Here is a 129174-nt window from a genome sequence, read left to right on the forward strand (position 1 = left end):
AACACAAATTTAGAAAATCCAATGCCTTTACAAAAAAATATGAGACTGCGAAATTTTTGTTGCTGTGGTCTAATTATGGAATACATGTTTAACTGTCACACTGGGACGCCTGGGTGGCTCAGCAGTTGAGTGTCTGCCTTTGGCTCAGGGCATAATTCTGGAGTCCCAAGATCGAGTCCCACATCAGGCTTCCCAGAGGGAGCCTGCTTCTCCCTCTGCCTATGTCTCTGCCTCCTTCTCTGTGTCTCTCATAAATAAATAAAATCTTTAAAAAAAAAAAAAAAAACCACTTGTCACTGAATTTATGAAATGAAAAATCAACTAAACATTTTAATAAACTTAATTTGGAGATTTTAAACCTGTGACTTTTACAAAATGGCTGCATGATAAAGTCATACCCACTCAGCAATACAATGTTTATAATAACAATAATTTCACTTTCAAGATATACAACAAAGACCAAGATGAGCTTTTGTATAGAACTTGAAATTAATATAGACCATGTCTTATGTCTCTGTTTGTCTTTCCAATAGTTACAGCTACAACCCTCATTAAATTCAAGAGAAAATGTGGGTAGCCTGGGTGGCTCAGGGGTTTAGCGCTGCCTTCAGCCCAGGGCGTGATCCTGGAGACCCAGGATCGAGTCCCGCGTCGGGCTCCCTGCATGGAGCCTGCTTCTCCCTCTGCCTGTGTCTCTGCCTCTCTCTCTCTCTCTCTCTCTCTCTCTCTCCCTCCCTCTGTGTCTCTCATGAATAAATAAAATCTTAAAAAAAAATTCAAGAGAAAATGTGACTGTCAACTATACGATTTCATCAGAAAAAGACAAGTGATAATTGTTTGGGTATTAGAGGAGGGGTGTTGGTTCAGAAGAGAGGAGTCCCTGAGGTATTGTAAAAAGGCATTTAGGGAATAGTACTTTAATAAATAAAGGAGCTAGAGGATATAAGCTAGGGGCACACCTTCAACTCTGCAAGGAAAGTCAGAAATAAAAAATGTCAAAGATAAAGGGGCTTCTCTGGTCCAAGTAATTCTACAATGCTCAGCCTTCTCCTGTTTCCTCTTCAGAAACTTTTCTATAATGCCAAAAGTTATAAAGTAAAAGTACTGCCAGCATTATAGAAAACAGCATTCCTTGGGGTCCCATTCACCTTAATTAAGGAGTCTAAGACAAATCAGATTATCTACAAAAGTTAGGAATGGAGAGATGTATTTAGAGGTATGGCTTCAAGTGTATCATAGACTAAACACAAAGTCGGAGTGGGTGACCTTGTTGCTTGGTCTGGTACTCATACCTCTCCCGCTAGGACCGGACAAAACTCATGATCTTGTCAGAGGTTCATAGCCATCTGCCAAATGGGCTGGGGTTTGTTTTGTGTTGTTTTTAAGTAGGCTCCATGCCCAACATGGGGCTTGCACTTTCTTTCAACTCCAAACTCCAAACTCCACTGTCAACTCCAAATTGAACACTGACAATTCACATGTGGGGAAATACATATTTTTTAAATTTTATTATTATTTTTAAAATAACCTCTATACACAATGTGGGGGTCAAACTTAAAACTCCAAGATGGAGTCACATGCTCCACCAACTGAGCCAGCCAGGTGCCTCTAAATACACATTTCTTAAACAACTCATAGGCAAATGTGTATTCTCTGATTTAAAAATGCAATTGAAAAAAAAATGCAATTGAAATTGAACCTGAGAAACCATAGAACGTCTGCTAAAGAACAGGAATTTCTTTAAATGATAATGCCTTGAGAAACAATAACAATAAAATTGCCTGCATTCATTCAACATAATCGGCTCCTTAATGTCTGATAGTCTTTCTTCCTTGTTCACGTCTGAATCTCCAATGCCCAGTACACATTAGGAGTCCAATGGATACTCCTTGACTGAAGATCCATCCATTAATGGTCTTGAAAATTGTTCTTTGGGAATCAACATGGTCATATGTAACACAGACCATCTTGCTGGCAGTGCTCCGACATTGAGCTGATGGGTGAAGAGTGAGGGGAAATGATTTATTCCAGTGTGTCCTCACTTACCTCCACAAGCCAATAAAATTGAGAACTCTGAACTAGGCAGGATAAAAAGAAGAGAGGCCTATATTTATAGGGTGACAGCAGGTGAGAAGGTCGTGGTGCCAAGAGCCCAACCTCTAATCTCCCAGCCAAAACTCTACTCTCACTGGCCATGTGTCCTCCCTTGGACATGCATGAAGATGGTGGCTCACTTTGGATGACTGAGGCTTGGTTGCCACTGGGCCCAGCTTATGGTGATTATTTTAAAAAGCCGAAGATTGGCATCACTTAAACACACAGCACTGCTTGTTTTCTTATGGTCACAGTCTGTGACCGGGACTGTATGTTCTGATAATGTACCCATTCCCAGATGGAAACAGGGGCCCGCTCCCCCTGGTCCAGCATCATCTGTCCCTAGCCACAAAGGGCATACCTCTTGTCTCATTTCCTCCCACAACCACCTCATTTGAAGCAGATAGCTAAATCTTATTGCTTCGATTGCTTTTTTCTTGCTTCGCGATACAAGATGTAGTAATGCTAGGAGGGAAAGAACTGTTGCAGTCAGAAGGCACTTGTGTAAGGCCATCACTTTGGGGTTTTTATGATAAAACTCACCATTGTAGACACACTGACACTCGCCTTCCTTGCCTTGCCTTGCCTTCCAAAGTGGGACAGGCACACAGGGTGTGTGCCTACTGTACCAGACCTGCCTAACGCTGCTCTTACCATCTGACCTGGTAATTCCATTCCTAAAAGTTCTCATCTCAGAAAACAAGTGAGAAGCAGTGCAATGTCTTCAACAGCACTGTGTAAGCAGTGCATGAGTCGCTGGGGACAAAAAGAGAAGATCAAGGTGACAGCGGGGTTGCTGATTTGGAAAGCTGAGTACATGCTGGTGCCCCTCCGTGATACCAGGAGTGCACAAGCTCAGGCAAGAAGAGCTGGTAATGGCATGTGCCAGGAAGATTTAACTGTCCTGAAGGTAGGAGTGGCAGGGTGTCTTGCATACTATCCTAAGTGTTTACAGCAAATAAGGATGACAGTTGTAAATACTGGTTTGTTTTTGTTTTAGAAAAAGAGAGCATGAGGGGGTGGGGGAAGAAGGGGCAGGAGAGGGAGAGAGAATCTTAAGCAGATTCCATACCCAGCTCATAGTCCAATGCAGGGCTCAATCTCATGACCCTGAGATCATGACCTGAGCTGAAATCAGGAGTCAACTGCTTAACCAACTGAGCCACAGAACACTCCTTAGCTAATCTTTTCTTTTCTTTTTCTTAAAGATTTTATTTATTCATGAGAGACACACAGAGAGAGAAGCAGAGACCCAGGCAGAGGAAGAAGCAGGCTCCCTGTGGGGAGCCCGATGTGGGACTCGATCCCAGGACCCTGAGATCATGACTGAACCAAAGGCAGACGCTCGACCACTGAACTACCCAGGTGTCCCTAGCTAATGTTTTCTTAACTGGCACTCAACAACTATCCCCAGGACCCATTCTATAGGCCAAAGCCTAAAATATTTATTATCTGGTCCTTTAAAGAACATGTTTGTGGAACCCCAATTTATTTAAGATTTTATTTATTCATGAGAGACACAGAGGGAGAGGCAGAGACACAGGCAGAGGGAGAAGCAGGCTCTTCACAGGGAGCCTGATGTGGGACTCAATCCCTGGACCAGGACCACAACCTGAGCCAAAGGCAGACACTCAACCACTGAGCCACCCAGGTGCCCCTGGAACCCCAATTTAACCCATCATTGTTTTTAACTGATACACCTGTAATGTCAAAAGATATGAAGGAATACAGAGGTGCTTAACCTCCCTTCAAACACTCAGGTGACATGGTACTTTCTAGTGTTTTTCTGCTTCAATTTTACAGTCTTCTGTGCTTCCTCCAGAAGCTTCCCCCCAGCCAATGCTGCCCCCAGAACACACAGATCTATTTGTCTATTTTGTTATTCTTGCCAGCTGTTCAACAAGTTATGTAGCTAAGCTCCCTAAAAGATGGGTTTTGGGCTGCCTGGGGGGTGGGAGGGCTCAGTTGGTTAAGCATCTGCCTTCAGCTCAGGTCATGGTCCAGAGGTCCTGGGATTGAGTCTCACATTGGGCTCCCTGCTCAGCATGGAGCCTGCTTTTCTCCCTCTCCCCTGCTTGTGCTCTACTCTCTCTCTCAAATAAATAAAATATTAAAAAAGAAAAAAGATGGGTTCCAGACAAGGCTCTACAGTTTTTCTGTGTGTAAATTTTCAACTTTAATACCTTGATATTTTTATCTTCTCAGGTATCTTTTTTTCATTTCTTAAGCTATGGTAACCCTGATATCTAGATGTCATTACTAGGCAACTTCAAGCCAATATACTGCATAAATGTGTAATATGAATCTACATTTTTAGCCAAGGCTTGAAATTTTTTTTTTTTTGCCTATTCATGGGTTTTTTAAAAGTTTTCTTCTTTCCTCTCCCCTTTTAAATAGCTTAGTCCACACTGACCTAAAATGCTCTGCTCTTCAGAAAATCACTCTCTGTAACTTTCTGGTTTTGAGGTTTTTCAGCGTCAGAATTTCTCTGTGGAACCGGCTTACCATTTAATTTTGCTGCTCTATTTGTTGGCCTAAAGGGTAAACTTTTTGTTGGGGTGGTATTATTAAATATATTTTTCCTCAATCTATTTCTGTCCAATATAAAAATATGCTTTCTCAGGCTGTTTGCTGTAAAATAGACAAACCAAGTTCCGTGAGAAGTCAGAGATTGTTCTGGCCTTGTTAGGAACAGCTCCATGCAGAGGCACACTTGGGAGGCCTAAGAATGGAGTTTACCAGATGAGGAGGTTCAAAAAAGCAAGCTGGGAGAGATGAGAGCTAAGGAGCCTTTGGGGTGGACCACTGTGATTTGGGTCCCCCATATTCTCGATTTCCTTGGAAATCATATTAGCTCTCAGGCCATGTGGCTTGGATGGGACTGATGCTACGGAGAAGAGCTAACAGGGCAGCCCTGAGACTGTAGTTCTTAGAAAGGTATGCTTGCAAGGTTGGCCCTCGGCTGGCATTTAGGAACTTAAATTTCAGGATTCCTCCCATTCTCTCACTGAGGGTGGCTCCCTTTACCCAAACTGTACCAAAGGGGTTTATGCTAAATACCTGCTTTCCTTCTAGGAGTCTGGAATTTTGGAATGTGCTCTGGCAAGAGAAGCCTGTGTGAACAGCCTCTCAATTAAAACCCTAGTCACTGAGTCTTCGTAGACATTTTATACGTGTTGTCAGGATTTGATGCTGGGGGAGTTAAGCATGTCCTGTGTGACTCTATGGGACAAGATGTCTTCAAAGTTTGTATCTGATTTCCTATGGGCCTCACTCCATGCGATCTTTTCGTTTTCTGATTTTGCTTGGTATCATTTCGATATAATAAATCATAGTCACGAGTATGACTATATGCTGAGTCTTATGAGTCCTCCCAGCAAATCATCAAAATCGGGGAGTCTGAGGGACCCTCCCCCCAACATACTAGACTTAGCTATACATTTGGGCCCTGATAGACACAGACCAATCAGCATATCCAGTATCTCTATAGTGATGACTCAAGGATCGCCTTCTAACTCAAGCTCAGCTAGTGAGACTAGATGAGGCCTTCACTGAGGCTTTTGAGAACCCCATGCTCTTCATTCTGCTGGTTCCCTTGGAATGGGACTCTGGAACTGGACCTGTTGGTTGCCTTCTTGTAACCAAACAGGAATGACCTGTAGTTGCCAGGGAGGGTACCATATGGAGCTTGCATATCAAGTAGCCAGGGAGATGACAAGGAACAGTGAAATGCTTGATTAAGCCTCTTCAAACAGTCCTACCCTTCTAGATGTTTCTTCAGTTATGCAGGTAAGTTGTGTTAAGCCAGTTTGAACTGGTTTTCTTATTTGCCACCACAAGAATCCCAACTGATGGAACATGGAACCATGCCAGGGCCTGATGGGAAGGTGACCAAGAAGGAACTCTCACAGTTTTCTAAGCTGGGAAATCACAAATTCATTCAGGTGTATATACTAGACTAGTAAGGTCCTTCTAGTAGGTGGGAGGTGGGTTGTGAAAAACCGGGACCAGCTAGAAAGCTGCTACAATGAGCTATCCACTATGAGAGCACACCTGGGTAGTAGCAGCTGGAAAACCCTGGAATATTCAGGAGGTGGAAGGGAAAAATTAGATGGGGGGGAGGTGAGTGAGGACAAGAAAAGTCAAATGTGAATTGGTTTCTTGGTTGGCCTCCGCAAAAGGTGATGCCCTTAACTAAGGCAATAAGGATACAAACACATTCAGGAGTGGAGGGGAAGATCACGCGTTTACCTTGGACATGTGTGCATGAGAACCAGAGGACAACAATCCTGTAATGATTTGGAGCTGTCAAGGGGCAGAGGGGCATTATGGAGGGCTCAGGGCTAAGGTCCAGATTCAGAGCAACCAGCACTCAGGTGATGGCTGAAGATAAGAAACTGGACGAAACCAATCCAGGAAGAAAATGTCTAGCAAAAAGTGAGGAGGACTGAAACTTTGTTTAATCGATAATCCTGAAAAGTAAGAGAGACAGAAAAAGTTATAAAAGAGACAAGTAGGAGACAGGGTGATTAACCCACAGGTTCAGTAAGAAGTATGTTTCTCATTGGAGGATGAAAAGGGAGAAAAGAATTAAGCAGCATGGTGCGATCAACAATATTGAAATTATAGAAAATATGAAGGAGAATGAAGAGTAGTAAGAAGCAGCCGCTAAATCTGGACACCAGTAGCTCTCTGGCCTTTCAGACTGACAGAGATAGGTTAGTGAGATAATGAAAATACCTCTTTCTTAATATGTTTTAAGCATCCAGGGTATATATTCAACACTTTTATTCGTGTGTGGCATTTGATTCATTTTAATATGCAATTTCTATTTGTAAGGACACGAAGCTCTTCCAAGCTCAACAGGAACAACAGCTATTATAGAAGACCAATGTTAAAAGGCTGCTACTTTAAAAACAAATTCAGTTGGTATAACAATAAATCACTCTACATTACAACTAATTTTAGAATACCATACAGAGACCATGACGATAAGGCATAATTGACAAATGCACAACTTTTCTTCTCTGCCTTCCACTATATCCTGCTCATTCGTTAAGTCAGCAATAGTGTATTAAGGCCTTCCTCTATGTTCCACCACTGTGTAAATATTCCAATTCAATTTCACATTTCTGAGACCATTTCCTTTGATCCCTGAGTTCTGGTTCCCCAGTCTTGTTCCCTGATGTGAGGCACCAGGCCACCCTCCCAGAAGCCCTATTCAGGACCAAAGACAGTCTCTCAGCTGCTGACCAAGCCATCAAAGTGAGTGAGCACACTCCAGGACCTACCCTGCTGTGCTGCCCCGTGTCATGGTACCTTGGCAGGACAGGCCGCAATCAGTGACTAGTTAACTCAGGGCAGATGCTGGGCCATCCCCAGAGGATCGGCTGAGGCCTTGTGGTGAGTGCACCACAGCCAAACTTCTCCCCCTGCCTCCTCTGTTTACCACCACTCTCCCTAGGCATTAATCCCAAGAACAACTCCAGATACAGTTCCTGACCAAAGATCTCTAAAGTCTGTCTCCCAGGGAACTGAACCTATAACAGCCCCACACACACATCCCCCTTGGCTATGCTCTATGAGTGGCATGCACTCCAGCCCTGACCTCAGCATCTCACTTGCTGGTCACCCCTGCAGCCAACGGGTCAAAGGGCATCTCCTCAGCACACATCGCCTGAGCTACATGGAGAAGAAATATGAGTATGATGGTACTTGCTACTAACATCTTTATGATTCGCGATTACTGATTAAGCAAGAAAACCCCATGATGGTATTTACAGGCATTATTTGAAAATAAAGGATTTCCAGCAAAACAGAGGAGAGAAGAAAACTATTTGGGAACATAAAGACCTTTCTCCTGCTTTAAAGCAGAACATAGCAAAGTATTAACAGCAAGTGAATACAAGTGACAATTCATGTTAAAATTATCTTCTCTATCGATAAGATAGAGAACAGAAAATAACAGAACAGTGTATAGGACATCAAAGGGGTCTTTCCTGATCTAATATTCCTTTCCACTTATAAATGCTGTCACAATTCTAAAGGCTTGAGTGAAAACTTTTTCTTATGAAGATAGAGCTCTAGGAACAGAAAGGTTATCACCTGCTGGCTTGCAGTTCCTTGTAAAAAGAAGGATAACGCGAAAAATTAGTAAAAAATTAAAATCTGAAAAGTCATCTAAAATCTGAAAAGGGTAAGCAACTTTCCCTGTATCTTAGTTTTGATCGCTTTTGCTTCATCAGTTTTGCATATCTGGGTGAAGAGAGTTATGTCACTTTTCTATTCTTATTCATAATGTAGTGCCTCCGTTAGAGCTTGGCATAGTCTTTAAGAATCATCTGAAGCTTCTGGCTCAGCATGATGTTCCCTCTGGCCTTCAGTCTGCCACTAAAGAATGCCTGGAAAGGAGAGAAGAAAAAAAAGAGTGCCAGACTTTATCAAGTAACATTTTACTTCCTTTTTAAAAAGATCATTGGTAACAATGAACACAATTGAGATAATATGCAGGTGGCGCTAAACCGCTGCGCCACCGGGGGTGCCCCAACGGGACTTTTATATAGCAACACTTTAATGATTATAGATAGTACCGGTGTTTCTAGAAAAAAAAAAAAAGACACCTTGCGTATTTTGGAAAACCACAGAATAATTTGTCTGAACAGACAAGACTTGTGAGTTCTGCTTCAACCCACATTTGGATGTCAGTCTGTTCTTAAATGTGAATTTCAGATCCTATGAATAAAAGGCTTTGCTGTGTTCCTAACAATAAAAATATTCATGACACCTTCATGAGATAGAAAGCCACGTAATGGCAAAATAAGGTCATATAACAAAGGAGTGAGTAGACCCTGTGCTGTAGCCTCAGAAGGGCTGTGTTAAAATCCAGGCTCCGGCGGCCCGGGTGGCTCAGCGGTTTGGCGCCTGCCTGCAGCCCAGGCTATGATCCTGGAGACCCGGGGTGGAGTCCCACGTCAGGCTCCCTGCATGGAGCCTGCTTCTCCTTCTGCCTGTGTCTCTGCCTCTCCTTCTCTGTGTCTCATTAATAAATAAATAAAATCTTTTAAAAAATAAAATAGATAAAATAAAATAATAAAATAAAATAATAAAATAAAATAAAATAAAATAAAATAAAATAAAATAAAATAAAATAAATAATAAAATAAAATTAAAATAAAATAAAATAAAATAAAATAAAATCCAGGCTCTGCCACTTACAAGCAAAGTGACCTGGGACAAATTCCTTAGCTACCCGGAGCTCCAGCTTCCCCATCTCCAAGAGGCATGACTAGCGTACCTAAATAATGCAGCTCTGATCCTAAAGCTAAACGAATTAGTGTGTCAAGGGCCTGGCTTAGCATTTGACATATGGCACGTTAGACTCATCATTATTACCAAGCCAAGGCTGGCACATTCAAACACTACAAACCCCAGAATCACCTCTGTGCCCTACCTGACACAGAAACTTGTACAAGATGCTTAAGTTCACCCACAGTATCAACTTCCCTCTCAAAAAAAAAAACACAAAAAAACAAAAAAACAAAAAAAACAAAAACAAAAAAACCATCACAGTTTACATAGTTAACAGAGAACATAGTATATGGAATTTGAAGTGAAAAAAAGTCCCTAGATTTTTAGAGAGACTGAAAAAACAGTAACAGTCATTACTAATACTACTTACCACTACAAAGAAGCCCTACAGATACGTCACTGGAGAAGCGCAGCCGTCAGCCTGAAGTGGCCCTATGTATTTACTGCCAGTGGACGGAGGAGAAAACTTCAGGTCCGAGAGCTTTCCGAACCTGCTCCAAGCGACAGAGCCAGCAAGCTGGAGAGGCCAGGCCTCATCCTCTCAACGCTGCCTCCCAATTATCAACGAGCAGCAGCTTAATCTTAGAAGCAAATCCTCATGAACCAGAGGAGAAGTAAAAGCCATTTAAACTTCTGACCACAGCAAAAATAAACGAGAGCTCATTCCATTGGGATCAAGTGCTCGGTGTTTCCAATGGGAGACCATGACTACTTTCGTTGTGCAGTTACAGACACTGTGCTCCACAACACTGCCGGGGACTCAGTACAGACACCTGCCTGCTCTGGACCAACTTGGACATGGATGTGCAACCTGAAATACAAACACCTAACTCCTTGAAGTAAATACCCCAAACCAACCTGTGACAGTTGCCATGGAGCACAAGAATGTTAAACGTAGACCTGCATTCCTACCTATTTCCTTCAGACAGAGTTCTCAAGGAGAAACTACTGAATCGTGCCATTTCTTAACTCAGGTTCCTGACCATGTTTCTGTACCACCAGCTTCCAAACTACATACAGCAGCTGTGCAGCAAATTCACAAGCACAGGAAGGAATGCTTAAAACTTTCGAGGACAGCAGTCAAGGACAACTCTGGTTGGGACCTAATTACTTCATAAAATGGACTGCTGGGTATTTCTTCAGGCCTGGGAGTGCCAAAGCAAAAAGTACTGGGACTTTAAGTTGCCATAAAGGAAGTCTGAACCTCTGCCACAGCACTTTCCAGAAAGACTCTTTCAAATTGACATCCCTGCAGCTACATGTGAATTCTCTTATCCCAACTTTAACATAATCTTTGAAAATTTGAGGCAAGATGACATCCTTTAATTTGCATTTTGTGGATACTGGGGAAAATCAGTTGTTCTTATGCGTGTGAGTCATTTCTATTTCTTTACTGATTACTGGTTCCTATATTTTGCCTCCTTTTTTGTATTTAGTCCTTTCCAGAATTTTGCAAAGGTTATCGATACCACTACACTGTGTATCATCGTTTTATTATTTCCTCCAGGCTCATGGGAATATCTTATGGGTTCTGACATGCTAAAGTTTTCGATTTCTACACCAGCCTAAACTACTGCTGTTGAGCTTATGTTCTTTATTTTTATCCTTGCTTTAATCTACTCAAGTATTAGTGAGGGTCCAAGTATACTAGATAATATCCCAGGCAGGAAAAAGATATTGCTTTCTGTTCTCATGGAGCTAGCATTATAGTAGAGGAGTAAAAAAATAAAATGTAAACAAATAATTAAGACCTGTTATACATTCTATGAAGGAGAAAATGGGCTGCTCTCAGAAACTGTAACAGAAAGGAACTGCTTTGAATGAATTGAAGCCAGATACACAAAAATCTGGGAGGACAAATTCTATAAAAGGCAAAGGCATAGACGCCGAAGAATTAAAAGCTGATGGGAAGAAATTGTGAGAAAGGACAATGGGAATGGAATCAGCACTTTTTTTCTTTCTTTTTCTTTAAGATTTACGTGAGAGAGAGAGAGAGAAAGAGAAAGAGAGAGAGAGAGAGATCATAAGCAGGGGGAGAAGCAGTCTCCCTGGTGAGGAGGTAGCCCATGACCTGAGCCAAAGGCAGATGCTTAGCTGACAGAGCCACCCAGGCACCCTGGAATCAGCATTTTAAGTGGGGAGGCGAGCAGTGTGGGCCGAATCTAGAAACACGGGCAAGAGAATCATAACACAGGACATGATGGTAGGTAGTTTGGATTTTATCCAAGTCCAAAAGGAAATCTTACAGATGTTTTCAGGTGGGCTGCTTATAATTAATTTACATTTTTTAAAGGATTACTCTGGATCCTGGTAGAGAGACAAGGATGGAAGCAATAAAACCAGCTGGGAAGCTGCTGCAGTAAGCCAGTGGAGATGCTAGAGGCTTGGATGGTAGTGGTATCTCTAGTGATGAGGAGGAGAGCATGAATGTAAGGTATATTCTGGAAAAAGATCAAGCAAAATTAAGAACAAAAACAATATAGAGGTACAGAAAGAAGACAAGGCAAGTCTTACTTACATTGCCAAGCATTTCGACTTTGGTAGATAGACACTGGTGCCATTTACTGAGGCAGGAAAGACTAGAGGAGAAAATGAAATCATGAGTTCCATCTTTGACACAGTGAGAAATGTTAGGAGGACTTCCCATCAGAGAGGTCAGGCGGAAGGCTGCTTATGTCACAGTGCAACTCAGAGGAGACAAGATCAGGCATTTAAATCTGTGAGATGTGAACACATACAAGACTTTAAATACCCTAGGATGGATGAACATATTTGGGGGAAAGACTTTATTTGGAGAATAGCCCTGAAATAAGCCTTGAGATGAAGCACCCAATCTAATGGTTAGGGTGGAAGGAGGCACCAAGGAGATGAGGGAAAGGCAAAGGCAGACACAAAACAGGAGAATACGGTATCAGGAAAGCCAAGAAGTGAAATTATTTCAAAAAGTTGGTGGTTAATTGAGTTGAATGCAACTCAAACGCTGAGTAAGACACAGAAATAATTACTGTATTTGGTAAGACAGAAGTCACCGGTGACCTCCAATAGGAACAGTATCTGTTGTGTGATGGATGTGGAAGCCACATAAGAGGCAGCAGAAATGCTAAGCCAAGACTGAACGTTTAAGCCTGTGCTGCCGACCAAAGGGGCCACTGGCACATATGGCCACCAAGCATGTGAAGTGAGATTAGTCCTGGCTGAAAAGCACTGGAAAGTGCAAAATATACACTGGACTGAGTTGGAATATCTCACTGATACTTTTATACTGATTACAGGTTGAAATGATTTGGCTGTACTGGGTTCAATAAAACATATTCTTAAAACCAATTTCACTTAGTTTCTTTTTAACACTTTTTAAATATGATATGATATGGTGGATGGGGATTGAACACCCAAAGAGAGTGTTGGTTTTAACATCAAAATGTTAGGGGTAGGACGCTTGAGTGGCTCAGCAGTTGAGCATCTGCCTTTGGCTTGGGGCATCCCAGAGTCCCGGGATCGAGTCCCACATCAGGCTTCCTGCATGGAGCATGCTTCTCCCTCTGACTGTGTCTCTGCCTCTCTCTTTCTGTGTCTCTCATGAATAAATAAATAAAATGTTTAAAAAAGAAAAAAAAAGAATGTTAGGGGTGCCTGGGTGGCTCAACTGGTTAAGTGTCTGCCTTTGGTTCAGGTCATGATCTCAGGGTCCCGGGATGGAGCCCCACATCGGGCTCCCTGCTCAGCAGGGAGTCTGCTTCTCCCTCCTCCTCTGCTGCTCCCCCTGCTTCTGCTCTCTCTCTCTCTTTCAAATAAATAAATAAAATCTTAAAAAAAAAAATCCAGATGTTGGCTTGCCTGTGGCTGTGGGAGACTGGCGCAGTGGAACAGGAGAGACTGGGAAAGAAAGGAGAGGAGTAGAAAAGCACTAGTGACCAGAACAGAAGAGAAGAGACCAGTCTCTGACGAGAAGAGGCAGACACTCTTCACGTAATGGGAGGGAAAAGGAAGAGAGGGGACATATCTGCTCTCTGAAAAGTTTTCATCTGAAAACCTTTTCTTCCCAATGAAGCAAGAAAGGCCATCAGTGGAAAAGGAAAGAGAGGCAGGCATGCTTTGAGAAGACAAGTACAAAAGAGTCGTCGCAGACAACAGGACCGGAAGCTGGCCAGGGAATCAGAGTCAGGCTGCTGGACGGTACAGAGACTGTGTGAGGCTTGGGATCAGGAACTTCTCAGAAAGCCAATGTGTCGGGCTGGGCGGCTCTTCACTCTGTTCACCTACTCAGGGATGGGTATAAAGATGGCAGAGAGTGGGGTTAAAATGGTGGAGTCTTCTAGTCAAGTGGGATGAGAGACAGAAGGGAGGTGAGTACCGTCAGGGGTGGTGATGAGAGCAGACCATGGAATGTGACCAGGGGAGAAGCCAAGACAGAAGGGACTAATGCTACACAATGTGGCTGTGTCAACAAATGGGAGGCCTCTGGGAAGCTTCAGGGCAGGAGCAGGGACAATAGGACAAGTTAACAGAACGATGGCTGAGGCTGCTGGGAGACAGTGATGTTTTCTAAGGTGTACACTTTATGCTGCTAATTACTGCTAAAGCAGATCTGGGAAAGGTGTAACCGATCATCAGAAGTGAGACAAATGAATTATGAGTCACTTGTGGGAGAAACTATTACCAGGAAGATGAAGAAGCCACTAAGGCGGACAGGCATTGGTGGCAGAGAGGGAAAGACCACATACTCTAGGACATAAGGTCTCTGATGACTGATGATATGAGACTTCTCCTGAGGTTGGGGAGAAGGAAACAGAGTCAAATGACTTTGGAAAAACTCTGATATTAATTAGAAGTTATCAATTAAGAATAATAAATACCCAGGTTTTCATCAAGTTTTTACATTTAATTCCAGTCAGTCTGGTAGTGACTTAGGGATGTGAAATGAGGAAAGCACTACCATTTCCTACGCAACTGCCCAGTGCCTTTCACTAAATAATCCATTCACCACCCTCCCCCCACCACCCCAAAAGGTCTCATATTCCTGGCAAATATAAAACTGTTCCCCTTATCCTACATTTAATCTTTATATTTAGGCATCTCAAATACAGCATATCTAAAGAACTCTCAATTACCCACACTCTGCCTTTAAGTCAATTTTCCACTCGGCAGCCAGAATGACCTTTAACTCACACCACAGCTCGTGGCCTTCTGTCTCAAGTGAGGTCTGAACTCCTGTTGACACCCGAAGGTCCCAAGCAGACTAGTCCTTCCTACATCTCCCATCACCTCCTGCACTATCCTCTCCGTTCATTTACCTACCTCCTCACCATCACAGTGTTCCCACCTCCTCGGGCCTCCACACTTGGTTTCTTGGCCTCAGGGCTCATCCCCTCACTGTGGCCAGTGCTCTGTTGTGCCTTTATGGACAACCCCATCTGAAACAGGTCCTCTAGCCTGTCACATGCTCATCCAGGGGCTGGCAAACTGCGGCCCAAGGCCAAACTGATCCGCTGCCTGTTTCTGCAAATGCAGTTTGACTAGGACACAGCCCCATTCACTTGTTTCCCTATGACCTGCTGCTGCTTTGACTCTACAATGGCAAAAGTGTGCAGGTGGAGCACAGAACATCAGCCTACAAAGCCGAGAATGTTCACCAGGCGACCCTTCACGGAAAAAGTGTGCCAACCAGTGCTCTAACCCATCACTCTGCTTTATTCTTCTTCATACCTAAATTCAGATTTCCTTTCCACTCCCCTCTAGAACTAAGCTCAGACAGTTGGGGCACTGTCTTGGTAAGCCATACCAAGCACCCGAATCAAGAGTAAGTGCTGAACAGAGTTCTGCAAAGGAATCAACTGAGGTCACCTGGTGCCAAGCCGTGTACTAAGCTCTTCACATATATTATCAGATTGATTTATAACCAGCCTTTGATTATTACAATTATATATCAGCTTTAATCAATGAGATTGATAAGGCTAATATAATATTATAATAGTAATATATTAAATATAATGTTTATAGGAAATTTAAAGATTGAGATTTAGAGCTAAGATTCAAACTCAGATCTATCTGATGTCAAAGGTCCTACTTTTAACACTATACCACTTTACAATTCTTTTTAAATTAGCCCTTGTATCCTAAAAAATACACTTTCTCATATATTCAAATAGTTCTGTCCCCTGTAAAGTTGCATGGTTGTTTTCAAACAAGCTCTCCTTGTTAGGGAAGTCACTGGTATATTCTGTAGCTTGGGCTATGATTACAAACACTTTTTTTTTTTCCTCCAGATATCTTCTAGTTGCATTTGCTTCTAGTTGGGTTTGTTTGCTGTGTGAAAGCTCATTTTCTAATAATTACAAACCATTCAACCACTTGCTTAAAGTCCTTCATTCTAAGAATTACTACTTGATTCTTTTGGAATTTCTAGCTACATAATCAGGATTTAAAAGTAACAAGTGTGTCTCCTCCATTCTAAATGTTACATTCTTTAATTTTGTGTATTCGTAGATTGGCCAAAAGCTTCAGAACAATATTCCCTAATAATGGTCAGAGAGGGCATCTCTTATCATCATTATTTTCCACGGAAAGGCCTCTAAATGTCTCATCTCAAGTAAGACATCAGATCTTACTGTCCCATCCTTCTATTTCAAATTTTCAATGATGCTTGTAAGACAAGTTCTTAATCTTCTACACCAGGAATGAATTTTAAATTTCAGAAAGGATCTACTAATATATGATTTTTTACCCTTGAACTAATGACAGGATATTGAAAGGACTAGGTGTAGGTTTTAGATTATTTTACTCTTTGCTGAAGAATTTCACCCCAAAATTCAGTTTTATTTTTTTTTTATTTTTTAAATTTTTATTTATTTATGATAGTCACACAGAGAGAGAGAGGCAGAGATATAGGCAGAGGGAGAGAAGCAGGCTCCATGCACCGGGAGCCCGACGTGGGATTCGATCCCGGGTCTCCAGGATCGCGCCCTGGGCCAAAGGCAGGCACCAAACCGCTGCGCCACCCAGGGATCCCCCAAAATTCAGTTTTAAAAGAAGCTATTTGGAACTCCACTAAAAACATATATGATCTGTCAACCCAGATACCAATATCCCCTGTGCCTTCTTCAAAGTGGTGAGGAACCTGTCTTGTAAGTCAGCATTTTTAGAGCTAGCTAAAAGCCACACAGTCAAAAAGGAAGCAATGATGATGAATGGGCACGTAAGGACATTACCTTCTGAGGGTCAAGCTTGCCCAAGACCACATCCATGAAATCTTCATCTGAAAGTGTGAAGGTTGCATCAGCAGGGCCTTTGGCAGGACCTTGATACACTTTTCCAAAACCACTTTTTAGGTCAATAGCTGTCAAAAGTAGGAAAAGAGAAATGTGTATTATTTTTTTCTGCACAAAAGGAGAGTAAAAGAAGCCAGCCAAAGTGCTAAAATGTTTATAGTTTCCAAGTTCAGTGGTGTTTTCTACATAAGTTATCTGTCATTTAGAAAAATTTAGAAAATCCTTTATTTTTCAGAATGTCTTTTTTATAAAGAAGTTTTTCAAAACAGTCAGACCAAGGGCACCTGGCTGCCTCAGTCGGGGGAACATGCGACTCTTACTCTCAAGGTCGTGAGTTCAAGCCCCACATTGGGTGTAGAGATAATTAAAAAAAAAAAAAAAAGAGTTCAATAGTTTCACCTTAGTAAAGAAGTTTCTTCAACAGAGATATTTTAAAAGTTAATTAATGTAGAATAATATAAGGATGTTAAGTTGTTGGAGGTTATATGGTTAAGGCTTTTAGGTTCAAATACAGCCTCTATAGTCAACAAAGGATGAAAGCTCAATTTTGTTTTATTTTATTTTATTTATTTGTAGAGAGTGAGAGCATGAGAGCAAGGGGTGGGGGTGATCATGACCCTGAGATCGTGACCTGAACTGAAATCAAGAGTTGGGTGTTCAACCAACTGAGCCACCCAGGCGCCCCAGAAGCTGAATTTTAAAACAGATGCATGTTGGCTGGGTTGAGGGAAAGAAATACACAATCTAGTCACCTTTCAAATACCTGCCTTCATCAAAAGTTCTGTCATGGATAGCAAGACAGTCAAAACAGATTGGTAAAAATGTTCTAATTAGTTTGTTACACTTATGGTTGATAAAATATTTATTGCTTTAATTATTACAAGTAAACATTAAAATTAGTTTCTTTTCCCTTAACTGTTTTTGACAGAAGTATTAGGTATCCCAGAAGCAGGTTGAGTAAACTATGAAAAATCACCTTCAAAAAAAAAAAAAAAAAAAGGAAAAATCACCGTTATGACTCTCTCTGTATCATTTATAGAACTAGATGCCCAAGCTACATGTTACAAAGTTTTAAATGTCACACCTACTCCCCCAGGGTCAGCCTCTGGAGGACTCTCTCTCTCTGGCTACAGCAAAGGAGCTACAATCTCATCGCTGTCCCTGAGCATGTGTAGAGAACTCCCAGTTGAGGGCCAAGGAGAAACTACACATGTGTGAGGAAAACCCACATAGATGAACTACACGCTGCTTAGCCAAGACTTGCTCCAGAAAGAAAATTAAATCTCTCCCACTCTTTGAAGGAACATAATTTTGCCAAGTCATGTAAAACAGTAGCCTGACGATAATAGTTACCTTAGGAAGGAGAAGTTTTGGCTTTGTACATTTCATTTACTCACTTCACTGCAGAGTTTCTACTATGGTGTCAGACAATACACAAGGTACTAAAAGTCAGGCGTGAACAGCAAAGGCTCTGTTCTTACTGGCACTTACCTACTACACTTGTTTTCATGTATTGCTTATATAGTTGAAAGAAAGAAAAAAAAGGAGGAAGTCGAGAAGAGTGGGGATGCAAAGGAAGGCAGGAAGGAAATACTCTAAAAACTCTAAAAAGCAAACATCTGGAGTCCCACAGACAACCTTAATGATTTGACTTCTTCACAAGTAAATCTAGAATCCACAGCACCTGCCAAGGAATGAAAGTGGACTGCACACCTCTTAATGTTCACGTGTGGGAGTGAGTCTGAGCTAATGAGCGTTCTTCGCTGTCAACCTGCCCTCTCACTCCTCCTGCTTCTACATGTGGATTCACAGCCATGACTCCTGCAAGGCAGTAAAACTGTCTTCCATGGAAAGCTAGTTGATTAGAGTTAATGACAGAAAAGAGGGCTAAGAAAAGGAAGGTTCCTAGCAAAAACACAGGAAGTGGGGAAAAAGGAGTGGAACTTCCATGTCCATGGTAGCTCAGGTCATGGTCTACAACAAGGCTGGTACAGAGACTCATCATCTGCGGCCATCACTGTGAGTTTATAGACACTGGTAAAGTCATGGCTAATCTTACTGAAATGAAGAAACAGATTGTATGTATTTTCTTTAAATGGTCAAAATTATTTTAAAAGCTTTATGAATGGCGTTAGCTCTGTATTCATACAATCATTAAGGCTCTGAAAGAGTCCATAAAAAATTTCAGTTGTTCTTTAAAGCATTTAGTGGGGAACAGGTGTTAGATGAGAACAGGGCATCTGGACATTTGGGGATCTCTGTGACAGTCATGGGCTATAGGTACCTCAGAAAGCAGAAAGGGCTACAGGAGGAAAAAACAGTTACTTTTATTGATGCCTCCTTCCCTTGAGATGATAAAGCCTTTGCTGGAACAAGAATGCCTTGTGTTTATATCCTCTATGCTTCCTTAAAGAGAAAGTACATAGAAACTACTGTTTTGGGTTTTTTTTAATCTTATTCATTCATTCATTCATTTATTTGACAGAGAGAGAGAGAGAGAGAGAGCACGAGCTCACAAGCAGGATTAGCTACAGGGAGAAGCAGAAGCAGGCTCCCATCTGAGCAGGGAGCCTGACACAGGGCTTGATCCCAGGACCCTGGGATCATGCCCTGAGCTGAAGGCAGAGGCTTAACCGACTGAGCCACCTAGGCACAAGAATTACTTGTTAATGGATGATTAGGAAAGCATAAAGAAGTACTTCTATTAAAAAAAATAGTAATAACAACAAAAGGAAAACTTAAGTTAAAAATAGGGATTTCTTTTAAATCACACCACGAAGGACAATCTGATACTTTTGTGCCATTCTGCCAAAAACTCAAACTCAATCTAATAATCATGACGAAACATTAAATAAATACAAAGTGTGGAACAGTCTATAAAATATCTGGGCTCAACTCTTCAAATATGTCAAAGTCCCAAAAAGCAAGAACAGAATGAGGAATTTATCCAGATTAACCAGCTAATGAGACCAAAGGACAAAATGCATTATCTGATCCCAAACTGGGCCCTAGGCAGTTTTTTCTTTCCTCATTTCTATTATTATTATTATTATTATTATTATTACCATTAGCATACTTTGGCTCTAAAGGACATTAATGGGACACCTGGTGAAATAATAAAGTCTGTTGATTAAATAATACTGCATCAATATTTCTTTCCTGATATTGATAATGGTTCTACAAATAGATAACAGAATGGAGACACTAGTGGAGTATCTGGGGATAAAGAGACATCGTAGCTACAAGTTACTCTCAAATGTTTCAGAAAAATGATCATAAAGTATATGATGAAAAGAAATCAGTAAAGAATATAGAGTAAAATAATAACTTCGAGAAAATGGATGAAGGACAGATACAAGTTCTTGGTGCTCTTGCGACTTTTCCCCTAAGTCTGAAATCATTTCAAAATGAAAAACTACAAAAAGAAGTTATTAAGATGAGTAATACCCATGGCAAGATGGAAAGCCCTGAGAGTGTGAAGTGATCTCTTGTGTGAACACACAGGTGCGCAAGTCAGGGGCTATGCTGTAACAGGGGAAGCGGCCACCACCACTGCCACCAAGGGAACTGACCTCAAGTAGACACCACCCCAACACACAGGCCCCCACCCCTGACTAGACCTCACATTTCTTTCCAAAGGTCATCTTTCAAGTCTCTTCTGTGAACCCCTGAGATGCTTTTGGATCCCAATCCAAAACATGGAAGCAGCGTCCTTCAGATTTGGTTTATATCACAGCTGAGAAACCCTGAAAGGTGAAGTCCTTTGAGCACTGGAAGATGAGCAGAGACCTAGGAGCTAATAACAGGTTCTAGTGACCAAATGGTGCGTCCCCCAGGATGAATGTATTCTGCTCTTAAAAGAATGCCCGTTGCCAAATCTGTATATATCCTTTCACATTCTGGCAAATCCCAAGATCCAAAACAAATGACCTCTGTATTTAAAGACATCTTCATCCAGGGTCTGGTCCAAATATGTAGACTTGGCTGTACAATTAATTTCAGTATTTATTTTTTAAGCCCAAATAACTTCATTACTTAACTAGCAATATTCAAGCAATAATGCATAGTATGTCTATAACCTTGCTCTGTAAGTGCCAATTCCAGTTATGTTCCTATAATGGAAAAGACTACAAATTCACAAAAAGAAACAAAATTCCTGTTAGGGGAAAAAACAACCAAATTGTTCAATGCCAACCAGCTTAAACCTATCATCCAAAAGAAAATGAAACATGTTTTTACTCAGCAGACTGTGTCATTACTACATGAAAATAAGTCTGTCTTTATCAAAAGTTTCAGCTGTATGGCTCTTTTACAGCCATTTGATACAATCAAACAACAAATAGGTTCTTACTTGGAGACACAGGGTAATATTCATGCCTAGAGTTACAATAAATTGCATATTTAAGATTCATGGGCCATATTCTAAGATGCTCACTTTATTTAGAGACAAATGGAAATGCTGGAGCCATTAGCTGAGAGCAGATACTCTTGCAGGATCAACAAGGATTTCCCCTCTATTTTCTTCCTGCAGAAGATGAAGCACAGCAGCAAAGCTAATACCCTAAGTTCAAACCACCATTTCTCTGAGCACAATTTCCAAGTCTCTGCCCAGCTGAGAGTCTACCCCACATTCCAGGCCCACCATTCCCACACTCGAGTCCACATCTTGGTCAGCTATAGGTTAAGCCCTGGCTTATCACCTTCTCCCTAAACCCCCTCCTTGCCAATGTTCCACATTTCTGCCCACGGTGTCAGCGTCCCTAGCCACACAGGCTCCAAGCTTCAGCATTCATTTTGATCCATTCTCATTCCTCTTGTTTTTCAGACATCATCAGTAGCCAAGGTAGTCAATTCTTAGCCATAATCCACATAGACCCTCCTCTCTCCATTCTTGCCATGATCTTTTTTTCTTTTTTAAGATTTTATTTATTTATTCATGAGAGACACAGAGAGAAAGAGAGGCAGAGACAGGGGCAGAGAAAGAAGTAGGCTCCATGCAGGGAACCTGATGTGAGACTCGATCTCAGGACTCCAGGATCACACCCTGAGCCTGAGGCAGGCGCCCAACCGCTGAGCCACCAGGCGTCCCCCATTCTTGCCACGATCTTAATTTAGGTCTCCCTCTCTTTCATCTGCAATACAACAAACCTTGCAAACCTTGTTTCTTCAACCTCTGTATTCAAACTTTCCTGCATACTCCTGCACAATGAATGCCCCAACAGTTATTCCCACAGACCCCCCCCCAAAAAAGCTTATCTTTTCATGTTTGTAATCTGTAACCTAGCAAACAATTTAGCACATAGTAAACATTCAATTATTACTTGAATGAAACAATCCTCCTGTGAAAGCCGACAGCACTTTTTCCATGTCTCTTACCAATTCTACTCAGAATTATTTATATACATGAATAGGTCCTGATTCCTTATTTGAACTCCTTTAGGCCAGATCTGTTTTAGAAATCAGGATTTTTTCAGATTACACGAAGGAAATAAGGTGCATAAAACATGTATTACATATTATGGAAGAGCTCCAATGATACAACATTCTATAAACAATACAGGATTTCCGTACTCAACTTATTCACACTGGGTGAGACAGAGATAAGGATAATCATTTGCATCATTTAAGTTCCAGCCAGGCTTTGCCATCAGTGAGTTAGGAGGGAAAAAAAAAAAACAACCAAAAACGCTTCCATTTTTAAACTCTTTGGTTTCTGGAATCAATGAAAGAAGAAGCTGTGTTTTAATTTTCAGGAGCAGGCAATTCTTTGGGCCACATAAAGCCTCTGATTGTTTACCTTCTTTATGCCTCCCTGTCATCTTCCATTTCCTCAGAACTTTAACTCTTGCTGAGAACAACAGAATGGGATCCAAAGGGTTTACCACAATAACTTCTGGCTGGCCTTAGAAATTAACAGTAATAAATATTATAAGCTATACTGCCTATTTATAAAAGGTTTCAGGACTATCACACTGTTCCTGAATGTTTCACTTATATTAAATAGAAAATATCCATTACTGTTTTTTAAAAAAAGGCACCAACCTCAGCGCTTTTTAAAAAAGACTCTCCCTAGGGTGCCCAGGGCAGCCCAGTTAGCATGGGGCTCTTGGTTTCGGCTCAAGTCATGAACTCAGGGTTGTGAGAAAGGAGCCCCATGTTGGACTCCATGCTCAGCAAGGAGTCTGCTTGGACCTCTCTATCTCCCTCTGCCCCTCCTGCCCACTCTAAAATAAATAAATAAATCTTTAAAAATTAAAAAAAAAAAAACCCTCTCCTTAATCTCTCCACCCCCAAACATACATGCTGCCCCAGAGATGTGGCGGTGGTGGTGGTGGCATTTAGACAGTAGGGCGGGAGAAGGAGGGAGAGACAGGCACAATCCAAGATCTATAGATTAAAATGCACCTCCTAGGCCACTCAGCCCAAACCCCTGGGTTCTGACACTTGCAGTCATTTGTGCAACTCAGGACACACGAGCCCAGCCAAGGTGAACTGAGGAGCTTCAGGCTAGTTCCTAAAATCAGTTCTGGCTGGCCAAGACATGAACAAGGCTGTGACAACTGAGAGCAATTTAGAATACAAAATATTTGGGGGCATTCAGATGGCTGAGCGTCTGACTCCTGATTTTGGCTCAGGTCATGATCTCAGGGCCCTGGGATCAAGCCCTGCTCCTGGCTCCATACTCAGTGGGGAGTCTGCTTGAGGATTTCTCTCTCTTCCCCTCCCCTGGCTTGCATGTGCTCTCTCTCTCTAAAATAAATAAATCTAGGGACACCTGGGTGGCTCAGTGGTTGAGCATCTGCCTTCAGCTCAGGGAGTGATCCCAGGGTCCAGGATCGAGTTCCACATCAGGCTCCCTACAGAGCCTCTTCTCCCTCTGCCTATGTCTCTGCCTCTCTCTCTGTGCATCTCTCATGAATAAATAAATAAAATCTTAAAAAAAAATAAATAAATCTATAAAATACAAAATACTTGGAATTAAAGTGTTAAACAAAACATTTTTAAAACTGATCGTGAGGGATGCCTGGGTGGCTCAGCGATTGAGCGTCTACCTTTTGAAGCTCAGGGTGTGATCTTGGGTCTAGGGATCAAGTCCCACATCAGGCTCCCAGCAAGGAGCCTGCTTTTCCCTCTATGTCTCTCCCTCTCTTTGTGTGTCTCTCATGAATAAATCAATAAAATCTTAAAAAAAAAAAAAAAAGATCATTAAAAAAAAAGCTATATATTCCCTAAATCGAAGCATTCATTCATTATCTTCACGCTATTAAGTGCCATGACAAAAAAGAGAAATGCCAACATGGAATGGTTCTCTAAAATACTGTAAGCCAAAAGGCCTGGACAGCTTCTACTGCTGCCAGCCATGGCAACTTAGCTCAGTGACACAAAGCCTGGAGAAAACAACTGCCCAAAGTGAAAACAGTTACAACAGCTGAGAATCAAGTCAAATACCAGAGAGGCAGACAACCAAAGGGAATGGTGAACCCTTTTAGAGAAAGCTTTCAGATCTGACGTGATGATAAGTTTTAATAACTAAGGCCCCACAGAAGAGATGATAAAACAAGCAAAAGCCACAAGGGGTATCGACAATGAGTAGTTATTAACAGGATATTGATAGTCTCATTTCTCCAGTGGAAATGTCAGGAAAAACTCTTCTCCTAAGTTAATTAAAGGTCACCTGCAAAGGGAAGCACATTTTCTAATACAAGGAAAGTGTCACCAAGACAAGGGGAAAATCTGAGTTAGCTACCAACTCTATACTGAAGGAGATTACCCTGCTTGCCACAAGTGAATCACATGTATACTATGCAAATCACTACACAGGGTTCTGGTCTGCTACTTGTGAGACATGGTTTTAGCACCTCCTCTCACTCTTGCAGACCTCATTCCTCTCCTCTACTAGTACCTTCAAAAACCCTGTGCTTTGTATGCATAACTCAACTTCTAATATACGTTCATCCCTAGGGAAAAAATTGACCTGCATCGTGGAAAGACAGAAAGAAAAGACAGAAAGAACAAAGAAAGGCACATGGTAACACTTGCACACACAGTGTTCACCTATGAAATTCTTTAGAAAAAAATTAGACATTTTGAAATTTGGGGGACTACATACCTACTAACATTTCTGCCTTTCTCTGACTCCCCCACACCCTTCTGATTGACATCCTAGAAGAACAGTGTCTTTCAGAACAAACATCAAAATGTCAACTGTGGGTAGTGAAATTATATACATCATTATTTTCTTCTTTATACCTTTATATATCAGATTACAGGTCATAAACATGCACTGCTTAGAAGAAACCACAATTGTTATATTAAAAAGAAGGTTGTAAATATTGATCCAAAATCAGTTTAATAAAACTTCAATATGTTTTTCTAGGAATATGTAACAAACGGAAGACTATTTCCAAAAGTTTCCATTGATTCAGAGATATATTTTTATTTTCTGCTCTAAGTGAGCATTTATAGTGATCTTTAGCTGTAGTGAAGAATATAACAAATGGATTTCCAAGGCACTCGAATAGGCAGTCTTAAATAGAAATCTGATAATTAAGGTGATAATCCAAATTATTAATATTTGAGGATGAAGAAAACAGCTTTAAAAGTGTCAAAATGTAATAACTTAAGAATATTTCACCTGATGAATTTACTTTCCATGTAGGGGGCACTTCAAGACAAAAGAAGCAGATAACTAACATGACTGTTTAAAAGTACTACTTTCGGGTACTACGATGAAGTCTTTAAACTAGGTATTTTCTTTTAATGGATTCTTTACATCTCTGAAAGGCACACGCATCTCTGAATGCCCTGAAACCTGGTATTCCCCATGAAAAGACAGGGCTTACCAACCTTCGATGAGACAGGCTTTAAAGGATAAAGGATACTTTCTCTCTATTTACAAAGAGTTACCTTGGAATCGTATAAAATCAGGGATGTGACTTACTCCACTTGGCTGCGATGTGTCCACCTTTAGTGATATGCCACTCAAATACAGCATTTACTTTCTTTGCCACTTCATGCCCAATATCCTTAAGGCGGCGACCTATCTCCTCAAATACCAGGGTACTCTGGAGCTCCCCACCCTAGTCAAAAGAAAAATTTAACTTGAAAAACTTTGTAAAAATGACTCAAGGGGAAAGATGATTACAAAATTTATGCACAACGAAGTGATTTTCTTTTAAATCTGCATAAAAATAAGGCAAAGTCATTTTTTTCCATGCCAGGCTTCTTTTACACTTTCTGTATGTTAATTCATGTCATCCAGGACCTCAATCTTAATAGAAGATTCTACTTTTATCAGCATTCAGAAATAATTTTTTTATTTTTATTTAAATTCAATTAATTAACACATGTATTATTGATTTCAGAGGTAGAGGTCAGCGACTCATCAGTCTTACATAACATCAAGTGCTCATCCCATCAAGTGCCCTCCTTTTTTTTTTTTAATATTTTTATTTATTTTTTCATGATAGACATAGAGAGAGAGACAGGCAGAGACACAGGCAGAGGGAGAAGCAGGCTCCATGCAGGGAGCCCAATGTGGGACTCGATCCCTGGACTCCAGGATCACACCCTGGGCCAAAGGAAGGTGCTGAACCACTAAGCCACCCAGGGATCCCCTCAAGTGCCCTCCTTAATCCCCATCACCCAGTTACCCCATCCCCCTACCCTCCTCCCTCCCAGCGACCCTCAGTTTGTTCCCTATGATTCAAAGTCTTTTATGGTTTGTCTCCCTCTCTGATTTCATCTCGTTTTATTTTTCTCCCCTCTGTTTTGTCATCAAAAAAAATAAAATCTTGCCATTTGCAATGACGTAGATGGAACTAGAGGATATTATGCTAAGCAAAATAAGTCTATCACAGAAATATTTTTAAAGTACACTAGGAACTAAACAACCTACATCCTAACAAAACTTGAGCAGGAAGATACTGGACAAATCAGCCAACTCCTGTGGTCTCATTTCTCTCTTTGTAAAAAGGGATTACGTTATATAAAGACCACACCTCCTTGTAGCTCTAACACTTCTGAAGTTTCTGATCTAGGATTCTTCGTAAGCAATCTTAATCTTCAGTCATTTATGTGATGATATAGCTTATGACAGACAATTAAAAATCATGGGTCTGAGAACCTCAATACTACAAAGTTACTATTTTGAAGACTGAGAATATAAACATTTTTTATTAAAAGCCTCCTTATGTAAATAGAGACTAACAGAAATGTTATAATAAATAATACATGCTATTGTTTTGATATGTGTATACAAAGCTTTACACCAATCTTTAAATCAAGCAAAGATACAGGATATTTAGCTTTTTCATCTATTTTTTCCCAAAAATATTGTTAGCTTAAGATTTTTCATTAGACAATTGATTCAGTTACTCTAAAATGAGAAAATTATATTCTCTTGAAAAGGACCCCAGTATCTCCCTAAAAAAAGTTTTAAAAATCCCTAAGTTGTCAAAATATTACTTTTACTTGAAGTAGTTTCGGATTAACATCCTTCAAGAGTTAAGAATCTTATGCAGTTCTTAATTTTCTAAAGCAGCCCAAACATTCTAGAAGTAATCTTAACTAAAATTCATACATCAGGAAATGACCTACATCAGTTTCTATAACCCACCTCAGAGGGTGTCTGAGCTGAAGTATCAGATGTTGGCATGAGATCCACATATGCATTTGAAATGACAATATCTCCAGTTTCTTGGATCTTAAAAGAGATATGAGAGGGGGGAAAAAAAACAGTTTACTCAGATGATTCCAATGAAAATGGAGTATCATTGCAAAATAGTATACAGTCATTTAAAAGAAAATTGCAATTTTTCCTCATAAGAAAAAGAAAATAATCCAAATTACATGAAGTTTATAAATTAAATGTCAAGATGAATAAACATGAAGCTTGCTGTTTTAATACAACTGTTATTAACCCTAACTGTAGAATCAACTGGCACCCTTTTAAAAAATACCTATGACCAGGTCCCATCTTCAAAAATTCTAATTTAAATGGCGTGGGGTGGACACCTGGCATTGGTATTTGGGGAAATTATTTTTTAAACCTACATGTGTCTAATTGGGAAGCAGAATGAGAATTGCTGAATTCTTATAAACAGTACAAGGCATGGCACAATATCCATATGAGGTAGTGGTGCATCTGTTCTATTCAGAGAGAATAAAATCCCTAGGAACAGACCACAGTTGTAATTTAAAGTAATTTAAATAATTTAAAGTAATAATTCTAGTTATTTCAAATAGGAAGGGTACATAGCATAAACTAAATGCTTAGACTTTCATCAAAACACTCGCGAAAGGAAATCAAATTCTAATCTCTAATACTTCATCTAAAATTATTCCAATGGCTACTCTTTCATAAAATTATAGTATTGCTACAAATGTGCAGAATGGGGCCTAAAAATTGAGGCAGCATTATTAAAATTGATTTTTTTTTTTTTAAGAACTGAGGTCATTCTCCCTTGACTACGCACCATCATACTTTAGAAAAAAAGATCTTTCAAACAATTTGCTCATTTTGTTTCTAATTATGTATAGAGCCAAAGCATGGAAAGGGACAATTTATGAACAAAATACACTTTAGTATATTACTTTCTTGTAACCAAGCCAAGCAGGTCGTCTTGGAACATTAGTTTAAAATGTTTCTTAAGATACAACATGAGGGAAATAAGGAGGAAAGGAAGGAAAGCAGGATTCCTATATATAACTGATGGGAAAGAAGACCTCTAATCACTGGGAGGGGAGGGAAACATAGTGAAAAGATGGGACGATATGCTTAGAATTTATGGCAAGAAGGTACTGTATTTAGATATTAAATTATTTCTCAGCCCTGTAAGTCTGTATCCGTGGAAATTATTTCTATGTTGTTCGTTACTACAACAGAGGAAAAAAAATCTGTAATGTGGTCATAGACCTTAATACTTGTAGATTTCATCATCCTACTAAAAAAATAAGACTTACTCAAAATAATGAGACAATAGGATGGCTCCAGAATAGGTGACACAAACATTTAACTGCAAGGAAATTTCACAGAAAGGCAATATGCCAGTTTGTAGGGGCAGGAAAAGGGGAGGGAGTCATAAAGGATTGCCTCTAAGGGCAAGGGAGCAGTTAAAGGAAGCTGAAAAGAGAAGAGGCCATGGGAGCCTGCCTGGGTGGCTCAGTCGGTTGAGCATCTGCCTTTAGCTCAGGTTATGATCCCAGGGTCCTGACATTGAGCCCCACATTGGGCTCCCTCCTCAGCGGGGAGTCTGCTTCTCCCTCTCCCTTCCCTCTGTGCTCTCTCTCCCTTTGTCTCGCTCTCAAATAAATAAACGAAAAAAATTTTTTAAAAAAAGGGCAGGAGGCAATGGGAAATAAAGAATATATACAAATGAAGCAGAAAAGTCACCTTGCAAGCTGCAGGAATTAGTGAGGAGTACCACATAAAGAAGAGTTTTGCAAAGTTATTTATTTATAAAAGAAACTGTGATACAGTAAGAAGAGCGAGGGCTCTGAGATTGAGGCTTTAAGCCAGGAAGACCTGAGTTCACACCCCAGATTGATCCCTTACCGTGTGACCATGAGTAAGTATTTGCTGATTTTTTTCTACTGAATTTAGAGATGATGATAGAGAACTGAATCTAGATTTTCTTCTATTGAATATAGAGATGATGGTATAGCCTGTTCAGAGGTATCGAATAGCTACTATTATTATTCATGGTGGTGTCTACACTGCTCAGCACAAACCAACTGAGTAGTACAAAATGATTGGGCCAAAGAAGTACCAGCCTGGTCAACCATGTTAACAAAAACTATCTTTAAAAGTCTTATAAGTAAAGGGATAATGGCACATCCTTTGAGTATTTTACTAGAACGCTGCTAACAGCCCACCCAATGATGACGTAACTCTTTTTTTTTTTTAATGTTCTGAAGTTTCACTGATTTTTTTTAAAATTTTTATTTATTTATGATAGTCACAGAGAGAGAGAGAGAGAGAGAGGCAGAGACATAGGCAGAGGGAGAAGCAGGCTCCATGCCCCAGGAGCCCGATGTGGGATTCGATCCCGGGTCTCCAGGATCGCGCCCTGGGCCAAAGGCAGGCGCCAAACCGCTGCGCCACCCAGGGATCCCTGATGATGTAACTCTTTAAGGAGACATACTTATTTTTTTATCCTGTCACTTACTTTTTAATTAGGCCCAAACTCTGTGACATAAGGTGTTAATTTCTGGATTTTAGTGTGATCAAGATGCACATGATTTCTATCCAGTAGAAAAAGGAACCATAAAGGGTATGGCTTTACTCTTCTATAGAACATTAACTAGTTCTGCCTCTAATTCAGTAAAATTCATGGAGAGCAGCACCTGCTGGACCATATAAACACTGTCGCTCTAATTTTCTTTTGAACCAGATTTATCATCTTGCCAGCTCCCTCATTAAGCAATTAAACAGAGTTGTCATATTTTCATTTTATATCTGTGTGAGAGCTATGCCTTTAATAGTCTGAAGATTATATTTTGACAATAATTAGATTGATTGTTGAGCCAGAAAGTTATGGTTGGCTGGGTTTTCAAAACAGCTGTGCCACTCCTACAGAGCCAGGCACCAATTTAGTAAAAACTAAAACAAAATAAAAGGTACATAGCCATCTTATTTTCGATTAAAAGGTACCAATGATTAAAAAGAAAAAAAATAAATAAAACTTGCTAAGGGCAGCTTAGTTGGTTAAGCAGCTAACTCTTGATTAAGCTCAGGCCATGATCTTAGGGTCTTGGCATTAAGCCCCATCCCACGTAGAGGTCTGTGCTCAGCACAGAGTCTGCTTCAGGATTCTCTTTCTCTCACTGCCCCTCCCCTTGCTCCTGTGCTCTCTCGCTTGCTCTCTCTTAATAAATTAAGTCTTAAAAAAACCAAAAACTTTCTAGGTTTTCCATCATACCCATAGCACTAACCAAAAGAACACTCTAAGATGGACCATGGTTATAGGCTGTGGTGAGGTGGTAACAAAACAAGGAACTTCTAACCATATTACTCATACCTTGGTTTGGAAATGGATTCTATTTCCTTCCTTCCACATCTCAGTTTGAAGAGTTTGTCCTGGATATACTGGTTTTGCAAAACGAACCTTTAAAAAGAAATGAGTATGAGTGTTAAAAATGTTTTAAAATGCAACCTTGCAAAAAAAATAATAATAAAATAAATAAAATAAAAAAATAAAATGCAACCTTGCTACTTGTGGGGAAAGAAATTCAGGTGGACATCAGAGAATATAAAAGGAAGAAAAGAGGTTTAAATACATTTACATTCATAAAGGAACAAAAATAGTAAGATACAATCAGACAATGCATATAGTCAGTATAAGCTAATTTATATTTCAAAACAGAGTCAATAAAGAGTCTTTAATCTTGACAAGTCAAGAAACAGAAGCATGCATCCTCATGTGAAGGACAGTGAGACAACGAGCCCCTAGAACAACTCAAAGGATGCAGTTGAAAGTGATAAATAAGTATGTGCAAGAAATAAAATCTGGATGGCATGCGGGATAAAATAATTCCACTTTTTATTTCATCATTTTCTATACCAACTGTATTTGCTCTATGTACATACTATTACATAATAATAAAAGTAGTTCTAACAAAACGAAAAGCATGAAAATAATCAGTGCTATTTAAGGCAAAACATCAGAAAATGCATTTTCACCGCTGCATGGAGCACAAATTGCTAAAAGCACTTGGAGCTATTTGACACAGTCTCAAACTTTATTTTCAGTGTCTATCTTCTGATGTACACCTCTGCAAAGATACTATGTGCAGAGATAAGGGGGTTTTTTAATTTGCAATGGATGAGAACACGAAACCAATTTAAAAGTACAAAAACTAAAATCAACATGCAGCTGTCATGCTAATTTAGGTGTAGTTTCTAAGAGTTCAAATGCAGCCACTTAGCTATTTAATTAAGGTAGGGCAAATTACAAAACAATGAAAAAAATTTTTTTCTAAAGATTTTTTTTATTTATTCATGAGTGACACCAAGAGATAGAGAGGCAGAGACATAGGTAGAGAGAGCAGCAGGCTTCATGCAGGGAGCCCGATGTTGGGATTCAATCCCAGGACTCTGGGATCCGGACCTGAGCAAAGGCAGACACTTAACCGCTGAGCCACCAAGATGTCTCGAAAAAAAAAATTTTAAGGTAAATCTGAACTTTCTATTAATGTGTATATACTAACACATGTCTGCTCCTAATATTATAAAACAATCTAATTAATCTGTTGAAATTATAATTGCACTGGGTGGGGCAAGATGGCAGAAGAGTAGGGTCCCCAAGTCACCTGTCCCCGCCAACTTACCTAGATAACTTACAAATCATCCTGAAAACCTACAAATTCGGTCTGAGATTTAAAGACAGAACAGCTGGAACGCTACAGAGAGAAGAGTTCATGCTTCTAACAAGGTAGGAAGAGGGGAAAAAATAAATAAATAAAGAAGAATCCAGAGGTGGAGGGGCTCCCACGAGGAGCCAGGCTAAGGCCAGGTGGCGAGAGCCTCCAGGACGGAAAGCCCAGCCCCGGAGAAGCAGGGACTTTAACAATCTTCCCAGATGGAAAGGCGCTCACAGGGAACTCTGGCAGGATCCCAGAAGGGGCAATGGAGCCCCCAGATCGGCAGGGTCACTAACAGAGGAGGTGTACCAGGGGGAGAGTGTGCCACATACCCTGGGCAGAGCACAGTAAAGGGCAGGAGCACGCACCCGGCGGGGCCTTGGGAGCAGCTCAGGCGGCAGCTCCACACAGAGTGGGCTGCGCAGCCCCAGGAGTGGATTCCAGCGGTGCATGGCCAGGATCCCAGGGTGCCGGGGGACACAGCCCAGGATCCTGCATTCCCCCAGGGACAGGCAAAGGCTGGGAGAGCATAGGACAGCAAGGATGCTCCTGCCAACGGGCGCCTGCAAGCTGTGCAGGTCAGTGCCCCCTGCCCCCCCGAGCATCCAGGCCAGTGCAGACTGGGAGACTGTGGTAGTTACTGGGAGCTGACTCCAGGGCTGGAGAGCTGGCCACCGCCACTGTGGTTGCTCTTCTGGTGTCACCCTGTGCCTGGGAGGGTCGGGCCACCAGGGAACAGAGGCCTCACAGGATAAACAGCTCCCACTGAGCCATGCACCTGGCAGGGGGCTGGGCGGCTCCCCCAGGTACACACACATGAGCATCAGCACTGCAGGCCCCTCCCCCAGAAGGCCAGCTGGAAGGACCAGGGAAGAGCAAGTTCTTGACCAAGCAGCACTGGAGAGCTCCAGGGGAAGTCGAGGGATTTACAGTATATAGAACCAAAGGATACCCCTCCCTTATTTTGTTTTTGTTTTTTGTTCTTGGTTTTTTGTTTTTGTTTTTTCCCTTTTTTTTCCTTCCTTTTTGCAGTACAACTTGTTTCTAGTCACTCTGCACTGAGCAAAATGACTAGAAAGAAGAACTTACCACAAAAGAAAGAATCAAAAATAGTACTCTCTCCCAGAGTTACAGAATTCGGATTACAATTCGATGTCAGAAAGCCAATTCAGAAGCACTATTATAAAGCTACTGGTGGCTCTAGAAAAAAGCATAAAGGATTCAAGAGACTTCATGACTGCAGATTTTAGATCTAATCAGGCTCAAATTAAAAATGAATTAAATGAGATGAAATCCATACTGGAGGTCCTCACAATGAGGGTTAATGAGGTAGAAGAACGAGTGAGTGACACAGAAGACAAGTTGATGGCAAGGAAGGAAGCTGAGGAAAAAAGAGAAAAACAATTAAAAGACCATGAGGAAAGGTTAAGGGAAATAAATGACAGCCTCAGAAGGAAAAATCTACATTTAATTGAGGTTCCAGAGGGCGCCGAAAGGGACAGAGGGCCAGAAAGTATATTTGAACAAATCATAGCTGAGAACTTCCCTAATTTGGGGAGGGAAACAGGCATTCAGATCCAGGAAATAGAAAGATCCCTTCCTAAAATCAATAAAAACAATTCAACACACCAACATTTAATAGTGAAATTTGCAAATTCTAAAGATAAAGAGAAGATCCTTAAAGCAGCAAGAGACACGATATCCCTAACTTATATGGGGAGAAGTATTAGGTTAACAGCAGACCTCTCCACAGAGACCTGGCAGGCCAGAAAGGGCTGGCAGGATATATTCAGGGTCCTAAATGAGAAGAACATGCAACCAAGAATACTCTATCCAGCAAGGTTCTCATTCAGAATAGAAGGAGAGATAAAGAGCTTCCAAGATAGGCAGAAACTGAAAGAATATATGACCACCAAACCAGCTCTGCAAGAAATATTAAAGGGGACTCTGTAAAAGAAAGAGGAAGTCCAAAGAAACAATCCACAAAAACAGGAACTTAATAGGTACTACGATGACACTAAATTCACATCTTTCAATAGTAACTCTGAATGTGAACGGGCTTAATGATCCCATCAAAAGGTGCAGGGTTTCAGACTTAATAAAAAAACAAGACCCATCTATTTGCTGTCTATAAGAGACTCATTTTAGACCTCAGGACACCTCCAGCCTGAAAATGATAGGGTGGAGAACCATTTACCATTCAAATGGTCCTCAAAAGAAAGCAGGGGTAGCAATCCTCATATCAGATAAATGAAAGTTTATCCCAAAGACTGTAGTAATAGATGAAGAGGGACACTATATCATACTTAAAGGATCTATCCACAAGAGGACCTAACAATCATGAATATTTATGCTCCTAATGTGGGAGCTGCCAAGTATATCAATCAATTAATAACCAAAGTTAAGACATACTTAGATAATAATACACTAATACTGGAAGACTTCAACACAGCACTTTCTGTAATTGACAGATCTTCTAAGCACAACATCTCCAAAGAAACAAGAGATTTTTTTTTAAAGATTTTACTCATTCACTCATGACAAACACAGAGAGAGAGAGAGAGAGAGGCAGAGACACAGGCAGGGGGAGAAGCAGGCTCCATGCAGGGAGCCCGATGTGGGACTCAATCCCAGGACTCCAGGATCACAAGCTGGGCTGAAGACGGCACTAACCACAGGGCCACTGGGGCTGCCCGAAACAAGAGCTTTAAATGATACACTGGACCAGATGGATTTCACAGATATTTAGAGAACTTCATATCCAAACGCAACTGAATACACATTCTTCTCAATTGCACATGGAACTTTCTCCAGAATAGACCACATACTGGGTCACAAATCAGGTCTCAACCGATGCCAAAAGATTGGGATTGTCCCCTGCATATTTTCAGACTGTAATGGTTTGAAACTAGAACTAAATCACAAAAAGAAATTTGGAAGAAATTCAAACATGGAGGTTAAAGACCATCCTGCTAAAAAATGAAAGGGACAACCAGGAAATTAGAGAAGAATTTAAAAGATTCACAGAAACTAATGAGAATGAAGATACAACTGTTCAAAATCTTTGGGATACAGCAAAAGCAGTCCTGAGAGGGAAATACATCACAATACAAGCATCCCTCAAAAACCTGGAAAAAACTCAAATACAAAAGCTAACCTTGCACCTGAAGGAACTGGAGAAAGAACAGCAAATAAAACCTATACCCAGCAGAAGAAGAGAGTTAATAAAGATTCGAGCAGAACTCAATGAAATAGAAACCAGAACTGTGGAACAGATCAACAAAACCAGGAGTTGGTTCTTTGAAAGAATTAATAAGATAGATAAACCATTAGCCAGCCTTATTAAAAACAAAAAAGACTCAATAAAATCACGAATGAAAAAGGAGAGATCACCACCAATACCAAGGAAATACAAACGATTTTAAAAACATATTATGAGCAGCTATACACCAATAAATTAGGCAATCTAGAAGAAATGGATGCATTTCTGGAAAACCACAACTACCAAAACTGAAACAGGAAGAAATAGAAAACCTGAATAGGTCGATAACCAGGGAGGAAACTGAAGCAGTCATCAAAAACCTCCCAAGACACAAAAGTCCAGGGCCAGATGGCTTCCCAGTGGAATTCTATCAAACGTTTAAAGAAGAAACAATATCTATTCTACTAAAGCTATTCCAAAAGATAGAAAGGGATGGAATATTGAAGTAAGTAAATCGGAGAAGGACAAATATCATATGGTCTCATTCATTTGGGGAATATAAGAAATAGTGAAAGGGAATAAAGGGGAAAGGAGAGAAAATGAGTGAAAATATCAGAGGTTGACAGAACATGAGACACCCCTACTCTGGGAAACAAACAAGGGGTAATGGGAGGGGAGGTGCGTGGGGGGAAGGGGTGACTGGGTGATGGGCACTGAGGGGGGCACTTGAGGGGATGAGCACTGGGTGATATGCTATATGTTGGCAAATCGAACTCCAATAAAATAAATAAATAAATAAATAAATAAATAAATAAATAAATAAATAATTATAATTGCATATGATACCCTTCATGGTACACTGTCAGAGGTATTTATAGCTAGAAGGAACACATGCTGATTGCCATGTCCATGAAATAAGAGAAATTATATTGCTTCAATACAGTGCCTAGATTAAATGAAGTCACTAAAACTCCTTTCCTTCTCTAAAAATAAAAAGAGGAACTAATGTTCAAATTATGTAATAATATACCTTAATTGCTTTGAATCTTGACACATCGTTATCTGCAAATTTCTGTAAAACATGCCTGGCAGAAAATCCAAATGTACACAATCCATGTAATATGGGCTTGTCAAAACCTAAAAAAAAAAAAACCAAAGAGAATTTGGTTAGATATAGGTACATTTCCTGTTTAAAAGCCAAGAATAATTAATTCAGGATTTCAAAGAGCACAAGGATGAATTATAGCATCTACTTTAAGAAACATGAAAAATAGTTTGTAAAATAATACATGTGGGGAAAAAAACTATGAAATAAACAGAAGAAATAAGAAAGGAATGCTAAAGATGTGAGAACACAAAGAATTTTTCTGTTTAGCTGTGGCTGAAACCATGAAATCACCCATACTGATTTCAACATCCGTGTGTGCAGACAATCCTTCCCTCACTTTTCAGTTCCTTCTCACTCCTCCAATGCCCCTGGCCATCAGGATCACTCACACATCCACTCACAGGATCTGATCGGTCCTAAGCCCTGCACCAGCTTATGTCCTCCACAATCTCAATTATCAACTCCAAGCACACCATCTTCTGAACACGATTTCCTGCCCTTCCTTATCCTTGGCATAAATGTATTAGGAGAGGACTATTTTTAAAATCTTACTCAAACTAACTCTCATAAGTAGCAAGATCTCTAAGCGTTATTTAGATCACCGAGCTAGTAGATTTCATCCGTACGTATCATAAGCAATTTTACCTGCAAAACCAGCAAAGTTGGGATCAATGTGTAAGGGATTCCAGTCGCCACTGAGGCGGTACAAAGCAGCCTGCAGAAAAAGATTTATAAAAGTAACTAGCTATTCTCAGTAACTAGTTTCTGAGTATACATTAAGAAAAAAACAGGAAATACTATTGGTTACTATGTAAGAAACATATTATAAGTGAAGCTCTGGTTGAAAAATAACCATTTCTACCACAGAAAGATGAATTGTAAATCAAATGCTTTTTGTATTACCTGCCACTGAATTCGGCTGGGGAGGAGGGAACCCGTGAGATAATGGGAGGGGGAGCCTCAAACCACATCTGGGTATTAAGCATCATTACACTAACTAAGGAGGAAGTCACTGAAATGAATCCATCAATCTACTCTCATTAAAACACAATGAAGGGGAGCCTGGGTGGCTCAGTCCATTAAGCGTGCCTTCAGCTCAGGTCATGATCCCAAGGTCCTGGGATGGAGCCCTGCATAGGCCTCCCTGCCCAGCGGAAACTCTCCCTCTCCCCCTCACTCCTGTCGTCGTAGTCTCCCGCGCTCTCTCTCACTCTCTCTCACTCTCTCTCAAATAAATAAATAAAATCTTTAAAAAAATAAAAAATTTTAAAAAAAAGCACAATGAAGATAACGTAGATGTTTATAGCCTCTTCTAACTAAGCAAAATTTAGGCCAACCTTCTTAACGGGGCACTTTCAAATGAAGCCTGTAAACCAATACCAGACATATAAACATCAAAGACTACCACCAACTTTCTCTCTCCTTGTACCCTAAAATCCTGAGCAGGAGCTTATCCTACAAGTAAACAGACCAACAGGTTGCCATCAAGATGAAATTTCTGCTTAGTCCAGATTTTCCTATCACTTCTTTACTTCTACAAGGCAGGACGAGCAGAAAGATACAGAAAATAGGTAAAAAGTAATCACAGCTTCCAGCATTTAGCTTGTTTACCATTCAAACTAGAGAGTACTTTTTAGTAAATGGGAGAGATTCACAGCCAACAGTAAGTACTTCGTATATCTCTTTTAACTCTGACCCCCCTGGATCAGCCTCAGTACTTTTGCCCTTTCTCATGAATTGCTACGTTAGGCTTTCCAAGACTATTGAAATCCTGAGTAAAGACTCCTCATGTCAGCATATTTAACTTTCTTAATTACCAGGTTCTTATTATTTTCAATTATTGATTATTCTTTTTTTAACAAATTTTACAAAACAATGTTTTCTATAACACCTAAGGAAAATGTCATTTCTTTTTTAATACGCTTTGTACAGTTTTAACAAGCTTTCTCTTCTCCATCACCCCACATACTAGTTCTATAAATTATTTATTCTCTCAATTACTCAACACATTGTTCCCTTTATATTACCTTCTAAAAATAACTAAATACAAATCAACAATTATCACAGATGGGTGACTTGCCAGATTCTATATAATATGTTGGAAGATTAAATGATAATATTTAGAAAGCATTTAGAAAAATACTAAAACACTAGGCAAATATACATGACTGTGCTGCATACAAATGAAAACAAAGATACATTTCAGAGCCTGAGGGGGAGGCTGTCCAACACATGATGGATCAGGGGTTTTGACACCAGACAGACCCAGGTTCAGATCCAGCTCTGTCAATAACAGGCAAGTTTCCTTATCACCCTGAGCCTCAATTTCTTCATTTAATAAACTGAAAGGTGAGTACATCTCTTACAAAGCATTATCCTTGATAAATATTAATACCTCAATAAATGTGAGCTATCATTATTATTTTAAAAGGTACTAGCAATGATATGTCAACTGAAAAAAAGCCAGGCTCAAAGTGGGTTAGTAAATGCTTTATTCATTATCTTACTTATCATAGGCTCAGATTGCATTGAAGAAGTGCCCTGATGCTTGTCAGCCATACGGGATCACATAAATGAAAGAGGGAGGGGGAACAATGTTTGCCAGCAGTTCTCCAAATACTTGCCTGTTATAAGGTACAATTTGTTACAAATGTAAAATTTAGGTTTTCTAATTTCCACATAGACACGAGAAAGGCCCTTGGGTCATCTTAATACATTATGTTTCTATATATTTGATTATTTAAAAATACTGCCTGCCTATCTCAGTTTAACTGGTTTTCTGGTTCCTCCTTTTTGATTTCTCCTCAAGGTCACCGGAGATGGCCACAGGAAGCACACTTGAGCTTTAGCACACAAGCAGAAGACAACCAAGTTTTCAGATTAGTACTAGTATTCTCACCCCACAGATATCATTCCTATAAACGGAAAAAAAAAATTTTACCTAAAGAAATCCTATTAAAGGAATATGAAAATTTTCCTATTATTTCAATGTTAGCAATTGCCTCCTATAGATGGCAGAGGAAGCAAAGGCATAAAAGAGCCATTGTGAGACAAGACCAAAGTCAAGGAAATGAATGCTTAACTAAATTCAATCAGAATGCAAAATAACCATTCTCCAAATAATAAGGAATACTGTTCAAGGACTGCTTTCTAAATATTTTGACGATATTCATATTTCAACTTTCAAAGGAAAGCTAAAATCTTTTTTGTCTCATCTCTGTCTAGATACAAGGATCACTAAAACTCACAAACATACACATACATACACAAGTAAGAAACACAGCTATAAATTGCCTTACTTGTGTATTATATGTGAGAGGATCTTCTACATTTCAGTAAATTAATTCTTCTTAATTTTATTTTTAAAAATTGTATCAAGTCTGGGATGCCTAGGTGGCTCAGTGGTTGAGCATCTGCCATTGGCTCAGGGCATGATCCCGGGATCCGGGATTGACTCCCATATTGGGCTCCTTGCAGGGAGCCTACTTCTCTGTTTGCCTATGTCCCTGCCTCTCTCTTTCTGTGTCTCTCATGAATTAAAAAAAAAAAAAGATTGTATCAAATCCAACTAAATGCTAAATAAAAAGACTCAGTTATTTGTACTTCCCAAATCCTCACATGCTCCAAAAAAGCATAAAGAGCAACACGAAGTACAAATAAAACTACACAAGTCCCAAGCCTATGGTATAACCAAAGATGGGGAACACCATCAAGTTCAAATTGCTCTAAGCAGAAGAATAAACACTGATTTCCAGCAGAGCTACTTCTTGAGAACCCTCTCAAAGTTACTGTAGAGAGTGGCAGGGGTAAGAAGGCAAACACAGAAGCAGTGTGGAAGAGAGAAGAGGAAAAGAAAAATCACTTCCAGAAAGTCCCCCTTAAGGAAAGAGGAGAATATGGAAAGTTTAGAGCACTGATTACAAAGAAAAGAATTAGAAGAATACAGGCCTCCAAATGGCAATCCAGTAAGGCAACATTTCTAGGGGAGAAAATTATAAAACAAAGATGTCCCCTTTCAAGACTGGAAAATGTAGAAAAAAAGAAGAGAGGAAACTTAAGATAAAGAGAATGAAAAAATGTTTTTAATAAAATGGATCCCAACAATGTCCCACTCCAAAAGACATCTCAAAGAAAATGCACTTTGCCTCAATGACAGAAGAGGGCAATCTTGAATTTCATAATGAGATTATCTTCTAAACTATCACAAACTACCAACCTTACCTACAAACTGCACACAGAAAGTCACCTCCATCTGCACAAAGCTACTATAAGACTAAAAGAGAAAATAAGTACCAAAGCATTACAATAAATGAAATTTCCCCAAAGAAAACAACTACCAAACTGAAGAAAACTGTAACATAATACTCAAGTATTTGGAGAATGAGACAAACACCATATATCTAAAACTCAAAAACTCACATCAAACGGACAACAAATATGAAGGAATGAAGTAAGATACAATTAAAAGTCAAGAAAGAAAAGGAAGGAGTAAAGTTCTATCAGTAATAAAGACTAGGGATCCCTGGGTGGCGCAGCGGTTTGGCGCCTGCCTTTGGCCCAGGGCGCGATCCTGGAGACCCGGAATCGAATCCCACATCGGGCTTCCGGTGCATGGAGCCTGCTTCTCCCTCTGCCTGTGTCTCTGCCTCTCTCTCTCTCTCCCTGTGTGACTATCATAAATAAATAAAAATTAAAAAAAAAAAAAGTAATAAAGACTAAATTACAAGATGCCTGGGGGGCTTGAGTGGCTCAGTTGGTAGAGCATCCAACTCTTGGTCTCAGCTCAAGTCATGATCTCAGAGATCGAGCCCCACATTGGGCTCTACGCTCAGTGCCAATGCAGAGTCTGCTTGAGATGATCTCTCTCCCTCTCCCTCTGCCCTTCCCCACCACTCACACATTCATTTGCCCTCCCACTCTCTCTCAAGAAAAAAAAAAAAAAAGATGAAGAAAAATATCCTAGGGCCTTAAGGATAATACCCAGCCAAGTTGTTCTTCAAGGATACAAGGTATAAAAAAAAAAAAAAAAAAACGCTTTAAAGACATAGGAACCAAAGAAACATTATACACATGAGCCCTTCTTGGGAAAGGTATCACAGGAGAAGCTCTATCCAGCAAGGAGGTGACAGGGCAACGTCTGGCAAAAGGACTGATATAACCAACTACAAATCTAAAACTAAAAACAAAGATGGGGAATATAGAAGAATATATACATGCTAAATGCTCTGAAAACGTAAAATTAATACATCTCAAAAAATGGGAACAATAAGGGAGAAGAAATGGGCTAACTGTTGTACAGGAAACAAGTAGAAAACAAAAGATAATGATAAAAACTGAAAAACCACAGAGTAATAATAAGCAAGAAATGAGGTACCAAGAGCACATAAAAAGTCACAGCTCTCTGTTGGAACAACGCTGTTCACACTGCAGTACAAGAAAGGAGACCCAAACACAGCAAAACAATCTCAACAAGTTAAAGAGATAAAAATGAGAGCTCTGGGAGACTGTGCAACTGGAACATGTCTATCCTGGAGAAGGGGAAGCTAGCTACAGAGGAACGAGTTCCAGAAATCTAAACAGAGATCGGTTCCCTTGAGGGCCTAGACAATGAACCAGCCCCTGAAGAGGCCTTGTGAAGAAATTTAGAGGCACTCCAGCCAAAAGTAAGCAAGAAGATTCTAAACTTATGAAAGACACCATCTTAGACGTCCTGGACCTGCCCAGCCATCAGTGGAGAACAGGTTCACTGAGTGAAGGCAGAGGCAACACCCAATCAACACACAGAATCATCAAAAAACAAATGAAAAAAGGTAGTATTGTAATACACCTGGCAATTTAATAAAAAATATTTTAATGGATGGTATAAACAATATACCCAAGACTAACATTACTTAATAATGACAGTAGCTAAAATCCTAACTGTTAGACTAAGTGGTATAAAATATGTATCTGGGGAAACTACAAATTCTCCCTAACTGTAAAGCCTGATATCTAGTATCTACTGATTCTTCATTCTTTCTAGATTACTAAGGATGAATGTTCTATTTGTTAATTATGAAAAACTAGGACACCTGTAATGTCATACCAGTTTGAAAATGAAGAAATTCTCCTGAAGACGTGATAAAGATTGTCCCAGAAGCAATACTAGTAGAGCTAAAAATATGGTTGCCAGGTTCTTTAGTAACTGAAGTTACCAATTTAAAGAGCTAGCATGTAGTTTATGCTATAATGGCATAGTTTTTTCCTTACTTCTACTGCTCCTTCAGCATCTGCCCATCCACAGCCATCTCCCACTACTCTCTCATGTGGCTGCTCCAATTCTCATTCCCCGTATACCATCATGCTCTCCTCCTCTCTTACAGTTAGCTACCATTACCTCTTCTTCCCTTCCCAGCCAATCTGTAAGCCCTACATCTCTGGTAAAGAGAGAATATCTACACACCATTTTAGCTTAGAGGAGGGCCACCTTTCCTACCAAAGCCTTCTGAACATCATTCTCTAATGAGTATCCCTTCTCTGAATGTCTACAGCACTTACATAACAATTCAAAACCTGTGTTTAATCATTCATTGCTTGAACAGGTACCCTAGTTATGCTCACATTTACATCTTGAGTATCCAAGTGTCCTTCCAGCTCCTTGACCACAGATTACATTTTTTCCACTTGATCTTTAACTCCTGTAGCACAGATTGAGTTTAAAACAGACCATAAATCCCCCTGAAGTTTATGCAAAGTTTTATGAAAAATGGTTTTTGAAGAAAGAGATGACTCATCATATTCTCAAATGACCATGAGACAAAATGTTCTGTCAAATGATGGGTGCCCATTATTTATACAAAAAATGGTTGTTAACTTAAAAACTACTCTTTGTCACACAGAAGAAGAGTCAACTCTGCTGAAAACTAATGAAAAGTTCTACTTCTCTGAAAAAGAACCAAAGGGGGGAAAAAAAAAATCTCTTGACTTACTGTGTGTAGAAATTCAAGCCCTGGAAACTATTCAGTTTTTCTTATCTACAGCAGATACCTTTTATTATTTCAGTAACCCAAAAATAATAAAGGAGCACTGCTGGGTTTTCTGAACTATGAAATCATGAAGCCTTATCTGTTCTTTTAGTGCCTTAATAAAATTAATTTCAATACAAAGCTTTAATTAAACATAAATATGGGTGCATTCTTAAGACACTGATAAGAAACAGGGATGGAAAAAAACATTACAAGGCAAAAACTAACCTCAGGGAAAGTGTTCTTTCTGTTACCTGATTCCATAGTACATTCTAAGATGTAACAATCTTAATTCTTTCTGCCTCATGAAATTACGTTTCTATTTGCCAGAAAACATAAATCTTGCAGAAGTTCTCATACCAAGTATATCAAAATTAACATCAAAAACTACATAAACTGGGGCACCTGGGTGGCTCAGTGGTTGAGCATCTGCCTTTGGCTCGGGTCGTGATCCTGGGGTCCTGGGATCGAGTCCCACATCGGGCTCCCCACAGGGAGCTTGCTTCTCCCTCTGCCTATGTCTCTGCCTCTCTGTCTCTCATGAATAAATAAATAAAACCTTTAAAAAATAAAAAAAATAAACTGAGTAAACTTACAAATAATTTGCTGTCATTACAGATGCTCTCTCACAGAGCCCCTTCAGAGCTTTATGGATTCTGTTCTGTGTTTGTGTCATTAGACCTCTGGCCCCTGCAGGGATGAATCTTTGGGGGGACTCACACCAACAAAAGTGGCCTTTCTCATCTTTACGGCTATCTTTTGTTTTTGGGGTTTTTTTTTTTCTATTTTTTGTTTCTTAAATAAACTTTCCCATGCTCACAGAATCTTGTTAACTGATAAGGCATTTTATCTTCTCCATCAGAAAACAAATTATTTATGCCAAACAAAAGAGATTAAACCACCTAACCTTCCTAAGAGGCTTTATTTTGCCTGTCCACTAAAACTGGCCTAAAATAATCTGCTTTCAAGGAATGTAGCTCAATTTTCTTTCTTGAAAGAAAAAGAGTGACGAAAATTTTCCTTTCAATTCTTTTTATCCTGCTCACTTTTTATCACTGCTTTAATGAAATTCTTCACTACTAAGCTAGGCAGTCTCTCTAAGCACTTGCCAATTTGCCAACAAAGCATGATGCTTCCTAAACTAACAAATGAAAAGCTATTCTATATTAACTTTTGATATATGGTAGAGAAAAAAAAATCTGATGAGCAAAAATTTAGAAAGACTGGATTCCAACTATGGAAATATGCCGTTATTTTTATGATACTGAAGGACACAGCCACTACTTTCAGACTCACAAAATTATATGATATCAGAGTTATACATTTAAGAGTCACCACCAGTCAGGTGGCTTATTCCTTTTTGAAAACACAATCTTACCTGATTGAGTGAGGTGGTATCTGTAAGAACAGCATCAGGAGGCCTATTAGGCACAGCTACAGTTGCCTAAAATAAAAAAAAAATCCTATGTTAAGTACTAACAAAGTAATAGTTACTTCTTTTTATTCAAACTGGTATTTGATGAACAACCATGTTTCAATATAATAAAATCTGCAAGTTAGATAAAGAGCTTTCAAAAATATTTCCTGTCCAAGAGATAACATTTAAAATTTCCTAACTGCTAGCATCATCTGTGTTGTGATTTCCCAGAAATGACTCTGTAATGAAAGGAATTATACAATCAGATCCGTTCTCTCAGCCACAAAGGAGAAAGAAGAAAAGACTATTCCCAGGGCAAAAGGTGATAATAACCATAAGAATTAGACAAACAATTCACACCTAAATTGATTTCATCTTTAAAGGTACTTTACTCAGGGTGTGGGTCTCTCTGCATCAATATCCTATTTGGAGTTGGCTTAGATACCGAGATGTGTAGATTAATGTTGTTCATCAAAACCATCATCCCATCATTTTGCCTGTTTCCTTCTCTCTCTGCTCTTACTCATACTCCCATTAGTTACACGCATGCTGCTATACATGCGGTATCCCACATTTCTCTGAGGCTCTTGGTCCTTTTTCTTCTCTTCATCTTTTTTCTGTCCTTGAGACTGATAGAGGTACGCAGGTAGGGATAGATAGACAGATGGTCAGACAGACGGATCATCAAACTTTTCAATTCTTTCTTCTGACAGCTCAAATCTACTCCTGTGCGCTCTAGAAAATGCTTCCTTTCCCTCATTGTACTTTCAGCTTCAAAACTTCTGTTTGATTCTGCTAGATAATTTCTCTTCACTGATTTTCCCTGAGGAGTCACTGCCATCACGCTTGACCTTCTTGAGCATGTTCTCCTTTAGTTCTCTGAAGATTTTGAATCTTCATCTGTAAAGTCCTCTCAAAGGCAGTTTCTATTGCCCATTTTGTTCTGGTCTTATTTTTCTGTCTCTGGGTCATGTGCTCCTGTTTCTTGCATGTCTTGTAATTTTTTTCTTGATGACTGGGCATCTTAGATAACCTATTACAGCTACTCTGGACACTGACCTCCTTTCCCCTTGGCAGGCCTGTAGTTACTATTAGCTTGTTTATTTATGGTGCCTTGCCTAGACTATTTTAGCTAACTCTACTTCCACCACCATGAGCAGACTCTGTGCTGCTCCTCAGAGGTGTGGCCTTGGGCAAGGGCATAATCACCCTGCAAGGGACATTAATTTCAAGAGGGCTCTCCGTGACTCTCTCTCCCTGATCTCTCTGTCCAACTGCCTGTCTCCTCTGGTATCAGACCCAACTCTTAGGCTCCACTCATTGCCAGAAGATTGCTCTAGATATTCAATAAGGCCATGGGGTAACATTTTATACAAGGATCAACTGCATGTGTTGGGATTTTCTAAAGACTTCTGGGTGCTACAAGATTTGGATAAGAAAGTTAAAATGTTCCCACAATTATTTCAGATACATTATATTTATAGAAGCCAGACTTATCTACATAACATGTGTCATCTATCAAAATATACACGTGTAAACAGCACTTCCAATTCAAGGAACATACTCTGATTCAAAGAAGTGTAAATTACTGAGGATCTACTCTAGGAAATTACACATAGGGTAATATGTAGTTTGTACATATAGTAATATGTGTATTCAGAATGTATATTCAAAATATAGATAAGGAAACTTATCTACCTTGACTTTGTCTGATGTCCGTTTTCCACCGGTACCTCCAGAGCCAACAAGGAAAAGAGAGAACTGATTATAACATATAAGTTCCTCCTCAAAATAAGAATAGACTGAAAAGCAAATGAAAGAAAAAAGAAAGGAAGTTATTATCAAAAGACATGACTAGTTAAGCATTACATGATCAGCAATTCCTTTGAAAGTTTCGAAAATAAAATCCAGTTACTAAAAGGTACAGTAATTTCAAGATGCCCAAGTTTGGTTTACAAAACATTCTCTTAATTCATTCACTACTAGCCTCTGGAAAGCAGAGTGAAGAGAATCTTCACAAATCTCTTCTTCATTATGAAACAGCAGTTTCTCTCATCTCTTTTTAAACCTCCCAAACTCCCTACCGTATATCAATTCTTTCCACCTCAAACATTTCAAAAACTCCCAGTAGGAAATGCAAATATCCACTCTCTCAAAGTTTCAAACATTCTGCCAAAGGACTCAAAAACAGCCTAGAATACAGAGAAGAAATAAGTGAGAACGAAGGTATAAGCCTCAGGAGGGTAGAATCATGGGCATTTTGCTCACCATCATATTCCTGATGATCAGAATAGTTCCTAGGACTGAAAAGGCACCTAACAAATATTAAATTAATGAGTAAATTAATGAATAAATGACATGAGTGAGCAAGTAAGTAAACAAGTAATTAATGAATGTAGGACAACTGTCCCTCTTTCCACTAATTGCCCAGTGAGAGTCTGATTATTATCTTGTATCTCCAGTTCTAGAAAACTAGAAATAGGGCTCTGAACTGCAGACTAAGGAAAAATCTAATTATAGCAAAAAATAAGGAAGGTTATGGCAGTATGTATTTAAAGTAAGATTTTTATCTTTATTACACAGGAAATTGGGTATCTGATTTCATTTACCCTTTGTCCACAAATTCTAATACACTATTAGCCATAACCAAGCTGTAGTTAAATCAGTGCAGTAGGTCACGAGAAAAAAGTAAACATGAAAGCTAAGGTCACAGCAGGACATTTGTTTTGTGGCATGTTACATATGTGGTAGCAAGGGGAGAAGAGTAAAAGAAAAATTAGAAGAGTTGTAGCCAAATGGTGGCCAACTTCTGGCATGATAAGAAAACACAAAAATCTACACCAGAAAAGGGAGAAGGAAGAAGAACACAAGAGAGTAAGAGAGAGAACAGACCTACTATGAAACTCTCTGAGCTAATGCAAACAATGTAACAGGATATTTAAGAGCATCAAAAATGTTTTCAGCATACGATTTAGTAAAAACAAGACAAGCTCCTCAACAACATTTACAGTAAAACCTTCAATCTACCTAGTTAGAACAAAACTGATGAAACCTATATTCCAACTGCCAGACAATATTAAACTTTCCACCATAATTTATTTCCAAATTTTTTAACAATAAAGGTCTATTTCTTTTCTTAAGTTTTAGAATAAATGAATTTTAAGCAATGTATCTTTAGCTGATGTTTAATTACTAGCATTTCAATGTTTATTAAATTACTATCACCTTTTTTCTCCCCACTGAACCTATAATATGGCTACGGTGTTTAAACCACATGAGTTCAGCAGGCCTGAATGTGCAACATTTAGGAATTTAACTAGCATTTATGAAAATGACTCGGGTCAAATATGTTCCAAGTTCCAAATAACAAAGACAAGAATATTTCCAATAGAGACTAATTATCAACTTATGGCTGTCAATGGGTTCCTTCTCGCCAAGTCCATATGCCAACGAGCTGAGTTAGCCACCAATGCTCTATATACCAGCCTGCTGTCTGAAACGCCCCACTCTTCCCACCCCTACCCACTTTCTCCCCATCCTCGCTTCTTTTCTAAGAACTTATAAATTTTTAGAAGGTTTATCTTGCTTTCTCAGAAACTGGAAGGTGAACACAAACTTACTGCAGTTTCTAGGGTGAAGCATTAGGTTACATACATGGTCTATCAATCTAACAATATTATGGGAAGAACTGGAAGTGAGTTACCATCCACAAGAATTACTGAACCGGATCCTTTATCTAGGACATCAGCAACAACTGCTTCACATCTTAAGTTTCCTAAAGGTAAAAGCAAAATAAATAAGTAAAGAGACTCTTTAAAGACCATAGAGTTATTACATTCAGATATGAGAGAATGTAACAGTTTCCATGTAAATTCAGCAAAATTAAAAAGTTATGCTTTGAAATAATTTTCAATATAAGCTGAATAATTCAACATTAAAAGGAAACAGAGTACCTGAGTCACTACATTTGAAACAACAAGTAGCAACATAATAAAATCAAACCTTTACTGTCCAGGAAATCTAGAGACCAGCATATCCCACACTAAAACATGTGCTAGGTCATGATGAAAACTAAAGTTTTGCAATTAGGTTGTTTATATTCAATCTAATGCTTATTTTTCTACCCCAATGAGGGGCCACTCAGTCTCTGACAGTACCACTGCAGTAACAAAAGAGCCACTGAGAGATATGAATGAGGACATCAGTCTCCTGATGCATGTGGCCCTATATCTCATCACCTATAAGGTTTTAAGGGAAGATCATAAATAATAGTCATATCTTGGTTTTCTGCAGTTTAAAGAGGTTTCAAAACATAAGTATCTCAGATTTTGAATATTCATATTTACTAGAGAGTCAGCTTTAACACTACTTAAAGAAAATGCACAAAAGCTACTGAAAAAAACAATTCACAGTAAACATCACTTGAAGCTAAGGAGGTACAAGAAATTGAGAAAAATATCTTCCACACCTTCCTATTCATATCACTTTTCAGGTGTAATCATTTTTTAAAAGATTTCTTCATTTATTTTTGAGAGAGAGAGAGAAAGAATGAGCAAGGGGAGAGGTAGAGGAAGAAGGAAAGAGAGAATCTCAAACAGACTCCCCACTGAGCACAGAGCCTAATGTGGGGCTCAATCTCAGGACCCTCAGATCACGACCTGAGCTGAAATCACGATTTGGACGCTCAACTGACTGAGCCACCCAGGTGTCCCTGTTGTAATCATTTTTGAGTATAGGCCTATATGTCTCTCTTTATATTTAAAATTTCTAAAGACAGAAATCTATTTCACACATTTCTGCTTTCCTCATAATACGAGTTCCCAAGTGAACCAATGTTAGGCTGGTTGCACATGTAACACAGAGGGATCCCCCGGTCTCTGCCACTGCCACCATCGCCACCACCACACCTCACACACATGACTCATGCATGCACCCAACACCTCAGTGGTTGGGATCCATAATCCATATTTTATTTAAATAACAGGTAGGGGGGGATCCCTGGGTGGCGCAGCGGTTTGGCGCCTGCCTTTGGCCCAGGGCGCTATCCTGGAGACCCAGGATCGAGTCCCACGTCGGGCTCCCGGTGCATGGAGCCTGCTTCTCCCTCTGCCTGTGTCTCTGCCTCTCTCTCTCTCTCTGTGACTATCATAAATAAATAAATAAATTAAAAAATAATAATAATAATAACAGGTAGGGGAGCCTGGGTGTCTCAGTCAGTTGAGCGTCCAACTCGATTTCAGCTCAGGTCATGATCTCAGGGTCATGAGATTGAGCCCCATGTTGGACTCCACAAAAAGAGTAGAGCCTGCTTGGGATTTTCTCTCTCCCTCTGCCCTTACCACCCACCCCTCCAGAAATAAATAAAAATAAATAAAGTAACAGGTAATATAAGGTAGTAAGAGGCTATTTCAGTACATAGCCAGGTTAGAGAATTCATCTAAAACTGAAAACTATGCCTTGCACATGGCAGGTAGCCAGCAGATATCTGACAAAGGCAGCCATTAAAGCCATGCACTGCCTCACAGAAAACGTATGCTGTACCATTGAAATAAAGCCATTCGGCTTCAAACGAGAAGAATCACATAAAATTTTTAGAGAAATAAAAAGACCTGAGAAAACATTACAGAAGTGCAGCTACTTGCTGACCTCTACGTCATATAATGTGAAATGATAAACAAGCACTTTTTTGTATTTTACAATCTTATATGGTCAGTATTTAATCAGACTGCTGATGCTGACATTAGAACAGTGTAACAAAGCAAATTTGTCAAATTGCAGTGGAAGAACGAGAAAAGCAGCTTTACAGAACAAGATATTACTGAGAAAAACAAAATTCATTATTACAGCAGACGTGATTTTATTTACTCTAAAACAAAACAGAAAAAAGTTAATAACAAGAAATTCTGGGGGACTGCTGGGTGGCTCAGTGGTTCAGCATTTGCCTTTGGCTCAGGTCATGATCCCAGGGTCTTGGGATCAAGTCCCTCATCAGGGCTCCTCATGGGGAGCCTGCTTCTCCCTCTGCCTATGTCTCTGCCTCTCTCTGTGTGTCTCTCATGAATAATAAAATCTTAAGAACAAACAAGAAATTCTCTATGTTTTAATGCAATTTGCTTTATGAAAATCACTACCAACATAAATACCTGAGAAAGAAACCAAAAATCATATTTATAGGAATTACATAGGATTACACACAATTACTAAGTTTAGAACACACATACATAAAAAAGACTCTTTTCAGGTGTTAATAGCATATATAACAGTGGAAATAAACTGTCAGGAACCTGAAGTAATTTATTAAATAAGACTACCAAAGGACAAAGTTTAAGGTCACCAAAACAGCTATTCCTTCACATCTACTCTAACAGCTCACAATATGATTTATTTAAGTCACTCTGCACCAGCTTAACAAAATGACAAACTTTGGAAGGTTAGTTGGGAAATAAAATGAGGGTATGATTAAGAAATCAGTGCATCAAGAACTCACCTGCTCTGGGAAGTGGTTTATATAACTCCAAGTATTGCTCCCCATGGAGAACCTATGTGAGAGTCAACAAAATTCTATTAGCAGACTTTCCTGTTTCACAGGTTCTGCTATGGTTATCACTAATCACAAGTGATATTTCACTGCCTACATGCTCCCATCACTACTTCACCCAAGTTATCGGTCTCAGTTTGGCTTCTGCTTCTTAACCATAGGATTCAAAAATAATCAGTTCCCTGAAGACTATCAGACTTTTTGGAGCAGAAAAGATAGCTTTGTGTTCTTTCTTGACACGCATAAATCTTTGTTGACCGATAATTGTGGATTGTTTGCCAATGCAAACACTAAACTAAGCTATTTTTTCAGTGCTTATCACTGTGTTTGGAACATACTGGGTATTTAATGAATGTCTATAGAATAAAAATGAGTAACTTAGCCAGTCCTAGTAACGTAATTTCAAATCACACATACCACATACAAACAACTCAACTAAAACAAAAAAGTAGGGATGCCTGGGAGGCTCAGATCATTAAGTATCTGCCTTTGGCTAAGGTCATGATCTCAGGGTCCTGGGATCAAGCCCCACATCAGGCTCTATGCTCAGCAGGAAGGCTGCTTCTCCCTCTGCTCTTCCCCGCTGCTCATGCTCTCTGTCTCAAATGAATAAATAAAATCTTAAAGAAAAAAATAAAAAATAAAAAAGTAAAACTTACAACTATATTCAAAGTAAAAGAATTAACACTGTCAATATTTCCCTGGTGTAAGATCTTATATATTATCTGAATCTATAGATATAGACATAGATCCATGTGCATCTATAAGATATATCTTATAAATTATCTATTAATAGATACCAAGAATATTGTGTTAACTTGATGGCCACTTAACCTCAATGTATGGAAGCAAGAAGATACCAATATAAGTAGGAAAACAATAGGACAGGAAAAATAAAACCTGACCCATGTATTCAAACGAGCACTCCCGCACTGACATGGGTCAGCTTTAATTTCCAATCTTCCTAAGAACCCAGAAGGGAAACCATGAGACAAATGCAGGATAGCCCATTCTATCAGATGGCCTGGAAACCTGAAGCTGGCAAGACAGGAATTTCAGCTCAAAATGGCATCATTCCCCACCACGATTTTGAACACTGTTTGTGGTTTTTCTAACTCCTTCCAACTCTGAAGGAGTACTCTGCAGAATTTTGAAACATTTGCTTTGTTTACACTTCAATTATCCAAATGGAACTGGAGGCAGCAAATACCAAGGGACAGGGACTAAACCAACCAGTGACCTGATCCGTATCTCATCTCCCTCTCAACTTCATCAGACGCTCAAATAAAATCAGATCTTGGGATGCCTAGGTGGCTCAGTGGTTGAGCATCTACCTTCAGCTCAGGGCGTGATCCCAGAACTCCGGGATCTAGTCCAACAGACTCTCCGCCGGGGACCTGCTTCTCCCTCTGCCTATGTCTCTGCTTTTCTCTGTGTCTCTCATGAATAAATAAATAAAATCTTTAAAAAATAAATAAATACTAAAATAAAATAAAATCAGTTATCACAGATTCAGAGCAGCAATAAGCTAATCCATCCTCTAGTACATGGGTCTCCTAATCATCAATGTCAGAGAACTGGCTCACAGCTCTATGATTCAAGAGTTATCCCTGGACTCATTACCTGAACCTTGCTCAGAGAAATGAAATCTACCCTACCTTAAAAGCTTTCTCACAGTTGTTCAGCTTCTTCCCTCCTGAAAGTTTGTTCACTTTGCTTCCCAAATACCACATCATTCTGATATTCCTCAGAGCTCATTCCTCAGCAGCCATTCCTTCTCAGTCTCTCTTGCTAATTCTTTCTCGGGTCTTCACCCTCTTAACACTTGCAGGGTCCTTAAGCTCAGACTCTTCTCTTTGTACACTCATACATTATGTGATTTCATCTAGTCTTGTGTTTTTACACATCACGGAGAGTCTCAGGACCCCAGGAAGACTTCTCTCCTGAACTCAGGACTCACATACTCAACTGCCCATTTTATACCTCCACTTGAATGAGTAATAGAATCTCAAGTGTGTCCAAATCAACTCCTGATCATCCCCACCTTAGTAATCATATATATCTATCTTATCATACACAGTATGTTATATTAACTATTATACATATTAAATATATTATATATATGGTAAATAACGTATAGAGACAGATATGTGTCGCGCGCGCTGGGGGCGACAACCGTCCAGGGCTGAGGGTAAGGGAATGAGGAAAAGAAAGGAGACATAAACAGAGTGGGAGCAGGAGGGACATATGGCCAGATTCAGCCACAATGCCAACTTTATTTGTATTATTCACTCTTTTATAAAGCAGGGTTAACAAGCAGGATATTTTAAGCTTAGTTCTCCAGACATGTCCTTTCACAGTAGACAGCAACAGTATGCGCCCTTGAATAGATAGCTATAGTATGTGTCCTTGAGCCAAAAGCCTTCAACAACAAGGGTGAGACAGGTGGGCAGCAGTTGGAAGAGTCAACAGAGAGCCCTTTTGCTCAATCCATTAACCCCTTCCTGGCACGCGGCTCCCAACAGATATGCACATCTATCATCCCAGTTACAAAAACTTTCATCCTCGGCTTCTCTTTCCTTTCCTCAGAGCCATCCTTTCCTCAGAGCTAGCCTTTTGCTTAACTTACAGAAGAGACTCCTAACAAGTTTCTCTGCTTCTGCTTGGCTTCCAGATAATCTCTTCTCTATGCAATAGCAAAAATGAACCTGTGGGCAAACACAGGCAGGTCCTATCACTCCTTAGTACAGAGCACTACAAATTGCTCCCCCAGGCTAATCAGAGTATAAGCTGCAATCCTTATAATGACTACAAGGCCCTCTTTCCTCACCACTCCCCTCTGGTTCATCCTACAGCTACACTGGTCCCCATACTGTTCCCCAAACAAGCCAACCACACACCTGGCCCCGGGGCCTTTTGCAATTGTTCTCTCTGCCTCAAATACTCTTCCCAGATAATTACCTGGCCCAGTATCATCAGGTAAGAATTATCACGCCCATTTTATAGTTAAGGAAACTGAAGCTTAGTGCAGTTCTTTACTGTTGGTCAAACAGCAAGTAAATGGCAGGGAGAGAATTAAGAACACTATGCCGGGATTATGGGACTGGATCTAATTGCTGTCTTCTTTTTTTTTTTTTTGCTTGCCGCCTTCAACTCTCTTCTATTTTTAAAAAGAAAAATCAAAAGATATGCTAAATCTTTACTCCTGAATCAACTGCTACAATGTTATTAATACATGAATATGTGCACACACATGCACCCGCACACACCCACACCATGTGATAAGTATGTCAATACTATTTAAAGAAACCAAAAGAAGCAAATAAAGCTTCCTTATTATACATACCTTTGCCAAGTTGACTGAAAACCCAGGAATCTCTGATAGTCCTCCACCTATTACAAATTTCTGAGCTATTATAACTCCAAAGGTAGGCAAACAGGAGAAATCGGTGCTTCCTTCATATATAAATTTCATATCTTTGGGTTCCTTGACCGATGCCCCCACGCCTAGGGCATACATAATAGTTTCCAGTTCCGTGTAAGCAGAAGAAAATGGAGGAAATTTATGACCAATGGCTCCAGCCTATGAGAGAGGTGTAGAAAATTATTTTTTCACTGACATTTTTGTTCAATACTTAACATTTTAACTTTTCCAAAACTATTAACTGCTTACAGACCTATTTTGCTTTTGAAGAGATGTGAAGAGAATGTTATGTTGGTGAAATTCATGGAGTTTCATTATATTTTATTTTAATAGAAAACAATCAGAAAATGTGTGGAAAAGGACTTCATTTACAGGTAAGTACATTTTTATTGTTTGCTTCTTACTAACAGTATGTCTCATTTTCAAATTTCCCGTATCCAATGGTGAGAAGCCCTATTAGCTCAGCACCTATTAGCAACTCAAAAATACAAAATAATAATAATAATAATAATAATAATAATGAATATATCATAAATAGGGATAGTGAATTGCCCTGTAAGAGCTAATGTATAAAATTCACTGTAAAGAGATGAGCAGAACACTGCCTAATACTTGTAAATGAGATTGCCTCATAATGGTTTTAGTTAAATTGAGATTTTACTTTAAGTGCCTCACTAGGAATGCCCCTTATCTAATTGATACCATTACTTTTCTACTTAAGTGATATGTCTAGGTAATGTGTGAAGTATACATTAAGTTAAAAAAGAATAATGTCCAGTTATCAATCATATTCATTCTGAAATGGGCTGAGAGCTAAGAATGGTTTTTATATTATTAAAGAGTTAAAAAAAAAAGAAAAACAGGAAGAATATATGACAGAAATGGTATGTGGTCCATAAAGCCTAAAACATTTATTATCTGGCCCTTTCCTGAAAAAGTTTGCCAGCCCGTAAAGTAGTATCATATCTATAATCCTATCATATTCTCAGGGTTAAAATTAGATTGTTAACTTTATCACCATGTCTGCCCTGAGTCACAAAACTCCAAAATCAAATACACCAGATGATTTATTTCTTACTATTTATGCACTACCATTTTTTGCTTAAAGGCTAAAGATGGGAGACAGTAAATCAGCAAATTTCACATGAGCTATAACCACGTCCTATTAGAATTTCTGACACAATGGGAGGCTCCTAATTTGTAGCCATGTTGAAATAGTTCCAAAATAAAATCTATCAATGCTTTCTCTGAAAAGAAAAAAAAAAAAAATGACTCCAAAGAGGCACTTCAATAGATATCCTTTCCTAAAAAGTTAGAAAAATAGTAACTAAAGTCGGTTTATCAACAATACGACCAAAAAAGTGGGCGTGGGGAGAGACATTTGTCTAATTATACTAAAGACGTAAAAGTCACACAAGGCTACATTTCAGCCTTATGTTCATTCAAATTCTATGAATACTTAGTACAGATTTTAATGAAAGTTTTGTAGTCACTTATCTTTCCTATTTAACAATAAATTAGTAGCTTGGAAAATAATGTTTTCTGTATGAAAGAAAAAAAAAGAAAGAGAGAAAGAAAAGAGAGACTCTTTGGAGAAAGTATAGGCTTTTCTCCTCTACTTACAAATTCTGATGTAGCTGTTGATGCTGCATGACTCGTATGATTTGTTGAAACTCCTCCATCCGAATCTATTGTATTTACAACTCCAATTAAACTGGCAACTGATTCTAAAAAATAATAACAACAATAATGCTTTTGTTAAAGATGTGACTAAGAAAGGCAACAATGTACGAGATAATCGCTGCTATGACATTCAGCAAGCCAGCCACAGAACTGGTCCTCATGAACTGGATATATGAGGCTGGGCTATTACAGGAAAAAACTGTCAAAGACATTGAAATAGACCAAGGATAACTGGGTGTTTTCAATGGAGAACAAGACACTATCCAGCATTCTCTTCTTGGGTTATGATTCTAAGGAGACTCTGAGCTTTGCCATGACTGATCGCTTTTACAACTCCACTGAGTGGGACCTTTGTCCTGAGACATGCCATTTTAGGAAAACCTAATTTCCCTTCTCTCCCCACCACCCTCCCTCTCCAGGATAGAACAATGCCACAATTACCTCTGAACTCCCTCCTATCTCAAATGATAGCTCTGAAGATAGTACACAAAGTTCTTCCAGAGAAAACCATCATTATGACCAGAGATTACAGAGAGGGTTCAGAAGCTGCTGTTCTGGGGTCAAAAAGGTTAATAAAGGAGATTCATGGGGCATCCACATATGCCATAAGATTCTAGAGACTCGGGGACCTTTCTAGCAAACCTTGGCACTATGGGCCTCCTTCCAAACTTGGACCAAAACTATAAGCAAACCAAAGAGTGAGATGTGATCAGGAGAGCTGCCACTCCTGGTGACACTAATGGAGAATCTCCTTGCCACTGAGTCCTTTCCTCACTGCACCACTCAGACTTCTGTCAAAAGGAGGCTTTAAATTGAAAGTCGCCTTGCTACAGGCAGAAAAGGACCACACCCTGACACAGACAGCCTGAGTTAACTCGGCTCAGACACTGTGAAGTGGGCCACTCACTACGTTTGTCTGGGACTTAGTCTGTCATCCGTAAGATGAGAATAGTTGTACAGAAAATGTGAGATTTTTCTCCTAACTGTACTTCAGATACTTAGAAGTATTTTTTTTTCATTTATAATTATGTGATTCATTTAGTTAGCTTTTTCTTGATAATACTTGTAAGGCAATGAAATGAAACTTTGACATCAGAGCAAAGTTTTTAATATATTTCTTCCTTTTTCCTTTCATTCATTTTCATCGATGGGTGACTGTTATTCACAGGCTAAATTTATCACAAACATCAAAATATGGATATAGCCAATGCTACCTACCATCAATGACCTAACAATTGTGATACCATCTAATTGAGAAAAAAGACAATGAAAATTTCAGTGAGTGTACCAGCAGGTAGGAAAATGTCATTAAGGAGGGAAAAAACCCAGATTAGTCAGTTTTTAAGATATATATTCTCTTACCAAACACTGAATACAAAATTACTAAAAGGAAAAAAAGATTTGTCTGTAAAATAACCCTGAATCACACTATCTTTCCCAGATAAGTCCTTTAAATTTCATATATGATATGCATATGTGAGTTACACTAGAAAAAATAATGTGATTTTTACTGGTTGTCTATTTCTGTGGCAGATCATAAACGACTCAATAACTCAAGGTAACAAGCATTTACTGACTCCTTTCTGAGTTCAGTACCAAGCAAGCACCAAATACAAAAGCAGCACAACCAAGACACAATCTCTGCCTCCAAAGGAAGCAGTGAAGAATCACATACTTCTGAAACAAAAGCAGCTTTGATGAGATTGCCAAGTAGTCAGAGTTGAGCTAAGAGAGAGATCAGTATAATCTGAAATATCTGAGGGTGGATTCCCCACCTGGACGTCCACCAAAAATGTAGAATTACAAAAAAAAAAAAGGAAAAACTGAAGGCGGCTCGACATACATATCTTAAATTTGAAGAGTTCTAACAGCTACCAGAGAAGAAAATGGGCTCTAGTTAAAACAAGATAATTCTGTAAGAGAGGAGTATGTTCTGCTGTCTCTGGTTCCCCAGCCAGGAGTGAATGGACTCAGGACTCTACCTTGAATACTCTGCGGCTTGGTGGCATTGTCAAAGTCACAGATCTTCTTCCAGTTGGCCTTCACTGCCTCAGGAGTCACTGGCTGATTCTGCTGCCTCACAATGGCCCCAAGGGTCCGCTCCCAGCGTACTGGTCACAGAAACAAAACAAAGAAAAGGAGTACAGATTTTTAAGAGAAACACAGAAAGTCAAATTCATCTGCGCCCCTTGAATTTTTTTTAACCTTAAGAGAAAGGGAACTTGGGGCAAAAAACAGATCCTCACAGCAAAAGGGTTTTGCTACAAGCCTTTAAATGGGTTTTTCTTCAAATAACAAACCCATTGGAATAATGTGAATTTAAAAATATATATATTTAAAGCAGAAGGGAAAAACTTCTCCTCTGACTACCCCAGACAGTACCAAAGGTAGAATGTAACACTGAATCATAAAAATTTAAACTCTATAGATTCACACAAAAAGACTGACTTCACGACCACAGATCACGTGGATAATATACTTCAAGGTAACAGAATAGAACTTTGTTAAACAGCAAAGTGAGGACACGTGGTGATAATAGGTCAAAGGCTCCAGATACCCAAATTAATATATCACATGGCCCCAAATAATTCCCCTTCCCCTCCTTTTGCTCTTGGCTCCTTTTCCACAGGAAGCCAACTAGACTAGGGCATATGCACCAAAATCGTTACTGTTGTGTAAGTTCTCTGAGGAGAAAATTTTAATACTGTTTTCTTTTCAAAAAGCCCAAGGAATACAATAACCATAGTAACCTTATTTAATTAAACATAATGGTCAGACTTTGACAATATTAAATTGAAGATCCACTTCAAGGAATGACAGGAAAGCCTGCTCCTAGAGCTTTCCTATCGACAGAGTCCCAGAAAAAGTTTTCATTCCAACAACTGATTTTCTTTCTTAAATGGATATCCTAAGACACTTCTATTGAGTAATGCTTGAGTAGTGTACATTATTTTAATGACCAAAGAGAACAGTCATTTATGATCAAAATATTTATACCCTATGTTACAACAATATTCTCCAATAATGACAACCTTTTAAACAACTCAAGTGAAAAAAAAAAAAAAACAACAACAACAACTCAAGTAGTTTCGATACCAACACCCAACTGAAAACTTGATTTAGGATACTGGAATTTTCACAATTTTTTTTTTTAATGTCATGAAGCAAATATTCAATTTGAAGCACAAAAGATTTGACAGATGGAGAGAGGATTGAAGCCACATGAGTTTCCTACTGAACAAAAGGGGAATAATTTCCAGACATCAGTTGCAATTTCTGTCTCGGCAAGTTGTTCACTGTGATTCCTCCCTGCTACCTCCTGATGTCTCATGGTCCCAAGGAAGAAAAGAATCAAATGAGATAAATGGAAACCCTTGCCTCTGTGTCATCTGACACAGAGTTCTTCCCATCTTCTCCAAACAGCCCTCTCTCCCACTCAATTTCTCTGCAGAATGTGCAAAGCCAGAGATAGGGAGGCCAAACATCAACACCAAAACATAAGTGGAGAATAAGGGCTGCCAACAGGAAAAAGAAAAAACAAACAAACAAAACTCAGTGGTTTCTTGAAAATGCCAAAAGCCTGTAGGACAGCTTCCCTGTTTTAGAATACCTGTCAGTATAACCATGTTTGAGTGTGACCATGCATGCAGAGGCTCCAATGGTAAGGCTTTGGGCAAGATCTTTACACAGCTGATTGGATGTGTGAGGTTAAAAAAACAGAAACAAAAAAAACAAAAAAAAAAAAAACAGAAACAAGGTATGGCAAACTGAAAACTGAGAGAGACTTACGTTTTCCAATCCATCCTCCTCCAACCTACCAAAAAAGAGGGATAACAGTTACATCAACTAAAGTGAATCAGGAAAAGAATATTTTAAATTAGAAGATCAGGCATCTACCTTACTAAGAGTATCCAAAGGCTAGATCATAATGGATGAAAATAATACAGCTCTACAAGAGTCCACGGGCCTCCAGAACTTTGTGCTATTCGTTTTATCAGAGTAGAAATACAAAGCAGCACAAGGTAGTAGAAATGCATATGGTAAAGAAGCATGACTGACATCAAAAACTAAGGCTTCAAACTAATTCTTCTACTTATTAGTTGCGTGACCCTCATCAAATTATCTGAATTCCCTAAATCCAAGGCTCCTCTCATGTAAAATAATGATACTATTTTTCATGAGATAACCATAAAGGTTAAACAATATAAAAGAGTAAAATTGCCCAGCACAACACAGGCGTGAAATCACATCCCTCTAGAAAGACCTAGTGAATGGGCATCTGGGTGGCTTAGTCGGTTAAGTGTCAGCCTTCAGCTCATGTCATGATCCCAGGGTCCTGGGATCAAGCCCCATGTTGGACAACCTGCTCGGTGGGGAGCCAGCTTTTCCGTCTCTCTGCTCACTCACTCTCTCACTCTCTCTCTCAAATAAATAAAATCTTTAAAAAAAGAAAGACCGGGATCCCTGGGTGGCGCAGCGGTTTGGCGCCTGCCTTTGGCCCAGGGCGCGATCCTGGAGACCTGGGATCGAATCCCACGTCGGGCTCCCGGTGCATGGAGCCTGCTTCTCCCTCTGCCCGTGTCTCTGCCTCTCTCTCTCTCTCTCTCTCTCTCTCTCTCTGTGTGTGTGACTATCATAAATAAATAAAAATTAAAAAAAAAAAGAAAGACCTAGTGAATGAAAAAATAAAAAGGAAAGAAAACTAAAAGTAGGATTTGACTTAATGAATTACATATGTCATTTTAATATAACACTTTTATGGAGAGAAGGCAAATGGCCAAATATATTAACTGCTACAAAGAAAGATCCATTTTTTCCTAGAGGTCATGCATGGGAATCCCAGAAGAGAATGTCTAATATATATATATTATATATATAGTTGCCAATCTTCCAGCACAACTACAGCATGCTGGAATTTACCATTAGAATTTCACACGAATAGGACAAAACTGTGTTCTCAGCACACAGAACACATCTTAGTGGCTCTAGGTCAAGGGTCTGGATATTTATCACCCTTTGGCTTGATATTAATATGCCTACAACATTTACAATAGACCTATCAGTCCTGATGCTGTCAGAGTAGATACAACAGCAGTGTTTTTGGTAATAGCCAAGAGAGAGATCACATTTTACTCTATTTTGGGAGTGAAGCAACAAGCTGTAAGCTCCTCACAGGCATTAAACACAGGAGCTCCAGCTGAGTCAAAGCATCTCTACATTACACTCTAGATAGCACTCAGAACTCTGCAAACAAAGAGGCAAAATTCATTTTCAAGATTTCAGTCAAGATATTATAGGTGTTTAATATATTTTCTGAATCATGCACACAAAATGCTCCTCAGTAAAAATGTTCATGATGTAGTAAAAGGACAACATATAAAACTTCATCTACAAAATGACCTCGTTGTCCCCAGAGGTCTGGCTGTGTGCATAAAACACACATCTAAAAAAAAAAAAAAAAACACTATTCCACTAAGAAATAAAAGCCTGGAAGGATACAGAAAAATACAAATAGTAGCTATCTCTAGATACGGGTAATGTTGATGATTTTTATTTTCTTCTCTACACTTTGCTATATATTTCGTTTACTACAAAGGCATGTATGATTTTTGTCCACAGAATTAATAACAAACAAAATTGTAAAACATAAAAAGTTTTAAAAATTCCTTAATGATGTAAAAGATAGGGAGACCAAATTCTGAGACCTAGACAGCTTGATATTATTAAATTTGCAAAGTTCTTATAAAGTACTTTCCACCTCTAATATTCCACAATTCACATTCAGTGCTGTGATTAAGAAAGTGGAGGCACACATCTCTACATGTGCAGACTGTTTTTTATTTTAACAGCTTTTTATTCAAATGCATCAGGTTAATATAGCAGTCACTTCAAACTAAGCCAGGTTATTTTGATACCAAGAAATATTTTTGGCTTTCACAGTATTCTTCGTCAACAGGTTAATTATTACCACAGAGAATCAAAGGTTGGGGGGCGGAGATCTAAAATATAACAGTTCTAGAAAAAAAAAAAAGAGAGAGATCACACCCAAATGAGGAATCAAAGATGTATACATTGGCATAAAGAGATTTAAAAGGACTTTGTGCTGTGAAAAGTGGATCTCTTTGGATGTGTGCTTTTTATTTTTACAATAAACATTTAAAGCTCTGCAACAAGGAAAAATAGAAACATCTGTTTCTAAAGTTAAAGTAAATAATAGTTATGTCTGGATCTATCACACCGAGACTAAATTTCTGCTACAGTGATTAACAGTTCCAATTGAAAAGTGACTGTTACATACTAGATCCCATGCTAAGTGTCTGACTCTTGGTTTCAGCTCAGGTCATGATCTCTGGGTGATGGGATCGAACCCTGTGCCAGGTCCCACGCTCAGCGTGGAGTCTGCTTTAGATTCTCTCCTCTCTCTCCCTGTCCCTCCTCTCATTTGAGTTCTCTCTCTCTCCCAGATGAATAAATAAATCTTTTTTAAAAATGAAAATATGATTTCTAGTTGTCACCACAAAAGCTGAAGAAATCTGATGCTCAGGAACATTAATTTGTATGATATTCCAGCAAGCCAGCAATTATCAAAACAAAAATCCAAAACCCAATCTTGCTGACTCTAAACCCTAAGTTCCATCCTTTTACTTTCACATTCAGGTTCCCAAACCAAATAAAACATTCTCCATTTGACTAAACACATCAAACCAGTCACATTTTCATTTGGTAAGAATATTAAAAATGAAGAAGTAAGGAAAAACAGAATTTATGAAGTTGCTGTTACTTCTAAAAAGGGCATTTGTCAACATTTGCTCCTTAGTTAACCATGATATTAAAAATTACACAATTGATAGCAACTCATGCAGTTCTTTGCAAGTGTGAGCAACTGGAAAATATTAATGTTTAGACCATTTTTTAATATATAATTACACAAATATTGCTTTGAGAGAAAGCAGGAAGGGGGAGATTACCTCAAACAAGCTACCATTTTCCTCACAGCTCTCGTGGCAAAGCCAAAGGACCAGGGGGGCCACGTAATCTGGCTTCAGAGCTTTCAAGAGATCTGAAATAAAGACCAAAGAAAGGTATAAATAAGAATGTACACATATTTCATCATTGATTTTGCTTTCTGAAAACTCCTTACTTACAAATTATAGGTAACTCAGGGACTTTTTAAATAAGTAAAAACAAAATTAGATCTATATAATTAATCTAAAACTCAAAGCTTTTGGAATAACTATCAAATCCCAATTGAGACATTCCAGAAGTTCCCTCAAGCTTCTAACTTTGAAGGCAACAGATATGCCTTTCCAATAATGGTAACACACTATTCAGGGGAAGACAAGTTAGAGTTGCCCTGGCAATAACTGGTGAACAAAACTCTTTCTAATATGAAGAACTGAAGTGTCATTCATTCCCAAAACTATTTTGCTGTTTACCAGCAGTAGCAAAGACAAATCCTCTCTAAAGAAAACACTACCATTTCATAATGCAGAATCAACATAGATTAAGATTATTAAAAATCACCAAGAATAAATGAAGGAAAACCACGAGTGGAAATCAAAAGAAACAAACAGATTTAAACTACAGTGAGACAGAGATATTGGCATTTAAAATATAACACATATGAAAGCTAATTACACATTCAAAAAATAAAGAATATAATCACAATGCTAAGCAAACCACAAAGAAACTGTCAAGAGTAAATAGGGAGAACATATCTGAAAGTGGGGGAAAGGAAGACCTACTGAAAGGGAAAAAAAATTTAAATGTTACACAGTAATAAATCAGACACACATAAAGAGTGAATTAATGAAATGAAAGACACAGTTGATGAAATATTCAAAACAATTTAAGAAACAAGAACAGAAATATTAAGGAGAAGGTAAGAGAAATTTAAGAGAAGTTAAGAAAAAAGAAAAGGGACAGAATTAGGTCTACCATACATCTAACTGACACATAGAAAGAAGAGAGCAGAAGAATAATGCCTCGAAAGATGAAGGCCAAAATTTTTCTGGAACTTATAAAATTAAAAAATATAAACCATGAATCAACAGATCAAGAAATCAATGTAATAAGCTGAACATGCTAGACACATAAAAAGAAATGCATGCCCAGATATAGCAATGAAAGAATAGAACACAGAAGAGGAAAACATGATCTTAAAAGCACCAGAGAGAAGAGTAAACCTCTATTAAAAAAACGATGATTCAACAACTATTAGAATCAGAAGCAAGTGGAACAGATTCATCAAAAATGTTGGGAGAAAATAACAATCAGTCTAGAATTGTAGTCCCAGAAAAATGGTCTTTCAAGAAGGAAAATGAAATAAATACGTATCAGATTTAAAAAAAAAGTGAGAGAATATATAAAAAACAGAGACTAAAGGAACTTCTAAAGGGCATATTCTAAGGAGGTGGAAAATAACCCAAAGGAGATGGTAAAAGATATAAAAAATGATAAACATATGTAAGTCTAAAAAATATTTTCCATATAAAATATTAACAAGGTAGGGGTGCCTGGGTGGCTCAGTAGGTTAAGTGTCTGCCTTCAGCTCAGGCCATAATCTCAGGGTCCTGGGATGCAGCCCCGCATCAGGATACCTGCTCAGCGGGGAGTCTGCTTCTCCCTCTTCCTCTGCCCCTTTCCCCACATGTGCGTGCTCTTTCTGTCTTTCTCAAATATATAAAGGCTTTAAAAATAATGACTATGATAATATCTAATTTAAGAGTTTAAAAAAGAAAACTACAATAACAGAAAGTAATAACACACGAGTCAGAAAGTGGATGACTAGGTTTAAAGTGTTCTTGAATCCTTACAACGTTCAAAATAGGAGTCAACACATCATTTAAGGTACCAGCAAAATAAAAGAAATAAGCATTCAGTAACCTGTTGGACATCAGCCTTAGCAATAACTTTATGGATATATCTCTTTAGGCAAGGGAAATAAATGCAAAAATAAACTACTAGAACTATACACCAAAATAAAATGCTTTTGTACAACAAAGGAAACCATGAACAAAACAAAAAGGCAGTCTACTAAATCAGAGAAGATATTTGCAAATGACATATCCAATAAGGGGTTAATATCCAAAAATATATAAAGAACTTACACAACCCAACACACACACACACACACACACACACACACACACACACACAAAATCCAAATAATCAGATTAAAAATGGGCAGAGGACCTGAAGACATTTTTCCAAGGAAGACATACAGACAGACGCCCAACAGACATATAAAAAGATGCTCGACATCACTAATTATCAGGGAAATGCAAATCAAAACACAATGAGCTTTTACCTCAGATCAGTCAGAAATGGCTAGTATCAAAAGGTCAAAAAATAACAAATAATGGGGAGGATGTGGAGAAAAAGAAATCCTCATGCACTGCTGGTGGGAATGTAAACTGGTGCAGTCCCTGTGGAAAACAGTAAGGAGGTTTCTCAAAAAAATTAAAAATAGAAATGCTATATGATCCAGTAATTCCACTACTGGGTATCTATCCAAAGGAAAAAAAAAAGTTATTTAAAAAGATATATGTACCTCTATGTTTATTGCAGCTTTATTTACAATAGCCCAGATATGGAAGCTACCCAAATGTCCATCAATAAATGAATGGTTAAAGAATATGCGGTATATATCTACAATGGAATATTACTTAACCACAAAAAAGAATGAGGTCCTGCCATTTGTAACAACATCAAGAGACCCAGAATATAGTAAGCTAAGTGAAGTTAAGTCAGAGACAAATTTCCGTATGATTTCATTCATGTGGAATCTAAAAACCCAACCAAACAACCAAAAACAAACAGAAACAAACTCATAAATATCAGAGAACAAACCAGTCATTGCCAGAGGGGAGGACTACAGGGAGATAGGCAAAATAGTGAAGAGGATAAAGATACAAACCTCTAGTTATAAAATAAATAAGCCACGGAGAAGAAATGTAGACCACAAGGGGTATCGTCAATAATATATCATGAGGATCAAAAACAAACTGAACTATAAAGTATTTAGCCATGTATTTATTACTTTTTTTTAAAAAAAGGATAAGGGAAAGAAAACCAAACATTTTCTTTAAGTGTTGCCCCTTGGGGGAGTCAAAGGAAGTCGGATGAACAGGTAACAAAAGACAGATGCAAGTTATTTGTAATGCTCTAGTTTGAGGGTGACAGCTAGTCTTCAAGATGGGCCCAGTGATCTCCACCTACTCTCATTCACCCCTTTTTTGTGGTCCCCTCCCACAGTGTACCACAGACCAGTGTACCACAATTGGTCTGTGTGACCGGTAGGATAGAAGTGATAGTATATCACTTATAAAAGTTAAGTTATGGAAGATATTGTATCTTTTGTTTTGGTGGCTGTTGCTCTCGTTTTCCAATTATTAGCTCTGGGGGAAGCCAGCTGCCATATTAAGCGCAGTCCTATAGAGGGGCCAGCAAGTTGAGAACTGAAGCCTCCAGAAAACAGCTAGGAAAGAAAGAAGGCATCTTATTAACAGTCATCCACATGCTTGGAAATGGATGCTCCAATCCAGCCAAGCTTTCGTATTACTGGAGTCTCAGCAAACATCTTCATTAAAACCTCACTAGACACTAGAGACCCACAACTTCCCAGCTAAGTCATTCTAGATTCCTGACCCCAGAAACTATGTGAGATAATAACTGTTTATTGTCTTAATCCACAAAGTTTTTGAATAATTTATTATATAACAATAAATAACTAACACAACTTAGAAAGGTATTCATGGGTATTAACTTATGATTGTTTTATTTCATGTAAAAAACGTAAGCTATATACATTACTTTTGATTTATCAAACATATTTCAAAGGGGGGAAGTGAAATTGCAAATGTCTCCACACATTAACTAAAATTCAAACTCTATCAAATAATTATTATGATAACGTGTGAGTAGGTATTTAAGAGGAAGCAAAGAAAAACTCTGGGGCAAAATAAATTTTCAGCTTTCCTAAACTATAAAAGAGTAATAAAAACAAAAATAATAGCAAAAATTTACTATCTGAAGGATCTTTTTAAAATGATCTACAACAACTTGGGGACGCGTGGGTGGCTCAGCAGCTGGGCATCTGCCTTCGGCTCAGGGCGTGATCCCGGGATCCGGAATCAAGTCCCACATCAGGCTCCCGGCAAGGAGCCCGATTCTTCCTCTGCTTGTGTCTCTGCCTCTCCCTATGTCTCTCATGAGTAAATAAATAAATCTTTTAAAAAAAGGAAAATTATCTACAACTCTCTTACTTTACAGAAGACAAAACAGGTCCAGAAAGATTAAGTTAGATGTCTAAAGTAGATCTTATTTTCTAAACTTCTTTTACTAGAATATGGTGGCCATATAGAATACTACACTAATCATTTACCTAAGACTTCTACATTCTCCAAAAACAAAAAACAAATTTTCAGTTTTTCTTGAAAACTTACTGCTTCCCAAAGTGTACAGCCAATGGCAAAAAAAAAAAAAAAAAAGACTAAGGCAGCAGATATCTAGCAAACAAATGATGAACACAAAATTCTAAATAGTGTTTATCTCTTGGCATGAAGCAGAGGGGTAGAAAAGAAGATACAAAGTTAGATTGCCAAGTTATCGGTAATGCTGCAATTCCAGGGTGGAGTAGCAAGTTCATGACTATTATATTTTTAAACTTTTCTTCTTCCAATAATACTAGGAAGTGTTAAACAGTAACACTGTTTTGCATATATGTAGTATTCTACTTAAAAGGAAAAAAGGTGAATTGTAACTGTCCTTCATATAGTTTGGTTTCTTGAAAAAGAGCTACCATGATATGAATAGGAAAATATAAATAGTTTTTAAAATAAGGGACTTTTAAAAAATGGCCTTGTTGACAAGGAAAAGGGAAAAACAAACAAACAAACAAACTGAGATCTCTGGTCCAGTTATTCTACATTAAAGCAAATTGGTCAGGCACAGCTTCTTTTTTTTTTTTTTTTAAGATTTTTTTTTTAAATTTATTTGTTCATAGACACACAGAGAGAGAGGCAGAGACACAGACAGAGAGAGAAGCAGGCTCCATGCAGGGAGCCCAATATGGGACTCGATCCCGGGTCTCCAAGATTACACCCCAGGCTGCAGGCGGCGCCAAACCGCTGCACCACCGGGGCTGCCCTCAGGCACAGCTTCTAACAAAGAATAGCAAATATATACTTGGTATCACAAATCCCAAGTTCTAAGATGAATGTTAATGCAGATGTGAAAAGTAAAGGTTACTACAAACAAGTATTTGTTCCATGAAAAACCTAATTTTAAAATAATTTCACTCATCAATTGTATTGAGCCATTTCAGAGAAACAACTTTTAAAATATTATTAAGATTTTCCTTTTAGGAATGTTAAAAACCAGAAGTATTAAAAACCACATGGTTTTCCACTAGTCAAGTATTCTGTGTATTATATAATCAAGTATAAGATTAGGATCTCAATCATACACTTAAATTTTACATTCTGAAAGAACAAAGTTGGAAGGCTCACAGTACCTGGCTTCAGGACTCACTATATAACTATAGTAATCAAAGCCACTGGTAAAAGGACAGGCACAGAGATCAGTGGAACAGAACACATTATTCAGAAACAGACCCACACCTAACAGTCAATTGATTTTTTCACAAATGGGCAAAGGCAACCCAAAGAAAGAATGAGTACTAGTCTATAGGGCAAATGAACTAGTTTCTTCAACAAATAAACGGCTTTTTTTTAAAAGAACAAACTATTGTATTAAATAAAACAAGAGCTATGTGGACTTTATTTGGATCTCTGTGGAATTAGCCAACTCAAAAAAGGTATCTTTTATCTAATTAGTTATAATATTAATTTGGTATTAGGTGATGTTAAAGAATTACTTTGCTTGATGTGATGATAGCATGGTGGTTATAATGTCCACATCTGCCTGAGATAAGTTTCCAAAAATGTATTAGGTAGAATATAAAGTCTATGATATACTTTGAAACATTACAGAATGAAAAGGAAGACAGCAACCAAAAAAAAAAAAAAAATCATTCTGAAATATACCCAGAGCATTCTGCTTTCCTTAACAAAGAGCTGCCCTCACAGTAGACCACCAGAGCCTTATGTGACCTGGGGAAAGGGCAATTATACAACTGGAACCTCTGTAGCCTTCCTGCCTCAACTGAGGGGAAAGGGAAGAAACAGCTAAGAAATTCTTCTGAAAGCCACAACCCAGGACTCTAACTCACTAAACAAAATGGAGATTTCATCATAAGATTACACACCATTTTTTTTCCCTCCCTGTAACTTACAGCCACGTCAACAAGGCTACAGTACAGTAACAATGGATTATAACTGAGGGCTCCCAGGATATACCCTCCAGTTAACAAGGACTTACTTTCTAGGGAGACCCAAAAGCAACAGAGGACACAGAAACAAGGCTACAGAGGGAAAAAAAAACCTCTAACACAGTTAGCTACAGCAGACAATAACCACAGCCTAACTCCTCACAAGATAAACTTAAAACTTCATACTAAAGGCCTGTTTACTGTGCCCTCTATTACCCCAATACATCATGTTCAGCTTTCAACAAAAATTTCAAGGCATGCTAATAGGCAAGAAAAGCACAGGTGGAAGAGAAAAGCCAAGCATCAGAACCAGACTCAAATGTAATAGAGATTTTGGAATTAGAAGAATGGGAATTTGAAATATAAATCATATGCTAAGCGCTGTAATGGAAAAAGTCAGTAACATGCAGTAACAGATGGCCACTGTATGTAAAAGATGGAAACTCTAAGAAAAACTCAAAAGTAAATGCTACAAAATAAAACAGTGTAATAGAAATGAAAAGTCTATGAGCTTAAATGTATGTCAATAGAAACTTCCCAAACTAAAATGCAAAAATAAGAATTCATTTACTTATGCATGCATTTATGCATTTACGCATTTATGTATTTATATATTTAAGAGAGAGAGTATGCACTCAAGCCATGGAGGAGGAGCGGAGGGAGAGAGTGAGAAAGAATTTTAAGCAGAATCCATGCCCAGCACAGAACCCAATGTGAGGCTCGATCTAAGAATCCTGAGATCATTACCTGAGTTGGAATCAAGAGACAGATGCTTACCTAACTGAGCCAAAAATAATTTTGAAAGGGGAACAGATATCCAAGAACTGTGGGATAATTACAAAAGATATAACATGCACAAAAAGGGAATACAAGAAGGAGAATAAAGAGAGAAACAGAAAAAATATTTGAATAATGGCTGAATGTTTTCCAAAATTAGTGAAATACACCAAACTACAAATCCAAAAGTTCACAATCTAGCAGTTTACTGCCAAAAGTCACCACCTAAGTATACTATATTCCAACTTCAGAAAAACAAGTGTACGAAAATCTTGGGAGAGGAAAAAAATGCCTTGCCTATAAGTAAAGGGAGAGAATTATGTCAGACTTCTCTTCAGAAACCATGTAAGAAGCAAGACTCCGGAAGGCAGACTGAAATATTTACATATTGAAAGAAACAAACTACCAATCCAGGATCCTGTGTCAGTGAAATCATTCTCCAAAAAGGGAAAGAGATTAAGGGAAGAAAAAGATAAAATATAGGCTGAGAAAAAAAAATTTACAAAACACATATCTGATAAGGAACTTATTTCCAAGATACGCAAAGAATGCTAAAAACTCAACAGTAAGACAAAACACTCAATTTAAAAATGAGTGAAAGATGTGAACAGACAGACACATCACCAGAGAAGATAGATAAATTGCAAAGAAGCATAGGAAAAATGCACAACATTATGTCATTAGGGAACTGCAAATTAAAACATGAGACACTACTACAGACCTTCAGAAAGACTACTACAGACCTTCAAAAGACTTACGCAAGAAATGCCTGCAAAGATGTGGAGCAATAACAACACTCCCTCATTACTAGTGGGAATGCAACATGATATAGCCCTTTTTGGAAGACAGTTTGGAAATTTCTTACAAAGCTAAGTAGTCCTAGTCTTAATATACAAATCCAGCAACCATGCCCCTTGGTATTTAATCCAATACCAGTTGAAAATTTAGGTTCACACAAAAACCTGCACTTGAATGTTTATAGCCACTTTATTCATAATTGCCAAAAGCTGGAAACAACTACAATGTTTCTCATTCAGTGAATAAATAAATTGTGGTCCCTCCATACCAGGGAACATTATACAATGATAAAAAGAAATGAACCTCAGCCCTGGCTGACATTCAGGAAGAAGAGGAGAGGATGAAGAGGTGAAGCACGGTCAGCTGCAAGTCCAAGATGGCAGCAGTGGAGGAGTAGGAGACCTTAGTTTCATCTGGTCTCAGGAATTCAGCTAGATAGCTATTAAATCATTCTGAACACCTGTGAACTCAACCATAGAACTAAGAAAATAATAGCTGCAAGTCTACAATAGAAAAGCGACCATCTTCTGCAAGATAGGTACGGAGAAGTAAATCCGAGGAAAACTACAGTAAGATAGACTTGGGGGGGGGGGGAGCCCCTGGAAGCCGGCTACTGTAAAGTGACATAGCAGTGGAGCACAAAATCAGAACTTTTTAGAAGTGTGCTCCAGTGAGGGATGTTCCTGCCTGAAAGGTGCTCAGGCAGCAAAAGTGGGGTGGAATCCTCAGTGGGACAGCCTGGTCTCAGGATCCCCAGGGTCACAGGAAGACTGGGGGTGCCTGAGGATGGCAGAGTTCCCAGGCATCGGATCACGGAAGCCAGCTGTAGTCAACAAACCCAGGAGGGGTCTCTCAGCTCAGGGTTGCCATAATCCAGGAACCAGGGCACAGTTGGCATGACCACTCTCCAAGCAGTGGTCCCAGCAAGCAGCAGAACTGGCGAGAACCCCTTTCCTCTCCCAGGAGGAGTGGCACTCATGTGCAAACCAAAGAGGTCTGCAGGATCTGGGGACTCGATAGGAGGTCATGTCCTGAGATAGAAGTGCTCTCAGGCTGGGGGAGCACAAAGTGTGGATGGAGATAAGGGAGACAGTAGTGATGGACTGCTTTTCCCTGAGGGCGCAGAGAAGTGGGGATCCGAGTTCTGAGCTCCAGGGCTGGAGACTGGGAGCCCACCACTTTCACTCTCATCCTCTAAACAGGCATGGGAAGCCTTCAGGGAACAAAAGAATAAGCAATCCAGAGCAGATTACTTAGGCTGGCCACCTTGGCAAGGTACAATTCCCCCGGGGGGCAAAAACACTTGAGAATCCAGGCAACAGGTCCCTCTGCCAGAAAATCAGCAAGGACACCCAGCCAAGACCAAGTTTACCAATAGTAGAGAACTACAGAACTCCAGCACTAGGGGAAATAGTATATAGAATTCAATGGTTTGGTTTTTTTTGTTGTTGGTTTTTTTTTTTTTTTGATTCTCCAGTCTTTCAATTTTAATTTTTTTCTTTCCTTTTTTACAAATTTATTTTATTTGCTCTTTTTGTTAATATTTAATTTTCATTTTTAGTTATTCTATCCTTTCATTGTATTTACTTTTTTTTTTTTTTACATATAGAAGTTTTCTTTTTGTTACAATTTTGGGATCTAGTTTTCTAATAAATGAACCAAAATGCACACAGAACCCAATGTATTGCTCTATTCTGTTCACCTGTCTAATCCATTATATTCTCTTTTTTTAATACTTTTTTCTTTCCTTTTTTTTTTTGGTTTTGGGTCTCTTCTGATTTGTTTATAGTATATATTTCTCTGGGGTTGTTCCCATTTTAGTATTTTGTTCTCTCATTCATCTATTCTTGACTGTTGGGACCTAATCAGTATGGACATAAATAAGATGTTGTAACTAAAGTTCAGAATAACAATTATAAAGATACTAGCAGGGGGGAATCCCTGGGTGGCGCAGCGGTTTAGCACCTGTCTTTGGCCCAGGGCGTGATCCTGGAGACCTGGGATCGAATCCCACGTCGGGCTCCCGGTGCATGGAGCCTGCTTCTCCCTCTGCCTGTGTCTCTGCCTGTGTCTCTGCCTATCTCTCTCTCTCTCTGGGACTATCATAAAAAAAAAAAAAAAAAGATACTAGCAGGGCTTGAAAAAAGCACAGAAGAGACTAGAGAATCCCTTTCTGGAAAAATAAAAAAAACTAATGTCTAATCAAGTCGAAATCAAAAAGGCTATTAATAAGATGTAATAAAAAACGGAGGCTCTAACTTCTAGGAGAAATGACACAGAAGAGAGAATTCGTGATCTAGAAGACAAAATGATGGAGAATAAAGAACCTGAGAAAAAGACAGATAAACAACCTTTGGATCATGAGGGGAAAATTTGAGAGATAAGTGATACCATAACACAAAACAATATTAGAATAACTGGGATCCCAGAGAAAGAGAAAAGGGGGGGGGGTAGAATATATATTGAGGGAATTATATCAGAGACCTTCCCTAATCTGAGGAAGCAAACAGGCATCCAAGTTCAGGAGGCACAGAGGACCCCCCTGGAAATCTGTAAAAATAGATCAACACTCCAACATGCAACAGTGAAACTTGCAAATCTCAGAGATAAAGAGAAAAATCCTGAGAGCAGCTCATGACAAGAGATCCACAACCCAAGAAGGCTGAAACATCAGAGAGGCAGCAGACCTATCCAAAGAGACCTGGCAGGGCAGGAAGGACTGGCATGATATATTCAGGGTGCTAAATGAGAAAAACATGCAGCCAAGAATACTTTATCCAGCTAGGATCTCATTCAAAATAGAAGGAGATAAAAAGCTTCCAGGACAAACAGAAACTAAAAGTATTTGTGATCACCAAATTAGCTCTACAAGAAATATGATACAGGATCCTTCAAGCAAAGAGAGAGTCCAAAAGTAACACAGATCAGAAAGGAACAGAGACAATATACAGAAATAGGGCTGTACAAGTAATAAATGGCACTAAATTCCTAACTTTCAATAGTTACTCTGAATGTAAATGGGCTAAATATCCCAATCAAAAGACACAGAGTATCAGAATGGATAAAAAAGCAAGAATCATCTATATGCAGTGGGCAAGAAATTCATTTTAGACACAAAGACACCTCCAGTTTTAAAGGGATTGAGCAGCCCGAGTGGCTGAGCAGTTTAGTATCACCTTCAGTCCAGGGTGTTATCCTGGAGTCCCGAGATCGGGTCCCATGTTGGGCTCCATGTGTGATGCCTGCTTCTTCTCCCTCTGCCTGTGTCTGTGCCTCAGTCTCTCTCTCTCTCTCTCTCTCTCTCTCTGTCTCATGAATAAATAAATAAAATCTTAAAAAAAAAAATCAACTGAGGGGTAGAAAACCATTTATCATGCTAATGGACATCAAAAGACAGCTCAGGTGGCAACCCATATATTAGACAAATTAAATTTTAAACCAAAGATTGTAGTAAGAGATGAGGAAGGATACTATATCATAATTAAAGGGTCCATCCAAAAGAAGATCTAACAATTATATAAATATCTATACCCCAAAGTTGGAAGCAGCCAATTATATAAACAAAGTAATAACAAAATTAAAGAAACACATACATCCATAATACAATAATAGTAGAGGGCTTTAACACCCCACTCACTGTAATGGACAGATCATATAAGCAGATCAACAAGGAAACAAGGGCTTTGAATGACACACTGGACCAGATGGACTTCACGGATAACATTCAGAGCATTCCATACTAAACCAACAGAATACACATTCTTCTCAAGTGCACATGAAACATTCTCTGGAATAGATCACATACTGGGTCACAAACCAGGTCTCAACCAGTACCAAAAAACTGGTATCATTCCCTGCATATTTTCAGACCACAATGCTTTGAAACTGAAACTCAATCACAAGAGGTAATTTGAAAAGAACTCAAATACATGCAGGCTAAAGAGCATCCTACTATCCTACTTAAGAGTCAAGGAAATTAAAGAATTTCAAATTCATGGAAATAAATGAAAATGAAAGCACAACTATTCAAAACCTCTGGGATGCAGCAAAGGCAGTCCTAAGAGGGAAGTATATAAACCTTTCTCAAGAAATGAGAAAGGTCTCAAACAAGGTCTCCTTATACCTGAAGGAGCTGGAGAAAAAACAGCAAATAAAGCCTAAATCCAGCAGAAGAAAAGAAATAATAAAGAATAGAGCAGAAATCAAAGAAATAGACCCCCCAAAAAAACAGTAGAACAGATTAACAAAACTAAGGACTGGTTCTTTGAAAGAATTAATAAGGGGTTTCTGGGTGGCTTAGGGTTTAGCACCTGCCTTTGGCCCAGGGCATGATCCTGGAGCCCTGGGATCGAGTCCTGCAACAGGCTCCCTGCATGGAGCCTGCTTCTCCCTCTGCCTGTGTCTCTGCCTCTCTCCTCTCTCTTTCTCTGTGTCTCATAAAATCTTAAAAAAAAAAAAAAAGAATTAATAAGATTGATAAACCCCTGGCCAGACTTATCAAAAAGAAAAAGAAAGGACCCAAATAAATATAATCATGTATGAAAGAGGAAAGATCACAATCAATACTGAAGAAATACACACAATTTTAAGAGCATATTATGGGCAACTATATGCCAACAAATTAGGCAATCTGGAAGAAATGGATGCATTCCTAGAGACGTATAAACTACCAAAACTGAAACAGGAAGAAATAGAAAACCTGAACAGACCTATATAATCCAGTACAGAAACTGAAGCAGTCATCAAAAATTTCCCAACAAAAAACAGTACAGGGCCAGATGGCTTCCCAGGGGAATTCTACCAAACATTTAAAGAAGAATTACTACCTATTCTGAAGTTGCTTCAAAGAAATCGGAAATAGAAGAAAAATTTCCAAACCTGTTCTATGAGGCCAGCATTACCCTGATCCCAAAACCAGACAAAGACTCCACCAAAAAGGAGATTTACAGACCAATATGCCTGAATGAACATAGATGCCAAAGTTCTCACCAAGATACTAGCCAGTAGGATCCAGCAATACATTAAAAAGATTATCACCATGACCGAGTGGCATTTATTACTAAGCTGCAAGAGTGGTTCAACATCTACAAATCATTCAATGTAAACACATTACGTTAATAAAAGAAAGGACAAGAACCATATTATCCTCTCAATAGATGCAAAAAAAAAAAGCATTTGACAAAATATAGCATCCTTTCTTAATTAAAACTCTTCACAGTGTAGGGATAGAGAGAACATACTTCAATATCATAAAAGCCATCTATGAAAAGCCCACAGCAAATATCATTCTCAATGGGGGAAAACCTGAGAACCTTTCCTCAGGGTAACACAGCAGGGATGTCCACTCTCACCACTGCTATTCAACATAGTGCTAGAAGTCCTAGCCTCAGCAATCAGACAACAAAAAGAAATAAAAGGCATCCGAACTGACAAAGAAGTCAAACTCTCACTATTTGTAGATGACATGATAGTGTACGTGAAAAACCCAAAAGACTCCACCTCAAAATTGCTAGAAGTCATACAGGAATTCAGCAGAGCGGCAGGATACAAAAACAATACATGGAAGTCAGCTGCATTTCTATACACTAACAATGAGACTGAAGAAAGAGAAATTAAGGAGTCCATCCCATTTACAAATGCACCCAAAACCAGAAGATACCAAAGAGGTAAAGGATCAGAAAACTACAGAACTACATAAAACTACAGAACTACAGAACTATAGAACTACAGAAAACTACAGAACACTCATGAAAGAAATTGAAGAAGACACAAAGAAAGGGAAAAATGTCCCATGCTTCTTCCATGAATGTAAGAAGAAATATTGTGAAAATGTCTTTGCTACCTAAAAGAGTCTATATATTCAATGCAATTCCTATCAAAATACCATCAACTTATTTCACAAAGGTGGAATAAATAATCCTAAAATTTGTATGGAACCAGGAAAGACCCCAAATAGCCAGAGGAATGTTGAAAAAGAAAACCAATGCTGGTAGCATCGTAATTCTGGATTTCAAATACTATTACAATGCTGTAATCATCAAGACAGTATGATACTGGCACAAAAACAGACACATAGGGGATCCCTGGGTGGCGCCTCGGTTTGGCGTCTGCCTTTGGCCCAGGGCGCAATCCTGGAGACCCGGGATTGAATCCCACGTCGGGCCCCGGTGCATGGAGCCTGCTTCTCCCTCTGCCTGTGTCTCTGCCTCTCTCTCTCTCTCTCTCTCTCTCTCTCTGTGACTATCATAAATAAATAAACATTTAAAAAAAAAAAAAAAAAAAAAAAAACAGACACATAGATCAATGGAACAGAATAGAGAACCCAGAAATGGACCCTCAACTCCATGGCCAAATCCTCTTCAACAAAGCAAGAAAAACCAGCCAATGGAAAAATGTCTTTTCAACAAATAGTGTATGAAAATTGTACAGCCACATGCAGAAGAATGAAACTGGACCATTTCCTCATACCATACACAAAAATAGACTCAAAATGGACGAAGAACCTAAATGTGAGACAGGAATCCATCAAAATCCTAGAGGAGAACACAGGCAGCAACCTTTATGACCACAGCAACTTCTTACTAGACACATCTCCAAAGGTAAGGGAAACAAAGGGGAAAATGAACTACTGTGACTTCATCAGGATAGAAAGCTTTTACACAACAAAGGAAACAGTCAAGAAAACCAAAGACAACCAACAGAATAGAAGAAGATATTTGCAAATGACATATCAGACAATGGGCTTATATCCAAAAATCTATAAAGAACTTACCAAATTCAACACCCAAAAAACAAACAATCCAATCCAGAAATGGGCAGAAGAAATAAACACACATTTTTCCAAAGACAACATACAGATGGCCAACAGACACATGAAAAAATGCTCAATATCACTCGCCATCAGAAAATGAAATACTTTTACAGAGCTCATTCTGCAGATTTGTGGCTCAGAGCATTTAAAAAATCTAAGCTACTTACCCTCAGCCATAACAGTTTGGGTCATCCGTGATCCAGCAGTAGGAGCAATGGTGTTACAATGAATGTTGCTTGTCCTGCCTTCAATTGCAAGGGTATTTGATAAGCCCAGAAGACCCAGCTTTGCAGCACTGTAACTGGCCTGGCCAAAGTTTCCATATATTCCTGAAGCTGACGAAGTCATAACAATCCTAAAAGGAAAATCAATCTCTCAAAATCTCTCTTCCATGTTTTGATAACACTGCAACTCTAAGCCTTTTATTCTTTTCCCATAGTATTACATCCGTCAAAAGCAATGACTGTTATACTGTCATTAGGTTCCTACAGTCATCACTTACACATGCAAAATAATAATAAAAATAATTCTCAAAATTCAGCTACAAGGAACACCTGGGTGGCTTGGTGGTTGGGCGTCTGCCTTCAGCCCAGGGCATGATCCTGGAGACCTGGAACTGAGTCCCGCATTGGACTGCCTGCATGGAACCTGCTTCTCTCTGCTTATGTCTCTGTCTCTCTGTGTCTCTCATGAAAAAATAGAATCTTTAAAAAAAAAAATTCAGCTACAGGATTTAACTATTTTAAAAAGAATCCCTGATTGGGATCAAATAAATTCAAATACAGGAATGTATGTTCATTATCTACAGAAAACAACAATAAATATTTATAAACATGAAATAAAGTGGCAACAAGTTAAAATTATCCTAAGAAACAGAAAAATTAGTTCTAATTCTTTAGTTCTCATTACTCTGCCCCTCTCTTTCTGGATAATATTAAATCCCTCATATTCAAACAATGCCACCTCCAAAATGTGACCCATCTCACCCCACTGAGTAGACCAAGTAAAACAATTCATATCATTTATTTTCAGTAACTTTGAGAGGAGAAACTAGAACTCTCCAATAGGAACAGGTATCACAAACAACTCAGTGGTAGTAGATGTGTGTGAACCCAAGATTAACAGGAAGGACCCTGACAGAGTCCATGGAGCCCCCTCCTGGCTCTGCCCCATTCCAAGTCACTCACACAGACACAGCCACAGTCTTACAGCTCCCAAACAGTTTATAAAGACCAACTCATGTTGGACAGTACTAGCAAGCTGGACACAGTGTTCATCTCTCCTCAGCTGGTCAGTGGATACAGAATGATACTTCAATTACAGAATAAAAGTACAGCTGAATCCTCAAAGTTTCTACTGCTAGAATATCAGAGAACTCCAGGAAATCCATTCATAATGAAAAGTAGGAGGTGAAAAGAAATATAAATATATTTATATTATATTATATATTATATTATATATTATTATATATTTATTTATATTTATAAAATATAAATATAAAGTTGGCCAGCTCAGCTAATCTGTGACTAAATGACACCAGTGTAATAAGAGGGTTCATGCCAAGAGTTCATTAAAAGCCTGTGCATGTGTGTGAAGAGATCTTCCTCAAATCAGAGCACTTATCTTTCCCTGCACACAAGGGACCACACACAGCATGTCCAATGCCCCGCCCCCCGCCCCCGACAGCCACACACACAACTCTACCTTCCAAACTTTTGTTTCTTCATATGATCCCAAGCTGCCCGGGTCACTTGGAATGAGCCTCGCAAATGGACTCTGTGGATTATATCTAAAACAATAAATTATTTTGATTATATATTTTGTCAAAAATTAGAGGCAAAATCAATATAAGAAATGATTTATTTATATAATATTTTGTATAAATGATTTATTTATACAATATAATTTATTTATACAAAGATGTTCACTTTATATTGAGCATTCAAAATCAACTACTGTCATATTGCTGCTCTCTGAGTAACCATTTTTGCTTTTGTCCCAATTATGTAACCAATCAATAGTCCATACCCATTCTCCTTATAATTTGCAATAAAATTATTGTAATACCTCTACACATCTAAATACAACGCTATATTTATGTCTAATTTATAAAAAAGAGTCCACTAATACAAACATCCGAAAATTTTATACATACAATTGGGACTGAACACAAACGTTAGTTAAAGTGTAATGTAAAAAAAAAAAAAAAAAAAGTGTAATGTATACAATTGTTGAATCACTATGTTGTGCACTTGAAAATAATATAATATTGTATGTCAACCATTCTTCAATAATGAAAGTTTTTTAATGAAATAAATAAAATTTCTAAAAAAACATAATCATGACCTACACGGTTCACTGTCAAGAAATGTTTGCCAGTTGCTCACTATGTCCCTATATCCCTATTTTTACCAGGGTAAATTGCAAATGAGATGGGGCAAAGGAGGATCAGAAAATAGAGGGAGAGAGGGAGGAATCAAGGCAGGGGGAGAGGAAGGGAGGGAGGGATGGCGGGGGGGGGGTGGAGGGGAAGATTGGGGGGTGGGGCCCATTTGTTTTTATTTATTTTTTTTAATAAATTTTTTTTTAACTTTTATTTATTTATGATAGTCACAGAGAGAGAGAGAGAGAGAGAGAGGCAGAGACACAGGCAGAGGGAGAAGCAGGCTCCATGCACCGGGAGCCCGATGTGGGATTCGATCCCGGGTCTCCAGGATCGCGCCCCGGGCCAAAGGCAGGTGCCAAACCGCTGCGCCACCCAGGGATACCCCCATTTGTTTTTAAAGAGATGAACAGACAACCTGGGAAATGATTCAGATAGATAAACAACTCTAGATTTAATTTTATTTTTAATTATCACTGTTATTAATTTTTGTTTCAGGCTAGAACCTCAACAAATGTTTTCATGGGTATATTAGAAGAATACAAAAGTGAAAAAATGAACTTAAAAAGAAAAACTAAAAAAAGGTAAAGGTAGCCAGGTGGTTAGGAGTGGTGAGCCAGGAGTGGAAACGACCCAGCCTCACCAGAGCTGAAAGAGGGTCAAGAACATAATCCTACTTTGCCAGCATATCCTTTCTTTCTCCACTTCTTTCTTACCCCAGTTGTTAAAGCAAAAAGAGGAAATTAAGAGCCCTTTAATAACAAATCACAAAGATGCTTTGCTTCTTCCCAAAGAACTTCTGACAGTACATCCTAGAAGCACACTCCATCACTCCATCCACAGTGACGTAACTCACCTCAGCTCCCACGCCTCCCACACTTCCAGCCACCATTGTTTGTTATAGTTCTGATGGCCATGAAAGTAAAGGCATAAAGAGCAAACAAACCAAAAAAAAGTGATTTGCTCGTTATCAAAACTCAATCTTTCCAATGTGGCATTCCTAATGGGATTTTCCCCTACACAGGAGAAACATCAAAGATATTCCCACCCAGTTCTCAGATCTCCAACATTTTCAGTGCCCCAGACTCCCTTCCATATCCTGATCTTGCTCTTGAAATAAGAATGCACAGGGAACTAAGCAGGTTGAAGACTGTTAGAAAGAGTTAATATGGCTAGAAAATGCTAACAACTTCTCAAGAAGAAAAAAGGTAGAAAAGAATTGAAAGACACAAAATCCTTTCAGGTAATTTCTGCCAAATGGCTTAAAATTTTTTCATTTATAAAATGTTAAAAGAAAATAGGCTACTTCCAACTGTTGTCATTTTCAGTTGTAAAGCTTAGTATTCATCATGCTCATCATCTACATTAACAAAAGCAAAAGTAAGTAGAAGTAAGTTTTTCCTTAAATGTACAAATTTCTCAAATATTAAAAGGCTAAAGGAATAGTTAGGCTCCACAGAGACATATGTTACAAACAACTTACCCCAATCTTCATCGCTTATTCTACCAAAAGAACTGTCCCTCAGAATTCTAAAAACAGTATTATACAGGTTAGACAAGGAAGGAGTATCCACTTTAAAAACTCACCAAAAACTTTGCATGCACATTATTTTACCCAAAATGAAAAAAAGAGATACTCACCCAGCATTGTTGACCACAACATCTACAATATAAAAAAATTCAAGTCACAAACATAAAAGCAAGTATATTTTTGCATTGGCTTACAACTCATATTTCTTTCAAAATTAGGCTTTTTCTCCCTCATGGAAAAGTAAATAATAATAGCAAAAGAGTGCTATCAGAACAAAATTTAATAAAATTTTTGCTATCAGAGAAAAAAAAAAGCAAACAACAACAACAAAAAAAAAAACCCTCTGATTCACAAGTTTCTCATCATGTCAGGGCTTTCCTCTCAAACTTACATATGTAAATGTTTCCACCTCCACCTTCTGCCAAAATTCTATTTATATAATCAGCTGTTGCTCAACTCTTAGGTTCTTAGCATTCACTGGTAACCATAAGCCACCCCTCATTTAAACTCAGAATTCACTCAAAAAGTTTTAAGTTTAAAAGATTTTTCTTTGCCACTCAAGCATCAAAATTCCAGGAAGTAAACTATTTTTAGAAACTGATGGCCTTTCTTAATACATAACTGTATTCTTACTATTAAAAAAAAAAACAGAATTTTTTTAAGGTTCAACCATTATCCTGTGGCTATTTTTACCCTATAACTTCGTATCTTTGTGACCTTTATCCCTCTGTCAAATGAACAAGTCCCTTATAAGCTCAACACAGCATAACCAGAAAAACAAATCTACTATATCCCTCTGTCAAATGAACAAGTCCCTTATAAGCTCAACACAGCATAACCAGAAAAACAAATCTACTAGACAAAAAAAAGGGGGGGAGAGCACATTCAAATTATAAAAATTAATGTTTTCCAGAATGTAAACATGTTGGGCTTCTCTACAGGAATGTTTCGCTGTAGTAGCTCAATAATCTTTTACTAAGAACATGTGGAACTAAACCAGAAAGATTATCTAGAGAGGAATAAACTAAACAATACATTTGAAATCCTTCTCAAAACTAAAGATTTTTATTTTAATTTATAAAATAACTAATTAATTAATTATTAACTAATTCACAAGATACTGAATCCTTATGATCTAAATCATAATTATCTAAAAGATTCCATGGGGTCCTCTATTGCCAAAATATTTATTTTATAAACATATTTGGGGCATAATTCAATTATCACATATAAGAAACTTAGAAAATGCTTATAACTTTCTTAAAGTTTTTAAGACCAAAAAAACGTAAAACAAACTCAACATACTTTTGCATAAAAAATGCCACCTCTAGCCTTTTATGGAATGAGGTAGGGAATGTAAAAAAAATTAGTTTGCAAAATCAAAAAAACTAAATAAAAAAACTTGGCTATGTAAAATGAATACAGAAAAACTTGCTTATAAAGAAAAAAGGAATTTTTTATAAACAAAAATAAAATCAAAAACACTTTATTAGGAAGGTAGGAGCTCCTCTGTTAGTGCCATAAACACAAAGAAACATCACCTATTCTTCCAAAAGCTTCTAGTGCTGTCCGTACAATCTTCTCTCCTGCTTCCACTGAATCTGGAGGAATGGAAAATTGGTATGAAACATCAGTAATATCCCTCACAAATAACTTCTAAACTCTGTGGAGCACAGTACATGACAGATACTATTACACTCAACAGATTTCCACAAAAATAAATTTATATTGCAGGCACATAACAAATCAAAATATAGATGATTTAATGTTACAAAGGAAATGCAGTCCCTAAAACAATTCTTTAACTTAAAAAAGGGGGGGGGGAATAAAAAATATTTTGACAAATACTATCTCTAAAATACAACTTTCTGTGAGAATGGAAATGTCTTATTTCCATCATAATATAGTAGTCACTATACATGAGTGTCCACTGAGCCCTTGAGATGTGACTAGTATGACAGACAAACTGAGTATTTAATTTTGTTTAATTTGTATTTAATTTTATAGTCACATTAGCATTTCCCTTTAAAGATGCTAATCAGAATTTACAAGGAAGGAAAGGGGGTACATGTTTAATTTGAAAAAGCAAGTTCAATGCTATATAACTACATATGGAAATAAACCTACTGTTTGTACAATACTAAGTACAAAAAGTAAAGCTCCACAAAACAGAGTGGCTTTCTTATCTTCTACTCATCAGCCCAGGGGAAGGGCTCATATCCCCAGAGTTGTGTGTCAAATGGTCAGGTATCAACATCCCACTGCCTCTCTCTGTTCTGTACAATCAGTGGGGAGGAGCCAGGAAACATATTCCCTTCCTTGAGATCCTTAAAGTCCTGAGATAGATCTGCCAAAAATAGACACCCATCTAAAGAACAGAGGAGGAGGAGAAGCCTGCAGATGCAGGCAAATCTTAGGAGCAGAGTGCAGATGAAAGAGAGCTGGCATATCCAGGTAAGCCGTGGGAACTGCCTGCTGCAGGCTGACCCAGTCATTCAGATTCCTTGACATGAACCTGCTCAGACCCTCTAATGGTTATGCAAGCCTTTAATTCTTTGTATTAAAACCCTTCACACTTGGAAACCTACAGGGAGGGGTACCTGAGTGGTTCAGTTGATATCTGCCTTTGGTTAAGCATCTGCCTTAGGCTCAGGTCATGATCCCAGGGCCTGGGAGAGAGTCCCCACATCAGGCTCCCTGCTCAGCGGGGAATCTGCCTCTCCCTTTGCCCCTCACCTCACCCCTCATGAGCACACCCACACATACTCAAGTGCTCTCTCCCTCTCTCAAAACTACATAAATAAGATCTTAAAAAAAAAAAAGGAAACCTACAGGAGGTTTTCCTAACTGCATCTGGATTGATTGATACGGATTGCATATCAGAACTGGGGGGATAGGAAGGGGGAGAGTCTGGAATCGTTATCTTTATAAAATAAATTTAACTCCAGAATTTTTAAAAAAAAGTTGAAAATATTTTTTGTAGCTCTTCAGTAAGAAGATACTAAAATATCTGTCTCATTATTCCCTAGAACCTCAAAACAAATCATATCCTATTTCCTTTCCTTTAAAATGTCAAGATCAAGTGACTGGCAATCTAATTTTACCACTGGCTAATAAAAACAATCTAATTTGCAGAAAAGTCAGTAAGCACTTACTTTTTAAAGTGGATCTATTTGAGAAGGTTCCTTACAGATACTATTAGAATCAATATATCAAATGCTGTTTTCCTTGTGGCTTTACTTTTTAATGCCTAACTTTGATTCTTAGGTTTTTACAAAGGTAAGAAAGTTACATACAACAATGATTATTTGTGCAAAAGGGAACTCGGTGGTTGGATACAAAAGGGCATTTTACTTCCTACACTCTATTACTTCAAGGATTTCTCTACAAATATTTTTTAAAAGAAGAATCTAATGTTATTCTGTAGAAATACCTAAAACCTTTTAGCTAAAATGGGCTTTTCAAGAACAAGAGCATATTCATAGTCACATCATTAATAATCATTAAGAATTTACTGATTTTATCATAAAATAATTTACTGATTTTATTAATAAAATGTTAAGTAAACAACAGGCTGAAAGTTAAGACTTCTGAAATGATCTATATCAAAAGTTCTTAAAAACCTCATATATTTAAAAAAAAAAAAAAAAAAAACTCATATATTATATAAAATAGCCAAACAGATTGGGCTGACCCAGTGAAAATCTAATCTCATACTCACATTGGAACACTGAGACATTTGCTCAATGATCACTAATGTGAGCAATAGCGAGTGACAGCAGTAGTTAAAGGAAAATGGAAGAAACAGTATAGCTCTTTCAAATATCATACCGTAGTTGGCCACAGCTTTTCCGCCTTTACTTCGTATTTCTTCAACAACCTTATCGGCAGCTGCAAAGGAGCCTTTACTCAATCCCTTAAAGTCTCCTCCTAAATCATTCACTGCAATGCAAAAACAAACAAGAACTCATTTCTAAGCCTCAAAATACAAATTGGAAATAAAAGCCCATTGTGATTGTATTCTGTTATCTCAATTCCTTCCTACGCTGTACCCGTCTTATGAAACATGCCAGAAGACAGATACCTTCAAACTTGCCTCTTTGTTTAGAGTGAGAGATGAAGCAACAAATATACTGAAACACAGATTCAGGTCACGAGATTAACTTTGCAATGCTTTTCCTTTTTGAAAAGAAAAAGAACATGATTCGACCCACTTTCAGTAAAAGGAAGAAAAATATTCATAAAGCCTAGTGTATCAGGGTCTACAATAAAAGTAATAAAACTTATCTGTTAAAAGAGATCAGAAACTACATACAGAACTCATATGTGTTCAGCCGCTAATTGATACCATGACTCCACTCTTAGATGTTTTAACAACGAACCATACTTACCACACATCTCACAGTATTCCATTACACAGATACAAACCTGATTCGAGCATTTACTATTTGCAAGAAAATCTACGTAGGAAGATGGCACCTGTCCTCAAAGACCTTTTCACATCTACTCAAAGTTAAGTATGGGATGGCTACAATAATCCATGGATGTAACAAGTATATAAAGGCCAACAGAACTAAATAATGGGGACAAATAATAAAGTTAGTGTGTCACAACTGAAGGTAAAATTTACAAAATAACATGCAAAAACTAATGAGAAGATACATAGATCAATAACAAATAACCTGAAAAAAACCAAATTAATAAAAACACTTGAGACAAAGAAACAATTTACATTGCAAAATGAACATCTGGGGAGTTATTACATAAATTTTGAGGAACGACAATAAAAAAATTACTAATTAATAAATGACAAGGTGTTACATACTAAAATTGAGAGCCTTTTAATATTACCAAAGGGATGGATGCCACATCTGGAAAAAAACAAACACGATTTTTTTTCTTTTAAAGAACGTCTGTCTCCCTCTTTCTCTCTCTTCGCGCCCCCCCCCCCCCCCGCCTTTTTTTTGATTCGGGTGAAGGCTGGATAGGGTTGGGTGGTTAAAGATAAGAGAATGAGACAGGGAAAAAGCCAATGCCTAAACACAATGAAAATCAGCTAAGTGAAATGTGTTTTCATATAGCTTTGTTAAGTAAAAAGGGTTTCTCAAAATGTGGACTGGAATATATTTTTCAAACAATGTAGTCTTATTGTCTTACAGCAAATAAAAACTAGTATGAAGATACAAAGTAATGGAAAGAGGCTGACATTATCCCTCAAGAAATGAAAAAAGATTCTCAAGACTGAATTCCTATTAATCGTTAATTTCCATGCAATTATTCAAATGACAAGAAACAACCAGTAAAAAACATCAGGAGTTTTTAAGACATGCAGATCACAGTCTTTTAAGAGCCTTTTTAACTTAGTAAGAGAAAGTTCAAAAGCAAATTGGCCAATGGCATTTTTAATAAAGAATTGCTCTATTGTGCAACAGAACACTACCCTCAAGTGGAAATTGTTCAAAGTGCAACCAAACAGGTAAGCAATGAAGCCAGGATAAATAATTTACTGAGATCAGTGCCATGCAGCTAAACAGCAAAACAGATTTATTGAAGTCTATACATTAGAATGTACTAAATTAACACTGACCCCATTCATCATGCCACTGTCATCAGACCTAAATCACAGGCTTATCACCTGAACTAGAACACTTTTCTGGTTACATGGTCAAAGCCTGGGATAGCAACAATGTGAAAAGACTTCTGCAATTAAACACAAAGAAAAATATATTCCTACTATGTGACACTGTTACCATTAAATGTATGGCTAAAATTGTAAGGAGTAATAATAATAAATAAATTTTAAACATATCATTAGTAGCTTATATTGGTATGTGCCATACTTCTCATTTCCAAAGAACTATTGGGTACATTGCAGCCTTTGATCCCCACAGAGATTTTTTAAAAATTGGCAGGAACACCTGTTCCTAGTTTCGTAGATGAAGAAAGTCAGGAAGGGTTAGGTAACTTGCCCCAGGCTCCCAAGGCTGTCTGAAACAGCAAAATCTAGACTAGAACCCGGACCCACCACAATGCTACTCTGTTCCTCTAATGCTGTTAACAAGTTTCTTGTATCCTAAAAAGAACGTAATTTTTTCCACTAAACAAAAAGGGAACAACACAGAGTTGCCATTACTGTCTTCAACATTGGGTTGAAAGATACAATCACCCTAGTCATCAGCAATCTTCTCCAGAGTGGCCATAAATGTATCTAAATATTTGAAGGACCACAAAATGCAGTGGCAGTTTAGACTGCAGTGTCTTAAATTAGGTTCCTGTCCCTGATTTTCTTTGTCTAAACAATAAGATGGCATCAAAGGTATCTTCACTGAGAAAAAAATGAAAATAAGAAACTGGTCATCTAGAGTTCAGTCCTTGGACCTCTTCTCCTGTTCATCTATACTCATCACTCAGGTAATCTGATCCAGTCTCCTGGCTTCAAATACCACCTATAAAACTGAGAAGAATCAGATTTATATAGTTCCAACCCGTCCCCCAAATACAGAGTCTTTCTTGTACCCCACTTCCTACTTAGTATCTCCATCTGAAAGTCTAGCAGGAACATCTCGCCAACAATTTGGCCCTCCTGTGGTCTTTCCTGTCTCAGTAAATGGACTTATCTTCCTCCTTCCCTTGCAACCTGTATCAGCAAATCCTGCCATATCTACCTTCAAAATATGCCTAGAGTTTAACCTCTGCACCACCTTCACCCCATGACCTAGTTAAATCACCACCATCTCTTATGTGGATTATTGCTAACATCTTGACAAGACTCTCTGCTTCCACTTCTCTTTCTAAATGGAAAAATCCCAAGGGTGTACAAGAAGAGTTAATAGTATAAAAGGCCCAATGACCTCTTCATCCATCTCCACTTCCACTCTTGCTTCCTCACAATCATTCTCTACATAGCAATCAGAACCATCCATTTAAAACTTAAATCAGGGGGATCCCTGGTTGGCTCAGCGGTTTGGCGTCTGCCTTTGGCCCAGGGCGCGATCCTGGAGTCCCGGGATCGAGTCCTGCGTTGGGCTCCCGGCATGGAGCCCGCTTCTCCCTCCTCCTCTGTCTCTGCCTCTCTCTCAATCTCTGTGTCTATCATGAATAAATAAATAAATAAATCTTTAAAAAAAAATAAAATAAAATAATAAAACTTAAATCAGGTTATGCTGCTCCTCTGTTTACTCAAAAATGGCTTCCCATCTCCATCAGAGTAGAAGCCGGGCCTGACTCAGAATGAACAATCTTACGCAACCTGGACTTCTGTGACCTCTGCTCTCCTCTCAGTTTTGTTCCGGCTGATGACCTTGCTCCAGCTGCAGGGACCCTCTTGCTGACCCTGAACACCTGAGCCTCCTCCTGCCTCAAGACTGAGGCATAGCTAGCTGTGCCCCCTGTCACCATTCCTGGGCCCCAGACCTTTTCAGGGCACAATCCTGCCCTGCCTACACGTCCTTCCTTGGAGTTCTCTTCCAGCCCATTCATTCTGATTGTTTTATTGGATATATTTTTACATATCTATTTATTGCTTCCCCACCGCCCTCCACTAGAAGGTAAGCTCTGTGAAAACAGGGACCCCATTTGTTTTGTTTCCCACTCCACTCCCTCAGCTGCTAGAAAAATGTTTGCTACGTGACAAGCACCCAATAAATAATTGTTGGATGAATAACTGAGTCCATACAATGCTGTCTATTACCTGTATGAATTATTTTTAGGTTTTATATCATTTTAAAATGCTAAATGGCTAGAGCTATTCTCTAGCTATCTTTAAAGGCTGTCCCCTAAAATCTGGGTTAGCAATAGTAATAGGAAGCATCTGGGGAAGATGTGGGCATTGTACATATAGCTCGTTTATTATTATAAGCTGGAATCCACATGTGCTTTCATTCATATAACTTATTTGCTTAAGCAGCACATATGTCTTTTTTTCCCCTTTATTTATTTACTTACTTATTTTACCTAAATTCTAGGTAGTTGATGTACAGTTCAATGTTGGCTTCAGGAGTAGAGTTCAGTGGTTCATCATTTACATACAACATCCAGTACTCATCACAAGTGTGCTGCTTAATGCCCATCACCCATCTAACCCATCCCCAACCCGTCTCCTTCCATCTACCTTCACTTTGTTCTCTATCATTAACAGTCTCTCACGATTTCCCTTTTTCCTCTCCCATATGTCATCAATTTTGTTTCTTAAATTCTACATGAATGAAACTATATGGTATTTGTCTTCCTCTGATTGACTTACTTCACTTAGCATAATACACTCTAGCTCCATCCATATCACTACTAATGGCGAGATTTCATTCTTTTTGAATGAATTAATTAATTAATTAATTAATGGCTGAGTAGTATTCCATTCTATGTGCATGTGTGTGTGAGAGAAACTTTTTATTTTTTAAGATTTTTTATTTATTCATTCATAGAGGCTCACAGAGAGAGAGAGAGAGAGAGGCAGAGACACAACACAGGCAGAGGGAGAAGTGGGCTCCACACAGGGAGCCCGACGCGGGACTCAATCCCTGGTCCCCAGGATCATGCCTCAGGCTGCAGGCGGCGCTAAACCACTGCTCCAAACCACTGCGCCACTGGGGCTGCCCGAGAGAGAAACTTTTTTATCCATTTATCACTCATCACTCAATGGGCTGTTTCCACTTTGGCTATTGTTGATAATGCTGCTATAAACACTGGGGTCCATGTATTCCTTCAAATGTGTATTTTTATATTCTTTGGGTAAATACCTACTAATGCAATTGCTGGATCATAGGGTAGTTCTATTTTTAGCTTTGTGAGGAACCACCTTACTGTTCTCCAGAGAGACTACACCAGTTTCAATATGTATGTCTTGCTTGACTGATCACTAAGCACTCGGCTTACACTTGAGAAAATACATCAGTACCTAAGGCAGGCCCTTTCCTTTGAGAATCTAGAAAAGAAACACGTTTTATATAGGGAGGCTGGGATGCCCTTGAGTGAGAAAAGCCTCAGGCTTTGACACCTCCAGGTCCTCAGCACAATACCAAGCACAAGGCAGGCAGTCTCTACTATTAGCTCCATTCTTTTCCCTTTACAAAGGTCTTTAATTTGGGGGATGCCTGAGTGGCTCAGTCGGTTGAGCATCTGCCCTAGGCTCAGGTCATGATCCCAGGGTCCTGGGATTGAGCCCTACATGGGGCTCCCTGCTCAGTGAGGAGTCTGCTTCTCCCTCTCTGCCCGCCCCTCCCCACTCCCATACTCTCTCAAATAAATAAAATCTTTAAAAATGTTTTTTTAAAAAAGGCCTTTAATTTTTGAGGTCACTTAATCCCCACCATGATGCTCGAAGTTTGATAAAGGTGGCTTCTAATAGTGCCAGAGGTCACGTGATGAGGCAGCACAGCCAGGATTCCAAGCACAACCTAACTTCGAAGCCAGTGCATTTTTCCCACCAGGGTTCCCCTTCCGGCTATGAGGATCACACAGGGGTTGGAAATACGGGCTCTGGCATCAGACCACAGGAGCCTAAGAGTCATCTTTACCAGCCACTGTAAAACTGCAGCACGGAAAAGAAATTATGCCCCCCTTAAAGGGTCACAGCTTCAATGACCCAAAGGTACTACTTCTCCAGTTCAAGAATTGAAAATCTTCTGCCTTTCTGACCATCAAAAAAGAGGTTCTTCTTGCTGGACCACTTGAGTCTTCTTACCATGCCTCAAGAGAAAACTTAAAAATCAGAGACTGGCCTATGGCTCACCCGTTGAGAAAAGGCTGAGCAGTTCTTATACCCTTATACCCATAATGCTTTATGTTATGGAACAGAAGACACAGCAATCATATTAACATGAAGCTAGAGAACATCTTTTGTGATGCCTGGCCAAGTGATTTCCTCTGGCCAATGAAATGTGAATGGAAGTGGCACGCTAGCACAGGACAGATTTAGGAGCCATCAAGTGGATCCACTGGTATTCCCCCACAGCAATGACCCAGACAGATGTTGCTCCTTTAGCTGGGATCCTGAAATTAGGAAGACACTTAGAGCAGAGACACAGCTGGCCACAAGCTCAAAGGTCACAAAAGCTACCCTACACCTTTGGCCCTACTTCTTCCTGAACTCTGAGCTACTCATAAAATTATCTGAGGAGTCACTTTTTCATAGACCAGATACTGTGATGTCATACCATCCCAGGTTTATTTGTTCCTCTCCTTTTTCTTACTCATGTAAAAAAATATGGTGGGCAGAACAAAAATGAACAAAGGAGAAATAGTAGTGTGGTGTGATGTAAGCTGGAAGCAGGGTATCTAGTTTTAAAAAGCTAGAATAAAGGGTAGCAGTGGTTAGGGAAGGAACACAACTCACTGTTGGTCTACAAAGTTAACAGGTCACAGAATAAACAGCAGTAGAAAAACATCAGTCAAAAGCTAAGCAATTTCACAGAGGTTGACTTTTCCCCTAAACCAAACTAAATCTGGCTCTTCAGCCAAGTATGACAAAATAATTTTCCAACATACAAATCCTTCTGCCTTGCTGGACTTCACCGGCACTTGCTGCAATCCCACTTCTACGGCAATGACACAATAAACAGACACACCGTACCTCTGTATCTTTTTGTTAGAACTCAAAAACTTCTATTCTGAATTTAATAAATTCAGTGGTAAGAGATGAAGATAGGAAAACTGATCCACACAAACACACATGGCTTTACAAAGTAAGTTTATAAACTAAGATCACATCTTAATCACAACCAGAAATAGGAATTTATTCAACCCATCTCAAAGACACACCTGTTCCTCCCCCACCAACTCCAAAAAGAGTCTATGTCAACAAAAAAGATCCAATGAACAAAGTACCTCTTTGCACAAGGAAATATTCTAGATCCTTCAGGAGATACAGAAGATAAAATAGGGTCCTTGCACTTACAGAATTGATCAGGAAAAAAATGTAAATAAATAAAAATGTATAAGGTAAAAATATGGGATCCCTGGGTGGCGCAGCGGTTTGGCGCCTGCCTTTGGCCCAGGGCGCGATCCTGGAGACCCGGGATCGAATCCCACGTCGGGCTCCCGGTGCATGGAGCCTGCTTCTCCCTCTGCCTACGTCTCTGCCTCTCTCTCTCTCTGTGACTATCATAAATAAATAAAAATTTAAAAAAAAAATGTTTAAAAAAAAAAAAATAAGGTAAAAATATTACAAAACAGCAACAGAAAAAAAAAGAGGAAAAAAAACCAGTAACAACACAGGTCTTTGGTCTGACATGAACTATCTTGCGAAAATCTGACAGCCAGGGCCTGAACTATACACCCTCTGGCTAAATAGCACAATGTCAAAATCTGTGCTTGCCACAAGAAGCAGACTGGATTAGTAGACAGTGGATATGTCTTTAGGCAAGGAACATCCAAAGATTCTGTGTCCCTTCCATAGAGATAAGCTATATATTCCCATGGAGGGAGAAGAGTATAATTAAATGGTTGCTTGGGTCTTCTCTAGAAAACCAGGTTGCCTGCTTACCTGGTTGTTATGCATGTCTCCATAAACAAATTTGTCTCTCTGCATTCCTTAGTAAGAGGCAAAAAAACTGTCATTAGGAAGTCATTATAAGCCAACAATTTTACTCCAAAAAAAGAGACTAATAAATATTGGCCATATCATCTGCCCTACCTACCTACCCTGCACTGAGCACTAATTCATTTATTGCCCACAAAGGCTTGGCTGCAGAAAGATCCACTCTTGTGGACACACCACATCATGCCAGGTCAAAACATTTAAATTACTAAAACATCCCACCTTGTGATCCCTCAATATAGCATCTTCCAACTGATGATCCATAATAAAATCCATGCAACTGCCCCTTCAATTAACACTTTAAATATCTGTTGTAAGAAGCTCCCAAATGAAAAAATTTGATGAGATTAAAAACAAACAAACATGCTTTGGATTTTCTGACTCCAAACTTCTAGTCCTCAAAATGCACTTCTTATTCTTATCAATATATTTTACTTGCAGGGATTCATCTTGCACCAGCCTTCTATCTCAAAAAATTACAGCTCACAGTTTACCAAATTCAAGAATTTCCTGTTATACAATGAATGCCTGACCATCTTTATCAATTCTGTTCAGCTGCAAATTCTGTGAAACTAGTCTGCTTCAAAAAGGAAGTTAGAGAGATAGCCTCAAGAAAAATTTTTGTTGGCAGAAGAAATAATTAGTGATGAAACTTGACTTTGACAAATTATGTGATGGTGGCTGACTTGTGACAATTGTACTTTATATTCCATTTACTCGTCAAAAAGAAAAATTTACCAACTTACCAACAACAGATGCACCTCTTTCTGCAAATGCCAGGGCATAGGCTCGGCCCAGTCCTATAAAAAAAAATAATAATCAGAAAGCTGAGCAAATGTTAGCAATTTTGTGGGGTCCATTTAAATCAACCCCTATTTTATTTTATTTTTTTTAATTTTTTTTATTATTTATTTATGATAGTCACACACAGAGAGAGAGAGGCAGAGACATAGGCAGAGGGAGAAGCAGGCTCCATGCACCGGGAGCCCGACGTGGGATTCGATCCCGGGTCTCCAGGATCGCGCCCTGGGCCAAAGGCAGGCGCCAAACCGCTGCGCCACCCAGGGATCCCTCAACCCCTATTTTAAAATAAAAGTAACTGGCAAGAAATTACCTATATCACAATGATAAGGTCTTCACTGATACTCTCCACATCTAGCTCACCTTTTTCTACCTTACAGAGGTCAGAAAGCTTAAAACTGTATTTTCCACCTATCCTGCCTATCATTTCCTACCCCTGGCAGCTAAGTAGAAGGGTAGGAAATGGGTTCCACCTTTAAATGCATTTGCATATCTGGAAGGTGGAAATGAAGCAGAAGTTAGCGTTACTGTGACTTCTGGCTGCTGCTGTTTGTAAGAAGCTGATTTTTTTTTTAAGATTTTTTTTTTTTTTTTTTTTTTAGTCATTAGATACACAGAGAGAGGCAGAGACACAAGCAGAGGGAGAAGTAGGCTCCCCACAAGGAGCCCCGTATGGGACTCCATCCCTACCCCTGGATCATCCCCTGAGCCAAAGGCAGATGCTCAACCACTGAGCCACCCAGGTGTCCCCAGAAGCTGATCCTTGAAGCTTCCTAGGTATTAAGAAACAGTGTATGTAGTGACGACTTCTTGATCTAGCTGCCTCTCGATGGAGCTCCAACTGGCAGCTTCCATTCTCTACGCCCTTGGTTATCCAGTGGCTGTAGCAGTTCCAACAGCATCCTCAGAGGTAGCAGCTCCCCTAATGAACCAGTTCTGATTGTTTGAAAAGTCATTGCAAGAGAAAGTGCCAAGGACCCAACTGCCTGTGGTGGCTGGCTGGCTGGCTGGTTGTTTATTTTTTATTTATTTTAAGCAGGCTCCATGCCCAACATGGAGCTTGGACTTATGACTCTGCGGTTAAGAGTCACATGCTCTACCAACTGAGGCAGCCAGGCACCCGCCCCCCCAACTACCTATATTAAATCCCTTCTGGCTTCAAATATCTAGGGATTTCTGTATCCTGTACTGAACCTTGAATCACCAAACACAAAAAATATTTAATTCTGACTCAAAGGCACATGGTGTAAATTTGTTATCCAAAAATGTATATATATGCCTGTGTAAGTTTTAGAGGTATAGAATATCTCAGGAACAATATATAAGAAACTGGCAATTAGAGGTTGCCTCTGGGGAATAGAACCATGTGATGAGCAACCAAGAGTGCAAGGCCTACTTTTATATTACTTAAATCGTTTTAACATGTATACATTTTTTTGTTTAAATTACTTGATTTAAGTAGTTTAAATTTAAGCTGAAAAAGCAGCAAAAAACAACAAATTGAGATGGCTAAAGTATCAGGCTCTTCTTTTCTGTTGGTTTTTTTTTTTTTAAGATTTTATTTATTCATGAGAGACACACAGAGAGAGAGGCAGAAACACAGGCAGAGGGAGAAGCAGGCTCCCTGCAGGGAGCCCAACAGTGGGACCAGGTCCCCTGGGACTCCAGGATCACACCCTGAGCCAAAGGCAGACACTGAGCTACCCAGGCGTCCCAATATCAGGCTCTTCTAAAAAGAATCCAAAATAGAAAGTTTTTCCAAAACTAAAAAAGATCACCAAATAATTTATTTTACAAGTTAATTCACTATGAATGGATAAGAGACTTCAGCCAATACAAATAACTCAGGTCTTCTCATATTTTATCAGATCAAGGCTGAAGCACTTGTTCTGACACTGTGTTTTTAAAGAAATCAAATGCATATGACCAGAAGACTGGAACACAAAATTAATGGTAAAGTAAAAAAATCATCAGATGAAAGGAATGGGGCGGGTCTCTCGTAGAGAGAGAGAGACCTAACTTAAATCTGAGAATTGTCTCAACTTAAAATCAAGTTATACAATTCTCTTAAAAGATAATATAAGTGATGTTCCTCTATCATAAAGACCCACATAAACTATCCACAAGTCAACAAACAAAAAGTGACAGTCTCCTTTCTTTTCCCTCCAACACCACTAGCTTATTAGCAGATTGGAAAAAGTCCTTACATGTTTCAATATGTGTTTATATAAACATTATCCAAATAGTTTACATCCATTAGTCTGCCTCCCCAACTAAACAAGAAGGTCCTCCATGGCTGAGATTGAAAACGTCACTCTTCTGCATTTCCCACAATGCCCGGCACAGCTTTACAGTCAAGATGCACAAAAAGTCAAATCCAAGAGCCTCCATTTTGTCATAATCTCTTAACTCATGTCTCAATTCTCACCCACATCTAAATTCACTGCCCATCACCCTTTCTCTTCCATTTCTCTCTTTTTATTTGACCGTAATTTCTTTAGCACTGTCAAATCTCAGTTGATTCATAACTCAGACTGCTTGTTCAAGGTTCTCATTGGTGGTTTACACTCCTCACTGGGTCAACAACAATGCCCCTGAGGATAGCCTCTGAGGCTATTTCCCTTGCTAGCTTTACCAACCGAAGGAATTCAAATGACTTCAACATTTCTCCCATGACTTCACAATCTATGTCTCATAACCATCTGAAATTCAAAATGGCTGGACTTCCTTCCTTCTTCCACAGCCCAGATCTTCCACTCTAACGTCTTGTCCCCAACAACCCTTTCTGTCAGCTAATCAATAAACAGCTATTATACCGTTACACCACCAGTCATGGCAAAATTGTTTACATAAGGCCTGGACAATTCTGTAACTGTCCTTCCAGGTCTTCCATTAAACTAATCTATATTTCAGGCTGAACAACAGGACCTGAATAGTGCAGATATATTTCTCTTTATCTGTAGAATAGGAGTGGTTTGGAGTCAGAATCATTTGCAGACACAGGCCCAACAGGCATTCATGGACACTCTTCTGGGATGTTCAGCACTGCCTCAGTTCTGTGGGTATGGATCTCTAAATAAGAAACCCAAGACTGGAGGATCCCTGGGTGGCTCAGTGGTTTAGCGCCTGCCTTTGGCCCAGGGCGTGATCCTGGAGTCCCGGGATCAAGTCCCAGGTCAGGCTCCCAGCATGGAGCCTGCTTCTCCCTCCTGCTGTGTCTCTGCCTCTCTCTCTCTCTCTGTCTTAAATAAATAAATAAATAAAATAAAATAAAATAAATCTTATTCTATAAAATAATAGAAAAGAAACCCAAGACCTGAAGGACAATAGTATCCATGATAGGAATCCAATTTGATCTCTAACTCCCCTTCTCAATGATGATCTAGGACTGGTTCAACTTCACTAAAAATTATATTTCTCCCTCAGATAGACAACAGCTAGTGACTGTATCATAATCCAGGCGAGGGAAAGTTTTGCAGGGCTCTATAAATGGGAGGTACTAAGTCCCTAACCGTCTACTCATAACTCATTAATGATTCACAGAATCAATTGAGGAGGCTGCAAAGCGCATTTAGTTAATGAAACAAAATTTTAGAGCACACTTCATTTACTAGGTACTGTGTCATGAACTTGTTTCAAATATAGTTGCTGTATGTGTGTCCTGGGTCATGATGCAAAATATATTCCACACTGAATCACTTACTGGCAAAACAGGCTTAAAGCACCGAGGGCATCACTTAATTATTTCTATCAAAAGCCAAGTGTCAACAAAATGTTTTCCAGGGGTGTCTGGGTGGCTCAGTGGATTAAGCAACCAACTCTGGATCTCAGCTCAGGTCTCAATATCAAGGTCATCACTTTAAGCCCTGCACTGGGCTCCAACCTGGGCATGGAGCCTACTTAAAAAAAAAAAAAAAAAAAAAAAAAAAAAATTCCCAAAAATATATGATCATTTCAGGATGACTACAGCTGTAAGTATACAATACCTGGCCACCAATTAATACTAAAAGCACCTGCTGAAAGGTAGCATGAGAATCCGTTCTATCGATGGAGATGTAAAGATATAAATGTATTAGGTGACAGAATCAAAAGCAAGGAAAGTCAAGACCCCTGCACTTGGTGGTTGCGAGGTCACCCACTGGTGGGAAGTGGTGCAAAACCGCACTGCAGAGCATCAATATGGGTATGAGCGGCTTTAATTTTTTTCTTTTTCAAGAACAGGGTTTTTTCACGTAACAAACCTCCAGTTTGCTTCTCCTGAAACCCAGGAAGCCCAGGCCCAGGCCCAGGCCCACTGCAGCAGTGTCCCCGCTCGCCGGTTCCCGGTGTCCCACCCTAACCCCTGCCTGGGCCTCATTCCCACCCCGGCACCTGCCTGACTCCGGGGGCCTTTCCGTCTACAGCTGGGGCCAGACCCAGGCGAGCAGGGTGCACACCCTCCAACGAGGAGACTCCTGTCACACACTCTAAAGAACTTCTCAAGGGCTTAAAGCCACCGGCCGAGGGACAGGACCCTGCCGGGCTACTTTCCGCAGCAGGACGCGGCCATCTCCACTGCTCTGGGGCAAGCGGGCGAGCGGACTCCTGCGCCAACGGCTTTCCCACAGGCCTGAGCCCGGCAAGAGCGGAGGCGACGGAGCGGAGCGCGACCCTCCCGTCCCGCAGCCGCACCCGCAGCCGCAGCCGCACCCGCAGCCGCACCCGCAGCCGCAGCCTGCGCCCGGGCCTCGCTCGCTCGCACGGCGCGGGCCCCGGGGAAGCTGCCACCGGGAAGCGGGCTGCAGGCGCTGGGACACCAGGCGCTTCAGGGCTCCACGCCGGCCAGGCCCACCTCTCCCCCGCCGCACGGCCGGCGCCCCGGGAGAGCCGTTGCCCGGCCCCGCGCCCGCCCGCCCGCCCGCCCGCCGCGGGGCCGCGCGCCCACCCCGGGTCGGACCGGGGGCTCCGGGCGCGCGAGCTGGGCGGGCGCCCGCCAACCCCGCCCCGGCCGTCGCGCGCTCACCTCCCCCCGCGCCGGTGACCAGTACCACCCGCCCGTCGAATCGCAGCGGCGAGGCCATGAGTCCGGCCTGCTGCGACAGACACACGCCAGCCGAGTCGCTGCACCCCGCACTGCGAGACCCGGAGGAAAAGGGGACTGGAGGGGGCGGGACGGGCGTGACCCGCCGGTTTCGGGGAAGGGAAAGGACAGCGTAGTTTTCCAACTGCGCCTGCGCGGGGTCCCTGGGACCTCTGGGAAATGTAGTCCAGGGTGCCTCCAGTAGCTATGAGACCTTCCTTAAGAGGTTTGACTTCATAGGGCTACTTTTGCTGTTGGAAGGGAGCCCATAGCCTTAAATAGCTTTCAGGTGTAGCACCGAAGAAAAAAAAAAAAGCCGCCCTTTACCAATGGGTAAAGATTTCTTAGAATGTGATCCCTGAATCCCGTGCATGAAAATCATCCAAGAACTGTCAAAAACAGACAGTCTTGAACCCTCACAGTGACCTCCCAAAGTAGAATCTCTGGGGACCAAAAAAAAAAAAAGCTTTTAACAAATGCTTCTAAATGATCTTTGCTTTTGAATATTGAGGAAGGTCATATGTTGTAATTCATTCATTTAACATTAAGCATCTATGGGTGGTAAGCACAAGTTTACAGATGAGTAAGTTCCTCCAGAGCTATTCAAAGTTATTAAAGGAAAACCTTTCATAACAATGCAGCATGATTAAACATATGACAAATCTCTACAGGTCTGCTAATAGTGATGTGGAGAACAAGAGTAAAAGAAATGTAGAAAAAAAATAAATCTTACAACCTGCAACCCACTGACAAATACTGGAGGCAGGCAGAGTAACCCCGCTCAAGGAACTTAACTGCCTTAGTGTTAGTACTTGGCTAGAGGCAATTGCACTGCTGAGTATTTACCCAAGGGTTATAAAAATACACACTTGAAGAAGTGCATGCACCCTGATGTTTATAATTGTATTATCTATAATAGCCACACTATGGAAAGAGCCCAGATGCCCATGTATTGTTGAATGGTTAAAGAAGATGTGCTTTATATATATATTCTATCAATGGAGATGTAAAGAAACAAAATGAACATTCAGGAGGAGGAGAGAGGGAAACAAGTCACGAGAGACTCTTAAGGATAGAAAATAAACAGGGTAGATGGTGGGAGGTATGTGGGGGCTGGGCTAGATGGCTGCTGGGTACTAAGGAGGGGACTTGTTAGGAAGAACATTGGGTATTATATGTAAATGAGGAACCACTGAGCTCTGCTCCCGAAACCAATATTAAACTGTGTGTCAACTAGCTACAATTTAAATTTAAAGAATTGGAATACCTGGGTGGCGCGGCGGTTTGGCGCCTGCCTTTGGCCCAGGGCGCGATCCTGGGGACCCTAGATCGAATCCCACATCAGGCTCCCGGTGCCTGGAGCCTGCTTATGTCTCTGCCTTGTCTCTGCCTCTCTCTCTCTCTGTATGACTATCATAAATAAATAATAATTTAAAAAAATAAATTTTAAAAATTAAGATACTTGGCTAGAGGCAAAATGCACTCTTAGCTTGATGTTAGCCCAACCACCAGGATCCTCTAAGTCTTCTTTAACATATGAAAATCCCTTTAGAAACTTATTTTATCTATATCCCCACCCCCCAAAATATGTTAGCAATCATCTTTCCAACATATTGCCCACTGACACATCTAAAGGGTCTCCTGAAACTTATCTTAACAACAGCTAACATCTCAAAGTCCTGGAAGCCTTGCTTCCAAATTCCTTAGAGACTTATGATATTCCTAATCCCCACTCACTGAAAAGTATATAATCAGTCACTCCTCAAAATCCCAGTAGAGCTCTTTCAGCCCATGGGTCTTGTCTCCGTTGTAGAAGCTACTTTTAGGCCAAAAGGCTTGAGCAATGGAATGTAGAAAGGGCCACAGTGAGCAACCACCTAGCTGAATACAGGCAGGCCTTTTAGGTGACCCACCTCAGAATACCCATAGCCCAACTAACCAATGGGCTACTTACAGCTAGGCACAGTTCCCAAAAAAGGGAAGATTCCATATGTTGCCATACCTTCTTATCTTCCCCCTTTAAAAATGCCTCCCACCCACTACCTCCTTGAAGACAGCTTCTCCTCTGCTGATCTGCCCACCAGGCCTGTGCAGCGTACTCAATAAACTTCTATCTCCCTTGTTCTGCCTCAAGTGAATCCTTTTACCACAGAGCCACTGGCCTCCACCTGATGGCCGCCCCACAATGAGGGGACCCCCATCCAATGGAGACACATCCCACTTTGGCACCACACCTGTGCTTTAATAAAACCACATTTTTGCCCTGAAAACATCTCAAGAATTCTCTCTTGCTGGTCTGCTCCTGGACCCCACACCCAAAACATCACATCAATCATGCCCCCAAAAACACCCTAAACCTGCTGGGAACAAAGAAAATTTTCCAAAGGAGATGAGACACCAATAACCTTAAGTGAGGTCTGCAAATAAAGAACAGTACAGGCAATGCACATATTAGCTAGATGGAGCTGAGGCCTGCGGGCAGTGGTAAAGCCTCAGAAATAACCAGTCCATCAGATCACGTTTAGATGTTTTCACTTAATGTAGTGCTTCAAATGGTTGTAAGCAAGATTACTGCAGACTATACATCTTAACATCGTGGAAAGCTCACTCTGTCCCATTACTGAGGATTGATCAGATGTGAACAAGGATTGATCAGATGTGAACAAGGTGAGCAGAAACCTACTATAGAAAAATTATGAATAACCAAATAAGGCAGAGGAAAGCCTGGAGAGGGAAAATCAGGAGACATTTTTGGAAATAGAGTCAGGTTTTTTGTGATTAATTGAACGTGAATGTGAGGGATAAACAACGGAAATAATACCCCACATTCGTGGCTTGGGAACCTAGGTTATGGGGAGGGTGGCATTCATCAACAAGGAACAGCTTTGGAAGGGAGCACGATTTGGGGGCAAACTGCGTTTGGGAAGCCAAGTGACGCTGTGGCTGGAGTCGTGCACAGAGAGCTGTGGTTCTTAGTTGTGCACGGAGATTGGTTTCAAGGCGCAGACCGCACGAGAAGTTCCTATGTAACTCAAGCCCAAGTCCCAAGTCACAGAAAGAACTAGCACCTTGCTCTCTTAGACGGTGTCCATATCCGTCTTAATCCGCCTGGACTCTGGTGCTCACTGCAACCCAGGAAGCCAGTCCGGAGAGCGCAGGACCCCAGAGACTGCAAGGCTTCGGGTGCTGAGAAAGGCCAGGCGCTTCCAGCGCTTTTTGCAGGACCCCGGCCCCGCCCCATCGCCGCCTCCAGCCAATGGGGACGCGCCTCGGGCGGGCGCTCTCTCCTCCGGGCCCCGCGGGCGCCGCCGCCCCGCCCTCTGCCGTCCCCGAGGCTCCCGGCTCCCGACGCTCCTCCGTGCAGGCAGCGACAAAAGTCTTTGCTTTTTGGTCACGAGGAAGGCCTGGCCTTTGTCCGCAGGCATTTCGAGTACAGGCTCCGATCAAGATGTAAAAGCGAGCCTGACGCTTGACCACATGGGAATCCTAGGTTCGAGAGTCAGCCTGTGTGACAACGCAGGTCCCTGCCCCGCACCCGCGAAGGATGGAATTGGGCGACTCTGAGCACAGCCAAAATTCCTCAAGCTCCATCCCGCCAGGAAGCCTGAAGAGAGGTGCACTGGCGACTTCACCCAGCTCCTGCTGTCCTCGGGGCCCAGATCCCAATGGCTGGATATCTGTTTCCATCCTGTGTTGTCATCTTTCTCGTTGAATCCAATAACCCAGTTCTTCTGTTTAAAAAAAAATAAATACATACATAAAAAAGTACAAGGCAAAAACAAAGGCTAGGTTTATTATTCCTACTTTCAGAAATGGAAGTGCAAAATCAACCCGATTGTAATTTAGGACCAAGTGCTTTCAACCTAAGGCTTGTCAATAGGAGTGAGAAGGAAGGGTTTCTCAGCCACTGCTGGGGTGCCAGTCGGGCACGTCCGAGACTCGCGACTGGTGCTCGCTTGTCCCAGACGAGGGCAAACGGGCGTGGGGCATGAGTAAATGCTAGTGCCTGGTATAGTGAGTGCCCAAATAAATATGTCTTGATATGGGAGATGGTGCTGATTTAGGACATACAGTCTTGGAAATAGAATGATATATGTATTAGTGTATAACTCAATACACTGCAAGGGTGCTGCTATAGAAGTGTAGGTTATTCTCTAGTGGTCTTGCCTCGCTCTCAAGTGCTTCTGCTTGTGGGAGGGGAGGCAAAAAAAGGACACTTAGACTTGCCAGTTAAAGGTAACTTGGTTTGTTGGGGGAAATGCTAATCTTTCAGGATTTCTTTCTCCACCTTCTTGCCTAAATGTCACCTTAACATAGAGAAAAAGTTTGACGGAGGCAGGCGTGGACCATAAAGCCACGCTGGCCTCTGCTTTCCCTCCAGCTACTGATAAAGTGCATGGGCTTAGATAGTCCTAGAATCTGCTGTGTGTGCTTTCTCACTCTGAACTATTTTAGCAACTTCTATGTAAGGCTAAATTTATAAAAGTATATAGGCAAATATATTCAAGCAGAATTTTAAAACAAACTAAAAATATTTATGTGTATATCTCTTCTATGCCAGCCAGGAGCTAAAAGAGACAGGAATAGGAACTTTGGCTCCCTCATCCCGTAAACGAAGGCCATTGCCATTGCCATTCTGCTGTATTTACCCCCTGCTGAATCAAGGTCACTTGCATGGCAATGACTTCTCAGAGTCAGAATTGTCCTTATCACTGCCTCATTTCTTCAAACTCAGGCCCAGGAGGGGAACAAGGGATCCTGGGTCCCTGAAGACCCCATGCTAACCACATTCCCTATCAGCTACCTTCCTCCTCTTTTTCCAACCTCTTCCCCAGTGAGAATTCTACTTAATCTTTCCTGCTGGTCAGAACTCCTTACTCCCACCTTACAGATACCTCTTTTCTAAGGGGTTACACTTTAAAGAGAGACACGATGATTTATGGCTTAGTCCTAATGGTGTATGGAGTGGGGACAACACAAAGAGATAGGACAGTGCAATGAACAGGTATTCTTTTTGCTACCAGACTGAAGCCACTCCTATTGTTGGAGAATACCTTTAACAACATTGAAAGAGAGGACATATCTAGTCCCTCTTTCACATGGCCCCACTTAATATGTATCCCCCAAACAAGGAAGAATAGCTACCCTGATGGAATGGCCAAGGAGACACACGTTGCTCCACATTTACTACTGGGTGAGGGAGGATACCATGCTCTAAAGGCAGTAACCAAGCCACATGTCTCTTTCACTTCCTACACCTACACAGTGGGCTTTCTTCTGCTTCCTCTCTGCTGTCACATGGCTCAGCAAACCAGGCAAGCCTGTTTCTCAGCTGGTAAGAGACTCAGCCATCTCCTTCCTGTCCTTTCTTTCCTAAGATGGCAGCTTGGTCTACATGATCACTTGAGCCACGGAGCGGCCAGCCTAGGCCTGCCTGGCATTGGGCATTAGGACAAACATATACTTTTTTGTAATCTGTTTTCTTTTTTCCTGCAGGCGTACCTTTTCTAAACCTGCATTGCAGAGGTTGGGATGTGAAATAGGGAAAGGTCCACAGGAACCCCAAATATACTGGTGTTTATAGTATAAGAAGCACCATTCAGAACTAAAAAGATGACAAGGAATAATGAAAAGTTCAGTATTCACCATGGCTGGTTTAAGGTGTCACTAAGAGGCAGCTGGTTTGAGATTGTAGCTGTGCAGGCTGATTTAGCACTTGGAAACCACAGTAGCTGAATTTAATAAGAGAATAGATTCATTGGGAATTCATTCAGTCATCACAGGCTTTCCAGAAACTAAGAGTGCCTAAGTCGGAATCAAGCTTTGGATGGTGATAGAAATTTCTTTTCTGAGTCACAAGGAACTCTCTGGGGACCAGAGCAGCTGTACTTTGCATAAAATTCAGACCCATTGCCAGTAGCAGGAATGGAGCCCATCAGACCTGGCATTTTCTTAAGCTCAGCTTAGAAAGTAGAAATCAAATGAATTTTTTGTTAATTTTTTCTCCTATATCTTGTTTCTGAGCTCTGGGTAGATGGCCCAGGTTAGACTTCATGTAGTAAGAAGATATTTTCAGGAAAGAAATATTTATGCCTCTTGTGGAAAAGGAAAGCTTATGTGAGTGTGCCTTTCCTGAGCCTCTAAAGCACCATCTTCGTGGTAATAGTGACTGCAACACAGCTTTGGTTTCTGCAAGAGGAGCATGTGGAAGCACAACTAACCTCTTTGCAGAAAATTTTCCCAACTGGAATTTTCCCAACTCCAAGACCCTGGCTAACTTGCACAGTATGATGGGTAAGCTGATGAGCTCAGACAAGAAGCTTTATCTTTTCTCCATTCCCCAGATGAATCCCAAATCAATTGGCTGGCAACTGCAATATAGGTCTGGATTGTGCTGGGATCTGGAAATGTTATTTTTGCCCGTGTAACTGCTGGCAGTATTTTTATAAATATCATGGGAGGGTGGCTGCTGCTACACTGACCTCTGCATGCTGTGCTCTTTGGAAAATAAGACACATGAGTGAACAGCAGTTGGCTCAGTCCTGTTCTGCAGTCTTGAAGGAGTTACATCCATTCTAGTATAAGATGCACAAGCTATGGAGAAAAGCCCCAGTGGTGGCCAGCATATAAAAGTTAAAAGCAGGGGATCCCTGGGTGGTGCAGCGGTTTAGCGCCTGCCTTTGGCCCGGGGTGCGATCCTGGAGACCCAGGATCGAATCCCATGTCGGGCTCCTGGTGCATGGAGCCTGCTTCTCCCTCTGTCTGTGTCTCTGCCTCTCTCTCTCTCTCTCTCTCTCTCTCTGTGTGTGTGACTATCATAAATAAATAAATATTTTTTAAAAAAAGTTAAAAGCATGGACTAAAAGGAGTTTTAAATGTATCTCTTATGCACACAGAACCCTCTGCAGGAATTAAGATTTGAATATTCATATGTTCCACATTTATTTATTAATACTCATGAACTGTGAGTCAGGCATTTTGTTCTTTGCACTAAGTACAAAATAAACAAGGTCCTTGGATTTATATATCTTCCATCCCAGAGAAGGGAGGTGATAAACATTCAAATAAATAAATAAATGATTCCACATAATTGCAAGTGCTAAGGGACAAATTCAGTGATTTATCAGAGTTCATTACGTTCCAAGCACTTTGTTAAATGTTTTATAAATATTAGCTCCTTTGGTCTCGTAACAATTGATAAAGTAGAAGCTGTCATTACCCTTGTTTTCAGATGAGGAAACCAAAAATACAAAGAAATGGTAAGTTAGCCAACATGTGGTGAAAGAAGGAGTCAGACAACCCTCCCCCCTCCCCCAATCCCTCCCTCCCCTGGCTGTATAGCTCTCTTGTTGGAACAGGGTAATGAGGTTTGAAAAGAGATTTGAAGCGGACACAGTAAGGAGGTCCTCATTTAGAGAGGGGATACCTAGGAGAAAGGCTTGTGAAGAGGTAACTTCTGAGCTGCATCTTGAACACTGAGAAGAACCTGTCAGACAAGGACTGGACACGGCTTCCTGAACAGAAGGAACCTCCAGAGCCCTGTGGGGGAGAACACCTGCCCACCTCCTGGTACGCGAGGAGATCAGAGAGAGACAAGGACCAGATTGTGTCTAGCCTTGTAAGCCACACTTGGGAGTATAGATTTTATTCTAAGTATAATGGGAAACACTTGAAAAGCAAGGAAATGAAACAATATGATGTGCAAACTACATTGTAGGTATGTAAATGAACAGAGACAGGCCCAGGAGTAAACACACCAGCAGGTACCTAGTTAGTTCTCACCTGGGTTGAGGACCTTGGCAGTGATGGAGAGACTTTTGCTTTACCTGTTTTGAACATGAAATTTTGCCTGCATTATTATACAAATGAATAACTTTCTTTTTTTTTAAGATTTTATTTATTTATTCATGAGAAACACAGAGAGACGGAGAGAGAGAGAGGCAGAGACATTGGCAGAGGGAGAAGCAGGCTCCTCACAGGAAGCCCGATGTGGGACTTGATCCTGGGACTCCAGGATCACGCCCTGAGCCGAAGGCAGACACTTAACTGCTGAGCCACCCAGGCGTCCCAAATGAATAACTTTCATAAACAATTGAAGCTCCATAAAATCCCATGTGTGGCAGCCTAAAACCCACTCAATTGCAAGCAGATGGGTCATGCTGAAGAAATCACAGTGTTCGTGTGGCTTGTGACGCCTGCTTTAGACACATCTGAATTTCAGACTATGTATCCCTCTTAGGGCAACCACAAGCAGGTGTGTGTGTTGCTCAGCAAACAGATCATTTGCAGGGAGAAATTGAGAATCCCAAGAAGAGACCTACTAAGTAAAGCTGGATTGTGACCACTAAGACCTTGGCTGGTTTTTCCCAGTGGGGAGCGGCTGCTAATCCAGTGCATTGTATAAAGGATGAAAACCCTTTTCAGTATATGGTGACCCGCTGCCATTTTTGTTTTTCTTTATACAACAAACCTGATGAAATGTGCCCTGGGAGTAAACCTGGCTTATCTTGTACACCTGCTCTTTTGACACTTGAGTCGCTTGGGATTTACTGCCCACTTTCATAGCCCATGGCTTTCAATCTTCCAGCTTCCTGCTCACAAACCCTCATGCATCACACAGTGTATTTCCACTACCTTCCTGTTCACATCAGCTCCTTCCATTCTGCTTGGGGTCCTCAGGAACTCGGGCACCATCTATCTGTCCAATGCCTCCTAGTTATTAATGCTCTCACTTCTGGGGGCTTTTTTCCATCCAATCAACTGCTGGCATTTTCTCCCAAGGTCACATCCTGGACATGTTCATCACCTCTTACCACTTTGGAAAATACACCCAGACATTCTGCCTTTCCAACCCAAGGGCTCCCATTGTGGAGTTCTTCTCTATCATCATGACCTCCAATGAGTGACTCTCAGGGCTCTCTCAATGCCTACAGCCGGCCTCTTCCTGTCTTCCTTTCTGTCTTGCTTAGACTCTATGGTCAATCCACAACCTTGTTTCTTTTTTCTCTTATCACACACTCCTCAAAAACTTTCAGATTTTCCAGTTTAAACTGTTTTCTAATTTTGTTTTCTTTCTTTCTTTATATAGATGTTATTTACAGGTATATTTCTTAATATTCAACCTAAGGGGATTTCCTAGGAATCTTTTCATTGTTGATTTTGACTCTAATGAATTCTTATCAGAGAACATACTCTGATTGCAATCCTTTTAGATATCCTGGGGCTGACTTTAGAACCCACCATATGGTCAATTTTAGTGAAGATTCCATGTGTACTTAAGAACATGTATTTTGCATTTTGGGGCTCAGTGTTTTATAAATGGCCATGAATCAAGTTTGTAGATCATGTGATTGAAGTCTTATATATTCTAACTGACATTTTGCCTGCTTGTTCTATCACTTACTGAGAGAAAGATGTAGAAAATATCCCAGTATGATTGTGGACTTTGGGAAAATCCTATTTTTCATGGATTAGTGGAGGAAATACAATGAGAAGATTCAAGGGAAGGTTCTGAAAAGCCTGATACTTGTGACTTTCACTTGAAAGCAATACTTTATTTTTTTCCCATCTCTTTTCCTTCTATCTATTTAACTACCCCAATCTCCTGAAGATGAGGAGGGATTGATATTTTACTCTAGAATGACACAGTGATTCTAACATTACACTGTGGATAGACAGTTGGATATGTTTGTGCTTAACTGGGCATCGTATTCCTGGTATGAACTATGCATCCCCTCATCTACTTCTCAGTATTAAAAATCTCCTTGACATTTGCTTATGCAAGGTAGCTTAAAAGGTATATTAGTTCTCCATATAACAAATTAGTGTAAAACCTAGACACTTTAAAACACAAACATTTATCTCAGTGTTTGTGGTTTAGACCTCTGAGCATGGTATAGCTGGGTACCTCAAGCTCAGAGTCTCTCAAAATGTCTCTCACTGAGGCGTCCACTATGGCTGCAGTCATCTCAAGGCTCATTTGGGGAGGCATCCACTATGAGAACAACCCAGTGGCCACTGGTGGTCCTCCAGTCTTTGTTGGCTTTTGGGTGGAGACATCAGTCTCTGCACCATGAACTGCTCCATAAGGCTATTCCCAACATGGCAGCCGGCTTCTCTCAGTGAGCAAGTGAGAGAGTAAGAGAAGACACCCAAGATAGAAGCTATAGTCTTTTTTTTAAATAGACTTTTAGAGCAGTTTTAGGTTTATAGCAACAGTGAGCAGAAAATGGAGTTTTCATATACCCCTCTCCCTCCATCCAAGCACCATTGACATCCCTCCACCAGTGTGGTACATTGTTACAACTGATGAACCTACATTGACACATCAATATCACCCACAGTCCATCGTTTACATTAGGGTTTCCCTCTTGGCCTTATACATTTTACTGGTTTTCACAAATTAATAACGGCATGTATTCACCTCTGTAGTATCATACAAAATAGCTTCACTACCTTAAAGATCCCCTGTGCTCTGTGTATTCTTCCCTCCCTCTCCCTAACTCCTGGCAGCAACTGATCTTTTTACTGGCTCTGTTGTCTTCTCTTTTACAGGAAGTCCTAGCAAAAATCATGCAGTATGTAGACTTTGCACATTGGCTTCTTTCACTTAGTGATAAGCATTTAATTTTCCTCCATGTCTTCACTTCCTTTTAGCATTGCATAATATTCCATTGCTTGGATGTACCCCAATCTATTTATCCATTCACCTACTGAAGGACATCTTGGTTGCTTACAGGTTTGGGCAAGCTGTAGTCTTTTTGTAACCTAATATTAGAAGTAACATCCCATTACTTCTGTGACATTCAGTGCATTGGAAGCAGATCAATAAGTCTAGCCCATACTCAAAGGGGAGAGATTTTTACAAAGGCATGAATACCCAGAGGGGAGGATCATAGAAACCACAAAGGTTCTCTTCCACACCAGGGGGAGACAAATGTTTACAGCTACCTTGACAGTGCCCAAGCAGCCAGGCCAGTTAAAGAATGCCCTTTATAGGATCTGTGCCTGAAAAGACTCTGTTCTTATTTTGACATAACATAATATACCAACTAATGAGCAACACAATGAAAGCACCTGGCCCGATTAAGGATGATCCTAAAGCAAGGCACAGGACCTGAAAATTTGCTGCCAGCTCATTTCCTAGAAATACAAAATATACTTCTGGCACATGTTCTTGGACAGCCCAAGCCCATCCTGTTCGGGTTTTCAAAAAAGAGATTTCTCAACTAAAATGTGCCATTTATTCCATCCCAGTCTGTCCTGCAGAGTATAGGGAACAGAGTACTAAAAAATCAAATAAACAAAATAATTCCTGTATTACTGCATGTATTTCATCACTTATATCACGTCACATATATAAAATACCATTAGGGGGCACCTGGGTGGCTCAGTCGGTTAAGCATCTGCCTTCAGCTCAGATCATGATCTCAGGGTCCTGGGATTAAACCCCACATTGGCATTCCTGTTCAGCGGGGAGTCTACTTCTCCTTCTGCCGCTCCCCCTGCTTGTGCTCTCTCTTTCTTTCTCTGTCAAATAAATAAAATCTTTAAAAAAAAACATATCATTGAAATGTTTTTTTAAAAGATTTTATTTATTTATTCATGAGAGACAGAGAGAGAGGCAGAGACAGAGAGAGAGAAGCAGGCTCCCTTTAGGGAAACTGATATGGGACTGGATCCCAGCACCCTTGGGACCACACCCTGAGCCAAAGGCAGACGCTCAACCACTGAGCCGGCCAGGTGCCCCTATCGTTGAAACATTTATATGAATTCAGGATGTACATTTTGATTCTTTGTTGTGAAAATTTCTAATATTTACCCTCCAGTGAAAATCTGGTGCTTTCTTTCCTCCTCAGATCCTAAACTCCTCTACGCTAGTCCAACAATTGGTAGAAAAGTGTTTGCGGAACCATCTCTTGGAGGAAACAGCAGATCGACATATTTATGTACAACTTTTCACAGTAGAATTCCTTGAATCTCGGAGAAACATTTCCAAATGCAGCGCAGACCCTCTGCCCTTGGCCTTATTGGATGGTTACATCCAAACTAAAAGTGTCCTCCTGTTAAACAACCTGGTGATTTCTGCCCTAGAGGTTCTACCCTAGTTAGAAAGCAGTGGTACAGCATCACCACGAGAGGGAGTACAGAGCCACAGAAGCATCTCATTCATTGTTTTTAAGGTTAGGTTCTGCCTTTCTGGAGAAAAAAGACTGTTTCTGTTTCTATTTCCCCTGACTCTTTCCCCTTCTAAAAGCCCCGAGGACTTCTGGTAAAGGCAGGGCAAATATCTGCAGTTCTCTGTAAAGATGAGGAAACTATCGCTGGGAGCAGCTGATTTGTCTCACTGCTGACTTTCCCAAGAATGCTCTCCAGTACTGATTCACGCTGAGGTGGGTTCCTGTGTCAATGCTCAAGACACTCTCCAGGGCCTGTCTCTGCTCTCTGACTTGCCCCCAGAGCCCAAATGCCTGGTTTATGAGACTACTTGCTACGGCCAGTGATTCAAAGAGTCCTTGAATTAATTTATTGTGGCACTAAGGCAACTAGGTAGTACAGAGGCCAATCCTTCACTAAGCACTCAGTGAGCAAGAGAAAGGTCAGATTTAGAGCCTGGGAAACACACGTCTCTTGGAATGACATACATAGAAATCCCCCAGTATGATCTGCACTCGTTGGTGAGTCCTTTGTGCCTGGGGAAGTTCTGAAACTCTGAGCCTCATAAATGGTGGTGGCACCCTGTACCTAATTACCATATAGAACATTTGGGGATTTTTTTTTTCATGATTAGCCCAACCTGGAAAAAGAATAATAAATAGAGCTGAGTAAGATAGTTTTCCCTCACATGAGTTAGTCAGACGCTGCAGGCAGAGTGTCAGGCCAAAATACAGGGAGGAGTGAACACCTGATGGCTCTGACAGTAGAAAAATGATTTCTTGAGTCCTGGCTGATGCTTATGAATATACCCAGAGTCAGCAGAACAGGTTTCCAAGCTACGATCCAAAATATAAAATAAATAAAATAAATAAAAAATGAATTACCAAACGTCTGCCCCAAGAGTTCATTCTTTTACTGGGTATTTCTACACTAACTCTCCTCCAAGGAGTTCAAGGTGTTGTACTAAGTAAAAACGTAAGCTTAGACACTGTCAGAGTCCAATCCTCTGGTAGTGGTGGGAGAAAAGTTGACATATGAAAAAGACAGTAACCAAGGAGCCTTAGAAACTGGAGAGATGACTCTAGATGCCTGGAGAAAGAGCAACAGCTCAATCTTTTGGCGTGAAAACATTTAACTGAATGACTATGATGAATACAGCCAAAGCTTTGTACTATAGCAATCTCGAAAGCTGGGGGAAGCTTACTGCAATGTGGAGGACACATCGCATCTTAAATCTTGGAATCCTCCAGCAGGTTTCAAATCCAAAACATGTCATGATGCAATTCCCCAAACTCCTCTCCCTAACACCTTTCTGCCTTTAACAAGGGTCCCTCGAATGCAATGCTCATTTATTATGGAGAAATAGATGCCTCCACCTCACCACAAACTTGTACTCCAGCCATTGTGTCAGGGCTCCTGCTCAGCTTTAGATCTGCTCAAAACAATATGATTGCACAATCAGGCCCCCAAAGCCCAGGAACTTCTTTGAGGGAGACCAACCTTGTACCTAGACTGAGAAGTCACTACATCAATGTCTAGCTCAGAAGTCTCAGAAAAACAAAGAGAAAAACATGGAATCCCAGTGGCTTGTCATTATGCATCTGCACAATTAGGGGAATATGAAGCTTTGATTGATCAGAACTGAGTCACTTGCCACTTTCTGGGCTGGAGGCAAAATGAGCTCCTACTGCACGGAAAGGGAAGGGTAGATTCCCAGTTAATGCTGGAAGCTATTAGAAAGAGAATAAATGTATCCAGGCAGCAAAGAAACAATACATGTCCACCTCAACCATTTTTCAATGCTTCCCTCTCCATAGCCTCTAGCACGGGCCCATTTGGCTTCCAGAGAACACTAGATGTCTGAGGACCATGCACACGGAACCGTTAGCGTTGTGCAATATGGTAGCCCTGACTATCAGCATACTGATCATTGCTATCTGATGAGGACCGTAAGAGCTATTTTAGTATCTGCTCATATCTTCTGTTAATTTCTTTTTTTTTTTTTTTAAGATTTTATTTATTTATTCCTGACAGACACAGAAAAGAGGCAGAGGGAGAAGTAGGCTTCCCATGGAGCAGTGAGCCCTATGCAGGACTTGATCCCAGGACCCCAGGATCACGACCTGGAGCCTGAGGAAGATGCTTAACTCACTGAGGCACCCAGGTGCCCTTCTCTGCTAATTTCTATTGTCACCAAGTTCACACACACACACACACACACACACACACACACACACACCTCAGCCCCTCAGGGAACAAGCCAAGCTGAAAACATCTGACAGTAACAACAAATACCTCAGATAATAACCATCACGGTAATGGGAAGCTTCAAGGATTGCCAGGGTAGTAAAAAGCATTTGTTACCACTGTTTTAAATTCATCTTAGAACAAGGCGTGTTATCTATTTAAAAAAATGCACATTAAATAAATCACTTGTTTCAAGTAAATATTTCTCCCCTATGCACTAAAAAGAATTTTTTAAAAAACCAGATACTTTTCACCTGATTTCCCTATTAACCACCTGTAATTAAATCAATGATCGAGCAGCTATTAGGAAGGAGTGATTGTCCTTCCACAACGAGACATCTTTTCCAAGTTCTCAGAACATCAAAGAGATATAACAATTTTTTCCAGAAAAGAATTCCTTTTTCCTCAGAGTGACTCAATTCTGCCCCCACCATCTATAACTTGCCACTGGAAAATCTCACTTTCTGCCTTTTGGGTGATCCTGAGGACACCGACTCCTGGGATCTAGGTCTCCTGATGCTCTCAGACCTGCAGTGAACAAATGTGGGCTTGGGAGTTAGAGGGTCAAGACTCCCATTCTATGGGACTCAGTGGTGCCCAGACAAGGGGCCGTGTGTGCAGGGGTTAGAACACAGGCTCTGGAGTTAGGCAGCCTGGGCTCTCTTCTCAGCTCCTTAGCTTACCAGCTGTGGGAGTGCTTGGGTGGTTCAGTCCATTAAATGTCTGCCTCTGGCTCAGGTCAGGATCCTGGGGTCCTGGGATCCAGTCTTTTTCCTGCTGCTCAGCAGGGAGTCTGCTTCTCCCTCTGACACTCCCCCTGATAGTGCTCTCTCTCTCTCTCAAATAAATAAATAAAATCTTTCTAGAAACAACAACAAAAAACCAACTTACCAGCTGTGTGTCCCTCTACCATCCTTTTTTTTCTGAGCCTGACTCTTCTCCCCTGTAAAATGACAGTAGATTTTCCTACCTTCTCAAGTTGTGATGGAAAACAAGATGGCCCACCGAGTTTCACCAGGCCCTTAGTACTAAATTAATTTGGATCGTACTTTTTGATTTGTGTTGTTGTTGTTGTTTATTTTGTTTTTAAGTGCCCAGGTGATAAAGCTTGGCCTGAACTCTTGCTTCCATCAGAAGGTCTGTCATTGAAAGCTTTTAGCAGCCTTCAACTGAGCAAGAGGAACACCATTGGGTAAGTTGACCAACTCTCACTAAAAATAAGAAAACAATCAGTACTAAGGCTTCCTTTTGCCTACCAACTTGTAAGAGCTAGCAAACAAATCTTAGGCAGTCTAAAGAATGTTAAATATACCTAATATCCTCTTTCTAGCAAGTTTGTGCTTCTAGCTTATGCTCTGTTTTGTTTTTTTATCTCAACGATTTATTTTTATTAGTGTCATTTTTAAAGTTTCATATTTTGGTCTTTGTGACTCATTCATGTAAACATTTTTTTTTCAGTTAATAGCTTTCATTTTTCTTTTAACAGTTTCGGACTCAAGGATTTCATTCTTCAGTTTACATTACTTTGACTCTTAATTTTGGCTCAAGGATATATTATGACCCATCATACAGTCCAAATGGACTCATCATTTACATACCCAAAAAATTTACCTGTTTTAAGTGTACAATCTAATGACTTCTAGTAAATTTACAGAGTGATGGAAACTGGGTATGTTTTCCTTGTGTGTGTTTCTATGTGTGCATTGATATTTGGTGTGTATATACACATGTTCACACTGATGTTTCAGCTACAAATTATTTTTGTTTATTATTCAAAGTTAATTTCTGATTGACCCAATTCTCTGCAATTATGTTTAGAGTTGCATAAAAAACTAGAAACTGAGCAGCATATTATTTAGCAAATTTAACTACATCTATTTATGAATACTAATCTATTTTTTAGATATTTAATATGATTGTTTATCCCTTGTTACAAAAGTCTGCCTTTAACATCTCAGATTACATCAGAATCTTACATTATTGTTTTGCTTTTTTATAACATGTCATGCCAAATGGCAAAATTCTGAATTTTCTTGACTATTTGTATTTTTTATACTTGCATTTTAATTCCAGTTAGTTAACATAAAGTATTACATTAGTTTCAAGTGTACAATATAGGAATTCAACACTCCCATACATCACCAGGTACTCCTCAGGACAAGTACACTCCTTAATCCCCATCACCTATTTCATCCATCCCCCCACCACCTCCCCTCTGGTACTATCAGTATGTTAAGAGTCTATTTCTTGATTTATCTCTACATCTTTTTCTCCCCTTTGCTTGTTTGTTTCATTTCTTAAATTCCATGAATGAGTGAAATCATATGGTATTTGTCTTTCTCTGACTTATTTCACTTAGAATCATACCCTCTAGCTCCACTCATGTTCTTGCAAATGGCAAGATTTCATTCTTTAGTTTACTTTACTATGAATCTTAATTTTGGCTCAATTTGGCTTAATTTTGGCTCAAGGACATAATATGATCCATCACACAGTCCAAAAAGGAAAAATTCAGAGCATTATTAATAGTAATAGCTTCTATTTATTGAGGATGTACTAGGATTCTTATTCTGAGTGTGTAATGTGCCTTTAATGATTATTTGAAGTAGTTTATACCCACTTTATAGATGAGGAAACAGGCTCAAAAAATGAAGCCACATTCCCAAGCTTCAACTACAAAGCTTCTTTTCTTCCCTTGGGGACACTTTACAGCCTTTCACAATTCTTTAAATAAACTGGGAGTGTGGATGACTCAGTCAGTTAAGCACCTGCCTTCAGCTCAGGTCATGATCCTGGGGTCCTGGGTTAAAGCCCTACAGGGGACTCTCTGCTCAGTGGGGAGCCTGCTTCTCCCTTTGCTGCTCTCCCTTCCTGTGCTCACATGCTCTCTCTCAAATGAGTAAATAAAATCTTTTAAAAATACTTTAAATAATCATAAGTGCATACAAATACTAAACCTCAACCTGAATCCATAAATTCTCACGACACTTCAGGAGACTTTAATTCTGCTCTATAGCTGGTCTATGTCCACTGACCAAACCAGGTGCCCACAGGTCTGTCTCTTGACATGGCTTCCTGGGACTAGCGCTTCCTTAGGGTCCCTCCCCCTTTTCTGTTCTACAGGGATCGCAAAGCCAACCTAGCAATCACCTTGTATCAATCAGAACTCTTTTTCAGTCATACGGGAAGCAACTTGACTTAAGCTGGCTTAAGCAAAAGGATGAAATGTATTGGCTCTTGAGACTAAGAAGTCCAGGGGACGGCTGATGTCAGATGAGGCTCAAAGCCCTACCTCAGCTGATAGCATTAGGAGTCATTTTCTCTCTCTGCCTGGAAACACATTGGCTGCCAGAAGCTCCAGACTCAAAATTTCATTGTTTCAGGTTCTTTTCCTGTTTCTCAAGTAAAAGTCCCAGGATGATCTACAGTTGACCCTGATCACATGGCTATATTATGTATTCATCTCTGCATCAATGGCTGAGTCAATGGGGATGAAATGCTCTGATTGGCTAGACCCAGCTCATGTGCCCAACTGTCATCAGAGTTGACATCAGCACTTGGATAGAGAGTTGGGGACAGGAGGTACTCCTGAAGAAAAACCAAGATGTTGTTAACAGCAGAATGAGAATGAATGCCAAACAGCAAATGTAAATGACCATAACATAATAGGTCCTAATGCCCTATGAGCCTAGGGATCCTCAATTATATATATTCTGAAGTCTGGACATATGGAATAACAACAAGATATAATGTGAGAAATCAAGATAGTTCCTAAAATGCAGATAACTGCCAACATATGGACAGAGGTCCTACGCTCTGGCTACGTGTGGATTTAATCAGTTATATAAAGCACCTTTCATGCAAAAATTAAGTTATGCCAGAGTCAATACCTGTGTTTCCATAGCAATGTAACAAGTGTCAATCATCCCTCTTCCCCCACGCTCACTTTATCATGACCTTGGAAATTCCAGGGCTTAAAACAAAGAAGCCATAACAGAGACTGAAGGAGCCACAGGAAAACAGGCCCCCAAATTTTCAGTTTATCCTGAAAGAGAGCTAACAGAGGAGGAAGTCTCTACTCAGATGGTGTCCATATGGTTTAACATATTGTGTTCATAGAGTTTATGTCAAACCTACAGGCAGAGACAAGGGTGATGCGGGAGGAACCAACCAATCACCTTTCATGGAGCTGGAATCTGCTGAGAACATGAGCTCAGCTAGGCACTGGGGAATGAGAGGGGTCATTGTTGGAAGAGCCAGCAGACTGGTAAGATGGAATTTGGTTTTGCTTAGGTGGAACTGTTAGCACAGCCCCAATACCCTTGCTGGAATATATTATTATATCCTGAAACTAAAGAGAAGGGTGCGGGATCCCTGGGTGGCGCAGCGGTTTGGCGCCTGCCTTTGGCCCAGGGCGCGATCCTGGAAACCCGGGATCGAATCCCACGTCGGGCTCCCGGTGCATGGAGCCTGCTTCTCCCTCTGCCTGTGTCTCTGCCTCTCTCTCTCTCTCTCTGTGACTATCATAAATAATAAAATTAAAAAAAAAAAAAAGATTTTATAAAGAGAAGGGTGCAACCTGATAGCAGTGAATATTTTCAGAATGGAGAATATTTAACTCTGGATCTGAATCTTCCTCAAATATAAACTGCTAATTTAAAATGCCCTAAGGATGAAGGCGGTCTCCTAAATAAACCCACTCTGCATTAGATTCCTTCTTCATAAAACAGCAAGGATGCTGCCTCAGTTTATTTCAAACAAAACTCAATAACCAGCTTTTTTTTTTTTTTTTAAAGGCAGCTGTCAACTGCACAGGGATGTCAGCCCAGAGACTTGGCCTCAGCTCCCACATGGCACCACCCCTTCACCCTCACCTCCTCATCTGCAAGTGGTGGTGATGATGATGGTGATGGTGGTGGTGGTGGTGGTGGTGGTGGTGGTGGTGGCAGTTCCCAGAAGTCAATCACTTACTATATTCTGGGCACTTTTCTTTACCTAAGTGTTTTACATGGATAATCTGTAAGTACCACAATTATCTCCATTTAACAGATAAAAATAACAAACAAGAGACAGAGAGAATAACCTGCACAAAACGACAGCCACTAAGTGCTCCCTCCCCGACCTGTTTAACCCAATCATCTGATTTGTGGACATGGTAGTAAGGATCTCAATTTTCACACTTTCAGTAGCATGAGGTTGTTACTTCTAAAAATTGTCAACCTTCTAATTTGGATATGCATGAACAAGCCTCACATAGGTAAGGGCGGGACTTAGGCGATTTAGATCATTTTTTTGATAGCCACTTTCTCAGAACGTTCTGTCATTGAACATCTAGAACCAGAGAAGGCGAATAGTACAAATTCACCTCAGCAACCCACTCATTCTGGGAACTGTAGGACGTCACTCAGCCCACGTCCTGGGCTCTCAGTGGCAGTCCTGGGTTCAAGCCTTGGCTCTTCCACTTACCAGCTGAGTCACTAAGAAAAGTTCTTATCTTCTCAGGGTCAGTTTCTCTCCTGCACAACATACCTCACAGTACACAGTACAATATAAAACAGCTAGCAGCTTCATGTTGGCACACAGTAAATGCTTCATGATAATAGCATCATATTCAGGGTGGGAAACTTCGAATCCCATGATGATCTATAAAAGATAGCTGCAGAAGAGACAGAAAGTTCAGAAGACAGGAAAGGATTACATTTAGAGATAGCTGTTCTATCTCTGCAAGAACTGATCTTGACTAAAATAACCCTAAATATGCCACTTCCTCTTTCCTGGAACAAAGAGAGAATGTATCATCTGTGAGAACCTTCCATCAAAGGTTCCTTCGATCCACTCTCACTTGTACTCAAATGTTTTCAAATTATAACTACTGGTAAGGAAAGGAGCTGAAGAGGGGGTTGAGGAGCACAGATCAGGCAATTTTCTTCTACCTGCATCCAAATGATCTCAAGAATGCCTTTTCTTGAGAGATACTGGGAGGTTGATGGTGGTGGTTCATCACACCTCGGGAAAGTATGATACCTATTCCAAATCATTCATCTTCCTTCTTGGATAATGTCCGCTTCCCCATTACCAAAGCTATCTTTTTTTTTTCTTTTTGAGAGAGAGAGAGAGAGAGTGAGCACAGTGAGGTGGGGGCAGAGAGGGGCAAAGGGAGAGGGAAAATCTCAAGCAGGCTCATTGCTCAGGGCAGAGCTGGACCTGGGGCTTGATCTCATGACCCTAAATCATTACCTGAGCAGAAATCAAGAGTCAGATGTTTATTTTATTTTATTTTTTTTTAAGAGTCAGATGTTTAATCGACTGAGCCGCCCAGGTGCCCCATACTGAGGCTATCCTTAAGGCAGCTCGTATTCCTTTGAAACCTTGAATACAAGAAGAAGGTGGAGAGGGTAGGAGGTTGTTCAGTGGCTTATATTTCAGAAGGTGCTTTGCTAGACCCTGTTTCAGATCAGCATCCTGAAACAAGATTTGGTCATTGATGTTTGTCAGACATCAGAACTACTTGCTGGTTGGCTGCTGACATTAAGCCTAAGTGAGCAGGGAACCCAGTGCTTTTGTACCCTAATATTTAACTCCACAACCTCGTCATGGTATTGGCTGCTTAAACTTCATAGTCTGTCACTCTTTGAGATATTTTAAAAGAATACTTGATGAATCTTATGAGTAAAAGTAGACACAAAAGAATATATACTGAATGATTCCATTCATATGAAGCTCAAAAATAGGCAAAACTAGTCCATAGCGCCAGAAGTCAGAATAATGGACACCTTGGGTGGGGGACTTGCAGGTAACAGAAATGGTTTTTTGGTTTTTGAGAAAGAGAGAGCACAAGTGCTGGTGGGGAGGGAAGGGGAGAGGGAGAGAGAATTTTAAGCAGGCTCCATACCCAGCCAGGATCCCAACATGACCAATCTCAGGACCCTGAGATCATGACCTGAGCCAAAACCAAGAGTTGGATGCTTAACCAATTGAGCCACCCAGGCACTCCAGAAATGTTCTTTTCTTAATTGAAGCACTGATTAACAGGTGGGTTCTCTTGTGAAAAATGTCTAGAACTGTATCCTTATGATTTTCTATATATATATACATGTTATCCTTTTGTAAATTTACTGAGAAGTGAAGGAGGAAAGAAATGGAAATTTAAAATAAAAAAAAGTAAAATTAGAGTCTGAAAAGATGTTTCGTTAATCAAAATCACAATAAGCTATCATCACACATGTATTAGAGCAGCTAAAGTAGAGACTGTTGATAATGCCAAATGCTGGCAAGGATTTGGAGAAACTGGTTCTCATACAATGCAGCTGTCAATGTAAAATGGCATAGCTACTCTGGAAAAAAATTTTTTTGTAGTATTCACCATATGAGTCAGTAGTCACACTTGGGCATTTATCCAGAGAAATAATAACTTATTTCACCCCAAAACATGTAAACATGTTTATAGCAACTTTATTCAAGGTAGAAAAATTTTGGAAACAACTCCAATGTCCTTCAGTGGATGAATGATTGAACAAACTCTACTATATCCATATAATGGGATACTACTCAGCAATAAAAAAGGGGTGCATTGCTGATACATGCAGCAACCAGAATGGACCCCAAGGGCATTCTACTTAGGAAATAAAAAATCAATCTCAATAGATAACATACATTGTGATCCCACTTACACAACATTACCCAAATGACAAAACCACAGAGCTGGAGAAGAGATGACTGGTTAGTACAAAGAGGTAGGTGGCGTGAGGGAATTCTTTTGTGGTGAGGAATCAGTTCTGTATCTTGATTATGGTGGTAGTTTCACAAATCTATTTATGCAATAAAATTACATTGAACTCTAATGCACGCACAGACACAAACACAGGTTGAAAACTAATGAACCTGGTTTAGTGAAAATTAAGAAACTTCTGTAGTCTGGTCCGAACATAGTGATGTCAACTCCTGGTTTTTAATATTGTACTATACCTATGCAACAGGCCACTGCTGGAGAAAGCTGGAGGAAGGGTACACAGGATGCTTTGTACTATTTTTACAACCTCTTATGAGTCTGGGATTATTTTAGGATGAAAAGTGTGAAAGAAAAAAGAGTGAAGAATCTTTAACCCTGGCCAGTATCAACTAGCCTTATACATGTTTTCAAATCCTGTTCCCTTCAGACAGGGTTGTTCTCCATCAGGCACTGTCAGATGAAAACACTCAGCCCGGGTGGCTCAGTGGTTTAGCGCCGCCTTCAGCCCAGGGCGTGATCCTGGAGTCCCAGGATCGAGTCCCACATCAGGCTCCCTGCACGGAGCCTGCTTCTCCCTCTGCCTGTGTCTCTGCCTGCCTCTCTCTCTCTCATGGATAAATAAATAAAATCTTTAAATAAAAAGAAAAAGAAAAAGAAAACACTCAGCTCTTACTTGGAAGTTCATCTACAAAAAAACACTTAAATTATGAGGGAAAGGAGTAGCCAAAGTATGCTTTGTAGACTCACGGGTTTGTGTCTCTTGCTCCTTAAGCTTTGTATGATTTGCATAACAGGTTTCACATCAACTGTAAGTGAATTTAAGACACTTTTACTGAAAGTAGAATCTCCATATATGTGTACAAAGATTTTCTTAAACATCATGATAACTAAACAGAAGTATGGCAGGAGAGAAGGGAGGCTCGGGAGACAAGCTGGCCAAAGTAAAACCATTTTGGCTTTAGGCTGGCCCTTAACCTGAAAGTCCTTGGATCATAAAAAGGGTCACAAGATCAGACTCCTAGAAAGCCGAAAGACCCCACTCCAACTGCCAGTAAAAGCCACATAGGTTGGGCATTCTTAAAATTGCTCCCCATGCGTAATTCCACAACCCTAAGACAATAGAAAAACTAACCACCCAACATAAGTGCTAATCTCAAAGTTAAAGAGTAAGCTGTATGGTTAGCTAATTTTTGAAAACTTACAAAGCCCTTTTTTAGAGGCAAAGGGAAGTGGTCTTCCCCATCTGGGAAGAGAGACCACTACTTTGTCTATGAAATAGCTCCTTTCTTCTACACTTAATACATCTTTGTTTCTCTGAAAGTCTTTTCTTGAATTCTTTTCATGCAAAGCCAAAAAACCTTCTTGGCGAGTGGCCTAAGGTCCTCCCTCACAGAGCCTTAGCTCATTTGGGATCAGAAGAGTTAAGCTATTTAGGAAAAATATCTGTATTAAAATTAGCACCAGAAAAAGACTGTAAAGCTTAGGTTGTCTTAAATTCCAAACTTAGTTCTTGCTGACAGCAACCAGCAAGTCAGAGCCTCTTACCAAGAAGGCAGTTTTCCCTTCCCTTAGGTTAAAAGGAGTGACCGTGGTCCTATCGATGGGGCTGCTGCTTTTAAAGTCTGAGAGACAGAAATGTAGCAAACAATATTTTCACACAGATTAGAAGGGACATCTTTCTTGGTTTGCTACTAAAAGCCGAACTGGTTCAGAATGTAGGGTGGGCTTTTTAAAATTTTTGTTTTAATTTTTTTTAAAGATTTTATTTATTCATGAGAGACATAAGTAGAGGGAGAAGCAGGCTCCCTGCAGGAGTCCAAAGTGGGACTCGATCCCAGGACCCCAGGATCACAACCTGAGCCAAAGGCAGACGCTCAAACACTGAGCTACCCAGGTGCCCCTGTAGAGTGGGTTTCAAAGCAATCACCCATGTTTATATTATTAATCTTGGTCAAAATTATGTGGTTAGCTAAGAGAGAGATAAAACAAACTAAAACTAGGGCAGCTGGGGTGGCTCAGTGGTTTAGCGCCTGCCTTCAGCCCAGGGTGTGATCCTGGAGACCCGGGATTGAGTCCCACGTCAGGCTCCCTGCGTGGAGCCTGCTTCTCCCTCTGCCTCTCTCTGTGTCTCTCATGAATAAATAAATAAAATCTTAAAAAGGAAAAAAACCCTAAAACTACAAAGGCCCATCTTTTTGTAATCATGAGATATAAAAAATCCTGTCGAGTTAGCAAGTACTAGGAAGTGTTGTGATTTGTCCAAAAAGAACTTTGGACACCAGTTCTCTGAACATAACCCAATGAGAAAGAAAAGCGCCCTGTCTTGTCCACAGGGAAAGCCACGGCAGGTGGTGAAACCAGGCAGGGTCTAAACCAACACACTGGACGCCTTCCGCAAGCTGTGTTCCTCGTCCTTTGCTAGCAAGAGGACATGCTGCTTGTTACTGTTTCCTCCTGAAGACTCAGGGAGCTGGGCAGTGGTGGTCAATGACAAGTGGGCAGACAGAACCAAGTAGTGGGCAGGACCCACTGAGATCTGGCTCACTGCCTAGGCTGGCAAAAAACATGGAAGGGCCATGCTCACGGAACCAGTTCAACCATGTGCTTCTGTGTCCTGGTCTGAAGCCTCAGGGGACACAGATAGAACCTCACTGAGCACAAGGATGTAAAGCCAGAATTTATCTAGCTTCACAAGTTTGGCTGCGATCTGCTTCTGGAAAAATGATTCTTTTTAAAAAGGCTTCCATGTTGCTATTTCTCATATTTTCCCATGAGCTAAAATATTAATTAAATGTTAATTAAGATGTGATTTCATAGTTTTCACCTAGATTCTTCTACTCAATAGATTTTGCCATGAGCTTGTTTACAATCATTTTTATTTTGAATTTAAAAAATGGACTATAAACATTTTTACTTTATCCATACTTTCACATGCACACACATATTTGCCATTGATTTTGAAAATGAAACCTGCCATTACTATGAGCATAGTGCTTTTATTTTTTAGTTTATTTTTATTTTTTAAGATTTATTTTATTTATTTGAGAAAGAGAGCAGGGGGTGGAGGGGAAGAGGGAGAGGGAGAAAGAGTCTTAAGCAGACTCTGCACCGAGTGAGGAGCCAGATACAAGGCTCGATCTCATGACCCTGAAATCACAACCTGAGCCAAAACCAAGAGCTGGATGCTTAACTGACTGAGCCATCCAAAGCCCTGAGCATATTATTTTTAAAGCACCAATTTTAAAACTCAAAAACTGTTTGAAAATTTTATTTTATTTTTTAAAGGTTTTATTTATTTATTCATGATAGACATAGAGAGAGAGAGGCAGAGACACAGGCAGAGGGAGAAGCAGGCTCCATTCAGGGAACCTGACGCGGGACTCGATCCCGGGACTCCGGGATCATGCCCTGGACCAAAGGCAGGAGCCAAACCGCTGAGCTACCCAGGGATCCCAAAAAAACTGTTTGAAAATTTTAAAGCCAGAGAGCTTATATAGGCCTTTTCTTGGGATCTTCCTCATCCTGGGAATCTCAGTTTTGTACTAACTTACCAGTACATGGTCACTGTCCCTGCCAATCAGTAAAGTATTCTTCAGGTACAGGAATTAGGTAATCTTGTATAGTTCCAGGGCCCAGACTGGTGTTGGACACATGAAAGATATGAATCATCATTTCTTGAATTACATAGATTAATTTACCAGGCACAGATGGGATTCACATCTTCATATGGACAAGAATGTGGTTATTAACAGGTTTGCCCACTGTTATTTCATTTTTTTAAATATACATTCATTTCCAGTTCAAACAGACTATCCCATGAAGAACTCCAGACACCCTAAGTACTCTGTTACCTCTTTGGAGCCATGAAGGGAAAATAGTGATATGGCACCTAGTTTTCAAAGATGGCCCCAAAGAACCCTGTGTCTCAGAATTCATGCCCTTGTGTGGACTTTCCTATACTAAATCATAGTAGATCTTATGAGCAGTAAAGGGGTAACTCAGCAGCCTTGGGATGGTCAAAATTTATACTTTCCAAAGAAAGGACTGACTCTTGACCAGCTCTGAGGACATAAGCTCTAAATCCTTGATATATTCTCAATTAGAGCATCTTTGTATATCTAGGACTCGGGCCATACCAAATAGTTTATGCTAACAATGTGATTTAACTCCTGTTCTTATTTTCCTGGGACTCTGGACCATCAGGAATCACTTTGACCTCTGGACAAACTGGCGACTAACAAAGATCAGTACTCTGTGCATTTTGTGCCTATGTGACTGACTTCCTAATAAAACCCCAGAGATCAAGCCTCAGGTGAGCTTTCCTAGTTGGCAACACCATATGTGTTGTTATACATCATTGCTGAGACGATTAAGTATTGTCTCTAAAACTACTGGAAGAGGACAACTGGAAACTTGTACCTGATTTCTCTTGGATTTGTTCTGATGTGCCTTTTTCCTTTGCTAATTCGAATCCACATCTTTTTGCTATAATAAACCTTGAGTATAAAGCTTTTCTGAGTTCTGTGAGTCCTTCCAGCAAATCATCAAACCTGAATGTGGTCTTGAGGACCCTACACATCGCCTGTAGTTTGCTTTAACTAATAGAATCAGAGGGAGAAGTGACAGTGTATCTGTTCTGGGTGTTTGCCTTAAGAAGGCCCAGAAACTTCTACTCCTGCACTTTTGGATGCCCTGAGAAAGTAACAAGTAGAGACCAGGGGAAGAGGAGAGGCTGGCATAGTGGCACAGTCAAATCTCCAGAAGACTCCGGTCTAAGCCACTATCTGAGTGCAACCGCATAAGACCCCAGTAAAGACAACTGGTCAGTTAAGTCCAGTTAGCCCACAGAATCATGGGAGAAAAAAAATGCTTGTTGTTTAAACCACTAACCCACTTAATTTTGGGATGGCTTCTAATGCAGCAATAGAAAACTAAAGCCAGTAGGAATGGTAAAATAATGAAGTAATTCTGAATTTAATTGGCTAAGAAATCATACATCAGTGACTGCCAGAAACCATTACTTCTAACAACTCAACCCAAAAGAATTTTCCTAAATTGAAAGCAAAAAATAATTTATTAAGGAAACCAGAAATTAATAAAATTCTCCTGAGCTGTGGAAGTCTGTTGTTTAATTTATATAAGGCTCCAGGCTTATGTTCACTGCTTGTTTGGAAAACAGCAACACGCCATCCATAAACAGTACATCACACAAATGGCCCACCATGTTTTAAGTTTGTCCTTAAAATAAGAATGTGAGGTAATTGATCTTATTCAAAGTTCAGATATGGTGGGAGAGGTCCCTGGCAGACAAGCTGAAACACAGGTTTTAACCCACATACCCTCTGTACCCGTGGGCTTCCACCTGACCACCCACCAGTGACTTCCCCAGAGGAAGAGATGCCAAACTCCTGACCCATGATGTTTGGAAATACTGTGGAATATTTCCACTCATGGATTTTACCACAAGCTCAGTGAATATTTTCAGCAAGCTAAAAATGTGGCTCCTCAGTCCTGATAATATGAAGTCCATACGATTAAGGGAACAGCAACGATGCTGGCAATTTAATTATCAAGTCCTCTTCCAGAACACTCAATGTCTTATAAAAATGTATAATTTGCTTTGCAAGTACTTATCCTTTAGTGAACATAAGTGGTCTTAGACAAGAGCAATAAGAGATGAAGTCTCTTAGGTTGGTTGAGTGGTGGCTCTTCTAACAGCCCCGTTCTTGGAAAATTGAACCTGGATTTCTCATAAAACATCAATCATCCCAGATAATGGTGATAACCCAGGTATGTATACTTAATTTTCACTTCCTTGCCTTGAATTTATACCTCACATTCGGCAGGTTTAAATGACTTAATCAATCCGTAAGCTTTTAAATGGAAAAAAACAAAGTATAGAGAAGTACATTGTCTTAGGTTGCTCTGCAAATCAAAACACATACTTTTAAAAATCACATATTCTTTCCTTGTGTTAAGAACCAACCCTAAGGGGCACCTGGGTGTCTCAGTCATTGAGCGTCTCAGGGCATGATCCTGGGGTCCTGGGATCAAGTCCTGCATCGGGCCTTCACAGGGACCCTGCTTCTCCCTCTACCTAAGTCTCTTATGAATAAATGTTTCTGCCTCTCTGTCTCTCATGAATAAATAAAATCTTAAACAAAACAAAACTGACCCCAAGTACCAAAAAATAGACTCTTAACTGCAGAGAAAACACTGATGGTGACCTGAAGGATGAAGGAGGGAACTTGCTGTGATGAGCCCTGAGTAATGTGAATTCTTGAGTCACTATATTGCACACCTGAAACTAATATAACACTGTGTTAACTATCCGGGAATTTAAAAAAAAAAAAGAAAAGAACAAATGCCAAGTGCCTGGTCTGCACCTTCTCTCCACAAGGCTGAAATAGTTATGCACCTATTAGGGAAGTAGGCAGAGAATTTCCTCAGGCATGCATGAAAGAAGATGAGGAGGCCTTATTCATTGGCTGCCTACTTTTACAAAGATTTCATGGAAATTTGGTGGACGTACAGCACATTTCTCTGTACTTAACATTTTCCAAAGCCCAGATGTTTTTCTCGTAACTGTGAACGCTGGCTGACTTGTCTGTGTCCTTCTCAGTGCTCAGCAGACGGGACGTTTTTGGAGTGTCTTGTCCCCTATAACTTGGGGGCTGATGTCTCCTACTGGATGGAAAACACATATTTGGCTAGACAGACATGAAAACACATCTTTGGCTGGTTACACGAAAATGTTTCCATTTTGGGAAATTCCCTGTGATAAAAGTGTTTTTCTGGCTCTGGGCATACATAAGTAACCACGAGGACACCTCAGTAAAAGAGAAAACAGATTTATAGTACCTTGCCATGATAGTGACATGCGATTATAAGCTCCTGAGGATTTTCCTGTTGTTTCATTTTGGAAACAAAAAGTTGACTCATTTTTCTGGTTAGTACCTCAGTGTTTTCATTAGGGGGTTTCTATAAAGACTCTGAATCATCATAAGGAAAATTATTTCAGAGATTGGATAAAAGCTTATCCCCCATAAACAACACAGACTGCTAAAACCTGCTTGGATTTGAACAAATTGCATAGAAGATTTATCCTCAGGAATGCAATGTATCAAGTAAAACAGTGATTTTTCAAACACTGCCAAGTTCAACTAGTTTAGATAATGCAAGTCTGGAAATGCAAATTGACTAAAAATGTCAAAGTATTCTTATACTAATTAAATTTGTTTTATTGGAATATTTTAATTTCCTAGCAATTACATAGCACTGAACTATTTACTAAAATATCTCATCAAATGGTTAGATGTATTCATTCTTCATTTATTATCTGTCAAGGTTGGTATGCTAAATTATAATTGAGTGCTCTCATCAGGGACTTCAAGGATAAATTAAAATTCTCAGTAAATTTCCAGTTGGTATATACAGACCACAAAATACCATTTTAATCCTTTGCAGGGGCAAGACAGGAATTGGAAGCTCAAGCCTTTCATTTTTTTAAGTGGTGGGAAAACAAAATATTCCAGATAATTGTGAATGAGACATGGTTCTTTAAGACCGAAAAAAAAAAGCCTATTTCTGTTTCTAACACTGGTTCTTCT

At 39.8% G+C, this 129174-nt stretch overlaps 1 protein-coding gene across 1 annotated transcript; it reads right to left on the reverse strand.

Annotated features, from left to right (window-relative positions):
• Nucleotides 1-6867: 6867 nt before the first annotated feature.
• On the reverse strand, nucleotides 6868-99670 carry HSD17B4 (hydroxysteroid 17-beta dehydrogenase 4). The gene is made up of 24 exons (XM_026015330.2): nucleotides 99376-99670; nucleotides 94319-94372; nucleotides 85871-85981; nucleotides 83581-83640; nucleotides 82150-82171; nucleotides 81992-82038; nucleotides 79830-79914; nucleotides 78293-78480; nucleotides 63375-63466; nucleotides 60196-60220; nucleotides 58389-58517; nucleotides 56347-56450; nucleotides 54646-54882; nucleotides 51249-51300; nucleotides 48465-48536; nucleotides 46460-46563; nucleotides 44723-44788; nucleotides 36986-37055; nucleotides 36263-36369; nucleotides 30689-30775; nucleotides 27286-27372; nucleotides 25609-25747; nucleotides 16608-16735; nucleotides 6868-8495 (listed from the first exon to the last, which is right to left on the reverse strand). Exons 1-24 carry the CDS (start codon nucleotides 99431-99433, stop codon nucleotides 8406-8408), a joined length of 2214 nt encoding a protein of 737 aa, XP_025871115.2. The 5' UTR covers nucleotides 99434-99670; the 3' UTR covers nucleotides 6868-8405.
• Between the last annotated feature and the right edge of the window lie 29504 nt (nucleotides 99671-129174).

The sequence above is a fragment of the Vulpes vulpes genome, chromosome 12 (assembly GCF_048418805.1).
Source record: "Vulpes vulpes isolate BD-2025 chromosome 12, VulVul3, whole genome shotgun sequence".
Taxonomy (NCBI): domain Eukaryota; kingdom Metazoa; phylum Chordata; class Mammalia; order Carnivora; family Canidae; genus Vulpes; species Vulpes vulpes.

Coding starts and splice junctions, on each gene's coding strand:
- HSD17B4 (XM_026015330.2), bottom strand. CDS start 99,433: ATGGCCTCGCCGCTGCGATTCGACGGGCGGGTGGTACTGGTCACCGGC. Junction 37,056..44,722: donor ATACCACCTCACTCAATCAG/GTAAGATTGTGT, acceptor CTTTTTCTGCAG/GCTGCTTTGTACCGCCTCAG. Junction 27,373..30,688: donor GAATCCATTTCCAAACCAAG/GTATGAGTAATA, acceptor ATCTCTTTTAAG/ATCCAAGAAACTGGAGATAT.